Source organism: Nuphar pumila, chromosome 3 (assembly GCF_984573655.1).
Source record: "Nuphar pumila chromosome 3, dmNupPumi1.hap1.1, whole genome shotgun sequence".
In the NCBI taxonomy this organism is placed as follows: domain Eukaryota; kingdom Viridiplantae; phylum Streptophyta; class Magnoliopsida; order Nymphaeales; family Nymphaeaceae; genus Nuphar; species Nuphar pumila.
This window is the reverse complement of record NC_143251.1, coordinates 121567142-121711320: the sequence shown is the minus strand read 5'-3', so window position 1 is coordinate 121711320 and position 144179 is coordinate 121567142. Positions and strand designations below refer to the sequence as shown.

Here is a 144179-nt window from a genome sequence, read left to right as displayed (position 1 = left end):
CATGTTTTTGTGGGCCTAGCCAATACCAGCAGAATGTGATGCTCTCATCTAGACGGAGCTGGAACGAGCCATGGCAAGTCAGCCTAAGGACTAAGCTGTTCGGGTCTATTCTTTTCTATATTGCTTGTCATTTGGTTGTGACCCAAGCCCCACTTGATAAGACAACAAGAGCCCCGAACCCAGTTAGTCGTGGGTTCGATCGCTTATTGGGTCAGATTAAGGACAAACTGAAAACCCACTAGTACCTGGACCTGGTTACGACATTCCCTACCCAGAGTCCTGGAACCATCACACCTAATTTAACAAAAGAAAAGTAAAATGTGTGCACCAGGCACCGTTCATGAATAAGGTCGATCCGCATGACTCAACCAGTCCCATGATTGTCATCTTGTTACCATGGGCAAAGTTGTGAACCAGCCAGAGACAGTCGTGTTGGGTCCATCAGTTCCTTGGATCTGACTAAGCAGGACCCACATCCGGCTTAATTAGATGCTTTTTGGCGCCATGTCTTTCAGGAACATGGTCATAAACTGATTGACCCCAGGTCAGCAAAAGTAGCCTAATTGGGTTCGGATCAGACCGAGCTTAGACACTTGCTCAACCTATATATCCTGGCAAATCCATTGGACCCGTTATGTAATCTTGGATCTCATCTTAGCATGCCCAATCCTTTGATGATCCATAAGAAATATGCACGTAATAAATGGTTGGCTGGATTACTAAAGTGTATTAGAATTCATTTTCAGCCGAATCCTCTGAACTTCCACAACAATGGTCCCATCATGGTTGGATCTGTACCGCATTCAATCATACTTGTCCAACCTATGACTAGGATTGGTCCACATTTTCGCTTGTAGAGTAATCTTAACTGTCTAGTTGGACAGCTACGGTCAACGTAGATCTTCTGACTAGGGATGGCAGTGGGGCGGGGCGGGGGACAAGGTCTCCACCCCCACCCCGCCCAAAGATTAGAACCTCCATCCCCGTTTCACATCCTCTATCCCCGGTTCAAACGGGGATGGGGCAGGGCGGGGCGGGTTATTGCGGGGAAAAGTGGCAGGGACGGGTCGGGGTGGGGATGAGGCGGGGATCGTGACGGGGACAGGGCAGGGTGGGGAAAAGTGTACGTCCATCCCCGCCTCCATCCCGGAACGGGGATGGATTTTAACCTTCATCCCCGCCTCCATCCCCGTTTCATACCCTTCATCTCCGGTCCACTGCCATCCCTACTTCTGACATCATTTTTGCCGCGCAATCAAACCCTCAGCGGTCACAGGTTCCGTCATTCCCACAGATCAACAGGTGTCACATTGGTTGGTCTTTGCACCAATACCACGTCACATGGGACACGTTTCTACCCCCACAAATGCCGTTCACTTTTTAGAATTGACCTTGTTCCTTGTTCTCTAGAAAAAAGACGCAAAAAACGAGAAGAATTTTCCAAAGTTCTGAACGCGTTGGTTCTTGGCCGTGGAGGACTTCGATTAAGGTCTTTGCTTCGATTAGGTATGTGAAATTCAATCTTTCAAACTGGTTTTGATGACCAGTGAGATAACGGTTTCCCACCACAATCAAACTTGGACTGCTGACCAGCTGGTCAGGTCATATTGTATATAACGGATTCTTCGATCATACTCGATCCCCCACCGCACATCTCGCTTGACGGATATGTGGGTGGGCCCCACAATCACAACTGCCAAAGTAGGATATTGAACACAATGTACAATTGCAAACAGTTCGGATTCAGATAGGATGTGATCAATTACCATATCAGACTAATGGGATGTGGGCCAAACAGATTCGGATGGTGAAAAGCTCATACCAAATCTGTTTTTCTACATGTAAACATATTTGGTGATATCAAAAAACTAAAACCGTGAATCCGATTATAAGCGGATATAGTTTTGACTCTTGAAACGCAACTAAACGGAATCAAATTCGGTCAGATATTGGATAAAATCCAATTGATTGACATCCCTATATACAAGTAAGACTTGATTTTCTCCCCCCATCTCCCAAAGTTGGAAGGTGGTCCAACCTGGTGGCACTAGTGTGCAAACATCAAGGTCAGCTTTTTTGTTTTGTTTTTTTGGATTCAACATCATATTGATAGTTACCTGAAGCCTCTTGATACGTTATAAGTTGGCTTCTTAGAAAGCTCGCCTCAAAAGCGCAACAAATTCAAGGTTTTAAAGCTTTTATAATAGAAATTAACTCGTTTTAATTAGCTCTACAAAATGAAAACTTGTTTTTTCGAATGTGAAAATGAGATTACTTGATATTATGGATGCCAGTTTCAATGTTGATAAAAGAATTATACTTTCTTTTATTTTACATATAATGAATAACTTTATTGAAAACACTTAAATTTTGTATTAGATTAGAAACATGAGATTAAACTGCATTTTTACATCATTCCATGGCCATTTCCAACATTGTTTATTGCTCTCCCTTCTGAAAAGCTTTTTTTTATGACAAGGAACCCTCACCGAGAACAAGGTCACTTAATGGGCTCGCCCCGCTCCGAGGTAAACCCCGGGTGAGATCACCGACACTGATCAAGCGCTTCCGAAAAGTTAAACACACCACGTCTAGGCTGCTTTCTTACAAACTTGTTTCTCATGTGGCTTCACTTCTTACTTTGGTAACTATCATGCACACGGCCATTGCAATTTGTTATAATTTTTCTTTTTTGAAAGGCAAGCAGACCCCTACCAGCTATACAATCATACCATTGGAATTCAAACTTGCAACATCCCAACACAAGGGTGATGTGCACTAGCTGCTCCTACCAGACAAGTCGAGCCCCTTTGGTGTTATTTGTTATAATTAATTATGGTTTTACCATGGCAAAAAATATTTGCTAACTCTCGTGGGTTCCAAACCCCCTAGTTGAAATTCATAGAGGAAGGTTGTTTTATTTTTTATTTTTGAAATGCAAGTTGGGGTTAAGCAGAGTTATACAATGATGTGCACTAGCTGCTCCTACCAAACAAGGGGAGCCCCCATTCGTTCTATTTGTTATATTTAATTATGATTTTACCGTAAAAAATTATATTTGCTACCTCGTGGGTTCCAAACCCTTAGTTGAAATTCATAGAGGAAGGTTGTTTTGACCTAATTAACCTAACCCCATGGATGTACTTAACTGTTACACACCCTTTCCTGATCTGATATGCCTCAGCTAGGTCCTGCCCAGTTGAGATTGCACAGAGGGGGTTTTCCTTTCTCCTAGAACTCCCAGTGAAACTTGCCCAGCTTCAAGTTCTGCCCAGGCTGAGACTTTGGTGAGACGGCCCCCCAAGACTTTTATCTAAGGTAGGATTGTGCATATGTATTTTACTGTTTTGTCTTCGTGTAAATCTATATATAGATGTATTTTGCATAATTTACTAATTTTAATAAAGTTTATTAAGAGATTTCTCTAAGTTTCGTTCTTGATTCAGTGAGAGAATGTATTTTTTCTCGCTTCTTCCACGTCCATCATCAACTCAGAGAGAACACATTTTTTCACCCCTTACAGTCAACCCCTTATCCACTAATGCATCCCTATGAAACCATTCACGAGAGGCATCTCTCTTCCCCATCGCTGCATGCCCTCCTTCATGCGGTGCATGCTTCACTTTTATGTTGTGCCTTATTTTGCATGTTGAAACTGTAAAATTGTCTTTCACGGAAGTTCGGGTTCTAACAGTAGTATTAGAGCCAACCGCGACTATCAGCATTCGGATCTCCCCTAAAAGCGATGTCACGAGATCAGTGCAACATTTGTACTTTCAATAGCAAATTCTAGATCAAGTATTTATTCGTTAGAATCCGATATTGGATTCCCTTGATCCATCCGGAAGACAGACCTCATTTTGCTTGTTTTCAAAAAGGTTCGGCATAGGCCTGCATCCCAATCCAATTTTAAAAGTTCATGTTTTTAAAGTTAGACAACCTTAAAAAATCCTCATAAAATTACCCTAGCTAGTTTAACCTGTCTTAGACTAAACCCAATTTACAGATAGAGAAAATCAATTTTTTATATGTTGATATCGTATTTTTTACCGGATCCTATCAGAAACTATGTTGAATCCTGACTTGTTTCTGACTTACTACTTTCAAAAAATTTCTTAGGCCTAGTCCTATAGCCAAAAAATTCTAAAAATTTAACCATAAAAGTGTACACCGGTTAGCTTTCAGACCCAATTCATAGATCTTGAAAATTTTTCCAGGCCAATGAGGTCCAGTCAAATCTTTGAAACCTGTGAGAGCCTGAATCTCAGACTAAACCTGCAAACATTATTCAAGGAACAGTTTTTATTAATCCAAACATACATATCATGCCTGAAGGGGGCTAGATGTGAAAAATAAATTAGAGTTTTGAGTTTAGAACCCATAAAGGTAGCAAACATTTCTCATTCACCATGCATGACTATCATCATTTGTGAATTCTTTATAATAGAGTAATGTTTGCTACCCTCGTGGGCAACGAACCCTCTATTGAAAAATTGTATTTTTTTTATTAATTGACAAAATGCAAAGAAATTGTGTGCTAATGAATTGTTCCAATACATTTTGGGCATGATATTGAAATTGTGGCTTACATGACAATGAAAAATGCGAAATCGAATTGTATTGTTTGTGCCCAAAGTGGTGGCCAACGACTTTTATGATGAATTAGAATGAAAATCATACCTACTTGTGCCATGTGGAGTCCATTAAAGTTAGCAAAAACATAAATAATGTTTAAGTAATTAAAAAAATAGATGTTAATTCTCATGTTGCATAAGAAAGTAAGATGGTGATCAGCAGTGCAGCTACGTGGCTGCATAAGAAGTGACCTCTTTTTTTTTTTTTAAAGGAAAGCTGGGGTTAGTCAGACCCCTTCCCGTTGATACTATTATGTTTTGAACTTGCAACGTCCCTGCTCTTACGAGTCTTACCAGGCAAGCGGAGCCCCTGTTGGTAAAAAAAAGTTGCCAGATAGAAACCGACTCATAAATAATATTTTTTCGGATTTTCTGGAAATTAAAAAATAGCAGCCTAGCCTACGATATACCAAATTTTCAACTCTTAAATAATCATATTTTATGAGGAAAGAATACAGTTGAAAAGGGCCGTGTTTCCTTGTCCAGGGGGGTGGCAAACACTTTCCCCTTTATAATTGTAGTGTTTACCATGCAAGGCTGCCACTATTTTTGAATTTTTGGGAATACTGAGTTTCTAGGAAAGTACAAACCCGGTGTTATATATGTCGAGAACCTCTCGCTCTCTCTCAATACTTTTCTATCTGCTGAAATTTTCATAGGGTTGAAGAAGAAGCCCTCTGCGTAACTCTTTGGATTGAGGGGCCTTTTTTTAACTCCTACATAAGGCCATTGGCAGAAACTTATCAGCTGAGAAAGTTGGTAGCAGAGAAAATTGGTGTTAAGGAAGGAAATAAGCATGGGGATCATCAGGACAATGGAGAGCCTAAAGGCCGAGATGGAAGAGATGAAGCTCATGATCACGCAGACCATCCGAAGGAAGCCTGCTGAACAAGATCTGATAGCTGCTCAAGCCGTCGAGTCCAGGGAGAAGGTGGTGTGCGTAACAAGTGGCATCTCCTATTTGGGCCTATCGATTGCCGGGGAGCTTCTTCTGCAGGGCTACCGCGTGCGTCTTGGGGTGGACAATGAAGGTATCATCATATCATCCCTTTAACAAAGTACTCGGTCCACACAAAACACAGAAAATCGCTGCTGTGTGTATCGATTTTCTGTGAGACAACACAAACACAGAAATCGGGCAGCGATTTTCTGTGTTTTGTGTGGCCTGACGATCACTGGATCTGCTCTCGAGAATATGTTTTCAAACAGTGTTTAATTAGTTTGTTTAAGTCCTCTGTTGCTCCTAGAGCCTGTGTTCAAATTCATGCTTCTCTTCATTTTTCAGCCTTTCTGCTCTCTTTCTAGGAGCACTTAATTCGTTCCCTCTTCTTTTTTTCTTTGGTAATACTCACTATTGATTGGTTCTCATATAGAGCATCTGGAGAAACTTAGTGAAATGGAGGTGTTTGCTACGGCAAGGAACAGAGTGCAGATAGTGGTGGCAAAGGTGATGGAGATAGAGAGCCTGTGTGAAGCCTTCGATGGATGTCATGGGGTCTTTCACACCTCTGCTTTTGTTGATGCAGCGGGCATCTCAGGATACACGGTATGTCTCCTTTTTTTTTCTCCTATGATTTCAATCTCAAGGATATAAAAGTCATGAGAAAGTGTTTCATGCATCCATCGTTTGAAGGATCCTTTCTTGCGGGAGTGATGATGGCGTGTGAGATGGGCTGCCCTCTTGAGGCTCAGAGGCCAGATTTGCACAAAAGGAATGTGCCACTGCACCTGAACGCCCTCCATCTGCTGTTGTACAGCCGATAGAAGGCGCTCAGGTGCAGCGGCATATTGATGGAGGGCACTCAGGTGAAGCAGCATATTGCATTTGTACAATTGTGATTGCACCTGATCCAGACTCCTTCATGAGGCTCCCATATGAGAACTTGAACCAGTATTATCTTTTTAATCTTCTGACCACATGGTTCTATGGAAAACCACTAATGGCTGAATTTTCCCACAAAGAAGGCCCAGTGAGGCTGAGACATGTAAAAGCTGTCATTGTTGGTCATTGGGTCAATCTTGTAACCAACTTTTACAATATTCAATGCAAAAGCAATCAAAGCTGCCTATCACAATCACAACTTGTACTTTTCTCATGTTTTACTATGAGTTGAGGTTGTGATTTACAATCACAAGATCTTGATAAAAATCAAGAATCACAGGGCACTGCAAACATGTCTCCAACAAACATCTCATCTGATGAAGATGTGTGTGGACCCATGCTTGTGCAGTCAGGATTGAATATAAGCCATTTCACCATTGGTTATATACAATATGACCTTATCTGCCCTTGCTATGACCAATGTGAGTATTGTAGTTTTGACGTAGAGTGTAGGTGGCCATTTTATCTTTGTGTGCAGCCTATCAAAAAAAAAAAAAAAACCTACCATCCTCTTTTGGTCGTATGACTTTGTCATCTTTTCAATGAAGCTGTCAAATAGCGACATGAAATTAATTAATGATTAAGACCCGTATAAAGTGTTGTTTTTAACCTTTAGTTTGAAAATGTTTCTTTAAGCTCCGGTACTAGCTAGAGACATGGTTGCCATCATGAAGTGTTGATTGCCAATTTATACACCATTGTATTGAGTTGATATTGTACAAAAATGAACGCAGAAACATTTGGCTGATTTGGAGGCAAAGGCTGCTGAGAAGGTGATCGAGGCCTGCTCCAGGACATCATCTGTGAGAAAATGCGTGTGTACGTCTTCATTGTTGGCATGCATATGGAAGCCCACCACCGATCCAGACTTTGGACCCATCGTAGATGAGAGTTGTTGGAGCCATGAAAGTCTATGCAGGCAAAAGAAGGTAAGCATATGTATATGAATATATACAGTGATAAATAACTAATACTCAACTAGGGATGGCAGTGGACCGGGTGAAAACTGAGCCCACCCCGCCTCACCCGGTTTGGACCGGGGATGGAGGCAGGAATTGAGGTTAAAATCAAAACCCGTGCAGGGATGAACTTACACTTTTTCCCTCCCCACCCCATCTCCAATCCCTGCCTTGCCCCGTCCCGGATCCTTCTTTAGGGATGACAGTGGACCGATGAAAAATGGGCTCACGCCCCACCCCACCTCCAATCCCCGCCTTGCCCCGTCCCCGATCCTTCTTTAGGGATGACAGTGGACCGATGAAAAATGGGGCCCCGACCCGCCCCACCCCACCCTGTCCCCAATCTTTCTTTAAGGATGGCAGTGAACCGAGCGAAAACAGGGCCCCGCCCCGCCTCACCCCATTTGGACTGGGGATGAAGGAGCTGAAGCGGGGTTGGAGGTTAAAATTGAAACCCGTGTGGGGATGGAGGCAGGATTTTGAGATGGGGGCGGGGGTGGAGACCTTGTCCCACACCCCCGCCCCAGTCCATTGGGTCTGATAATTTTTAGTGACAAATGCTTTCTTAACAATGTGAATCCAAATCTACATATTCAAGCAATTTGCTTGACAGTGGGCTGTTCAAATAAATATCTTGGCACTTTAAGTTGGTGCTCAAATCAAGTCTTTCTTTTTTTTCTTTTTTAATCCTTTTTGGTGCTTACAGTATCATGTTGAATGTGGCAGCTTTGGCTTGCATTAGGTAAGACCATGGCAGAGAAGGCTGCTTGGAGGAAAGCTCAAGAAATGAATGTGAATCTAGCCACCATTTGCCCAGCACTTATTACGGGGCCAGGCTTTTATGACAGTAATTCCACCGGATCCATCGCATATCTCAAAGGTACTAACCTTATATTACATTTTGTTCATTTCCTGGAATATCCTGTTAGTAGTGAAATATCCAATTGTTGGGCATACTTTAGAATTGACACAGATTTTTCTTTTTTATGACAAAAAACTTGCTTAGGAACATAGGTCACGTTTGAAAGTGAGAAAGTAGGAAAAGTGATAAAAAATGAAAATTTCTTACGATTTTTCTGACCTTTCCAAACGGGAGAAAAATTCTATTTGAGAGTTTTTCTAAAAAACACTTTTTTTATATGGGGTTAGAGTAAGAGGAAAATTTGGTGCTCTCTCTCTCTCTCAATACCACCACCATCCATCTCACCGCCACTACCAACACCATCCATTTCACCCACCCTTGACTATTTTTCACCATCCATCACCACAATCCATCTCACCATCACTAATACTACCCATCATCACCCACCTCCTGAACGGAGAAGCTCCGACACCACCAATCATCTCAACATCACCCACCTCCCGAAACCTGCCCTCTCCACGGTGATTTTCCACCATCCATCTCACTACCACTCACCTCTTAGAAAACCGTGCCAAAGAAGCTCCACCATCATCCATCATCACCTACTTCCTAGACAACCATGTGGGTGAAGCTACACCACCAATCAATATCACTCACCTCCCTAAATATCCTGCCTAACAAGCTCCATCATCATCTCCCTCTTATTTTTTTAAAGATTTTCTTATTAAAAAAAAAATATCATATCAAAACTTTTCATAGGCAAAATTTTCTTTTCTTACTAGATTTTTTCTTGCTTACAAACGTGTGTGTTTAAAATCAGGGTTATCCTCCATCTCAATTATGTCAGATATGGACTAAATATATCATATCCACTTCTTTAATCAAAGACAATTTTGTGTTTAGGCACCACATGAAGCATGGCCAAGTTTGAGCTACATAGTTGTACCCCAACTAGACAAGAAATGCCCATTTTCTGACCTACAATACAGCCATGACCTGTTTAGCTACTGAACAAACGCCAACATTTGAACCAACAATTCAAAATTTGTCCCCAAGATCTCAAAAACCAGATAGCATTGCCCTGAGCCACCAAGCATCTGCATCCAAACATATCATAATTCATCTCAAGAGCAATCCAAGCATCTGATCTCATGCCATATGCAGGTGCCCAAGAAATGTTCACATGTGGATTGTTGGCTACTGCAAGTGTTGGCAAAGTGGCAAAGGCACACGTCATGGTCTATGAGGACATGCATAGAGGTGCAGGCGGACGTTATGTATGCTTTGACCATGTGATCAAGACAGTGGAAGATGCACTACAACTCCAGGAAAAGATGAAAATGCCAGACAGGATAACTCAATCCACACACGATCCCCTTCCCCTCTATGATCTGAGGAACACTAAGCTCTTCAGATTAATGTCAGCGAATCGACGATGCTTCAATACCGTGTACTTGGATCCATGATATTGTTGGTATAATGTCATCAATGTATATGAAAGTAGTGATAGTTTTTGTCTAAATGAGCCATCAATATGCTTGTCCATCCACTTGTAGCCATCTCAAACACGTCTTTCTTTCCCCTTTTTCTTTAATCACAGCTCTGCACAGACACATATACGAGAAGGTAGTAGCTGCTAACCGCTGTGCTAACTCTGCTTTGGAAGGGTTTCTCATGTTTCCCCTTGAATCTAATTGTACAAATCCATTCTACATGCTTGATTCCGTATTTCTATAGGTAGGTTTTTATACAACAACAAACAACAACAGCTACGCCTTCATCCCAAAACAATTGGGGTCGGCGATATGAACCAACAAAGAAAATCATTATGTGGTCTTCCACATGAATCCTTCTCCTTCATTTATTTCTATCCATTGCCATGTCCTCGGTGAGGTTCAAAGCATTCATATCCTTTCTTATCACCTCTATCAATGTCTTCCTGGGCCTACCCCGACCTCCTTTAACTAATATATTTTTTCATTTCTCCATCCTTCTAACTGGAGCATCATTAAGCCTTCGTCGAATATGTCCAAACCACCGTAAACGATTCTCTCTCATCTTATTTTCAATGGGTGCAACGCCTACCTTCTCATAGGTAGGTTTTTATAGAGTTTAAAAAATAAAAAGTTAAAGACTTCTAAATATTCTTAGAAGATCATGTTTTTCATAAAAAAAACATGATCCACGTGCCCTTTCCTACCAATGGGGTGTTTTTATCGGCAATTTCTCATTTTTCAAAAACTCGCGATAAATTGGAAAATTTTCATAAATCTCGCATTTTTTGGCAAAATCTCAGCAATAAAAAAATAAATTTAAAAAATAAAAAATTAATTTTTTATAAGAAAATATTAATAAAAATTATTTAAAAATAAAAACACACAATTTTTTTGTGATAAATAGCCGTTTAAAACGTAAATATTGCATTTAAATTGTGAAATTTATGTTTATTTCATAAATCTCACGATAATTTGAATATATCGCAAGAAATTGCCATTTTAAACTTTCAAGAAATTTCTTGTGATATTATCACGAGATTTTCATAAATCTTGTGATATTTGTCACTATAAGTGCACGTCACCTTGTGACGTTGCAAGTTCAAATCTCAATGGTATTGTTGTATAACCGCAGGAGTCGGACTAACCCCAGTTCACCTTTAAAAAAAAAATGTTGTTTCCCAGTAAATAGACAGTGCCAAACACATATGTACGGTCATATTTCAGTAATACATGAAAAAATCCCTGGAAAGCCCGGTTAGCACCGCAGTTAGCAGCCACCAACCCCTCTCTCTCTATATAAAGGGAGAGAGAGTAATGGGTCTGTGCTAAATGCTGTATACCGTTGGATCTCGTTTAGATCCAACGGTGGTGTGCATACAACGTACTTAAAGCATTGCATTTGGGGATTTCGAATCCCTCTCCTCTCTCTTCCTCTCCCGCACCCCTCTCCGCCGAATCTTCCCTCTTTTCCTCTCTCTCCCTCTCCTTCTCCCGCTCCCCTCTCCTCGGTCGAATCCCTCTCCTCTCCCTCTCCCGCTCCCCTCTCGGTCGAATCCCTCTCCTCTCCCTCTCCCGCTCCCCTCTCCCTCTCCCTCTCCGTCCTCCGTCCTGCTACAGAACACGGGTTTAGCATGTCGGAGGAGCGTCTACCCTGAGCCTCGGCGTGCGTCCCTCTTCTGCTCAGCGCGGGAGCGTCTCCCCATGGACTCCTCTGCCAGATCCCCCTCTCCGTCGGCTGTTTCTCTTCACCCCTCTTCGTCGAACAAAAGAATTTGACATATGGAAGGATGGTGAAAGGGATTCCAAAGATATGAAGAAGGAAAGAGATCAAGTTACTGAAGGAGATAGAGAAGAAAAGCATGACAGGTCTTGTGAAAAAGAATCAGATGATGGATTTGTTGGGGAACAAAGAGGAGTTTCTATAATCTTTTTAAGGTTTTAACCAAATTACAAGTTTGTTTTCCAAGTGTTTTTATTCGGAATATCTCTTTTCCTTATTTCTTTGGGCTAATGTTTGTTCGATGGGAAGATGTAACATCTTGCACCATGTTTTTGTTAAGAAAAGGATTTTGTCATTAATTTTCTTCTATTCATTTTAATTTTCCTTTCCCTTTATTTCTTTTAATGAATAGGGGAACAAAGGGGAGTTTGAAAAGATTTTAATTGACAAAAACGCGGTAAGAAAATGGTCAAGATAGTATACCATTTTCCCATTTTCAATTGATTGTCTTTTAGTTTATTGTATGTTTTGCAAATGGTTTCTTAGTGTGTCTCTCTTTTTTATTATATGTTATGCAAGTGGTTGCTTAGTTTTTCGCTCAACTGGTTAATGAAATGTTTGTTTTGTCACCTCTTGTATAAGAATGATCTTCTATGGATCGTCCGTTGAGTAGAGATAAACAATTTATGATCCATTTCCTATTTTTCTTTGTTCTATGTTTCTCCCAAATTAATTTCCTTCTTCTCTTGTGACATCTTTCTAAGATTATGTCTTCTTTTGCCTTTTTTAATGGCCATGATGATCAATGCTTCTTCTGACACCTCTTGTACGAGAACAACTTTCAAAGCTTGTTCTTTGAGCAGAGATAAGCAAACTGTTCTGAGCGATTTCCTCTATATATGTTATTTTTCGCATTTTGTTTCATGGTTTTCATGTGGCATCTTTCTTACATTATCTCCTGCTATTTTTCTATGTTTTTCTTTTATTTGTGATATGACCATGATGATTATTGCTTCTTCTGACACCTCTTGTATGAGAACGATCTCTTGAAGTTGTTCCTTGAGCACATGTAAGCGATTATCTGACCCATTTTCTATAATCTTTTTAAGGTTTTAACCAAATTGCAAGTTTGTTTTTCAAGTGTTTTTATGTGGAATATTTAATGTTTGTTGGATGGGTAGATGTAACATCTTGCGCCATGTTTTTGTGAAGACAAGGATTTTGCCATTATTTTCCTTCTATTCCGTTTAATTTTTCTTTCCCTTTATTTCTTTTAATGATTGGGGGAACAATGGGCATGATAGGAAAATAGGAGTTTGAAAAGATTTTAATTGAGAAAAAGGGGGCAGAGAAATCGTCAAGTGAGTGTACCATTATCCCATTTTTAATTGGTTGTGTTTTAGTTTATTGTTGGTTTTGCAATTGGTTTCTTAGTGTGTCTCTTGTTTATTATATGTTATGCAAATGGTTGCTTAGTTTTTTGCTCATCTGGTTAATGAAATGTTTGTTTTGTCACCTCTTGCATAAGAATGATCTTCTATGGATCGTCCGTTGAGCAGAGATAAGCAATTTATGATCCATTTCTTATTTTTCTTTTTTCTATTTTTCTCCCCAATTAATTTCCTTCTTCTCATGGGATATCTTTCTAACATTGTCTTCTTTTGCATTTTTTTAATGGCCATGATGATCAATGATTCTTCTGACACCTCTTGTACGAGAACAACTTTTAAAGCTTGTTCTTTGAGCAGAGATAAGCAAACTGTTCTGAGCGATTTCCTCCATTTATGTTATTTTTCTCATTTTGTTTCATGGTTTTCATGTGGCATCTTTCTTACATTATCTCCTGCTATTTTTCTATGTTTTTCTTTTATTTGTGATATGACCATGATGATTATTGCTTCTTCTGACACCTCTTGTATGAGAACAATCTCTTGAAGTTGTTCCTTGAGCACATGCAAGCAACTATCTGACCCATTTTCTATAATCTTTTTAAGGTTTTAACCAAATTGCAAGTTTGTTTTTCAATTGTTTTGATTTAGATTCACTTTTCCTTATTTCTTTGGGCTAATGTTTGTTGGATGGGTAGATGTAACATCTTGCGCCATGTTTTTGTGAAGAAATGGATTTTGCCATTATTTCCCTTCTATTCAGTTTAATTTTTCTTTCCCTTTATTTCTTTTAATGATTGGGGGAAAAAAGGGCATGATCGGAAAATAGGAGTTTGAAAAGATTTTAATTGAGACAAAGGGGGTAGAGAAATCGTCAAGAGAGTATACCATTATCCCATGTTGCATAAGAAAGTAATCATGTTACATAAATAATGTTTAAGTAATTAAAAAAATAGATGTTAATTCTCATGTTGCATAAGAAAGTAAGATGGTGATCAGCAGTGCAGCTGCGTGGCTGCATAAGAAGTGACCTCTTTTTTTTTTTTTAAAGGAAAGCTGGGGTTAGTCAGACCCCTTCCCGTTGATACTATTATGTTTTGAACTTGCAACGTCCCTGCTCTTACGAGTCTTACCAGGCAAGCGGAGCCCCTGTTGGTAAAAAAAAGTTGCCAGATAGAAACCGACTCATAAATAATATTTTTTCGGATTTTCTGGAAATTAAAAAATAGCAGCCTAGCCTACGATATACCAAATTTTCAACTCTTAAATAATCATATTTTATGAGGAAAGAATACAGTTGAAAAGGGCCGTGTTTCCTTGTCCAGGGGGGTGGCAAACACTTTCCCCTTTATAATTGTAGTGTTTACCATGCAAGGCTGCCACTATTTTTGAATTTTTGGGAATACTGAATTTCTAGGAAAGTACAAATCCGGTGTTATATATGTCGAGAACCTCTCTCTCTCTCTCAAGACTTTTCTTTCTGCTGAAATTTTCATAGGGTTGAAGAAAAAGCCCTCTGCGTAACTCTTTGGATTGAGGGGCCTTTTTTTAACTCCTACATAAGGCCATTGGCAGAAACTTATCAGCTGAGAAAGTTGGTAGCAGAGAAAATTGGTGTTAAGGAAGGAAATAAGCATGGGGATCATCAGGACAATGGAGAGCCTAAAGGCCGAGATGGAAGAGATGAAGCTCATGATCACGCAGACCATCCGAAGGAAGCCTGCTGAACAAGATCTGATAGCTGCTCAAGCCGTCGAGTCCAGGGAGAAGGTGGTGTGCGTAACAAGTGGCATCTCCTATTTGGGCCTATCGATTGCCGGGGAGCTTCTTCTGCAGGGCTACCGCGTGCGTCTTGGGGTGGACAATGAAGGTATCATCATATCATCCCTTTAACAAAGTACTCGGTCCACACAAAACACAGAAAATCGCTGCTGTGTGTATCGATTTTCTGTGAGACAACACAAACACAGAAACCGGGCAGCGATTTTCTGTGTTTTGTGTGGCCTGACGATCACTGGATCTGCTCTCGAGAATATGTTTTCAAACAGTGTTTAATTAGTTTGTTTAAGTCCTCTGTTGCTCCTAGAGCCTGTGTTCAAATTCATGCTTCTCTTCATTTTTCAGCCTTTCTGCTCTCTTTCGAGGAACACTTAATTCGCTCCCTCTTCTTCTTTTTTTTGGTAACACTCACTATTGATTGGTTCTCATATAGAGCATCTGGAGAAACTTAGTGAAATGGAGGTGCTTGCTACGGCAAGGAACAGAGTGCAGATAGTGGTGGCAAAGGTGATGGAGATAGAGAGCCTGTGTGCAGCCTTTCGATGGATGTCATGGGGTCTTTCACACCTCTGCTTTTGTTGATGCAGCGGGCATCTCAGGATACACAGTATGTCTCCTTTTTTTTCTCCTATGATTTCAATCTCAAGGATATAAAAGTCATGAGAAAGTGTTTCATGCATCCATCGTTTGAAGGATCCTTTCTTGCGGGAGTGATGATGGCGTGTGAGATGGGCTGCCCTCTTGAGGCTCAGAGGCCAGATTTGCACAAAAGGAATGTGCCACTGCACCTGAACGCCCTCCATCTGCTGTTGTACAGCCGATAGAAGGCGCTCAGGTGCAGCGGCATATTGATGGAGGGCACTCAGGTGAAGCAGCATATTGCATTTGTACAATTGTGATTGCACCTGATCCAGAGTGTTGTCTTTTTAGTCTTCTGACCACATGGTTCTATGGAAAACCTCTAATGGCTAAATTTTCCCACAACGAAGGCCCAGTGAGGCTGAGACATGTAAAAGCTGTCATTGTTGGTCACTGGGTCAATCTTGTGACCAACTTTTACAATATTCAATGCAAAAGCGATCAAAGCTGCATATCACAATCACAACTTGTACTTTTCGAGTTGAGGTTGTGATTTACAACCACAAGATCTTGATAAAAATCAAGAATCACAGGGCACTGCAAACATGTCTCCACCAAACATCTCATCTGATGATGATGTGTGTGGACCCATGCTCATGGTTTTCAAGTGAGATGCACGGTTCCCAAGTGAGTTGTGCAGTCAGGATTGAATATAAGCCATTTCACAATTGGCCCTTGCTATGACCAATGTGAGTATTGTAGTTTTGATGTAGAGTGTCAGTGGCCATTTTATCTTTGTGTGCAGCCTATCAAAAAAAAGAAAAAAACTGCCATCCTCTTTTGGTCGTATGACTTTGTCATCTCTCATAAGAAAACTTTCATTGTCCTAACAATCGTTATGTTAATAATTCTATTTAGAAATCTGTTTTCTCCCAATATTTCAAAAAGAGTCATGTTTTGTGAAGAGATATTTCACAACCCATATTTTCAATGAAGCTGTCAAATAGCGACATGAAATTAATTAATGATTAAGATCCATATAAAGTGTTGTTTTTAACCTTTACTTTGAAAATGTTTCTTTAAGCTCCGGTACTAGCTAGAGACATGGTTGCCATCATGAAGTGTTGATTGCCAGTTTATACACCATTGTATTGAGTTGATATTGTACAAAAATGAACGCAGAAACATTTGGCTGATTTGGAGGCGAAGGCTGCTGAGAAGGTGATCGAGGCCTGCTCCAGGACATCATCTGTGAGAAAATGCGTGTGTACGTCTTCATTGTTGGCATAAATATGGAAGCCCACCACCGATCCAGACTTTGGACCCATCGTAGATGAGAGTTGTTGGAGCCAAGAAAGTCTATGCAGACAAAAGAAGGTAAGCATATACAATATGTATATGAATGTATACAGTGATAAATAACTACTACTCAACTAGGGATGGCAGTGGACCGGGTGAAAACTGAGCCCGCCCCGCCTCACCCGGTTTGGACCAGGGATGGAGGACATGAAATGGGGGATGGAGGCAGGAATGGAGGTTAAAATCAAAACCCGTGCAGGGATGGACTTACCGACGAAAAATGGGGCCCCGCCCTGCCACACTCTGTCCCCAATGATTCTTTAAGGATGGCAGTGAACAGAGGGAAAACAGGGCCCTGCCCCCCTCACCCCATTTGGACGGGGGATGAAGGACCTGAAGCGGGGTTGGAGGTTAAAATTGAAACTCGTGCTGGGATGGAGGCAGGATTTTGAGATGGGGCGGGGGTGGAGACCTTGTCCCACACCCCCGCCACAGTCCATTCTGTCTGATAAAGTTTAGTGACAATTGCTTTCTTAACAATGTGAACCCAAATCTTCATATTCAAGCAATTTGCTTGACAGTGAGCTGTTCAAATAAATATCTTGGCACTTTAAGTTGGTGCTCAAATCAAGTCTTTTTTTTTAATCCTTTTTGGTGCTTACAGTATCATGTTGAATGTGGCAGCTTTGGCTTGCATTAGGTAAGACCATGGCAGAGAAGACTGCTTGGAGGAAAGCTCAAGAAATGAATGTGAATCTAGCCACCATTTGCCCAGCACTTATTACGGGGCCAGGCTTTTATGACAGTAATTCCACCGGATCCATTGCATATCTCAAAGGTACTAACCTTATATTACATTTTGTTCATTTCCTGGAATATCCTGTTCGTAGTGAAATACTTTAGAATTGACATAGATTTTTCTTTTTTATGACGAGAAACTTGCTTAGGAACATAGGTCACTTAGGTCACGTTTGAAAGTGAGAAAGAAGTAGGAAAAGTGATATAAAATGAAAAATTCTTACTATTTTTCTGACCTTTCCAAACGGGAGAAAAATTTTATTTTAGAGTTTTTCTAAAAAACACTTTTTTTATACGGGGGTGGAGTAAGAGGAAAATTTGGTGGTCTCTTTCTCTCTCTCCATCTCAATACCACCACCATCCATCTCTCCGCCACTACCAACACCATCCATTTCACCCACCCTTGATGATTTTTTCACCATCCATCACCCCAATCCATCTCACCATCACTAATACTACCCATCATCACCCACCTCCTGAAAAATGGCTTCGGCGAGGCAAAGCTCCGGCACCGCCATTCATCTCAACATCACCCGCCTTCCGAAACCTGCCCTCTCCACGGTGATTTTCCACCATCCATCACCACCACCATCCATCTCACTGCCACTTACCTCTTAGAAAACCGTGCCAAAGAAGCTCCACCATCACCCATCATCACCTACTTAGAAAACCATGTCGGTGAAGCTATGCCACCAATCACTATCACTCACCTCCCAAAAAATCATGCCAAACAAGCTCCACCATCATCTCCCTCTTATTTTTTTAAAGATCTTCTTATCTAAAAAAAATTATCATAATCAAAACTTTTCATAGGCAAAATTTTCTTTTCTTACAAGAGTTTTTCTTGCTTACAAACGTGTGTGTTAAAATCAGCGTTTATCCTCCATCTCAATTATGTCAGATATGGACTAAATACATATATCATATCCACGTCTTTAATCAAAGACAATTTTGTGTTTAGGCACCACATGAAGCATGGCCAAGTTTAAGCCTCGGTTCTAGTTCCCATAGTTGTACCCCAACTAGACAAGAAAAATCTCACATATATGCCCATTTTTCTGACCTACAATACAGCCATGACCTGTTTAGCTACTAAACAAACGCCAACATTTTAACCAACAATTCCAAAATTGTCTCCAAGATCTCAAAAACCAGATAGCATTGCCCTGAGACACCAAGCATCTGCATCCAAACATATCATAATTCATCTCAAGAGCATGCAAGCATCTGATCTCATGCCGTATGCAGGTGCCCAAGAAATGTTCACATGTGGATTGGTGGCTACTGCAAGTGTTGGCAAAGTGGCAAAGGCGCACGTCATGGTCTATGAGGACATGCATAGAGGTGCAGGCGGACGTTATGTATGCTTTGATCATGTGATCAAGACAGTGGAAGATGCACTACAACTCCAGGAAAAGATGAAAATGCCATACAGGATAACTCAATCCACACACGATCCCCTTCCCCTCTATGATCTGAGGAACACTAAGCTCTTCAGATTAATGTCAGCGAATCTACGATGCTTGAATACCGTGTACTTGGATCCATGATATTGTTGGTATAATCGCATCAATGTATATGAAAGTAGTGATAGTTTTGTCTAAATGAGCCATCAATATGCTTGTCCATCCACTTGTAGCCATCCCAAACACGTCTTTCTTTTCCCTTTTTTCTTTAATCACAGCTCTGCACGGACACATATACGAGAAGGTAGTAGTTGCTAACCGCTGTGCTAACTCTGCTTTGGAAGGGTTTCTCATGTTTCCCTTAAATCTAATTGTACAAATTCATTCTACATGCTTGATTCCGTATTTCTATAGGTAGGTTTTTATAAAGTTAAAAAAACAAAAGGTTAAAGACTTTTCTAAATATTCAAAGATTAGAAGATCATGTTTTTCATAAAAAAAACATGATCCTTTCAAATCTCAATGGTATTGTTGTATAACCGGTAGGAGTCAGACTATCCCCAGTTCACCTTTTAAAAAAAAATGTTGTTTCCTAGTAAATTGACCGTGCCAAACACATGTGTACGGTCATATTTCAGTAATCCATGAAAAAATCCTTGGAAAGCCCGGTTAACACCGCAGTTAGCTAGAAAAGTGGTTAGCAGCCACCAACCCCTCTCTCTATATATAAAGGGAGAGTGAGTAATGAGTATGTGCTAAATGACTTTAATGCTAAATGTGCTAAATGATGTATACCGTTGGATCTCGTTTAGATCCAACGGCGGCGTGAATACAATGTACTTAGAACATTGCATTTGGGGATTTCGAATCCCTATCCTCTCACTTCCTCTCCCGCTCCCCTCTCCGCCGAATCTTCCCTTTTTTCCTCTCTCTCTCTCTCCCTCTCCTTCTCCCGCTCCCCTCTCGGTCGAATCCCTCTCCTCTCCCTCTCCCGCTCCCCTCTCCGTCCCCCGTCCTGCTACCGAACACGGGTTTAGCATGTCGGAGGAGCGTCTCCCCTGAGACTCAGCGTGCGTCCCTCTTCTGCTCAGCGCTGGAGCGTCTCCCCATAGCCTCCTCTGCTAGATCCCCTCTCCGTCGGCTGTCTCTCTTCTCCCCTCTTCGTCGAACGAAAGAATTTGACATATGGTAGGATGGTGAAAGGGATTCCAAAGACATGAAGAAGGAAAGAGATCAAGATACTGAAGGAGATACACAAGAAAAACGTGACAGGTCTTGTGAAAAAGAATCAGATGATGTATTTGTTGGGGATAGGGCTACCGAAAGGGAGAGAAAAGCATTTGGTTATGGGGTTCAACAACGTAGGAGAATGCTTCGGCCAAGAGCAAATCTTCAATCAGCAAGTAGGGAATCTCGGATGCGGTCTCGTCCAAAGGATAATGAAGGGTACTCATCTTTGTTTTTATGATTCGCATCCTATATATTGTCTATTAGTTGTATCTGAGCATTTTTACTGGTCTTCTCAAAACCCAAATGTTTAATATGTTTTTTTTGCATATCTTGAACACACTTGTCAAAACGTACAAGAGTGATATGGTACCTATGTCATCGAAGTGTCAATATATACATTTCATGTTGTTAAATGGTAGACATTGCAATGCCATTAATTGTGTTATTCTTCAAACATGAATTGCACAATTTGATAACGTACGAAAAAATTGTTGTTAGACTTAGGCACTGCAAATGTATTGAATATCTAATCCCCAAACATGAATTGCCCAATTCGGCCATTTGGGTGCTGAGCTTTTTTGTTTGGCATCATCATCGCTACAGAGCTTTATGTTTTATGTTATTTCATTCATTTCAATTGTGTTGCTTTGAATCAAAATTGTTTGCAAGTGCTTTTCATACCTTCAGTGTATTTCGCTAGTTCAGCATCGTCATCGTGTACTATGAGTAGTCCCTATATTGAGATCTATAATCGAGCGTGTGATCCCTACATGAAGATTTCGTGGAATCTGATGAGAGTTTCCTATCAAAGCCTAGAGGTGGAAGGAGGAGGGAGGTTGTGACGGTAGAGATTCTATTGACCAAGAGAGTCGTTCCCCAGGACTTGAGCTTGGTGCTGGATAACGGGGATGAGTACATGAGTTGGTTGCTCACTGATGATGGAGAATGACACTTCAATCTTGTGATCCTTTGAATTCAGATGCCCTCTTTCTCCATGAACAAGAAAAGGATTGTATATCTGATGAGTGAAATCAAGGATCGATCGAGTTATTTTTTTATTAATTAGGCTTCTAGCTAAGGTATCGATTTTGTAGGGCTCGGTAGCAATCCTTCTGTTCACTATATCAATAGCTCATTATTCTCACATTGTTGGGCCCACACTTGTGGTACATGTACATAAAACCTAGACATCTCGACATGCGGGTGGCATAGTATACAGTGCCATCAGTTGTAAGATTAAAATAAGATTGTATGTGTTTCAAGAACAGCCCACAGATGATTAAATTATATAATTAGCTCTTTCTTCGGAGGTTTATTGCTAAGTTTTCATTATTAGTGATCCTTTGTTTCTTGCTTAGAATAAGATAAAGAAAATACAAACTATTTGCTGGTCTCTGAATGTGAGACACTTCCTCTTGTTATCAGTCTAGCTTTTCTTTTCTTTCTTTCTGGACTAAAGGGGAAGAAGAACTCCTGTTACTGTTGTTATCTTTTATGTTTCGCTCAACTGGTTAATGAAATGTTTGTTTTGTCACCTCTTGTATAAGAATGATATTCTATGGATCATCCGTTGAGCAGAGATAAACAATTTATGATTCATTTTCTATTTTTCTTTGTTCTATTTTTCTCCCCATATAATTTCCTTCTTCTCTTGTGACATCTTTCTAAGATTATGTCTTCTTTTGCATTTTTTTAATGGCCATGATGATCAATGCTTCTTTTGACACCTCTTGTACGAGAACTTTCAAATCTTGTTCTTTGAGTAGAGCTAAGCAAACTATTCTGAGCGATCTCCTCCATTTATGTTATTTTTTCTCATTTTGTTTCATGGTTTTCATGTGGCATCTTTCTTACATTATCTACTGCCTATGTCACATGGGTGCGGGTGCGACACGGGTGCGGCACAATTTTAAAAATGTTGGACATGGGGACTCGGCTATATAGATATATATAGATATTTTTAATATATATATATATAAATAATATATCCAATGTGCACATATATGTGGATATTGTCCTCTAAAGTTTCGGACCAGCATGAATGTTTTACAAACTTTTCCAATTGTACTTTTGCCCTTGTAGAAAGGGGGGTCCGGGGGCTCCCCACGGCGCGGGCCCCGGAAATTTTTTCTGGGGCTTATGTTTGAGACTCATGCTATATATATATATTTAAAATTATATAAAAATATCAGTTTTTTTTGTTTTTTGCCTTAAAAATGGACATTTTTGGACTAAGTCAACGTTGACCGAGTCCAAAACAAGGACGGACTCGGCCTTGACTCGTTGACTGAGTCCGAGCCGTTTCCGAAGCCGCACCCGTGTCGGGGTGTGTTGACTCGGGTGCGGTGCCTCCCTAGTCGAGTCCGTGTGACATAGTCTACCGCTATTTTTCTATGTTTTTATTTTATTTGTGATATGACCATCATGATTATTGCTTCTTCTGAAACATCTTGTATGGGAACAAAAATATCTTGAAGTTGTTCCTTGAGCACATGTAAGCGACTATCTGACACATTTTTTATAATCTTTTTAAGATTTTAACCAAATTAAAAGTTTATTTTTCAAGTTTTTTTATTTGGAATGTCTCTTTTCCTTATTTCTTTGGGCTAATGTTTGTTCAATGGGAAGATGTAACAAGTTCCACCATGTTTTTGTTAAGAAAAGGATTTTGTCATTATTTTCATTCTATTCATTCGAAATTCCCTTTCCCATAATTTCTTTTAATGAATGGGGGAACAAAGGGGAGTTTGAAAAAATTTTAACCGAGAAAAATGGGGCAAAGAAATGGTCAAGATAGTATACCATTATCCCATTTTTAATTGGTTGTGTTTTAGTTTATTATATGTTTTGCAAATGGTTTCTTAGTGTGTCTCTCTTGTTTATTATATGTTATGCAAATGGTTGCTTAGTATTTCGCTCAACTTGTTAATGAAATGTTTGTTTTGTCACCTCTTGTATAAGAATGATCTTCTATGGATCGTTAGTTGAGAAGAGATAAACAATTTATGATCCATTTTCTATTTTCTCCCCATATATCTCGTCACATCTTTCTAAGATTATGTCTTTTGCATTTTTTAATGGCCATGATGATCAATGCTTCTTTTGACACCTCTTGCAGGCGAGCAACTTTCAAAGCACGTTCTTTGAGCAGAGATAAGCAAACTGTTCTGAGTGATTTCCTTTGTTTATGTTATTTTTCGCATTTTGTTTCATGATTTTCAATCGACATCTTTCTTACATTATCTCCGGCTATTTTTTTATGATTTTCTTTTATTTATGATATGACCATGATGATTATTGCTTCTTCTGACACCTCTTGTATGAGAAATATCTCTTGAAGTTGTTCCTTGAGCACATGCAAGCGACTATGTGGCCCATTTTCTATAATCTTTTTAAGTTTTTAACCAAATTAGAAGTTTGTTTTTCAAGTGTTTTTATTTGGATTATCTCTTTTCCTTATTTCTTTCGTTGGATGGGAAGATGTAACATCTTGCACCATGTTTTTGATAAGAAAAGGATTTTGTCATTATTTTTCTTCTATTCATTTTAATTTTCCTCTCCCTTTATTTCTTTTAATGAATGGGAGAACATAGGGGAGTTTGAAAAGATTTTAATTGAGAAAAACGGTGTTAGAAAATGGTCAAGAAAGTATACCAGTATCCCATTTTTAATTGGTTGTGTTTTAGGTTATTGTATGTTTTGCAAATGGTTTCTTAGTGTGTGTCTCTTGTTTATTATATGTTATGCAAATGGTTGCTTAGTATTTCACTCAACTGGTTAATGAAATGTTTGTTTTGTCACCTCTTGTATAAGAATGATCTTCTATAGATCGTCGCTTTATTAGAGACAAACAATTTATGATCCATTTCCTGTTTTTCTTTGTTCTATTTTTCTCCCCATATAATTTCCTTCTTCTCTTGAGACATCTTTGTAAGATTATGTTTTCTTTTGCATTTTTTTATTGGCCATGATGATCAATGCTTCTTCTGACACCTCTTGTACGAGAACAACTTTCAAAGCATGTTCTTTGAGCAGAGATAAGCAAACTGTTCTGAGTGATGCCCTCCATTTATGTTATTTTTCTCATTTTGTTTCATGGTTTTCATGTGGCATCTTTCTTACATTATCTCCTACTATTTTTCTATGTTTTTCTTTTATTTGTGATATCACCATGATGATTATTGCTTCTTCTGACACCTCTTGTATCAGAACTATCTCTTGAAGTTGTTCCTTGAGCACTTGTTAGCGACTATCTGACCCATTTTCTATGATCTTTTTAAGATTTTAACCAAATTAAAAGTTTGTTTTTCAAGTGTTTTTATTTGGAATGTCTCTTTTCCTTATTTCTTTGGGCTAATATTTGTTTGATGGGAAGATGTAACAAGTTGCACCATGTTTTTGTTAAGAAAATGATTTTGTCATTATTTTCATTCTATTCATTTAAAATTTCTTTTAATGAATGGGGGAACAAAGGGGAGTTTGAAAAAATTTAACCGAGAAAAATGGGTCAAAGAAATGGTCAAGATAGTATAACATTATCCCATTTTTAATTGGTTGTGTTTTAGTTTATTATATGTTTTGCAAATGGTTTCTTAGTGTGTCTCTCTTGTTTATTATATGTTATGCAAATGGTTGCTTAGTATTTCGCTCAACTTGTTAATGAAATGTTTGTTTTGTCACCTCTTGTATAAGAATGATCTTCTATGGATCGTTAGTTGAGAAGAGATAAACAATTTATGATCCATTTTCTATTTTCTCCCCATATATCTCGTCACATCTTTCTAAGATTATGTCTTTTGCATTTTTTAATGGCCATGATGATCAATGCTTCTTTTGACACATCTTGCAGGCGAGCAACTTTCAAAGCACGTTCTTTGAGCAGAGATAAGCAAACTGTTCTGAGCGATTTCCTTTGTTTATGTTATTTTTCGCATTTTGTTTCATGATTTTCAATCGACATCTTTCTTACATTATCTCCGACTATTTTTTTATGATTTTCTTTTATTTATGATATGACCATGATGATTATTGCTTCTTCTGACACCTCTTGTATGTGAAATATCTCTTGAAGTTGTTCCTTGAGCACATGCAAGCGACTATGTGGCCCATTTTCTATAATCTTTTTAAGTTTTTAACCAAATTAGAAGTTTGTTTTTCAAGTGTTTTTATTTGGATTATCTCTTTTCCTTATTTCTTTCGTTGGATGGGAAGATGTAACATCTTGCACCATGTTTTTGATAAGAAAAGGATTTTGTCATTATTTTTCTTCTATTCATTTTAATTTTCCTCTCCCTTTATTTCTTTTAATGAATGGGAGAACATAGGGGAGTTTGAAAAGATTTTAATTGAGAAAAACGGTGTTAAAAAATGGTCAAGAAAGTATACCAGTATCCCATTTTTAATTGGTTGTGTTTTAGGTTATTGTATGTTTTGCAAATGGTTTCTTAGTGTGTGTCTCTTGTTTATTATATGTTATGCAAATGGTTGCTTAGTATTTCACTCAACTGGTTAATGAAATGTTTGTTTTGTCACCTCTTGTATAAGAATGATCTTCTATAGATCGTCGCTTTATTAGAGACAAACAATTTATGATCCATTTCCTGTTTTTCTTTGTTCTATTTTTCTCCCCATATAATTTCCTTCTTCTCTTGCGAGATCTTTCTATGATTATGTCTTCCTTTCATTTTTTGTGGCCATAAAGATCAATGCTTCTTCTGACACCTCTTTTATGAGAACAACTTTCAAAGCTTGTTCTTTGAGCAGAGAAAATCAAGTTGTTCTGAGTGATTTCCTCCATTTATGTTATTTTTCGCATTTTGTTTCATGGTTTCCATGTGGTATCTTTCTTACATTATCTCCTGCTATTTTTCTATATTTTTCTTTTATTTGTGATATGACCATGATGATTATTGCTTCTTTTGACACCTCTTGTATGAGAACGATCTCTTGAAGTTGTTCCTTGCGCACATGTTAGCGACTCTCTGACCCATTTTCTATGACCTTTTTAAGATTTTAACCAAATTAAAAGTTTGTTTTTCAAGTGTTTTTATTTGGAATGTCTCTTTTCCTATTTTCTTTGGGCTAATGTTTGTTCGATGGGAAGATGTAACAAGTTGCACCATGTTTTTGTTAAGAAAATGATTTTGTCATTATTTTCATTCTATTCATTTAAAATTTCCTTTCCCATAATTTCTTTTAATGAATGGGGGAACAAAGGGGAGTTTGAAAAAAATTTAACCGAGAAAAATGGGTCAAATAAATGGTCAAGCTAGTATACCATTATTCCATTTTTAACTGGTTGTGTTTTAGTTTATTATATGTTTTGCAAATGGTTTCTTACTGTGTCTCTCTTGTTTATTATATGTTATGCAAATGGTTGCTTAGTATTTTGCTCAACTGTTTAATGAAATGTTTGTTTTGACACCTCTTGTATAAAAATGATCTTCTATAGATCGTCCGTTGATCAGAGTTTAACAATTTATGATCCATTTCCTATTTTTCTTTGTTCTATTTTTCTCCCCATATAATTTCCTTCTTCTCTTGTGATATCTTTGTAAGATTATGTTTTCTTTTGCATTTTTTTATTGTCCATGATGATCAATGCTTCTTCTGACACCTCTTGTACGAGAACAACTTTCAAAGCATGTTCTTTGAGCAGAGATAAGCAAACTGTTCTGAGTGATGCCCTCCATTTATGTTATTTTTCTCATTTTGTTTCATGGTTTTCATGTGGCATCTTTCTTACATTATCTCCTACTATTTATCTATGTTTTTCTTTTATTTGTGATATCACCATGATGATTATTGCTTCTTCTGACACCTCTTGTATGAGAACTATCTCTTGAAGTTGTTCCTTGAGCACTTGTTAGCGACTATCTGACCCATTTTCTATGATCTTTTTAAGATTTTAACCACATTAAAAGTTTGTTTTTCAAGTGTTTTTATTTGGAATGTCTCTTTTCCTTATTTCTTTGGGCTAATATTTGTTTGATGGGAAGATGTAACAAGTTGCACCATGTTTTTGTTAAGAAAATGATTTTGTCATTATTTTCATTCTATTCATTTAAAATTTCCTTTCCCATAATTTCTTTTAATGAATGGGGGAACAAAGGGGAGTTTGAAAAAATTTAACCGAGAAAAATGGGTCAAAGAAATGGTCAAGATAGTATAACACTATTCCATTTTTAATTGGTTGTGTTTTAGTTTATTATATGTTTTGCAAACGATTTCTTAGTGTCTCTCTTGTTTATTATATGTTATGCAAATGGTTAATGAATTTTTTTAGACACCTCTTGTATAAAAATGATCTTCTATAGATCGTCACGTTGATCAGAGATTAACAATTTATGATCCATTTCCAATTTTTCTTTGTTCTATTTTTCTCCCCGTATGATGTCCTTCTCTTGTGACATCTTTGTAAGATTATGTTATCTTTTGCATTTTTTTATGGCCATGATGATCAATTCTTCTTCTGACACCTCTTGTACGAGAACAACTTTCAAAGCTTGTTCTTTAAGCACAAATAAGCAAACTGTTCTGTGCGATTTCCTCCATTTATGTTATTTTTCGCATTTTGTTTCATGGTTTTCATGTGGCATCTTTCTTACATTATCTCCCTTTATTTTTCTATATTTTTTTGTTTATTTATGATATGACCATGATGATTATTTCTTCTTCTGACACCTCTTGTATGAAAACTATCTCTTGAAGTTGTTCCTTGAGCACATGCAAGCGACTATCAGACCCATTTTCTATAATCTTTTTAAGGTTTTAACCAAATTAAAAGTTTGTTTTTCAAGTGCTTTTATTTGGATTATTACTTTTCCTTATTTCTTTGGACTAATGTTTGATGGATGGGAAGATGTAACATCTTGCGCCATGTTTGTGTTAAGAAAAGGATTTTGTCATTATTTTTCTTCTATTCAGTTTAATTTTCTTTTCCCTTTATTTCTTTCAATGATTGGGGAACAATGGGCATGATAGGAAAATAGGAGTTTGAAAATAATTTAATTGAGAAAAAGGGGGCAGAGAAATGGTCAAGATAGTATACCATTTTCTCATTTTTAATTGGTTGTGTTTTAGTTTCTTGTATGTTTTGCAAATGGTTTCTTAGTGTGTCTCTCTTGTTTATTTTAAGTTATGCAAATGGTTGCGTAGTATTTCACTCAACTGGTTAATGAAATGTTTGTTTTGTCAGGTCTTATATAAGAATGATTTTCTATAGATCGTCCGTTGATTAGAGATAAACAATTTATGATCCATTTCCTATTTTTTTTGTTCTATTTTTCTCCCCATATAATTTCCTTCTTCTTTTGTGACATCTTTCTATGATTATGTCTTCTTTTGCAAATTTTTTATTGCCATGATGATAATGCTTCTTCTGACACCTCTTGTACGAGAACAACTTTCAAAGCTTGTTCTTTTAGTAGAGATAAGCAAACTGTTCTCAGCGATTTCCTCCATTTATGTTATTTTTCGCATTTTGTTTCATGGTTTTCATGTGGCATCTTTCTTACATTATCTCTTGCTATTTTTCTATATTTTTGTTTGATTTGTGATATGACCATGTTGATTTCTGCTTCTTCTGACACCTCTTGTATGAGAACAATCTCTTGAAGTTATTCCTTGAGCGTATGCAAGAGACTATCTGAACCATTTTCTATAATCTTTATCCAAATTACATGTTTGTTTTTCAAGCGTTTTGATTTGGAATATCACTTTTCCGTATTTCTTTGGGCTAATGTTTGTTGGATGGGAAGATGTTACATCTTACGCTATGTTTATGTTAATAAAAGAATTTTGTCATTATTTTTCTTCTATTCAGTTTAATTTTCCTTTCCCTTTATTTCTTTTAATGATATGGGAACGAATGGCATGATAGAAAAATAGGAGTTTGAAAAGATTTTTATTGAGAAAAAGGGGGCAGAGAAATGGTCAAGATAGTATACCATTTTCCGATTTTCAATTGGTTGTGTTTTAGTTTATTGTATGTTTTGCGAAAGGTTTCTTAGTGTGTCTCTCTTGTTTATTATATGTTATGCAAATGGTTGCTTAGTTTTTCGCTCAACTCGTTTTTGAAATGTTTGTTTTGTCACCTCTTGTATAAGAATGATCTTCTATAGATCGTCCGTTGATCAGAGATTAACAATTTATGATCCACTTTCTATTTTTCTTTGTTCTATTTTTCTCCCCATATAATTTCCTTCTTCTCTTGTAACATCTTTTTATGATTATGTCTTCTTTTTCATTTTTTTCCATGTTGTTCAATGCTTCTTCTGACACCTCTTGTACGAGAACAACTTTCAAAGCTTATTCTTTGAGCAGATATAAGCAAACTGTTCTGAGCGATTTCCTCCATTTCTGTTATTTTTTGCATTTTGTTTTATTGTTTTCATGTGACAGCTTTCTTACATTATCTCCCGCTATTTTTCTATATTTTTTTATTTATTTATGATATGTCCATGATGATTATTTCTTCTTCTGACACCTCTTGTATGAAAACTATCTCTTGAAGTTGTTCCTTGAGCACATGCAAGCGACTATCTGACCTATTTTCTATAATCTTTTTGAGGTTTTAACCGAATTACCAGTTTGTTTTCCAAGTATTATTATTTGGAATATCACTTTTCCTTATTTGTTTGGGCTAATGTTTGTTGGATGGGAAGATGTAACATCTTGTGCCATGTTTGTGTTAAGAAAAGGATTTTTGTCATTATTTTCCTTCTATTCAGTTTAATTTTCCTTTTCCTTTATTTCTTTTAATGATTGGGGAAACAAAGGGCATGATAGAAAAATAGGAGTTTTAAAAGATTTTGATTGAGAAAATGGGAACAGAGAAATCCTAAAGAGAGTATATCATTATCCCATTTTTAATTTGTTGTGGTTTAGTTTATTGTATATTTTGCAAATGGTTTCTTAGTGTGTCTCTCTTTTTTATAATCTGTTAGGCAAGTGGTTGCTTAGTATTTCTCTGTACTGGTTTATGAAATTTTTGTTTTGTCACCTCTTGTATAAGAATGATCTTCTATAGATCGTCCGTTGAGCAGAGATAAGCAATTTATGATCCATTTCCTATTTTTCTTTGTTCTATTTTTCTCCCCATATAATTTCCTTCTTCTCTTGTGACATCTTTCTATGATTATGTCTTCTTTTGCATTTTTTAGTGGCCATGATGATCAATGCTTCTTCTGACACCTCTTGTACCAGAACAACTTTCAAAGCTTGTTCTTTGAGCTGAGATAAGCAAGCTGTTCTTAGCGATTTCCTCCATTTACGTTATTTTTTGCATTTTGTTTCATGGTTTTTTTGTGGCATCTTTCTTACATTATCTTCTGCTATTTTTCTATATATTTTTTTATTTGTGATATGACCATGATGACTATTGCTTCTTCTGACCTCTCTTGAAGTTGTTCCTTGAGCACATGTAAGCGACTATCTGACCCATTTTCTATAATCTTTTAAAGATTTTAACCCAATTAAAAGTTTGTTTTCAAGTGTTTTTGTTTGGAATATCTCTTTTCCTTATTTCTTTGGGCTAATGTTTGTTCTATGGGAAGATGTAACAAGTTGCACCATGCTTTTGTTAAGAAAAGGATTTTGTCATTATTTTCCTTCTATTCATTTAAAATTTCCTTTCCCTTTATTTCTTCTAATGAGTGGGGGAACAAAGGGGAGTTTGAAAAAATTTTAACCGTGAAAAATGGGGCAAAGAAATGGTCAAGATATTATACCATTTTCCCATTTTGAATTGGTTGTGTTTTATTTTATTATATGTTTTGCAAATGGTTTCTTAGTGTGTCTCTCTTGTTTACTATATGTTATGCAAATGGTTGTTTTGTATTTCGCTCGACTGGTTAATGAAATGTTTGTTTTGTCACCTCTTGTATAAGAATGTTCTTCTATAGATCGTCCGTTGATCAGAGATAAACAATTTATGATCCATTTCCTATTTTTGTTTGTTCTATTTTTCTCCCCATATAATTTCCTTCTTCGCTTGTGACATCTTTGTAAGATTATGTTTTCTTTTGCATTTTTTTATTGGCCATGATGATCAATGCTTCTTCTGACACCTCTTGTATGCGAACAACTTACAAAACTTGTTCTATGAACAGAGATAAGCAAACTGTTGAGTGATGTCCTTCATTTATGTTATTTTTCGCATTTTGTTTCATGTTTTTCATGTGGCAACTTTCTTACATTATCTCCCACTATTTTTCTATGTTTTTCTTTTATTTCTGATATGACCATGATGATTATTGCTTCTTCTGACACCTCTTGTATGTGAACAATCTCTTGAAGTTGTTCCTTGAGCACATGCAAGCGACTATCAGACCCATTTTCTATAATCTTTTCAGGTTTTAACCAAATTAAAAGTTTGTTTTTCAAGTGCTTTTATTTGGTTTATTACTTTTCCTTGTTTCTTTGGGCTAATGTTTGATGGATGGGAAGATGTAACATCTTGCGCCATGTTTTTGTTAAGAAAAGGATTTTGTCATTATTTTTCTTCTATTCAGTTTCATTTTCCTTTCCCTTTATTTCTTTTAATGATTGGGGAACAAAGGGCATGATAGGAAAATAGGAGTTTGAAAAGATTTTAATTGAGAAAAAGGGTGTAGAGAAATTGGTTGTGTTTTAGTTTATTGTATGTTTTGCAAATGGTTTCCTTCTGCATCACTCTTGTTTATTATATGTTATGCAAATTGTTGCTTAGTATTTCGCTCAATTGGTTAATGAAATGTTTGTTTTGTCACTTCTTGTATAAGAATTATCTTCTATGGATCGATCGTTGAGCAGAGATAAGCAATTTATGATCCATTTCCTATTTTTCTTTGTTCTATTTTTCTCTCCATATAATTTCCTTCTTCTCTTGTGACATCTTTGTAAGATTATGTTTTCTTTTGAATTTTTTTAATGGCCATGATGATCAATGCTTCTTCTGACACCTCTTGTACGCGAACAACTTTCAAAGCTTGTTCTTTGAGCAGAGATTAGCGAACTGTTCTGATCAATTTCCTCTATTTATGTTATTTTTCGCATTTTGTTTCATGTTTTTCATGTGGCATCTTTCTTACATTATCTCCCACTATTTTTCTATATTTTTCTTTTATTTATGATATGACCATGATGATTATTGCTTCTTCTGACACCTCTTGTATGAGAACTATCTCTTGAAGTTGTTCCTTGAGCACATGCAAGCAACTATCTGACCCATTTTCAATAATCTTTTTATGATTTTAACCAAATTACAAGTTTGTTTTGCAAGTTTTTTTTTTTGGAATATCTCTTTTCCTTATTTCTTTGGGCTAATGTTTGTTGGATGGGAAGATGTAACATCTTGTGCCATGTTTGTGCTAAGAAAAAGATTTTGTCATTATTTTCCTTCTATTCAGTTTAATTTTCCTTTCCCTTTATTTCTTTTATTGATTGGGGGAACAAAGGGCATGATAGGAAACATGAGTTTTGAAAGATTTTAATTTTGAAGAAGGGGGCAGAGAATTCGTAAAAAGTGTATATCATTATCCCATTTTTAATTGGTTGTGTTTTAGTTTATTGTATGTTTTGCAAATTGTTTCTTAGAGTGTCTCTCTTGTTTATTATATGTTAGGCAACTGGTTGCTTAGTTTTTCGCTCAACTGGTTAGTGAAATGTTTGTTTTGTCACCTCTTGTATAAGAATGATCTTTTGTGGATCGTCCGTTGAGCAATGCCTTTTTTTTTGCATTTTTTTATTGGCCATGATGATCAATGCTTCTTCTGACACCTCTTGTACGAGAACAACTTTCAAAGCTTGTTCTTTGAGCAGATATAAGCAAACTGTTCTGAGCGATTTCCTGTATTTTTGTTAATTTCGCATTTTGTTTCATGTTTTCATGTGGCATCTTTCTTACTTTATCTCCCGCTATTTTTCTTTGTTTTTCTTTTATTTGTTGTATGTTTTGCAAATGGTTTCTTACAGTGTCTCTCTTGTTTATTTTATGTTAGGCAAATGGTTGCTTAGTTTTTCGCTCAACTGGTTATTGAAATGTTTGTTTTGTCACCTCTTGTATAAGAATGATCTTTTGTGGATCGTCCGTTGAGCAATGCCTTTTTTTTTGCATTTTTTTATTGGCCATGATGATCAATGCTTCTTCTGACACCTCTTGTACGAGAACAACTTTCAAAGCTTGTTCTTTGAGCAGATATAAGCAAACTGTTCTGAGCGATTTCTTGTATTTTGTTATTTTTCGCATTTTGTTTCATGTTTTCATGTGGCATCTTTCTTACATTATCTCTCGCTATTTTTCTTTGTTTTTCTTTTGTTTATGATATGACCATGATGATTATTGCTTCTTCTGACACCTCTTGTATGAGAACTATCTCTTGAAGTTGTTCCTTGAGCACATGAAAGCGACTATCTGACCCATTTTCTATAATGTTTTTAAGCTTTTAACCAAATTACAAGTTTGTTTTCCAATTTTTTTTATTTGTAATATCACTTTTCCTTATTTGTTTGGGCTAATATTTGTTGGATGGGAAGATGTAACATCTTGTGCCATTTTTGTGTTAAGAAAATGATTTTTTCATTATTTTCCTTCTATTCAGTTTATTTTTCCTTTGTCTTTATTTCTTTTAATGGTTGGGGAAACAAAGGGCATGATCGAAAAAGAGGAGTTTTACAAGATTTTAATTGAGATAAAGGGGGCATAGAAATCGTAAAGAGAGTATACCATTATCCCATTTTTAATTGGTTGTGTTTTAGTTTATTGTTTGTTTTGCAAATGGTTTCTTAGTGTGTCTCTATTGTTTATTATATGTTATCCAAATGGTTGCTTAGATTTTCGCTCAACTGGTTAATGAAATGTTTGTTTTATCACCTCTTGTATAAGAATGATCTTTTGTGGATCGTCCGTTGAGCAGAGATAAGCAATTTATGATCCATTTCTTATTTTTCTTTCTATTTTTCTCCCCAATTAATTTCCTTCTTCTCTTGGGATATCTTTCTAAATTATGTCGTTTTTTGCATTTTTTTATTGGCCATGATGATCAACGCTTCTTCTGACAGCTCTTGTACGAGAACAACTTTCAAAGGTTGTTCTTTGAGCAGAGATAAGCAAACTATTCTGAGCGATTTCCGCTATTTATGTTATTTATCACAATTTGTTTTTAAAGTTTTTAAAACTGTAATTCATCGGAAAATAGTGTTTGAAATAACAAGTCAATAGACCTTAGGTGCGTTACAATGCAAACTTTCCTTCACAAGCATATTTAAAACTTTATATGTTTAAGAAAACAAATAGATTATGACAATGCAATTTTTAATAGTTTAAGACTTGTACAAAAGAGAGATTTTTAAGAAAACCTTTGTATAACTTTGGAGCAAAATGTCAGATAAAGAGTCTCATAATGTTATATTGTTATCGTAGTTCGAAACATCACCTGACTACGAAAAACTGTTAGGTCTACAAGTAAGGCAATATACAACTGGAATAAGCAATTATAATTAGAAATGAGTTATATTGAGCATGACTAACTATTTTCAACATGAATAATTGAGTATGCAAATAAATAAAGTTTTTCGATAAAGCAATTAACTTTAAAATCCATTGAGTTATTTATCATTACAAGAAAAGAGGTAATTTCACACAAAGCACACAATTTTATAGCAAACAAATACATTAATCATGAGATGTAAGACATTGTACAACAAGTTTATAAGTTTCTTGCAATAAACAATTATAAGATAATAATAATATTAATTAGAAGATGTAATTAATGTATAAGACAAGCGATTACATTCGTCATAAGTGACTTGAGCTTACAAGTGCTACATTATGACATGCACTAAAATAGTTCACTTAAGTAGTAATGTAAGTCACATGAATCATATAATGACTAACATAATGCTAAAATCATAAGCATTTAACCAATATGGGCAGTTAATTACTGCGTAAGGAGTTCAATTAACTAGACATAGTTCAACGAGCAGTACATTGAATGCAGAGCAAACAAATAAGTCACGTCACATCACATCTCACACGTCTTAAATAAGGTGAACGTGTTAACTTATGTTTTGATATTAGCTGGCAAGGCAGGTATGTGTAAGACACAAAACGTAAAAAGAGTCGAGACCGGTCCAAGGATTTATTATGTTGTGTTTTATGATGTCCCGGTTGACTGGCTGAGTCCGTTCTTAAGGTGACAACCAGTGACCAAGAGAGTAAATCTCCAAAGGCATAGGTGGCTCGTAGATGCATTCGAAAATTTACAGAAGTGGCCTGAAAGCTAACTTTTGTAGCCCATTTCTCCTAACCCTGATGACTGGGGAAGCTGAGTCTTTTGCTCGAAATAATTGTTAATGACATGTGCATCAGAGTTTTGTACTATTCTGTCATCTCTATTGGCTGGAGTCAGCGGGTTGAATGAGCACGATGAGGGTTTCTTAACCGCCACCTCATTCTACATGCCCTGGCCTGTTAGACCCTCTCGAGCATCCTGCCTGTAAAGGCAAAACCATCATCATTAGGTGATTTATACATGCCATTGCACGTTTGAGGCAACCATACACCTCTTATCCTACTCACTGCAGTACGCTAGGAACATGTTCAAAAGTACAACCACGATGAGAGGGGTTAACTTATTGTGCGGGTAAAAATGTCACCATTTTGTTGTCTCAAACACGTGTCATTTTATGTTTGAGGTAAACATAGACTTTTCATCATACTCATTGTAGTACGCATCGTACCTATTCAAAAGTATAACTACAATGAGAGAGGTATGGATTTATTATAGAAAATCCCAAAAACAATGTTTTGCCAAAAAGACATGGTATAATCATTCAAGTTAAAACTTGTCATGCTTTGATCCTTTAGACCGTCACGAGCCTCTTGCCTGTTAGGAGATCAACAACTTTACATGATTACAATAGTGTCAAAACACATTTCGTGGTTATTAAAGACCTCTCATCTTACTCCTCGTATTCTAAACATATCTTATATATCTAAAAGTACAACTACGAAAAGCGGGTCATGGATTATTCAAAAGAAACCCAACAACAAAATCTCGCAAAGGAAGCGACAAAACGACCTAATAAAGCCTCCCAACAGAAGTGATGTAACAACAATCTAGTGATGGTGCAGGTTCCTTAATAAAACCTTCGCCCAACCCACCCACGTGCCCCTAAATAAGGTTATTTGAGTTGCATCAGAAACTCAAACTGAAGTTATAAGACAATTCTCTTAAGTACATCAATTTGAGAGATTCAATCGCTATCTCACAAAAGGCTTTCAAAATCTGTTTTACAAAAATATGCATTTTGAAAATAGGTTTGCGCTTAAAAATTATCATTTTTGGAGAACCTAAGTGCATAAGTGTGCGTCGTGTCTTTTAAAACAAATGAACGAGATGGAATATGCTCGAAGCTGCACACAACAAAGAGCAAGCTAACAAAGAGCAAGCTTGTACAGTGCAACGACGAAACAAGAAGCAAGACTTGATGTGTGAAGCTGCACATTGAGGGTAAGATGCGTAAGCAACATACAAGGTATGAAATCATACCTCGACCACCCAAATATACAAGCTAACCAATGTGTAAGCAATGCACGAGGTACAAAAATTGTACATTGGCTAAGCAAGTGCGAAAGGTGACTTGCGAGGCACGAAGTCATACTTCGATTAAACATAAGCAAGTAAAATGCAAGAGCATAGCCTTTGCACAAAACGCGACGACAAAGAACAAGACACATGCAAGAGCAAAACATATGCACAAAGTGTGGCAACAGGGTAAGGATGAAACAATACATAGAAAAAATAGATGTGAAATAAATGCAGGAGCATAAATGTGAGCAAGAAAGACAAAAAATCAAAGCCTGGGTACATAAAGTGCGACAACAACAGGAAAGTAAAATGCATGAAAGTAAGACAGAAAAAGAAAGGCCTTGGTGCATAAAGCGATGCAACAAAAAGAAAAGTATAAAAATTAAAAGCAGAAAGTAAAAGTCGTAGTGCATAAGGCACGAGGCAACATAAAGAAAAATATAAAAAAGTAAAAAGATAGAAAATAAAAGCTTGGTTAGATAAAGTGATGCGGGAAAGTAAAGACAAGAAAGTAAAGACAGAAAGTAAATATGAAAATAAAAGCTTGGGCACAGAAAGCACAACAACTGAAAGCAATAAAAAGATACAAGTAAAAAGAATAAACATCTTGAAATCGCATCCTCGAGTTAAATGCGTACATATATAGATATACGTATACATATTGTTCATAATCCTTTCTTTTGTCATTTTAAGTTTTAATTGCTTAATTTAAGGTTGTTTATTGTCTTTTGTGCAACTTTTTCCTACCTTGAGGGGTTGTGGTTCTGTGAACACTTGCAAGTGTAAGGGCGAATGTGGTTAGGCCATAGGGTGCGAGAGGGCTTCGCCGTGCAACCTGCGATGCAAAAAAGTTAGTACACCATTATCAAAATAAGCGGCGAGTCTGGTAAGACTCGCAGAGGTTGTCAGACCAGACTCGGTGCGAGGGTTGGCAGGGAGCTTCACTCCCTGCCTGGAGGGGGCTCAGCTCCCTGCAGAAAAGCTGCAGACCCCTGCCTAGCACGAAGTGGTAGAGGCAGGGAGCCTTGCTCCCTTTATGCTCGAACAATAGAGGCACGAAGGGGTAGGGGCTCGACCCCCTGCCAGCCTGACGAAAGGCCTCAGAGGCAGGGGCTTCGCCCCTTGCATGCTAGAAAGGAGCAAAGACAGGGGTCGAGCCCCTGTCTGCCCAACAAAAGCAGAGAGACAGGAGATGGAATGGGGAGGGCTCGACCACTCCCCGCCAACAGGAACACAGGGAGGGACTCAACCCCTCCCCTGCAACAGAGGGAACCCCTCCCCCGCGAAGGCAACGCAGCAAGGAGGGACCCAGCCCCTCTGCTGCGCCAACAGGGCTAAGAAAAAGACAAAGGCAGAGGGCGGAGCCCCCTATCGATCGGAGAAAAGCAAAGGTAGGGGTTTAAGCTCCTTGTCGACCGGAGAAAAGCAAAGGCAAGGGGGAGGAGCCCCCTGCCGACCAAAGAAATATGAAGACAGGGGGCTCCGCCCCCCTTCTTGACACAAACAAACTGTGACAGGGGGCTCTGCCCCTTGCTCGATAGAAGGAGGATGAGACGAAAAAGAGGAAAAAGAAGAAGGGAGAAGAGGTTACCTGCGGAGGTAGTCAGCAAGGGTCGCCAGCGAGAGCACATAAGGGAGGCAAGGAGGCAATTGACGAGGTTGCCTGTGTCGATCTCGGTAAACAAAAGAAGAGGAGGTTGGAGAAAGGGGCCTCCAACGAGGCCGCGGGCGAAGGGAGCTGGCTCACCAGACCTCCAGCGTCGAGGGTGCCTCTGTCGAACCGAAGCGGCACGAGGGAGAGAGAAGGAACCACAGGAGGGGAGAAGGTTTGGGGGTACCTGGGGGTTGTCGGGGGTGTCTGCCTGATGCAAGGAGGAAGAGGGCGACAGAAGGGGGTGTCAATTTAGGCACCAGTGTGAAGAAAGGAGGTGGATGTGGTGGGTCGCTGGTGTCCTACCAGAAGGGGGAGAAGGGGAGGTCGCCAGAGAGGCCTTCGACAGGATGTGTATGGTGGGTGGCTGTAAAAAGAAGTGGGAGGGGGAGTGGGGGTGACAGAGATGGGAGTCGGAGAGAGCGACACCGTTTTTTTACCCCTCACCCCTCTCAGCCTACATCCTTTAAGGAATTGGGTTGAAGGTTCAAGAACCAGGGTTGCGTGTCTGGGTCGGGCTCGGATCCAGGTCCGACACGGTGGACCAACCTCGGCACATGCCCGACACGTGTCTGACACAAATTTTTTTATAAAGGGTTTTACAAATGGTCCTTGCCATGGGGGTTCATGTTATTTTCACAACTACCGTAGGTACGACAAGCTGAGCCTTACCATGTCTTTGTGCTCGTTGCGGTTCTATGAGTTATAAATTCAAAAAAAAAGTCAAGCACAACAAAGGGCATGATAGGATAATAGGAGCTTGAAAAGATTTTAATTGAGAAAAGGAGGGCAAAGAAATGGTCAAGATAGTATACCATTATCTCAATGTCCCAACAACTATATTCCAAATATTAAGAAACAAAAAATATAAAAATATAAAATGCCAATTCAGCCCCTACTAGGTGGACACCTATTATAATGTCGAATGATTGAAATACCCCTTATGGGTATTTCTGTTTACATACAAAGTGTATATATATATATTATAATACATTTTAACACTCTCCCTTAAATATGTCGAAAGTTTGGAAACAAAAAGAAACAAAGGGAAGGATCGAAGTCTTGAATGATAATCTTCTCCAAATGTTGACATAAGCTACCTCATCTTTATGATGCACTAACAATCAAATTTTTTTTCTCAACTCATAGTATCTTTACGAACTTGCAGAGGAAAAACAAATAGTTGGTTTCAACTATACAAAAGAAGATATCTTAACCAAATAGTTATAAAATTTCAAAAACAAATATATATATAAGAATAAGAATAACACTCAAGTAGAATTTTCAAACAAGATAGCAATAATTTTAAGATTTTAGAAACAGTAGTCACTCATTAAGAAAGATAAGAGGAACATACCTCAAAGATAATTTTTTATAAAATCAAATTTAGACAATTATAAACCCAAAATAATATATTTTTCAAGAAAACATAAATATTGATCATAAAAGAATTTGATCATTAAAGGTCATATAAATTATCAAGAATAGACAAACAATCATGCATAAATAATATCCTTTAAAAAAATGCTTCAAATGAAATAACAAATCATCATTTATGTCAAGTGAACATGACAACATGCATATGAAATATAACAATTCAAAGAGCCCTCATTGAAGGAGAAGTTAATTAAATTCATGCATACAACAATGTGGACAAGATAATCAATATAAAACATATATATATATATATATATATATCCAACGTGCATATAGTAATGAATGAGAGCAACCTCATAAATCACACAAAGCATACCCCAATAGGGTTTACTCATAAAAACAAGAGAATTACTCATACAACCCAAAATGAGTTCAAGCATAAAGGGGCACTAATAGGCCAAACAACAATCTTAAAAGTAAATATTTTATCAATAAAATGCACATAAGGGCTATAAGATGCACAATCACAAGGTGTGCATAAAACAATGCCACTAAAGAGCTATAAGGTGCACAATAGCAGAAGCCACAAATGGCTAACCCAAGAGATAAAAATATAATCTTTATTGGGCTTTCAAGCGCACGAAATTCATGAAATTTTATCAATAAACATTTTTTTCATACAAGGGCAAATGAGTAATAAAAGTTTAGAAACTTCATGGAGAGATTTTAAAAATCCCACATAACAAAAGGATCAATATTTGCAAATCTCAACACAAGGTTGCTCTCCACAAGCAACCACCTCTTTCACCTCTAACTTAAAATTCAAGTGGATCCGCACATAGGACAAGCGATCAATCATAATGTTACTTACGGGCTTTATAAACACACAAAAAGTGTGAATAAACAAGCAAGAGATCAATCATAATGTCACTTATGGGCTTTACAAACACATAAAAAGTGAATAAAAAAGGGCCACTTTTGGGTCTTATACCAGCTACAATCATAAGAGGTGCACATCCCTCACCTCACAAATGATTGTACAACGGTAAACAACTTCAATTACAACGGGTGCACATAACTCCCCACAACCGTGGTTGTAAAATTGATAAAACAATCTCTTAACCAATAAAAAGGTTACTCAAATAAGAGGGAAGAGTGAAGAAATCAATATAGTTAAATATATTGTAATTAAGATATGCTAATGTCAATAAACAAGAAGATTTAAAATACAATATTTAAATCAAAGCAATAAATTTTGCAATAATATGAGATATAATTCATAGGGGCCAAATATGGTCACAAGTAAATAACAATAGAGCCATCACTTAACAAAAATCGATACGAGCATCCAATAAATAATAAAGGCCAAATAAATAATTCAGTGGTACAAATCACTCATAGAAACAAAGGTCAATCAATTGTTAGTGAGAGCCAAGACTAATGTCAACACAACATCTATCAACTTGGCAATCTATACAGACCGGAAGATAATGGTGAACAGATAACTAACCTTGGCATCACAACATCGAGGTGCACACAAAACAAATGAGTGATAGAACACACTCATAGAACTAGAGGTCAATCAACCATTAGAGCCAAAACATTTGGCAATCTATATTGACAATAATTCAAAGGTGTACAGATAACTCACCTCAACAACTAATTCTGGTTTCATAACATAAAAGTGCATACAACTCATCTCGATACTGCCAAACAAGTAATAATGGATGTGTCGAATGAAGGATGAAAATCTAACAAAGCCATATAAAAAGTCAAATAATTTTTTTTTAAAAGATATATTTCAAGGAACAAGAATCGATTGGACAACAATTTCAAGTGAAATACTCAAATAGGTTTAGTAAAAGCATGCAACAAATGCAATCATACGACAAGACAAAATATCCACCAATAAGAGTCTTTAACAAGAAAGTCCATCAATAGATACAAAATGAACAAGGACAAAAGTAAACCACAGGGTACACTTACAAAATATCAAATGAGTCTTCAATCACGAATAAAAATGTCCACCATTATTAAGTGGACAAACATAAAGAAATGTTCTCTAAGGAACACACACTCACATGACCCATCAAGGGATACACACAAGAAACTTGCAATTTTGAAAATAATATTTTATTGAATATCACAAGTATGCAAAAATCATAATATTTAAATCCCATGCAAATACATGTAAGATAATATTCATTAAAGAGTTATAGCACAATCACAAGGGCTACTAAAGGACCAACAAAAGAGCACATAATAAAGTAAATATTTTTTTAAAATTTGTACAATGCATATGAATTCATAAACCTCATAGAGGAGTTCAACATAAATTCCTCAAGGATGAGAGCATAATATTGTTAGAACCCGGCCTTAAGTAGGGGCGGATTCTACAATAAGCCTCATGGTTTGTAAGGCCTACCCTCTTGAGGGATTGGTTTTAGTGGTTGAGCTTCAAGTTGTCTGAAATAAAAGAGGGCAAGGGGCGACTCAGGAGGGAAAATATCGATCCCTCAATAATTGAAAAACAAGAACAAAGAATATAGACTCACTCAATAAACTTCATTAATTTCATTCATGAATAATAGCACTTATTTATAGAATCTATTTGAGTCCTAAAAGAAATAAATAAGAATCCAAATAGGAAAAGAGGTCCTCCAGTTCCTGTCAGATTGGGTTTCTTGAGTAGATCTAGATTCAATATGGCTTCTTAGTGTCAGATCTGGGACAGTTTGTTACAATCTACCCCTCTCAAATTTGCCTTGTCCTCAAGGCGTGAGCTCTCCGAAAACTGCTGCCACATTTGATCTTTGTCACCTTTGAGGTCAAATACTAGGTGCATGATTTTCTCCCATGCCTTGATGGGATTGTATATAGGGACACTTAAAGTTTTGGCTAATTTTTTTACAAACGGATTGAGTTCGAGCTTGCCTAAGGTGATGGTTTTGGATAGGATCTGACTAGATTAGGTAAGAGTCTATTTGTTTTAAATAAGGTTTTGGTTATTTGAATTTGGGGGATCCAATACAAGAGATTTAGATTTAAGACCTGCGTTTGGATCTAAATATTCTTGAATTGAATTTGTGTCTAGAGGAGGATCTCAGACGAGTTCTAAGGGAAGGATGTCTGAATCATGTTTTGGGTTACTTGGGTCATTGCAAGTTGGGATTGGGTTTCGGCCTTGCTTGGGGTTGGTTTGGAGCAAGGGTCATCAAAACAGAACTCCAAATCCAAGAACCGACTTGAATAAGTGGTTTTTATCCTGGGTAACTGGTTTAGGACATGAGAACTAGTGAGAACCGGGTCAGAATCAGTTTGGTCTAGCCTGAACCAATGTCATTCTCGTTAATCCCGGTTTCAGGCGAGCCATAGGGGGAAACTGGTTTGAATGTGAACCGGTTTTCCAAAGAGACCCATCGTGAGGTTCTCTCACCATGAAAGGGCTCGGGTTTGGAAACCTTCCACTTGCCTCCCATGGTAGGTCGACGGGCAGCCCAGCGTGCCGCCAACAAGTGAAGGCTAGCGGATGGTTGTCGGGATCCTCCTGGCCATCGGCTTGCCCAGCCGACCCTCGCGAAATCAAGGGGAAGAAAGGAGGGAGGTGGCCAGGTCGCGGCAACTGAGCCACCGTCCTTCAGACTCATTAAGCTCCTCCATCGTTCGAGTGAAGGTCAAACCTGAACAGATTCAAGAAAGATGTAGGCCCTTTATCGCAGGATCAACTGTTGTTACCTTAGAAGGGGCAAATTCTATAATAGGGCCTACCCTCTTGAGGCACCAATTTTAATAGTTGAGCTCTAAGTTGTTTTAAATAAAAGAGAGCAAGGGGAGGAGATGGAAAGGGGCAATTGATGAAAGAGAATATCGATCCCTTGAGAATTGGAAACAAGAACAAGAATTAAGAATAGACTCACTCAATAAACTTCATTAATTTCATTAATGAATAGTAATACTTATTTATAGAATCTAATTAAGAGTTCTAAAAAAAATAAAAGACCAAAAAATAAGAATCTAAATAGAAACGGGGTCATCAATTTCTGTAAGACTGGGTCTTTTGAGCGGATCTAAATTCATAATAACTTCTCAGGGTCAAATATGGTGTGGTTCGTACGGAACAAGTTATATATAAAGAAATCATGCTCAAAACCTTATGCACAAATAAATAAACTCATTCATCAATGGGTATAGAAAGACTATCATAAGTGCACAAAGATCAAGTATTCAAATTTATAACAAGGTATTTATGATCACTAAGACCCAACTACATATGATACCATGTAAGAGTACACAAGTTTAAAAAAATCTCATAAGGTCATACTTGTAAAAATCACACAAAATCATTATTAAAGTAAATATTTCAAATCATTTTAAGATATTTAGTAATAAAGAAACAACACTAATATGAGTTTGTTCAACATAAGGATAGAAACACATACTTATAACCACGAAATGTTCAAATAAAGTATCTAATTGTCAAGAACACATAAACTTAAAAAAACTTTAGATCACATACAAATTAAAAAGATTTATAAAAGCATTCACATGCATATATTATTTAACAAAATCCTTAGGAAAGCATTTTAATAAATTAGCACAAATACAAATTCGATTTCAATTTAACAAGTTTGAAAGAGACATTTAAAATTTTGAAAAATAACCCCATATACCCAAGGTTTTTCAAGAAAAACCAATCGTTTAATAATAAATAAAAACAATGAAAATTAAAAAAAAAGGATTTTGAGAAATAACAAATAATTTTTCACATAAGAAAAATGCATGTTTTTCTTATGTATAAAGCACGAGATAGACAACTTCAAAAGATAATTATATATATAAAGATTTAAGATACATATTGGTTTAAGATCTTCCTTGAATCCAAGCCATACATTGATCACTATTCTTTTACGAAGCACGAACTTGAACCAAAGAATCCCAAGACCCAAAAAAGCAAAATACTAAGAAAATTTTCTTGGCTCTAATACCATGTAATGAAATATACGGAAAAACAAAACAAGTGCCTCAAAGGGCTTACAATAACATAAACAGAAAGTGCATGTGCACAATTCCACTAAGGGACAATAGAAAGTGCCAACATAGGCAATACAAACAACCATTATGGAAAATATCATGTATTAAGGCAAAAGCAAGGTTGTATGTATTGTATCGTAACCTGTATCGGTCGGGCCCATAGTTATACCGTATTGTATTGTAAATTTGTAATAAATTTTTAAAAACTCCAAAAAATCAAGAAAAATTTAGCAAAAATTCTAAAAAATATATATCACATTAAACAATGATAAGTTGCACAAAATACAATTATAAAATCACATATAAAGCACTTATGTCTTTATGAGCTGCATAAGACACCAACTAATATAGAATCATAAATAATATTACTTAGATATCTCACAAGAATAATGCAAAATATTAAATATCTTGCAATTAAGAACATTACATAAGACTCATACTTTTATATTACATAAAAAAACCAAGTTTATAAACAATTAAGTGTTAAATAACTTAGTTTTTTTTTAAACATATTATATGATAAAACCTTAATAATCATAAACATCTTCATCATCATTATATTCTTCTCATCCTTCGACAGTCCACATCATCTACAAGGTATGTGGGGTCTTCACCATCTACCTCTTATGCTCCTTCCATGTTAATCCACTGAATGTCCTCTTCATTCAAAAGATTCTATGTTTCTTCTTCAACCCATACATCAAATTCATCAAATTGTTCCAAAGTGATGGGATCAAATTACTCTTTATGCTTCCTTGTTGATAATTTTTCAATTTGCCTAAAATGATGTCATGAAAAAATTAAAATTAATTAGGTTTTGATTGAAAATGATAAATAAACTTTATAATTTTATATACTTCTGCCTCAGTCGCAAGTTGTAGCAAACGTATACGAGGTCATTGAGCCTTTTTGTGATCCAATCTATTTCTTCTTTTGGTATAGATTTGCTCAAAGACACTCCAGTTTCTCTCACATTCACTTGTACTACATGTTTGGCTAAGAATGTAAATGGCAAGAACTCTTCAATTTGGAACATCACTTCCAAACCTGACCCACCACATACAACAATAACAATAACTATGCCTTTATCCCAAAACAATTGGGGTCGACGATATGAACAAAAAAAAAATTCATTCTGGGTCTTCCACATAAATCCTTATCCTCCAATCATTTTTATCAAATGTCATGTCCTCGGTGAGGTTCAAAGCATTCATATCATGTCCTATCATCTCAAGAGTTCACCATTTTTGCGGTTACCCACTCGTGGACAGTGTACATCCTCACAGAGAATCCACCTCTAGCCGGTTACTAGATCTTAATCATACATAACCTCACAGAGAATCGTCTAGGAAACCCGATCCTCAACAAATGTCATATCCAATAAAAATTATTATGATACACACATAACACAAATGACCTATCTCAGGGTTGATAGCCACTATTATAATTAACAAGATCAATGTTGAATCACCTGGTTTGGGAAATGTACAACCTCACAAGGAATTACCACCCTAGTTGGTATACCTGGTCTTGGACAATACACTTCCTCACAGGAGTTCACTGTCTTTGCGGCTACCCGCTCGTGGACAATGTACATCTTCACAGAGAATCTACCACCCTAACTGGGTCATCCGCTCTTGATCATATACTCCCTCGCAAATAATCCTTTGGAGATCATACGTGCACACTTTCAAACATTTTAATCAACTACAATTTCATCTTATTGGCAAAATTTTCATGAAATAAATATTCAATATCTATTTTGATGCAACCTAGCATTGTTTACTTTTTTTTCAAAGAGAGTTGGCTCATTCCGATGAGGTATTTCTCTCAGTCCCATCAAGGTCTTCCCCATCGAGGAATCCATGCTTTGTATATTCACTCAAATAAAAATTATACCTGAACCTCGTCTCATGAGGTATTTTTAAAAAATGTCCCATCATGGGTTTTTCAAATATCTTCGACCCATCTAGGTTAAGGGCTAAACCTGAGTCTTTTCAAAAAATTCTTATTTTGTCTCAGCCATGAGACTTCTTCAGAATCTCTCCTTTTTACCATTTCAGGATATTCATCCCAGAGTCCCATCACGATTTCCTCATTTTCTTCTGTCCAAATTATTTTCATTCTTGAGGACTTTGTTTCTTCCCAAAACCTTTTAGGATAAGGTACCAAACTTGGGAATAATGTTTTACAAAAACAATTCTTTCACACCCAGTTCAGACCTTCTGACTGGGGCATTTTTAAGAAAATTTGACGTGTCTTCTTTGCCGCTAAGCTCAACTCACAACCGGCTTAGCAACAAAGAGGGACATATGTGAACACCCCAAATTTTCTAAAAAAAATCTAAAAATTTCTCTTTTTCCTCTGACCTCCCATCTTCTAAAACCTCAGGTTTTCCCTCGCATTCCTCTCACATTTTTTTTCTCAAAAACATTTTTTAGAAAAATAGCTTTTTCCCCTCTATTTGAATTTTTTTGTAAAGGAGCCCCTGTTAAAACATATGTAATAATACATCTATATATATATATAAATATAGATGTATTCACCATAATACCCGATAGGGGTATTATGGTCTTTTCACAAGTACCCAATAGGGGTATTTGTTTTATTTCTTTTATTTTCCTGTTTTTTATTTTTGTTTTTTTATTTTCTAAAATGTATTTTGGGATACCAAAAGGGGCCCCACAATGGAGTCGTTGGGGCCCCGCGGTCACAATTGTGACCGTTGGGGGCTCCCAACGACTCTATTGGGAGCCCCATTTGGTCTCCCTTTTCTTATAAATAAGGGGAACCCCCCTTGTATTTGGTATTGCTTTAGAGAGCTCCTCTCCAATAAAAGAGATATTTTTTTTATGTGTGTAGCCTTATTATAAGGCCCTTCGTATACCCTTGGTGGATTTCTTCTCTTATGCTTGTTTCATTTGTCCGTGTTGGACATAGTGAATGCTTTGGCATTCTTGGATTCTTTCGCATACTTCATTACATGGTATCAGAGCCATACAATCTTCTAAGGTAAAATCGTGTCTCTCTCTACTTCCTTTCTTTTTCACATCTTCATTTTGTAGCAATGAAAGTCAAGATCGATCTATCATTCAAGCTCAATGGGAAAAATTACATGACGTGGGCATCCACAATAGAGAATAATCTCAAAGGCAAGAAGCTTTGGGGTTATGTAATTGGAACCGTTCCGGAACCCCAACTTAAGCTCACAAAGATGAAAGAAGATCAAGAGAAAACACTTGAAGGTGATGCTCGTCTCATGGCCATAGAAGATTATCATCACCAAATGGAAGATTGGGAGAGCAACCATGCAAAAATCCTAGCATGGTTTATGAATAATGTTGAACTTAAGGTATGTGCAAATATTGCAAAATTCCGCCGGGCAAATGAAGTTTGGTTTTTTATGAAGGGTATGTTTACCCAAAAGGATCTTGCAAGAGCTTATTTTTTGCAAGAAAAAGTGAGAAGCACAAAACAAGGCGACATGAGCATACAAGACTATTATAGTGCTCTAAATCCTTTGTGGGATGAATTGACTCTTTTAGAGCCTAAATGGGTGGCTATGGAGGATGTGGAACTAAGACAAAAACAAATGGAACAAGATAGATTGTTTCAATTTTTATTTGGGTTTTGTCCCTAATTTGAACAAGTTAGATCCTCACTTCTCCATAGATCTACGTTTCCTCCTTTAGAAGAGGCTATTGCCGAGATTACTCAAGAAGAGACTAGGCATAGCATGGGTAAAAGCATAGATGAAGTTCTTGCCGTATCTAAACCCGACAATCATGTTAAAACATACAAACCACCTCATTTTGGTAAGCAAGGGAGTGGTGGAAGAAAAATGATTATATTTCATCATTGTTATGAGCTGGGACATATTAAACCCGTTTGCCCAAAGCTAAATGGGGCATTCAAGCCAAAGGTGGCTTCCGTTGAGGAATCATCCACCAAAGAAGATGACGACAAGAACGGGGATCTCAAAGATACTCTTGGTCAAATCTCCTTGGCTCTCCAACAAATTCTAAAGGCTACTTCTTCCACCTCCGGTGCCGCCATTGCCTCATCATCACCTCCCGGTACGTACTCTTGGATTTTAGATTTCGGAGCCTCTTTTCACATGACTCCTCATGAAAATGCATTAACCAACGTGCACACCAATTTAAAAATATCTTATGTCTCTACGGCTGATGGAACTTTTCTCAAAATAAATGGTATTGGAACTCTTGATTCTAAAAATGTTCAAAATTTTCTTGTTCTAAAAGTTAGAATAGTTCCTAAATTAAATCTTAACCTCTTTTCCGTTTCTCAAATTGCCGACCATGGATGTGAAATATCTTTCTCATCCCAAGGGTGCTTTGTGCAGGATCTCCGGTCCGGGAAGCGGATTGGGCAAGGCCATAGGAAGGAAGATCTATATTTTATGGATAACTTAATGCTTCCAAATACATCATTTTGTACTTATGTCCAAGACAAAAATATTGAAACTTGGCATAAAAGGCTTGGACATCCAAGTTACTCTAAAATGTATCTTTTTCCTTTTGGAAACAAGTTTTGTAAAGAAAAAGATATCAATTGCAAAGATTGCATTTTTGAAAAACTGAAGTCTATTCCTTTTCCTATTAGAACCTTTGTGACAACAAGACCTTTTGAATTGGTGCATTCCGATGTATGGGGACCATCTCCGGTTCTATCCAAAGGTGGTTATTCATATTATGTTATCTTTATTGATGATTATACTAGATATGTATGGATTTATTTTCTTAACCTTAAATCGGAAGTTTTTAACTTCTTCAAAGAATTTTATGCAAAAGTTCAAAATCAATTTCAAAGTCAAATATCCATTCTTAGATCCGATTCGGGTGGAGAATACTTATCAATGAGTTTCAATCATATTTAAAACAACATGACATTTGTCATCAAAAATCTTGTCCAAGAACTCCTCAACAAAACGGTCTAGCGGAAAGAAAATATAGACATATTTTAGAAACCACTAGATCTTTACTCATTTCTAAAAATATTCCTAAAAGTTTTTGGGCCGAAGCCGTGTTAACCTCCACCTATTTAATCAATAGAATGCCATCTTCAAAATTGAACAATATCTCTCCTTATGAAAAAATTTTCAATATGACACCCGACTACAATCGTCTTCGTATTTTTGGGTGTAAATGCTTTGTTCTTTTACATAAAAGAGACAAATTGTCACCTAAAGCAATAGAATGCGTATTTTTAGGATATGGTGAAAATCAAAAGGGCTATAGATGCTTTGACTATAAAAACAATAAGTTATTTGTCTCCAAAGATGTGACCTTTTTAGAAGATGAAAATGGATTTGAAATATTGGAAAAACAAAATGAAATTGATTATATGTTTATCAATGATCTTTTAGAAGATTCAAATGATGACTCTTTGAGTCATCCCGAATTTTTAGAAAATACTCATGATTCTCATGATAATGATGCATCACCAACTAATGGTGACAATCTTCAAGTATACACTCGGCGTGAGGAAGCACAACCTATTAGTGCTTTAGAAAAATTCTTGCGGCTTAATGAACCCCTAGAAGAAACCTCCCTTAGGCGATCTTTTAGAGAATCAATTCCACCTAATAGGTTTGTCTCATATGAAACTCTCTCACCTAACTATAGAGCTTGTCTAATAGCCTTGCATTCTTACTATGAACCTTCCCATTATAATCAAGCAAAAAATATTTCTCATTGGGTTGAAGCAATGAAAGTTGAACTAGATGCTTTAAATAGGGCTAAAATTTGGGAAATAGTTCAACTTCCTCCAAATAAAAAAGCTATAGGATGTCGGTGGGTCTACAAAGTCAAAACAAAAAGTGATGGTTTCCTAGAACGTTATAAAGCTAGATTAGTTGCTAAGGGATATTCACAAGAATATGACATCGATTATGAGGAGACTTTTGCCCCCGTGGCTCGCATGACAAGTGTTAGAACTCTAATTGATGTAGCATCATCTAAGAAATGACCTATATTTCAATTAGATGTTAAAAATGCCTTTCTTAATGGTCAGTTGAATGAAGAAGTATATATGGACCCTTCGCCGGGAATTAGTGTTAACCAAGGTCAAACTCTTCGATTATTAAAAGCTTTATATGGCCTTAAACAAGCCCCTAAGGCTTGGTATGATAGATTTAGTGCTATCATGTTATAATTGTGATTTCGTTCATGTTATACTGACACTGCTCTTTTTGTTAAACGTGCAGGTAATAGTATCATCATCCTTCTGCTTTATGTTGATAATATGATCATCACTGGCAATGATGAAAGTGGTACTCTTAATGTTAAAAATATGTTAAAACATAATTTTGATATGTGTGATCTGGGTTTTCTCAGGTATTTTCTTGGTATAGAAGTAGCATACTCTCCTCGATGTTATATATTGTCACAGATGAAGCTTGCTGCAGACATATGTTCCAAATCTGGGATTTCAGATGACAAAAAGGTGGAGACTCCCGAGGTTATCAATGCTAAACTACGACTGGAGGATGGAGTTCTGCTGGATGATCCTACGCCCTACAGGCAACTCATTGGCTCTCTCACCTATCTGACTATCACCAGGCCTGATATTGCTCATGCTGTGCACTCTGCAAGCCAATTTCAGCATGCCCCTACATCTGTGCATATGAGTGTTGTGGTTCGGATCATTCGATACATCAAAAATACTTTGACTAAAGGGCTATTCCTATCCTCACTCTCTTCCTTAGATTTACTGGCTTATACTGATGCTGACTGGAGAGGAAACACAAATGATCGAGTCTCAACTACTGGCTTTTGTGTTTTCTTAAGAGATTCGCTAATTGCTTGGAGGTGCAAGAAACAACAGAAAGTCTCATTGTCTTCTGCTGAAGCAGATTACAGGGCTATGACAACTACTACAATGGAGCTTGTGTGGCTTCGAAGTCTTCTTCAAGATATGGGAGTCGAAATTATCGGTGCTTCGAAGCTTTGTTGCGACAACAAAAGTGTCATCTATATTGCCAGCAACCACACCTTTCATGAGAGGACTAAACATATTGAAATGGACTGTCACTGTGTACGTGATGAATATCTTCGTGGGATAGTTACACTGCCATATGTCACTTCAGAATATCAACTTGCAGATTTCTTTACCAAAGCCCTGCCTGCTCCTCGCTTCTTGTTCCTTCTTGGCAAACTTTCGGTCATCTCCCCGTAAAGTTTGAGGGGGGGTGTTAAGACATATGTAATAATACATCTATATATATATAAATATAGATGTATTCACCATAATACCCGATAGGGGTATTATGGTCTTTTCACAAGTACCCAATAGGGGTACTTGTTTTATTTCTTTTATTTTCCTATTTTTTATTTTTGTTTTTTTATTTTCTAAAATGTATTTTGGGATACCAAAAGGGGCCCCACAATGGAGTCGTTGGGGCCCCCAGCGGTCACAATTGTGACCGTTGGGGGCTCCCAACGACTCTATTGGGAGCCCCCTTTGGTCTCCCTTTTCTTATAAATAGGGGGAACCCCCCTTGTATTTGGTATTGCTTTAGAGAGCTCCTCTCCAATAAAAGAGATATTCTTTTTATGTGTGTAGCCTTATTATAAGGCCCTTCGTATATCCCTTGGTGGATTTCCTCTCTTATGCTTGTTTCATTTGTCCGTGTTGGACATAGTGAATGCTTTGGCATTCTTGGATTCTTCTGCATACTTCATTACAGCCCTCCCTTGCAAAAATTTGGAAAGCTGAAGGGACCCGTTTAAAACTTCTGCAAAGCCTCTCCCTGTTTAAAGGACGATCGCAAAAGCTCCTCGCCTCACCCTTCGATTTCCCCTCTCGAAGCATCCATCCCCAACCGTTTCTCTCTCTCTCGATCATGCTCGCTCCCTCTCCCGTCCATCTTTAACCTCTATCTGATCTTTTTCCCTCTCGATCCTTCCTCTCTGCTTTATATAAACAGGCCTCCAGGGATCACAATTTTCATCGCCTTTCACCCCCGCACCCCTCTTCTCTTCACGCATCAACGACTTTTCACCCCATCAGAGTCACGACCCCTTCTTCTCCCGATTTCCTTCTTCCCTTCTTTCCTCTGTTTCTTCCTTTCTAACTTTCTCTTCTGGTCGACTGAAGGTGGTTGATCTATTTTTCAACTTCTTGAGGAAGTACTACCACTCGATCAAGCAAATAGTAAGTGAACGATCCTCCAGCAACACGTCTTGAGGATTCACCCCTCCGATTTCAACCTCTGTTAATCTAAGGTAAGAGTTCTTCCTTTTCCCTTTGTTTCCTATGTAAAATCGCCATTTCAAGCATTTTTTTTTGTCGATCTTCACATAATATCCATCACCTTCCTTTTGCTTTCAACTTCTGCTCACTGAATGCATGATTTGCAGGGTCGATCTGCATATAGCAAGATCGACCTGCATATTGCGACATCAATGGAATGAATACATTCCTACATTTTTTTTCTTTTATTTTTAATTTCTGTTTACGTATGGTTTTAGCTTGTTTCAATTTTTGCTTCAATTCCTATCTTTCTTTCTATGAGCTTTGATGCTTGCTTTGATTGTTGTTGGATTTCTGTTTTTGATTTATTTTCTTTTCCTATTTTTGATTTGTTTTTTATTCTGATTCATGCTTGGTTCATTTTTTTTTAGTTTGGCTTTATTACAACATTTCCCTCATTCGTGGCATTCTCATATTCCATTCATGCCCACTGTGGTTCCTTGAGTTTTCATATCACAATAACCCCATGGCCGCTGTAATCCTCTGGGTATTCGTAGCATAGCAGCTAAGGGATTGTCGTAATTCCTTGCATCTTCAATATCGCCATGTTTTGGGATATCCATTGTTCATTCATACTTAGTCGCATATCATAGTTTCATTATATCTTTCATTGCTTATGCATCCCCATCTGATTATCTTCTTTATTTTGCATTACATCATCGTGATTTACACCCCATCTGTATAAACTGATTTGAGCATATTCTGCTCAAAGATCACCCTGCTTCAATCATATTCATGAGATCGGTTATTCATTGTATAAATCATTATGCATCTGTTGACTGTATATTTTTCTTAATGTATAATTCCTTGTATGGGGTCGATTATTTAGTAGGCATTTGTTCCTGTGTCCCACAATACATGCACCCCTTTCCCATATTTATCCACGGTACCCCTAAAGCCCATTCACTAAGCTCATCCACTGTTATGAACGTTCTTCGTGGGTATATCCACCCTTATTCACTCCCTGGTGCCTACTTACGCATTTTATTGTCGATCCCCTCACCTGACATGTGCGTCGCCCATCATGTAAGCCCTCACTGCATACTGTTTATATCTATAGCGTATCATTTTCATACACTTATGTCATTATCGATTGATGTGCTTCCAGTATATCAGTCAACGTGTTCATGATACAATGTGCTTATGACATATCATCTGATATACCTATAGTACATCAGTTAATATGTTAGTAACATATCAATTCTGCTAGTAAGTATGTCAGTTGCATAGGTAATATCTGGTTTTCATAATATGATATCATAATACATGCCTATGCCACCATCCTCTGCACATAAGTGTCTGCACATTATTTGCCAACACTCATCAACCATAAATGCCCAGAATATTTCCCGTTATTGCTTTCGTTAGCATATTGTTCTGCTATATTACTTTCCCTTAGTCATCTTTTTTTCCTACATCAGTGGTATTTCGGTTCTGAGTTATATTTTGTTCATTGTTAAACATCTAATGTGTCTCATTAATCAGTTGCATTTCAATAGATTTACTACTTGTCTTTCCCATTGTCGTTCATTTGTTATTGAGTAATATATCATCTTATTTACATCCTTCGTGCATTTTTATTTCCTCTATTTCATCTGACTTATGAGTTTGTGTTTACTCTGTATAGTCTATTGCTAAGGCTGATTTGCTATAAATGAATTACTGTATATCTTAGATCAGATCGACATATCGATTGTGTGGGTTCCCTTTACTTCAGATCTCGTTCGATCCTTAATAAGTTGTTCTGCTAAGATCACCCTATTGGATTATAGCAATGAATGTTGAATCGATCTGCTGAGATCAATGTGCTGAGTGAATCTGAATCTGAAGCATCAATTTGTGGTTTGAATCTGAATATACGACAGGGTTTTGTCGTGTGATCGATTCATAGCAGAATTCTTTTAAGAAATTTAATCTGTTGAAACCAAATCATTAGTGTGTTTAGTTGTTTGGTTGTTCAGCAGAATATTCATTTTGCTGTTTAATGGTCTAATGAAGCGTATGGTTTAGTCGTTTGGCAGAATGGACATTCCAATTCGTGCATTTCACACTAGATCAGTCATTGCATATAACCTTAGTTTATCCACACTTACCTATTACACTTGTTTTGTTCTTGTTTTCTGCGTCATAGTATTCCTGCATTTACATCTAAGTTATCAACATATTTGTAATACACACACACACATATCATTCCATCACCTGTTATGCATCATGACACTTAACATCGCTCATTGTTATTGCACTTACAGTATACCACTGATCCCTTGACTTTCATGTTTCAGAAAGATAATGTCTCTTTATAAGAAAAGCAATAAAAAATACCTTTTGTAGATCCATACTCGAGACAGAGAGATACAGTGGCATAGGTGAGCTCTTGGAGGAAATGGGAGGTTTAATAAATAAGTTTGCATTGCCAATAAAAGAGAAAGCATAAGCTGCTCCTGGCTCATGCTCTCATCTTACTTCACAAGCTGGAACATGTTTTATTGTGTCATCGACAATTATCTTATTGCCAAAACCGATTTGTCAAGGAAGGTTATAAACTTGCAGATATAGTGATAAAAGGGTTGGCCTATTACTAACTGACAGAAGGAGGTCCCCTCTTTTCTCTCTTCTGAATGAATTGGAGGAAGTTCTTGAGGCTACAGTCAGCTATCGTCCCACTCTTGAGACAAATAGGTCGTTGCTTGAATAATTCATATTTCCAGGTCCAAGAAGAGAGTTTTTGTAGGCAGATCATCTGTACCTTGGTGAATGGAAGTACAGTGAGATCTGTCCAGCCAAAAAAAATCGTTGCCATTCCACACTATATTGCCAGAAAGCATTGAAAATCAAAGTTTACTGTCCAAACAGTGAAACCACTGCTTGGAAATCATCCAAAAAGTATTTTTTTTTATTGTTCTTCATTGTTGAAATTCACTGTTTGACTGAGTTTCACTGCAATGTTCCTTTTACTTGAATTTTACGTGATTTTCTTTTATTAGATGTTTAAACTGTTGATTTCTATTAAGTGTTTCGATGGAATAATAGTGTCAGTGTTAGTTTATTAATCCATTAGTTGTTTAAGTTAAATAGATTGGCTAAGTTGATTAGTTAGGCAAGTGGTTAGTTCATTAACTGTTAGATATTTAATTGAGTATCATTAGTTGTCGGTTAAGTAAACTGTTAATTGATTAGTAAAGTAATTAGCATCGTCAATTGCTTGGTAATTAGTTAAGTAGTAGTTAAATTTATTTAGCATTATTCTCATTCAAAGATTGTCATTTAGATTTCTTTCATTTTTTTTTTACATTTAATTAGTATACTTTGCTTAGTGTCATAAAATTTTTGCATTCATTCAATCTGTTCCATGTTGCCTAGACGTTTTTCCTAGTTAGTTGTGTCTTCACCCTCACTCCTCTTCCACTCACCATTCCCAATAGACCAGCCATACCCTCCTGCCTAACCTATGTTGCAGAGTATCTGCATCTTCAATTTCTATGATCACTATATGCAATTTTGCATATATACTCAGTGCTGACACACACTTGCCCACATTCTCATCATACCTTGCACCTATATCACTATTACATCCCTTGCACCTATATCACTGTTACATCCATTCACTCAGCATCCCCTGCTGAAGCATTTGCACCAACCCCTTTATTTATTCCCAGCCACAACATCCAACTAATCATCACCAACTACCTACCATTGGCATATCCCATACACCTACAGCTTGCCACTGTCAACATTTTCACCATACTATATATATATATATATATATATATATATATATATATATATATATATATATATATATATATATATATTACTTGCACTCCACACCTTTGCATTCATAACTCTCAGTATATCACCCCTTCAGCCCACCTGTGCACTATTTGCACCTGTTGGCGCTCCTTTCACAACACATACATGTTGCACTACACTCCACTAATACCTTGGTCATCTCTTACTATACTTCCACACTTCAATCACACCATCATTATTGCATTCATATTTCATCTTCTTTGCAATTCATATTCATACCTTGACAATGAATTTGCCTAGTTGTTTGATATTTCTCCATTTTGCCTTTGTATAACCTCCTATCTAACATTTCCACATTATGTACATATTATCTTCATGTTTGCATTTCCATGAGTGTATATATATATATATATATATATATATATATATATATATATATATATATATATATATATATATCATATGCATCTAGTTTCAACATAACACCTTAATATTTAGCACATTGTTCTATGCTAACCTTGTTTTGCAGGAAATGTTATTTCCTGACTTAGCTTAGAAATTGTTAATTCAATTTTAATCTCAATTTTATAATAGTTAGATTATAATAAGAATTTTACATTTCCCATATTAGGTTAGAATATATGAGCATGTACATCCTCTAGATTTGCTTGTTTCATATCATTTTCTCTTTTATTTCAAAATTCCACGAATGAAAACACAAATGGCATGCACATCATTCTGATGAGAGGTAATTAATCCTAAGCAAATGACTCACATTGATGGTCATAGTCAAAATGTGGGCAATGCTTAAGATTCTTGTCTTTTATGGCATAACACTGGATCCACATTGGATCTCTTTTAAAAAATCATCATATTTTTCTAAATATTTCCTTCCTTTATCAGAGTTTAACTTAAAAATTAACTCAAAATATATATCAATGGCCATAGTCAGGATATATTGAGAGTTAATTTCATTTCAAACTCCATAAAGGCACTAAAGTGTATTTTATTCTTCATCTGAAGTTAAATATAGATTATTTTATAATACATTTTTATGACCATAGTCAGATATGTATTATATTTTCAATCTTATTTTAATTTTCCTTAAGAATGAAATATGCTTTTCAAAACCCCAATTTCAAATTCTTTAATTCATTCATCATTTAGGATAGAATTACATCATATTTTCAAATTTTTTTTTCAAAATCCAAGTGATTTTGAGATATATTATGCATTTCTCAAACCAGTCTTCAATTTTCCAAATCATCTTTCTATCTCATTTCAAAATTCAAAATTCAATTTCAAAGTCCAATTTGACTTTGAAATTTCGAATTTACTTCTTTATTTCAAATTCAATTTCCAATTTAAATCCAATTTCAAGGTTCAATTCAACTTTAAAAATTTAAATTCATTTCTAGGATTCAATTTCATGTTCAATTTAACATCTCAAATTAATTTCAAAGTTCAATTCAACTTTGAAATTTCCAAATTCGTCACCTGATTTTGAAATTCAAGTTTTATTCTCTATCCTTCTTTTCAATTTCAAAAATCGATCTAAGATCTCTCAGATCCAATTTTAGGTTTCCTCTGGATTTTCAAAATGAAATTCTTCAAATTCCATTTGGATTTCCCAAATCCCATTTCAAGTTCTATCGGATCTCCAAAATCCAATTCTATTTTCAAAATCCATTTGGATTTCTCAAATCCAATTCCATTTTTCATTCTCAAATCCAGATTTCCAATCCAAATCCTATCATGAATTCCATGTCTCAACCCAATTCCATTCTTAAATGCAAATTCTATTTCCAAATCTCATTTGAATTTCTTGAATCCATTCTGTTTCTAAATTTCATTCTGTTTCTAAATTCCACTCTATTTTCAAATTCCATCTTGACTTTCAATTCTTAACTCCCTTTTCGAAATCCATATTCATTTTTTTTATTCTTATTTTCTAAATCCCTTCTTCAAATTCAGGTTCATCTCAATCTTTGATTATTTCAAAACTCAAGATCTATTCTAAATCTTAAGTTAGAAAAATCTAACTTTTCCAAGTCCATCTTCAACTTCAAAAACTATTTCTTTATCATATTCTCAAAATTATTTCAAGATTATTTGGAAAATCCCAAAATTTCTAAATCATTCTTTTTCGAAAGCATACATTTCTGCATTTGCATTCGCACAAGCATGATTCTTTGTGCATTATAGGCTTAGAATAAATTTTTAGATAATATTTTAACAAAGCAAAAAGGCATAAATTTGATCCTTGATTCGATTACCTCTGATAAAGGCGTCTGGAATGGTCGAACCTCGTATCGATGAGCGAATCTCGTCTCTCCCTTTTTCCGTAAATATTTTAAAACGGAGGCGAGTAATCTTTCAAAATCTTTTCAAAATTAAGGTCAAGTGAGACCTTCGCAGAAGAGTTAATCTCTCTCTTCGTTCTTTTCTCTTCTCTCTTCTTTTTTGCCTTTTATTTCTCCTTTAAAAAGGGAAATAGAGGTTAGAAAGGAAAAGAGAAAGGAAGAGAAGGAATACAAGAGAAAATTTTTTGCGATGATCAAAGAATGTGAGGCTTAAAGTACATAGATGAGAAATTTGAAATCCCTTCTAAAGTGTACGCCTCACAAATTAAACCCTCTACTCTTGCTTTATTTTGAACATTTTTTTAGGTCAAACATGCATTTGTCAATAATATATATATCGTAATACAATAATTTTCCAATAACATTCGAGAGAAAAATATTTAAAAAAAATTACCTTTCAAATGGGTACATCCACCGATATTGCACAGGACCACCAACCCTAAGTTCATATGGAAAGTGTATGATCACATGTTTCATAACGTCAAAAAATGTTGAAGGAAATGTCTTCTCTAGCTGACAAATATTAGTGATGATAGAATCCTCTAGATTCTTTACCTCAGTTACTACAACTTTCGATGCACACAATGTTCTAAAAAATTGACTCAACTCGGATAATACCCCTCATATAGGTTTGTCTAACATATCATAGAATGCTAAGGGAATCAACCATTGCTTGATAACATGATAATCATGGCTCTTCAACCCATATAAGTGTTCCTTGTCTATCTTTATAGCTCGAGCAATGCTAGAGACGTATCTATCTGAAAATCTCAACTGTCTCAACCACTGACATACCTGCTTTACTTGATCTGGTCCAAGTACGTACCTTGCCTTTGGTTTTAGTACTTTGCCATTATATTCTTTGAGTTGCAATTCTGGTCTTTTATATATTACTTTTAAATCCATATGGGCCTTTGGATTATCCTTCATTTTTCTTTTGACATTCATTACCATATTGAACACATTATCAAACACATTTTTCTTCACATGCATCACATACAAATTATGTTGTATCAATAAGGTCAACCAATATGGTAGTTCCCAAAATATAGATTTCTTTATCCAATTGTGATCTTTCTCAAATCCAAGGAAGGGCCTCACACTACGGGCATCTGTCAGTCCATATGGAAAGTATCACAATCATCTTAAAATCTCTATGCCAGACAAGTGTGTAGGTGGTCCTTCTATTTTAATTGTGTATGCTTTGAACACATTCCTTTATCATCAAAACAGATGGTCGTTGGGTAAAAATCGATGGTGACAATTAAACTAACACTACTTCCTTTCATGCGTCAATCTAAAATATTTTGTATCATTCATATAGTACGGACATGCCAACCTCCCACGTGTGCTCCAACCAGATAACATACCATATGCAGGGAAGTCATTAAATATCCATAGAACCACAACCTTCATATTAAAGTTTTATTTTTTGTGTGTATCGTACGTGAGAACACCATCATCTCACAATATTTTTAATTCATCAATCAATGGCCTTAAATAAACATCAAGATTTTGTCCCAAAGACGTCGGGCCAATGATCAATAGAGACAAAAAAAGATTTTGATGCTTCATACACAAGCTTGGAGGAAGGTTGTATGGGGTGAAAATTACTCGTCAACACGAGTATAGAGTTGATCTACTCCCAAATGGATTAAATCCATCTGTATATAAACCGAGCATAACATTTCTCACTTCCATTGCGAAGGTCTGATTAATACAATCAAAGTGCTTTCAAGCTTTCACGTCAACAAGATGCGTGATCTTGTCTTCATCATGTCGAACTTTATTTGCATGTAATCTCATGTGTGTAGCTGTCCTCGAAGACATATACAATCGTTGCAATTTAGGGATGAAAAAAATGTAGTGGAACGACTTGTATGACACTTCTTTTGATTTCATGCTACCATTGCCCCTTGTCTTTGGCTTGAACCGAGGATGCCCACATGACGAATATGATCTGCTATTTTCTTAATCTTTGAAATACAATATGCAGTGATTTGGACAAATATCTATCTTTTGAAACCTCATACTTATAGCGTTGACCATAACCTTCGCACGATAGAAATTTTGTGGCAATTTCTCATCTTTGGGCAACATACTCTTCACTATAGAGCACAGACGGTCAAAACATGATTGACTCAAAATATACTCGAACTTCAAATTCATTAGTTGAAGAACTGCAGACAAGATAGTGTGACTCTCGCAACCATTCCAAAGCGGCTCATCATCATCTCTAAGTAAATCATAAAATCTACTAGCTACATTGTTTGTTGCTTCTTCCTCTACCCCAGTTGGTACATCACTAAGACCCATAGCAGAACCCAGTTATGGTCCTGCAACATCAAATATCAAATTTGCATATGGATTATCGTGCACCACATCCACCCATGCATCAAAATTATTCTAAAATTCTTTACCATGAAACATCCAATTCTGATAATCACTCACAAAACCCTTCATATGTAGGTGATGTCTAACGCCATGAGGTTCTACAAATTGATTATTCTTACACATCGTGCAGGGGCACCTGATTCGACTTGTGGGATCTATTGTACTAAAACTTGTCATTGCAAATTCAATAAAACTGTCAATGCCATCCATATATTCAAGCGATAGTTCATTGTCAACTACCCTACAGTACATTCATTCATGGTTTACAGTCATTTTATCCTATGATGGTACAAATATTATCTTAATAAGTTAAAAGAGAATCTTAAGAATGCTATGAGAAAAAAATATCTAATTTACTATGCATTCATGGTGAATATAATAATTTGATATATATATCACACACACACACACACATATATATATATATATATGATATTCAATCACAAGAACTATGATGCATGCATTGATAACTTTTTTCATGTGAAAAACCATTCATTTGAAGCATGTTTGAAGCATTGATAACTTATCATTCATTTTCATATGCAAACCCATTCATAACACGATACATTCATTTGAAACATGTTTTCATGATACAATTTCACATAGAAGGCATAACCAAATTGAAAATAACTTCATACAAGCATGGATACAGTCACATCGAATATTGTAATACATTCAAATCATTCATATCAAAACAATGTCAAACATGTACATGTAACAAACACACTCCAATATCCTGCTAATCACTATCATGACTAGCATGAAATTCGAACTCCAAAAATAAAAATACTTCTGTTTTCATACATTAAAATCATGCTCAACATGATCTTCGAACTCCATCAAAGCAATTATAGGTATCCACAATTAAGTGAGTGCGTGAACAAAAAAGTGTTGCATCCAAGAAATTAAAGTGATACACTTGCATTACTTACTCATCATGGGTATTTACTCGATTTGCATTGCTTTTGTCTTTGCATTTTTTTTTCTTTTTGCATTGCATTTTTAACCGCATGCGATGCTTAACATTAAGCATCACGCAATTAACTCAGTTACATACCTATAAAGCATAAATATACAAAATAATACAATATAAAATAAACTACTCCCTCGCATCCGTAAAACAGGGAGACAGGGAGGGAGATCGACCTTTCTTTGGCGAAAAAAGAACTGGGAGGGGGACAAGCCCCTCCCTCACATTCTGTAAGACAGGGAGGTGGCTCGGCCCCTCCTTGGCGAAAAAAGAATAGGGAGGGGGTCGAGCCCCTCCTTCGCATCCCGTAAAACACAGAGGTGGTTCAACCCCTCCTTGTCAAAAAAAAAATAGAAAGAGGGTCGAGCCCCTCCCTTGCATCCCGTAGGACACGGAGACAGGGAGGTAGCTCAACCCCTCCCTGACGAAAAAAGAACAGGAAGGGGGCCGAGCCCCTCTCTCGTATCCCGTAAGATAGGGAGACAGGGAGGGGGCTCAACCCCTCCCTGGCGAAAATAGAACATGGAGGGGGCCGAGCCCCTCTCTCGTATCCTGTAAGACAGGGAGATAGGGAGGTGGCTCGGCCCCTCCCTGGCTAAAAAAGAACAGGGAGGGGGGCGAGCCCCTCCCTCGCATCCCGTAAGATAGGGAGACAGAGAGGAAGCTTGGCCCCTCCCTGGCAAAAATAGAATAGGGAGGGGGCCAAGCCCCTCCCTCGCATCCCGTAAGATAGGGGGCTCGGCCTCTCCCTAGCAAAAAAAGAACAGGGAGGGGCTCGAGCCCCTTCCTCGTATCCTATAAGACAGTTAGAGGGCTCGGACCCTCCCTAGCAAAAAAAGAAAATAGAGGGAAAGAAATAGGCTCGCCAGTCGACAAAAAAGGAAAGAGAGAGGGGAGTTGGGGGTTACCTGAAAGGAGTCGACGTTGGTGTTGGCAGACTAGAGTCAGGAGAGGAATACGGGGTGAGGTCGAAAGGGGGTTGTCGGAAGGGGCTCGCCGGCCAAAAAAATGATGAGAGTGAAAGAGAGGGGAGCAGCGGTGAGAGGGGGACTAAGTCGAAGGGGGAGGTTGATGGGCGGTGGGCGATTGATGATGGGTGGTGGGCGATTGATGATGGGTGGTGGGCGACGGGCGAGGGATGAAACAAAAAGGGAAAGAAAGGGGATCGCATTAAGGTTTTATGGGGAAAATTAGTAATGGATTAGCGACAAAAAAATTTCATCGCTAATTAGCGACGAAAAATTTCTACCGCTGATCCGTCGCTAAGTTGCGACGGAGTTTGAGACAAAATTGTTCCATTGCGAATGCATTGCTAATTAGCGATGAATTCACAACAAAATTTTTTTCGTCGCTAATTCTGCAAATAATTTAAACATTAGCGATAAATAGTTTTCTCTAGCTAATTCATCACAAATTTGTGACGAAAAAAAATCATCATAAATTTCTATCGCTAATTAGAGTTTTTTTTGTAGTGGATGAAGCAAGAGAAGACTGAAAGTGTTCGTTTGGCAGTATCCTCTAAGAACAAGTTTAAGAAAAAGAGAAGTTCTAAGGATACTGCAGTTGGCCCTCAATCGCAAAAGAAATAGAAAAGACATTAAGACCCAAAGTCTAGTTATTTCTTTTGCAAAGGGGGGGGGGGGCACATGAAGAATGACTATACCAAGTATCATGTCTGGAGTGAGAATAAATGTACACTCCTTACTTTAGTTTATTCTAAAATTAATTTGACTTTTATGCCCGAACACACTTAGTGGATAGATTTTGGTGTTACCACTCACATAAGTGTGTCTATGCAGGGTTGCCTAAGTTGTCGACCGCCAATTTATGCTAAAAGATTCATATATGTTGGTGATGGCAAAATAGTTGAGGCAATATGGACATTTAGATTACTTTTAAAGATTATAAACTATTTATATTTGAATGAAACATTTATTATGACTTCTTTTAGAAAGAATTTGGTTTCTATTTTTATTTTAGACAAATATGGTCATTCTTGTTTATTTAGAAATAATAAATTCAATTTGTTTCTTGATTCAAATCTTATTGGGACCCATTCTTTATCTATGGTTGATAACCTTTATTTACTTGATATTATTGCCTCATTTAATAAAACCTTGCATTTAAGTTTTCGTGATAAAAAAAAAATTAATAAATGATAATTTTGCTTTATTATGGCATAAGTGCTTAGGTCATATTTCTAAACAAAGTATTGAAAGACTTGTGTCAAGTGAGATTCATGATTTCCTTGATTTCACTGACTTTCAGGTTTGTATTGAGTGTATAAAAGGGAAAAAAACAAACACAAGAAAATTATGTGCAGAAAAGAGAACAGACGTGTTAGAACTAATCCATACAAATATTTATGAGCCCTTCCATACGGCTTCTTAGAATGGTCAACTATATTTTATTATGTTCATAGATGACTATTCTCGTTATAAGTACCTATATTTAATTCATGAAAAGTCTTAGTCCTTGAATGTGTTCAAATCGTTTAATACCAAAGTTGAAAACCAACCTGACAAAAGAATTAAGGTTGTTAGATTTAACCGTGGAGGTGAGTACTATGGTAGATATGATGAATCAGATGAACAACATTGATGGCCCTTTGCTAAATTCGTAGAGGAATATGGGATCGTCCCTCAGTATACCATGTCAGGCACTCTTAGCATGAATGATGTTGTTGAAAGACAAAACATGACTCTTAAAGATATGGTATGAAGTATGATTTCTCATTCTACTTTACCAGAATCCCTTTGGAAAGAAGCATTAAAGACTGTAACTTATGTTTTTAACAGGGTACCCTCTAAAGCAGTAACAAAGACCCCATATGAACTGTGAACAGATAGAAAGCCTAGTATGAAATATTTTTATATGTGGGGATGTCCAGTTGAGGCTAGGCCCTATGAGGCATAGGAAAATAAACTGGATTCCAGAACAGTTAGTTGCTATTTTATTGGGTATTCTAAAAGATCCAAGGGCTATAAGTTTTATGACCCTATGAATAAGTCCTTTTCAAAATGGAAAACACTTGTTTCTTTGAGTGTGCTGAGTTTAGAGGGAGTGATAAAGTAAAAGACATTGCATTTGAAGAAGAGTCTCTTTCTTTTCCTATAATTGTGGTTGACAATGATCAGATTTTCATTCCTTACATAGTTTCCATAAATTCGGATCAAGACAATGCTTTAGATCCTCCTATATAAAATCAAGCTTTTACTCTAGGTGTTCAAACTCAACAACCTCAAGAACCAGTGCCATTAAAGAAATCCACTAAATAGACAAGAAGAGCAATTTCATATGATTATATTATTTTTATACAAATACATGATAGTGATAATAGCTTAAGGAAAGATGATCCAATCAACTTTCATCAAGCCACACAAAGTTCTAACTCTCAAAAGTAGATTTAAGCAATACATGAGGGGATTAAGTCCATGAGGGACAATGATGTGTGTGATCTTGTCCCATTACCTGAAGGTGTGAAACTCATTGGTTGCACGTGGATATTTAAAACAAAAAAGGATTCAAACCGTTTTGCCCTTTGCCCCCCATTTTCTGGGTAATTGAGTCAGTTTTAAATCTAAATTCTATTTTGTTTCTCAAATTTTGTTGAGATTAAATTCATTTTACATATCTGACTCAATTTCGGATTCAAATCTAGATCAAAATCCAAATCTGAGCTTCATTGTCCAATTTTTAAATCAGATTCTCAAAATTTCCAAAATAACTTTTTTTGAAAAGCTCAGACACTTTGTCCGGTATCCGTTTAGATTCATCGTGTTATATTCCTCAATTCGAGGTTTAAGACTCGAATATTTCCCCAAAAACTTGGATCCAAACCCATTTTCTGAAGAAATCAAACCCAAACTTTCAAAAACTTCTCTTTTTATAAATTTTTATCAAAAAAAATGCAAAAAAAAAAAAATTAGTTTCATCTCTCATACTGCTTAAGTTTTAGAGTCTTATCGTCAAAAATAACAAAAAAATAACGTGGCTCTCATTCGGACCCCCGAACATGCGGCCCCGTGTTTCGGGGGGAACACACAACCCTCTTCTACTCCCCTTGCGGAGCATTTGGCCATAAGGCAAGGATGCAAACCCCCGGTATCAAATTCCTAACATCCTTCAACCTGAATACCTTAAGCTGACACACCTAGCCAAATGTGTGAAGCCCTTGTGAGCTCTCTCTTTGTTGCTGATATTTTATGCAGTTTTTTCTCACGATAAACCAAACAAAACAAAAAATCTTCTGATTTGTTTGGTGATTGTTCTCCAGGTGGTTGGAGGTGCTCAGCACAGCCACAGGTACCATGCGAGATGCGTCAGCAGGTGACCCCTCCTTGCAGCGACTCCAACTGTGCCAATGTCAACTGCCCTGCAATCTACATTGGAAGTACTGGCTACTGTGAGAGCAATGACTTTTGTATCTGCCAGTTGCCTTGCACCCCTCCAAAATCTCAGCACTGACCGCTGCTCTTGGAATTAGCTATGTTATTATTTAGCCCTTAAAATAATCATGACACTATGTGTTCAAACAGTGTAGTAATTTATTAATCATTTGATGGTGAATGAATTGGGCATTTGCTACACCTAGGGCTGGACAATGGGCTGGCTGTGCCAGGCTATCTCGTTTTGTGGATGGGCTTGACTTAGTTGTTGACGAGCCGGGTCAGGCCTGAACTGTTGACCGACCAGTCAGCCGTAGTCCTGGTTTGGGTCGGGTCTGGGACTAATAGAAAACCCACATCCCACATGTTTGGGCCATGAACGCAATTTGGACCGGGTTGCAAGTCATCGTATATTCACAACAATTCTATTTTATTTTCTTGAATTCATTGGTTCATTTAGCAAAATAAAAAAAAAATGCAAAAGAGTAGATTGGATCTAAATGGATCCGTTTTTTAAATCACATACTTGACCCGATTTGAATATATATATGACCCGATAGCTGCTCACATGTTAGGTGCAAAATGAATGTGCTAAATAGGTTTTTCAGCCTTTTTCATTTTATTTTTAAATTTTGACCGTTCAGATGTGATCTATGTACTGATTTTATAGGAATGAGCTCTTGAAGCATTTGATTCAGACACATGGGTGGGTTTTTATATGGTTCAAAAAATCAATGGTCTAAAATCTTTGTAAAATTTTGAGGCTTCAAATATCATTTTTTTCATAAAAAACACATGATCCAGGTGTGGATTCTTCATAAATCAACCATGCCCGACACATTTATGGGGTTAGAACTGCAAAAAAAATATTGGAAGGGTAGAAAAACTGATTTAACACGTATCATTTCACACCTAACGTGTGAGCAGCTACCAATATATATATATATATGTGGTGTGTGTGTGCGTGTGTGCTAATTGAAATATGTAAACCAGCAAAATATATATAAATTCTGGGAGCTTCATTTGCTTGGAAACGACTATTGGATTATTTTAATTGGATTAAGAAATGTGATATTGTATGCTTGAATATTTACCAAAATTCTGAGTTGTTGATTTTCAATTCTTAAAAGATCCTTCTTCTACACATCGTGTAATCAGATGATCTAAGAGTTTATACCTATAAAACCAAGCATCAGGATGGCATCAGTATAGTGAAATTTTAGAAAAAAATAATAAAAAAATTATGAAAATCTATTAGTTTTACATATTTTGCTGGTTTATATATTCGAGTTAGGCAGTTGCCCTATATATAAAAAGCCTGCGAGTTGGCCCTACCCAATTCTTGGTTTTGTCGGATCCGGTTTATGACTGATTTGGGCTGGGCCTTGTTCCAAAATTTAGGCCCATGCAAGCCTGACCTGTTCAGCGCCTTAAATAAAGTCATAGGACGAAAACGCCTATTCTTGAAATTTTGAGAATTTTCAGAGTTTATATTTTAGCATGTTGGATAATATTTATTTCGAAAATAGGTTTTGAATAACTAAATTTTTACTTTGGAATACTTGTAATATTTTTATTTTATTTCAGATTTTGTTTGAATGGCCGTTAGGATTTGTTTAGGATGTTGGCGGGTGAAAGCTCGAGTAGTTTTTTTTATTTTTTTATTTTTATTTTTCTCCTTTTTAAAACTTTAACCAAGTTGGATTCTTTTAAACAGATCCAAATCCAGTTGACCCATTTTGGTTTGAATAAAAGACCCACGCATTGAAAGTCTTGGGCGTGGTTTAGAAACCCAAGAGGAGAGACGTTGTCTCTCCTCCCCTCTTCCACCCTTATTGTTTGAACTCCAGCGTGAAAGGGGTTTTAGATGGACTCTTGCTGCTATGAAAACCCGTATTTAGAAGCCTCGTGTGAGGCGAAGAAGATGACCCTCCGCTCTTCTCCTTGGGGGTCGCCGGTGTTGCGGGCGCTACCCATCCTCGGCCGAGTGTGGAGTTTTAGCGGACCCGTTTGAGTGCTGTGGATACCCCGAACCGGCTCTTGTTCAGCATGGTGGACGTACGTCTGAGCTAAGTCATTCCTCCCTCTCTCTTGAGCGTTTTGGATTGTTTATTGTCATCAAACACAACCTGTGCATGTCTGCCTGATTTCAGGCTATTTTAGATCTAATTTCTTTTGTTTCTGAGTTTAAAGTCTGTTAGCTATCAGTTTGATAATAATTGAACACTTGAACTTGACATTTTTAAGCTTTGATTGAAATCTTGAATGCGTTAATTTGATTGTCATCTTAGTTTGAATGTATTCTACTTGAATGTCATGTTTTTAAGATCAATCACTTTATCTGAATGCGTGTTCTGGTGATGTCTAATTACTTTAAGGACTGTTTATGATAGGACTGTTCTTGAATTTATTATTTGGATTGAATTATGCAGGCTTATTTTCAGTCAGATTCGCTTGATTCAACATATGTTTGTGACAGTATATTTTTCCTGCATATTGAAAATTGCGTTCAGAATCAGAACTGAAGTTTGATGAATCTATTCTCTGCTGAATCTGTTTGTTGTAATTTGTTTTTGGGACTTTAAATCATGTATTGCCCAACTGTTGAAATAGCTTTGAAATCTTACCTGAAACTGTCGTCCACTCTGTTGGGACGCCTTCACTGAATTTGTCAAAACTATGGCTGTTTGGAATATGTCAATTCGGGTCTAGTTAGGGATTGTTTGCTTCAATTTGTTTAGCCTCTTTGAATATCATTTTCTGTTTTACATTGAATATTTGACATTATGGGACACGGTGTTCATAAATTTGAATTTCATTGTTGTAAAGTTTTACTACTTGGACATGATTTGCATTGTGTTTCACGAATTTTTCATGTTGGGAATTTTAGACCAAACTTTGTTTAAAGCTTGATTGAGAGGCATCAACCAACTATTTGGTGAAATGCCTCAAGGACAAAAATACTTATCCATATCAGTTTTTTAGACAGCCTACACATCTCACCTAAGGACTATTGTCTCGACTCTATTGGGTTATTTTTAATGGCATTTTGTTTGACTGTTTGGGACCCTAACCCCCCCCCCCCCCCCTAAACCATCCTCATTGTTGCGCTAATTAATCTTAGGGTGAAATCTTGTTTCGTGGTCCATTCTCATAGTGTGTAACTAGTGGTCGAAGACACCTCCGTGCTCTGGTATTCCTCCATAGGTGCATCAGTTTGGTACCAAAGCAAGGGTTGTCAGATTTTTTAATTTGTCATGATTAGTAGTTCTAGGATGTCTAGAAAGTGGTGTGTTTGTGATCGAGCATTAATCATGAAGAAAATATCATTGATGCCTTATTCGTATATGAGGTTCATGAAGAACCCTTGTGTGAATTATAGGGCGAGCCCATTTTCAATGAAAATGTGGGCAAAAACGAGGTTGTTCCAACCTCTATCATTTGTTTAGAAGAGTCTTGGGTTGAGCCCCTTCGTGAAATCCTTAGAGATCCCATCTTTGTTGAGTTTGAAGACATTGAGGATCAAGGAGAAGCCTTGCATGTCAAGCCTGTCCTGAGCGAAGTGACATTCTTTGTTGATGAATGTGATTCGTGCACCTGGAATAACTTAGGTGTTCGTCCGTAAATTTTTTTTGGTCTCATCAGATAAGGGACAAAAGAAAATTTGTTTGCAAAACTAAGAATGATTCTCATAATTGGTTTTAACTGTTACTTTTTATACTGTGTTTCACTTCTAATTCTGAAATAAGAATTGAGCCATCATGCAATATTTTCTCTGAAATCATTTCTTTTATCTGAGATGTTAGTGAATATTTTTTTACTTGCTGATGATCTACATTTTTCTAAGATTTTGATAGCTTTATTACAAGAACAAATCACTAAATATTCTTTTTTTGATGAAATATTGAGTAAATAAAATCTTTTGCAAACCTCACATTTTCTACAAATTCGAGCACATGTAAATTTCAATTTTTGTGAAGGTTCAACAAGGTGGAGTCAGATAATTTTCGAACATGATAAATTCATTTTTTATGTAAGACTATAGTATAGGATTTTTGATGCAGTGGGAAATGCCGAAAGTATTCACGAAAAGGTTACCGACGTGATTGCTTCTTAATCAGCGAGTGAACCGACGTTGTCACGCTATGGGTTGACCTTGGAAAGGTCCTTTCAATGCCCGACTGTGCAATACTCGATATCCAATGGCACGTAGAAGAGGAAAGGCTCAGATCAATGGATCCGAGCAACAACGTATTAACAGGCTGATGATGTGCAAACTGATAATGATAATAGTAAAGAAACAATAGCTAATAGGAAATAAACAGAATGTTTGGAATAAACAAAATGCCAATAGCCTGCTGTAGGCTGAGGCAAACAATGGGGAGAAAGGCTGCAAAACAACTTACGTGAAACATCAAAGAAACAAAAGAAACAATAATGAAGAAAGGAAGTAATGACAAAAGAAATAATGGGCTGACAGGGCTCACAAGGAATACAACTATTAACTAACAGAAAATAAAGAATGACAGTAATAGACGTCAGACTGTAAAGGAGAACAAATAAAAAAAAGGAAAAAAAACTGCTGAAGAAATGAAGAAAGCAAAACTGTGGCTGTGCGTTTCTGAAAAGTTCTCCCCTCCTCACGCAACCCTAGAATAGGGTATTTAAAAGGTTGCTAACGGATCTGGATCTCGGGTCCAATCCTTGGACCCTAGACAAACCCGATGTTGATGACGTGCTGAAACGTTGTCGAGCTAGAACATTGTTGACGTGCATGTGCATGTGCATGCTTCAGACCTTCGTTCTGATGAGTCTCCACCGTCCCATTGGTGTTGGCCTGGGTGATTCTGTAGAGACTGGACCCGGTTCTGCTCTGCATCATTCTGCCCTGGTTGGGAAGAAGTCGGCTGTGACGACTTGTCACCACGATATGCATATAAATCAAACACATTGACGATAGGCAACATGTAGCGATATTCCTGGACGACTCCAAATCAAAGCCTGTAGATTTATTTTGAAATTGATCGTATGTAGCATCTGCTATGGCACTCCCTGGAAGCATAAGCTGAATTTTTGTCCCTCCAACACGCGGTCTTAAGGGTTTGGCTAGAATCCCAACAATACAAACATGCTTACCAAAAACGAGACCACCTTCTAAAAACTTTACTATATCTGCCCTGAATGCATAGTGGCTCTGCTCACCGTCCATAGAGAAATCCCCGTTCAGGATCTTGTTCTAAAAAACAAACCCAAACGGCTTCAAAAGATCATGGTAGTAGCTAAACCGAGCAATGTCTAATAATCGCCCAACAAAACCAGATTTGTAAACCTTCACAAATGTTTGGTCAGGTGGGTTAAGTCCCGAATTATGGAGAATGCCTGGTGAATCTACAAGACAACCATAACCACTTAGCATACGGAACCCAGAAGTAGTAAATTGCATGGCGGACATGTCAACATGGCCTCCAGCCATCGCAAGGTTGAAAACAACATTAGGGAGTATTAGTGAATGAGAATCAATGTTAGCACCAAACAAGGCATTCTGGTAGTCATGGGTGCAATTTTCTGGTTCCACTCCAGTTTCTTTACTATTTGGATCTGCAAACAGAGGCTTTTGGCATAAGGCAGACAAAAAGGACAATTGTGGTTGTTGACTACTTGCAGGATGAAATGGCTCATTATCGTTTTGCAACTGTCGTTGCTGCTGTTCACTGAATGGGTCAAACAATTGCTGATGCAAAAGGCGACTCTCGACCTGGTTATCCAACATTGCATGTGCCTCTTGCTGGAGCATCGTGCAGTCGACATCCCTGTGCAGGCTCGCTTCGATGAACTCCGGTGGCACAATTGACAGTTGGAGGTTCGCTGGGCATGTGTCGATTGCCACCGCACTCGGAAGGCCAACAACATCGACGCCCAATCCACCACTTGCTTTCAACGTGGATGTTGGGTGCATCTCCACCGACGACTCGAGGACAACAAGCCGATCTTCGAATCCATCCACACGCTTCGACAGACCGGCTACCTCCTTTTCTAGGCATAACATATCTTCCTGCATCTCCGTCAACTTGTTGAGTAACTGCTTCATGATCTCCTCTCGCGCCTTTCCGCTCATAGGACCGTTCCTCACTTCTTGCGTCATGTCATTGACGAAGGAGGAGGGACTGGGCTCTGATACCATTTGATGCAGTGGGAAATGCCGAAAGTATTCACGAAAAGGTTACCGACGTGATTGCTTCTTAATTAGCGAGTGAACCGACATTGTCACGCTATGGGTTGACGTTGGAAAGGTCCTTTCAATGCTCGACTGTGCAATACTCGATATCCAATGGCACGTAGAAGAGGAAAGGCTCGGATCAATGGATCCGAGCAACAACGTATTAACATGTTGATGATGTGCAAACTGATACTGATAATAGTAAAGAAACAATAGCTAATAGGAAATAAACAGAATGTTTGGAATAAACAAAATGCCAATAGCCTTTTGTAGGCTGAGGCAAACAATAGGGAGAAAGGCTGCAAAACAACTGACGTGAAACAACAATGAAACAAAAGAAACAATAATGAAGAAAGGAAGTAATGACAAAAGAAATAATGGACTGACGGGGCTCACAGGGAATACAACTATTAACTAACAGAAAATAAAGAATGACAGTAATAGACGTCAGACTGTAAAGGAGAACAAATAAAAAAAAGGAAAAGAAAACTGCTGAAGAAATGAAGAAAGCAAAACTGTGGTTGTGCGTTTCTGAAAAGTTCTCCCCTCCTCACGCAACCCTAGAATAGGGTATTTAAAAGGTTGCTAACGGATCTGGATCTCGGGTCCAATCCTTGGACCCTAGACAAACCCGATGTTGATGACGTGCTGAAACGTTGTCGAGCTAGAACATTGTTGACGTGCATGTGCATGCTTCAGACCTTCGTTCTGATGAGTCTCCACCGTCCCATTGGTGTTGGCCTAGGTCATTCTGTAGAGACTGGACCCGGTTCTGCTCTGCATCATCCCCTGGTTGGGAAGAAGTCGGCTGTGACGACTTGTCACCACGATATGCATATAAATCAAACACATTGACGATAGGCAACATGTAGCGATATTCCTGGACGACTCCAAATCAAAGCCTGTAGATTTATTTTGAAATTGATCGTATGTAGCATCTGCTATGGCACTCTCTGGAAGCATAAGCTGAATTTTTGTCCCTCCAACACGCGGTCTTAAGGGTTTGGCTAGAATCCCAACAATACAAGCATGCTTACCAAAAACGGGACCACCTTCTAAAAACTTTACTATATCTGCCCTGAATGCATAGTGGCTCTGCTCACCGTCCATAGAGAAATCCCCGTTCAGGATCTTGTTCTAAAAAACAAACCCAAACGGCTTCAAAAGATCATGGTAGTAGCTAAACCGAGCAATGTCTAATAATCGCCCAACAAAACCAGATTTGTAAACCTTCACAAATGTTTGGTCAGGTGGGTTAAGTCCCGAATTATGGAGAATGCCTGGTGAATCTACAAGACAACCACAACCACTTAGCATACGGAACCCAGAAGTAGTAAATTGCATGGCGGACATGTCAACATGGCCTCCAGCCATCGCAAGGTTGAAAACAACATTAGGGAGTATTAGTGAATGAGAATCAATGTTAGCACCAAACAAGGCATTCTGGTAGTCATGGGTGCAATTTTCTGGTTCCACTCCAGTTTCTTTACTATTTGGATCTGCAAACAGAGGCTTTTGGCATAAGGCAGACAAAACGGACAATTGTGGTTGTTGACTACTTGTAGGATGAAATGGCTCATTATCGTTTTGCAACTGTCGTTGCTGCTGTTCACTGAATGGGTCAAACAATTGCAGATGCAAAAGGCGACTCTCGGCCTGGTTATCCAACATTGCATGTGCCTCTTGCTGGAGCATCGTGCAGTCGGCATCCCTGTGCAGGCTCGCTTCGATGAACTCCGGTGGCACAATTGACAGTTGGAGGTTCGCTGGGCATGGGTCGATTGCCACCGCACTCGGAAGGCCAACAACATCGATGCCCAATCCACCACTTGCTTTCAACGTGGACGTTGGGTGCATCTCCATCGACGACTCGAGGACAGCAAGCCGATCTTCGAATCCATCAACACGCTTCGACATACCGGCTACCTCCTTTTCTAGGCATAGCATATCTTTCTGCATCTCCGTCAACTTGTTGAGTAACTGCTTCATGATCTCTTCTCGCGCCTTTCTGCTCATAGGATCGTTCCTCACTTCTTGCGTCATGCTGTTGACGAAGGAGGAGGGACTGGGCTCTGATACCATTTAATGCAGTGGGAAATGCCGAAAGTATTCACGAAAAGGTTATCGACGTGATTGCTTCTTAATTAGCGAGTGAACCGACGTTGTCACGCTATGGGTTGACGTTGGAAAGGTCCTTTCAATGCTCGACTGTGTAATACTCGATATCCAATGACACGTAGAAGAGGAAAGGCTCGGATCAATGGATCCGAGCAACAGCGTATTAACAGGCTGATGATGTGCAAACTGATACTGATAATAGTAAAGAAACAATAGCTAATAGGAAATAAACAGAATGTTTGGAATAAACAAAATGCCAATAGCCTGTTGTAGGCTGAGGCAAACAATGGGGAGAAAGGCTGCAAAACAACTAACGTGAAACAACAAAGAAACAAAAGAAACAATAATGAAGAAAGGAAGTAATGACAAAAGAAATAATGGACTGACAGGGCTCACAGGGAATACAACTATTAACTAACAAAAAATAAAGAATGACAGTAATAGACGTTAGACTGTAAAGGAAAACAAATAAATAAAAGGAAAAGAAAATTGCCGAAGAAATGAAGAAAGCAAAACTGTGGTTGTGCGTTTCTGAAAAGTTCTCCCCTCCTCACGCAACCCTAGAATAGGGTATTTAAAAGGTTGCTAACGGACCTGGATCTCGGGTCCAATCCTTGGACCCAAGACAAACCCGATGTTGCTGACGTGCTAAAACGCTGTCGAGCTAGAACGTTGTTGACGTGCATGTGCTTGCTTCAGACCTTCGTTCTGATGAGTCTCCACCGTCCCATTGGTATTGGCTTGGGTCATTCTGTAGAGACTGGACCTGGTTCTGCTCTGCATCAATTTTTATTATTTTGTTCTTCTTAAATTTATAAAATTAAAATTATTTATTGATGAATGTTTTTTCAGGTACCATGATAATCCACCTGGCAAGGTCTCCCAGGAGTAGGTCTGTTCTTGAATATGTTGTTTGGACTGAATTCTAAAAGTTAGATTCACTTGATTCATAATTTGTTTATGACAGTATATTTTTACTGTGTATTGAAAATTGCATTCAGAACTGAAGTTTGATGAATCTATTCTCTATTGATTTGTGTGTTGTTAATTTGTTTTTGGGAATTTAAAGTTTGTAGTCCAACTGTTGAAACAACTTTGAAATCTTACCTAAAATTGTCGTCCATTCTGTTGGGATGCCTTCACTAAATTTGTGTCAAAATTGTGCCTGTTTGGAATCAGTTTTGACGTCAATTCAGGTTCTTCGGGATTGTGTGCTTCAATTTGTTTCGCCTCTCTGAATATCATTTTCTGTTTTACATTGCGAATATTTGACATTGTGGGATATGATATTCATAAATCTGAATTTTATTGTTGTGAAGTTTTACTACTTGGACAGGATTTACATCATTTTTCATGAATATTTCGTGTTGAAAATTTTAGTCCAAATTTTGTTTAAAGCTTTTTTGAGAGGCACACATCAACTATTTGGTAAAATGTCTCAAAGATAAAACTGAACTTGTCCATATCAGATTTTTGGAAAGCCTACACGGCTCACCTAAGGACTACCATCTCGACTCTATTGGGTTATTTTTAATGGCATTTTGTTTGACTGTTTGGGACCCTAAATCCACCCCTAACCCAGCCCCTTTGTTGTGCTAATTAATCTTAGGGTGAAATCTTGTTTAGTGGTCCATTCTCGTAGTGTATACCTAGTGGTCGAAGACCCTTTCGCACTCCCGTATCCCTCTCTAGGTACATCAGTATGTATGGTGTGCCATGAAATATCTAGTAATTTCTTTGAAAAAATCTAATAAAATTTGATGAGAAGTTGGATAAATAATATAAAGGTTGATTAAAATGGTTCTCAATATATATAGAGAGAGACAAAAAAAGCCAGTAGTTATCAACAGTATATGGTGCCTACTGTAGCCAACACTTACGAATGATCAAAGTAAGATCAGACGGCTCACATTATGTGTATTTAAGGCCTACCTTTACTTACCCCCAAGTCGTTCACGCCACTACTCTCTCTCTCTCTCGATATATATATATATATATATATATATATATTTTTTTTTTTTTCATTTCATTTTTAAATTTTGACCGTACATTATGTACTTGATTTCAGCTCTTGAAGTGTTTGATTCCAACACATGGGTTGGTTTTTATAAGGTTAAAAAAATCAACGGTCCAAAATCTTTGTAAATTTTCGGAGGCTCCAAACATCATTTTTTTTATTGAAAGCACATGATCCAGGTGTGGATTCTTAGTAAATTGACCATGCCCAACACATTTAATAGGTGGAAACCATGTGCACCGAAGAAGCTGAAAAACCACGTCCATGCACGTTCATCTAGCACCTAATGTTTAAGCAGCTATGCATTACTTTATATATATGAGTAGTGAGTAAGTGTTTGATGAACGTGCTTAATGGATTTTTCACCCTTATTCTATTTTATTTTTAAATTTTGATTGTATTGATATGATCTATGTACTTGATTTTATAGGGATCAACTCTTGAAGTGTTTGATTTTGACACATGGGTGGGTTTTTATAAGGTTCAATCAACACTTTTTATAGTAATGTTACTGTGCTTCGAGAGCACCTACTCCCACTTACTAGAAATCTTAGTTGTAAGTTGCATTTCTCAATTAGACCTTATAGATGCACTTAACATAATTTATTTGGTACGAATCATGTTATTTTTGACATAAAAAAAGATTTTAAAATTAGGAATTTTGGTATATTGTAAGCTATTGATTTTTGAGAATCTTAATAAACCTGCATCTCTCTCTATATATACACACATTATTCTAACATTGAACTAGTTGTACTTAATATTTGATGAGTTAAACCTCATGAAAAACGACTAAAACACTTTTAAAATAATGATATTTTTGAAAATGTAAGGTTACCTTTTGAGGTCAAAAATTTGATGCTTTTGTATTAGTCATCGTTCGAGCTACCGTTAGTCAAAGGCCACCTGAGTTGCGCTCTCCATCTCTCACTCTGCTACGTACACCACCCATCGAAGGAAGCTGATCAACGGAGCTGCCCCTACCCAGGTCCAAGACCACCTAAGTTGCCCTTTCTTTGTAAAAAAAACCTCTCTACATCATGTGCTTAGGTGTGTACACAAGCTGGGCTCAAATTCAAAAGGCTCGGCTTGATATAAGCTGAGCTTGAAAAGTTGTATACGAACTCAACTCGAGTTCAAGATCAAGCCACATTAAATTACCAACAGTGTAGAGAGCAAGAATTGAAACAAGGACCGCACACCTACACGCAAAATCGTTACCCACTTGCCTAAAGGCAAGTTTTATGCTTGTTAGTCTACAAAAATGGTTCATATCTTAGAAGAAATCCCCATATTACTCTATTAATGGAGTTTGATCGGGCTAATCAAGCTTAATCAAGCTCGATTGCTTGATCAAGCTCGACTCATTTATTTACTCAGATGAGTCTGTGTTAGATTTAAATGAGTCGAGCCTGAGCCAAGCTCAAGCTAGTTCGGCTCGTTGTGTAGCCCTGACTGTGCTAGCGATCCACTCAACGTCTATAAACTAAGAAACGATTTTTAGAGGAAAATTGTTATGGATCCAGAAAGGGGGCCGATCCATGATCCAAGATTCAAATGGATCCTGATGTGCAGAACCTAAACTGGATAACTTGAAAAACTGACAATTGTCAATAGAGGGTGTTTGGTTCATGTTGCACTCCAAATAGAAGAAAAATGCCAAAACAGATTCTATAGACGGCAAAATCTTCTTTTTAACGATCTCAAAAACACAAAAATCTCACCACTGATGGTCGAGATATGGTATGAACACCAGATCAACGGACTCATGCTCACAGGTAGGTCTTTTGGGATTATCCAGTATGAACAAACTAGAATAGGATAATTTTCTATAGATTCGATCAATGACTTGAAGATGAAAGTTGTAAAAAAATTAGTTTTAAAGTTAGAAAAACTAAAATCACTCAAATAGAAAGTCGTATATCTTCGATACGACCTGAGCAAGATGACAGTCTGGTATAGTCCTATATAGTCACTCGTGGGACTATTCTGTCTATTCCAAAACACTTTTGACTATACAGACGATTGATTCAGAACATTTGTTCAACATAAAAGTTATAAAAAATTTAATTATCGAATCAGAGAAACAAAAATCACTTGAATCAGAGTTCGGATGGCTCTGCTACAAACTAAATATGGAGTTGAACTGTTACAATTCTGACAATCACACGAACAATTATTTTCTCAATTCTAGACCCATTTTAACAGCCAAACGAATGAATCAAAAATGTGTTAAACATATACTTTGTAGCCACACATGTTAGTTTTCCAAGAAGCTATCATAAAGTAAATTAAGAGTTATGTTTCAATTACTTTGACTATATTTGATACACACAGTCACAAAATCAAATGGTTTTACACGATTCAACAACTTTAATTTAATCCAAATTTTAGCATTAAGGGTTTATTGTTCAACCTTCACACACAAACACTTCTAAATGTATATTCTCTAATGCCAAATCTCTTCCACCTTATCACAACTCCAATTAGACTATGATAGGACTATAAACAAACCACAAGTACTAAACAAACTAGCAAAAAATTCTTATTCAAAAAGCGATGCTTAGAAGATAATCTCTTTGATGAGACAAGATGTATAATTAATTCAAACTGAGGTAAGTTTAATCAAATTTGATTAGAAATCACAAGGTAAAGTTTTAGCAAAGTATCAAGATTCACTTAAACACAAACAACAGGGAATCTACTCCCTTCCAATTCGGCAAGGGCACCGTGGAAAAGGAAGTAGCCATAACGATTGGTACAAACTTTGAATAGCTACTAAGGGCACACAAACATATTCACAAGTAGCTCTGGTTCACGCCCAGCTGAAGCTATGGTCTGCACCACAGTCTGGTTGTAGCAAGCTTCAACAAAAATGTCTCAATATAGGAGATGACTAGGGTAGATCCTCCATCAATTTTCTTCAACAAAATTTTTTCAGCAAAAGAGAGAAGACCCCCTCAACGCTTTTTCTAAGCTCATTTAAGGGAGAAAGAAAGGTAGCATGACCTCTCATTGGCCATATTGGAAGCTACCTCATTAATCGCTAATGAGAAGACCAAATTTGAAATGCTTTGCTTTTGGATGGTCAATGAGGTGTTATCTTATTGGCTACCTTGGAGGTGACTTGGGCTTATAAAGACTTTAAGTTCATCTCCATCTGCACCAATATGTAGTGAAGATATACTCCTCTTGACTTTGATCAAACAAATTCAAATGGGGTCCATATTGGTCCAACCATGGGAGGCACCAATATGGATCCAATATTTAAGATGAATTGGATCTGGTACAAGATTCAATTCATGCAAATAGATCTCAAACCATTTTAGAAAAAAATAAAATTGCTAAAAAAAATAAAAATCTATCTCGATACCCCATACATCCTCTAGTGCCCTAAAATAATCCTACCGAGCACCAGAACTATCCGGATCCGTAAGATCCAGTACCTAAAAAAATTTAAAAAATAATAAAAAATATAGAATTGATTCCAATATTCGCAAAAATAGAATCGCCACATAAGGTAATTTTTAAAATTCTAAAAAAAAAATCTCAGAAATCGATATGTGCCAAAATGAAGGAGTTACCCCGAAGATCTATTTGAACTCGAATAGGTTTGAAGAAAATTGAATTTTATAGGATATCATATATTGGATCGGGTCTGAAGAGTTGGATTCACATCCAACTCATCTTCAATGCTGTGATCATTTGGATGCTCTGCATCATCAAGGAAAACTCTACTATATTGAAAAATGTTTAATCTTGTATTGATCATTTTTTTGGAAGTACAATGGGTTTATATTGTCAAGAGTTGGCTCTAAAAGCAATGCCCTTTGGGGTCTTGTCACTTTGAGCATTGGATATTGGATTTGGCTTTGGGCTTGACTTGCCCCAATCGATTTCAATCTTTAATTGAACTTATAAAAAGGGTATTTGAAATCATTATTATTATTTTTATTTTCCAATAGACTTGTTTTTTAATTTTTAAATGTTTGGGTACTTTGATCATCCAATCAATGACCTTTTTCATCCCAATTTTTAGTGTGCCTTACTCCCACATCTTGGGTATTGAAGAGACACTCTAGCTATTGGGCTGGTTATGGAGGGAAGCATAACCCATTTCTTCAGGCCTATTTATATCCTTAAATGTGCTTGGTATTAGATAGCTTGTGAATTATGTTTTCTACTTACTCTTTTATCTCTCTGCTCTCATTTCTTTTGAGGCTGCTCAGTAATCGTGTCGACGTAAATATCACCTCTTTTTCATATTTTATTGATTATTTTTTTATAAATTAGACCTTGCATACTCAAATCGTATGACATGTAAGCAGATTTTTCAAAAGCTTCATAAATTAATGGCCCACAATGTATCAAAACTTGATGACTTCATTGAAAAAATAAAGGCGATAAACACATCCATGTGGTTAGATTGAGCAACTTGCACTTCTAGTACCATGATTTCAACCATAATAATTTCATTCCTTTTTATTTTTCTGATAGACAAGCTGGGGTTAGGCAGACCCCACCAATTATACATCATACAATTGGGTTTTGAACTTGCACCGTCCCAACGCAAGGTGATGTGCACTAACTAAGAGCTCGTACCAAACAATCTGAGCCCCCGTTGGTAACAATTTCATACCTTCTTCAGTGCAAAATATTCACCGGCATATACCAAATTGGATCTATTTGCTAATGCACTCTAGTATGGATAGTCTTTTACTTGACATGCATCTAGGGATGCCATATGAAATGCGGATATGGTTTAGATTTTTTGCTACTGAATCCAACAAATATGCAAATCTGTATAGACGTATAAAAGCAAATCCAGTATGAACTTTTCACTATCCAAATCCGAATCCGTTTAGCCCACACTGAATTAGTCTTATATGGTATTGACCTCATCTCATCCGAATCTGAACCGTTTACATTCCTACATGCTTCTACCTTATCTGGGGCAGTGTGTGAATGTGCAAAATCCAAAGCCTAAGCCTGACCCGTTTTAGGCTAAGGGCAGAAACCGTTCATCAAGCCTAGCCCAAATGAAGCAGGCCACAAGTTACCCAGTGGCTCAATTCATCTTCTAAAGGAGAAAGAGCTATGTCACATGGACACGACATTTTGGCCTGGTGCCCCTGGTGACGCGTACAGACAAGAACGTGTGGTTGTTCGGAATGAAGTCAAAATAGGATCGGCTATCAAATTGATTGACATTTAGGTGAATCGGCCGATACTCTTTCTCAAGTGAATGGGCTGATACCGATTCTCAAGTGAATTGTTCTGAATCAGTTAAAAAAATAATTAAAAATTATTTCATGTCAATAAGAACGTGACACATGTTAAAACCGTTAAAATAATATTAAATAAATTAATTTTAAGTATTTTTTACATTTATTAAAAAATAGACTATTCAGATTAGTATCGTATCGATTTTCTGTTGATACGGTACACATAAGGTATTTTAATAACATTGGTGGTTCTTACTGCTAATGTTTTAATAAATTCTTAATAATATTTCATGATATTTCAATAAAAAAGCATTTTAAATATTAAAATATGAAGAAAACAGTTGATGAAAAATTAAAGAATTCCACCAACGAGGGCTCCACTTGTTTGGTAGGAGCAGCTATTGCAAGTCACCTTGCATTGGGACGTTTCAGGTTCAAAACCCAGTAGTCTATCATTTTGCTTGCTTTCTTTAATTGCTTGGGAGTCGGGGACTTTGAACTTTGGGTGTCATCCCACAAAGGTGACCTATTTTCAAAGTTTTAGCAATTAGCAGTGAGCCAGAGCCAAACAAAAGGAATGACAGCAACATGAGCATGTTAGGCACGGGGGCATTATCGTCATTTAAAGTTCAACGTAGAATCTTTAGCGTCTGATCCAACCGTTTTTTTTGTTGGTACAGTGGCGGCAGCAGTGACTGACAAGTGAAGTGAGTGGCTGGTTGGTTGTCTGTACTTGATCCACACTCAGCCTTTTCTCGTTTTCCTCTTTTGCCCCTCTCTTCTCTGTAGCTTTCCTCCCACCACGTTCGCTCCCATTCCGAGAGAGAGAGAGAGAGAGTTCTTTGTCTTATTTGGGTCGCCGTGCCAATCACTACAACGCCGCCGGAAAAGAGCCCCTCAACTTTCGCCTTCGATCGGAATTCCTCTTTTTCGGAGATCTCCGGCCCGTCCGATGCCGAACTTCACGGTAATCCATGTTGCTCGGATCGTGTCAGAGAAGTACGCCTCTCTCTCTCTCTCTCGGTTTTCTGCGATCTCGGGAGGTGTTTTTCTTGCGAAGTCGTTCGTTTCTCGTGTTCGGATTACGAGAAAGGAGTTCCTGTTTTCGTTTTGGATTTCTGTTTCGGGCGTGAGATTTGAAGCGTTTTCTTGTTTTTTTTTCTCGGCGGGATTTTGGTCTCGCTTTCTTTTTTTCTCCACGAGTTCTTCTTTACTTTCCTAGGGTTCTTGATGGTCGATTTTTTGCGTTTGCTCGATTGGGATGGGAAAACAAGGAGGGAACCCGTCGTTTCTCGAGTGGCAGTCTACCGTTCCTTTTCTAAGGGTTTGCCTTTTGCTTTTGTTGTGATTGTCTTTTGAAGTTCTTTTTCTCTCCAAAAGTTGAACTAAAAAGGATTGAGATTCCTGGAGTGATCGTTGGTTTCCTTAAGGTTTTGTATCGGTTTGATCGTTTGGATTGCTTGAGATATGGATTTGGGTCTCTCTCTCTCTCTCAATTTTAGAATTTTGATTTTGGGGGGTTCAAGAAATCGATTACGATTAAAATCACAATAGTTACTTATTTTTTTGACTAAAATTTCCGTACTTTTCTCATTATGAAATCGATGAACGGCGTGCTGTTTCTTGTTGTGAGTATTTCGGCTGATTTTTTGTCTTATTTCTTGGTTTTAGAAGAGAGGCTGTAGCGTCGTGAAGGTTGGTGACATGGAAGTGAAGGGTGGTTCTTGATCGTTTTTCTTTCCTTCTTGCTTCTTCTTCTTTTGATCGTTGTTGGATCGGATGGGGAACAAGTTGGTTAGGAAGAGGCAAATTGTAGATGACAGGTACACGCGGCCGCAGGGGTTGTATCCGTTGGGCAGAGATGTTGATCACAAGAAGCTGAGGAAGCTCATACTTGAAGCTAAGTTGGCTCCTTGCTACGTAGGTGATGAAGAAGGCGGGTTTGAACTAGAAGAATGCCCAATTTGCTTCCTGGTCTGTAATTTACGTCACTTTTTTTTATCTCATTGTCTTGCTTGTTTCACTGTCATGAAATTTGGTTTCTGTTTATTGGGATGGAATTGGATTGCTTTTTTTTTTTGGTGGGGTTGGTTTAATTTTCTTTTCAAATTGCGTTCATAGGCTGGATTGGATTGCTAGGGTATGATGAATGGTGTTTGGCAAATTTGGGAATGTTCAAATATTTGATTGTTTTGGTGCTTACTGAAAATGAGAAATGGCATCGTCGTTGATGGCATGTTTGTTAGACATTATTTCTGCGACAATGGATTGTGGTGGTTTAATCCTGTTTTTCATATTTCCACATATTGCTTGCTGGTTGAATTAATTGACATGCATTATATGCTTGGCTAGTGCGCTCAGTTGTTTATATGTTTAAATAAATTGTACAATTTGGTCACTTCTTTGGACCTAAACAAACTGAAGACTTCGGTTCTTTTCTGTGTCTGCATGTTTATAGTTATGCCAGTTTGTTGGATATTCCCAATGTTATGTTCTTATTTCTCGTTTTCTCTTGTCCTAGTATTATCCTAGTCTCAACCGTTCAAGATGTTGCATGAAAGGCATATGTACAGGTATTTTCTGTTTATTTTTCATTTAATCAAATTTGTAACCATTAGAAAGTTTCGTGCCTGCTTATGGGAGTCTATCTTGGCAGAGTGTTTTGTACAGATGAAACCTCCCCATTCCACTCGCCCTACACAGTATCCTTCACTTTTTTATCAATTTAATTATGCATACAGTGGCATCCTGTTGAATTGAAAAACAAACAGCCATGCTATTGTTAATCCATGAGGTTCTTAACATGAAGGTGCCCTTTCTGCAAAACTTCCAATTATGCTGTAGAATATCGTGGATTCAGGACTAAAGAGGAGAAGGGCAGGGAACAAGTTGTAAGATTCTCTTTATTACTTGATGTTTGTTTTCTTATGAATAAAAAATATTGTGGTACTTTTGTGTTGGATAGCTGGTGGATATTAACATGGATTATGCAGAGATCTGATTTTATGCCATTCGCAGTTTCGTTATTGTGAACCTCTATCCTTTTTTTGCCTAGGAAGAGCAAAAGGTTATTGAAGCAAAAATAAGGATGCGACAACAGGAGCTTCTTGATGAAGAAGAAAGAAGGCTTAAAAGGCAGGAGAGAAGTGTGTTGCCTGGGGAAACTGAACATGGGAATGTCACAAGTAGCTCAATTACAGGTTGGCTGAACTTTTTGTTTTCCCCTCTATATTTACTTAAATTCAGATTATTTTACGTAGATGGAACTTTCTTGCAGTGCATGTGCCACCATCTATGAGATTTTCTTCTCGAGTTGAAGAAATCACACCATCTCAAGATCCATGTGCAGCATCTCTGATGAGGCAGCCTATCCATGCCAGGCAAAACAGGTCCGAATTATTGGCCTTCATGTTGTATGCATGCTAATACATTACATAAATGGCATTTGTATACTTGATAATCTTTGTGTGGTGTGAATTTACATCTTTGGCTCTAATTGTTTCACTGTTATCCTTTGGCATCATGATAATGGTTGCTGCCTTATGAAAATTTATTACTTGTGTCTCTACTTTGCTACTTTTTCTATTTTGGAAGCCTGATTTTCCTTTTGTGGATTAATAATTCTGACCAGATGTATTCATTGTATAGTTCATCCTATGGATATGCATGGTTATTTGATGTTGGTGGGAACTGTTAATTTCATTTCCCAAAATTTTAGTTTTTTGTTTAAGCTTAATCAGCCAGAAATTCTGGCATTGGGGCCAGAGGTGCATAAATATGCTTCCTGCAATGTCAATTTTAATTGAGGGGCATCCCATCAAAAGGAGCCATGCTTCTCTATGTGTTAGTCCTTGAGGGCCTGTTTTTGTGGAGTTGAGAAATTTGGTTTTCATCAGCAGCAATAGATACTCTTCATAAAAGTAATTGCGGCCCAAGAATCTTAAATGAGGAAATGGGGCATTCCTAACCTAAGAATACCCTATTCTTCATTTTTTTTGGTTGGAAATTGATTCCTTAAAATTGCTTTATGAATTACTTCCCGTCCTTTCAAGTTAAAGGCCTGAACCACCTGATCCACAGATCCAAGGTGGGAGATTTTGGCTAGTGTTGGCTTGAGTTTGAGTGTATACTTCATAGCTTTAGGAAGCTCATCAGAATTGGGTGATTATTGCAACTTGTCTTGAGCATATACTAAGATGATTGTTGACCTGTAGCCTATTTAACTTAATTCCCATATGATCCCCAAGTTGATCCATAGATATTAGATCCAAAGTTCCACCTTTTCTGATAATAGTTTGACCCATCACTTCTTCCAAGATCAATTAAGAGATGTGTCGTCTGATATGTGTGTTGGTGGAGACTTCCATAGGTATTTCTAAGTTTCTTCTGTCCTTATGTTTGACATCAGGTCAGCCCTCCTCTGGAACCAAGAGATTCCATTAACATGATGCCAAAAGGGTACTTCAAACCTTCAACTCCTTTTGCAGGTCTATAAGAACTATCTTAAAGGAAAAGCCTTAAGTCCATCAAGTATATAGGTCCGATGACTTCTGTACACAAAAGTGAAGTACAACTTTTGGATGATGACAGTTTAGGAATTGGGATTCTTATATAGTTTATCAATTCTTGTCCAATCGAATATGATGCTCAATCTTGTGTTTGTGCTAAATTCTTAGGACTAAAATTGCATTGGAAATATGTACTATCCAACTTTCATACCTTTGTTCTTGAGCAAGAGCTTCAAACGGCAAGATAGATAATTTCTGTGGCCTACTTGCATATTCTTCATGAAGTCAAGATCAGAATCATGCAAGGTGGATTTCTGAGATGAAATGTTGTCAGAAATCTATTTGTCTCTGCTGCAAGTACCTTATTCTTGCTATAAATGTCAACGAAAAAGTGGTCACATGGGATTTGGGAAGGTCCCAAAAACTGAATGGTTTGGGACATCTATTCTCATTGTAGAACCTCCTCATAAAGACCTCTAGGGTATTTGACAAAAAATAACCCTCACAGAGATAATGTCCAATCAGCTATAAATATACTTAAATGTTATAGATTTATCATAAAAGAAATCGAAATACCATTATTGCTAACATAATCCATCTCTCGCAAAATGGTTAATCAACATTGATAGTTCACCTTTGATCGTATTTTGCCATGAAGGGTTCAAAGCCTTTGTCATGGTTGCAGCCTGAAATTCTGTGCCAATGAACCATGGCTCTATTTCTTAATCTCTCATTTTTTCCCGACCAAAGTGTGTATTTATTTCAGTATTCTCTGTCTTGTTATGCTACATTTCTCATGCTAAGGGAAATCGCACTTGTTCTCACATTACCAAAGTAAATTTCCAATGATTGGATGTAGGAATGTGAGAAGATTTCAAATCAAGTGATGACTGATGTGGTTGAGGATTTGACCAAGGTTGTCAGACTAGGAAGTGGGAAACAATACGGGAAGCAAAAGCAAGAAGTGAGGCATTTTAAAATTTATAGGAAGCAAGAAACAAAGACAAAAAAAAGCAATATGAGAATTGAATGAAAATCAAAATGAAATGTAAATAGAAACTAAAATAAAATTACTATTCTTAAACGTCATGATTTTTTAGTTAAGAATTAATTTTTTGTCAAAATCTAAAAATGACGGCTACCAATTTAGGGAAAGCATGTGAGAAGTGAGTGGGAAGCATGAATAACATGAAAAAACATATAATAAGTATGGATGAAGCATGTGGAAAGTATAGAAGTGTGGGTGAATTGTTAAAATGTATTGATTCATATATATTTATATATATGTATATTCATATATGAGTGTGTAGATCATGGTTGCCAAACTAGGAAGCGGAAGCGAGAAACGATATGGGAAGCGGAAGCGAGAAGCGAGGCATTTTAAAATTTATACGAAGCTGGAAGCGAAGTTTCAATTTAAAAGCAAAATATGAATAAAAAATGAAGCAATATGGAATCAAACAAGAAGCAAATAAAAACTACAATAAAATTGATCATTCTTATATTTCATGATTTTTTAGTAAAAGAGTTAAATTTTTGTTAAAATCTAACAATGATGGTTACCAATTTAAAGAAAGTACATGGAAAGTGAGTGAAAGCGTGAGAGAAAATACATGAAAAAGCTGAAAAGAAATGTGAGAAGTATATAGTATGCATAGACCATGTCTATGAGAAGCATAGAAGAAGCGTGGGGGAATCGAGCTTCCCATGAAGTTTCGGAAGCGAGGAGTATCGTGCTTCGGAAACGAGTTTCCAGGAAGCGAGCTTCCCACCTACCTAAGAAGCTTTCGGTAACTCTGGTATAGATTCATATATGAGTGTATATGTACAACAACAACAACTACGCCTTCATCCCAAAACAATTGGGGTCAGCGATATGAACCAAAAAAGAAATTCATTTTGGGTCTTCCACATGAATCCTTTTCCTCCAATCATTTCTATCCAATGCCATGTCCTCGGTGAGGTTCAAAGCATTCATATCCTTTCCTATCATCTCCATCCAAGTCTTCCTAGGCCTACCCCGACCTCTTTTAACTAATATATTTTCCCATATCTCCAACCTTCTAACTGGAGCATCATTAGGCCCTCGCCGAATATGTCCAAACCACCGTAAACGATTCTCTCGCATCTTATTTTCAATGGGTGCAACACCTACCTTCTTACGTATCTCCTCGTTCCGAATCTTATCTTTTATTGTATTTCCACACATCCATCTAAGCATCCGCATCTCGGCTACACTCATTTTTTGAATATGAATATGAGTGTATATGTATATATTATATATTTTTGTAACTGTTTTATTATTGTAATAGGTTTTGCCCATGGAGAGGCATTTTGGTCATTTTCACTTATGTAATAGATACTGCCCATTAGGGGCAGTTTTGTCTTTGTACAATTTTTTATATTTTTTTATCTTTCCCTCTTGTATGAGGGTATATTGGACAAAGTCCAATATCCCAACGACTACATGGTCCCTTGTATTGACTATATAAAGGGGTTAAAATCCCCTCTTGTGTGTTAATGCTTTCCTAAGCATTCTGTCTCAATAAATATTATTATTTTTTATGTTTTTTGTGTTCTTTTGTGTATGGTCTTTGGTGCCTCTTATGATCTCATTTATTTTCCATTGATTGGCTTGTGTATTGTCCCTTTGTGGACTTGTGCTTGTGCACATTTAGGCTTTTGTATCCATTGTATGCACTTAAGTGCTTTTCTATTGCCTTTGGCATTTGTATTGTCCCTTGTAGGACTTGTTCTTGTGCTTGTGCACATTATGAATTTGCTTTCTGCTTCATTTCATTACATGGTATCAAAACCAAAAAAAATCTTGGTATTTTGCCTCTTTGTGTCTTGGGACTCTTTGGTTTGAGATCGTGTTTCACGAAGGAATCATGATCGATGTATTACTTGGATTTAAGGTAGATCTTGACCCTGTATGCATCTTAAATCTTTATTTTTACTTGAGTTGTCTATTTCATGCATTATGCATGAGAAAACACTCATTTTTCTTATCTTTGAAAAATTATTTGTTATTTTTTAAAGCTAAACTTTAAATGCTTTTCAAATTTATTGTTGGATTTATTTTTTAAAATTTTTATTAAATATTTTATAAAGTTTATAATATTTATTTGGTTTTGTAAAATGATATTTATACATATGTATGCTTTTATGAAATCTAGTTTGAATCTTAGGTTTTTTGAACTCTCTTTATTTAATATGTGTGTATATGATCTAGTATTCTTGAGCATGTGTTTTTTTGGCACTTAGATGCGTTATTCGAGCATTTCATGGCTATAAATATAAAAAATGTCTTTATGTATGGCTTCAAATTCATGTCTTCGTTTTTTAGGGTTATGATCTTTTGTTGAGGCTATTCTTTGTGAGCATGACTTAGAAACTTGTGGTATTTATGTTGAACTCCTCTATGAGGTTTATGATTGCATTCTAAATGTGCATTTTTAAAAATTATAAAAAATATTTATGTTATTGTATGCTCTCTTGTTGTGCCCATTTGTGGCTTGTGTTCTTGCCTCTTGGGAGGTGTTTATTATGAGTACACTCATTGAACTTGAATGATTTGTGCCTTACATGCTTAGTGCATCATAATCATTAATAAAAATATTTATTGAAAAGGTTTTTGTGAGGGTTCTCTTTGGAGACCTTAGTGGCTTTTGTCCCTTGTGTATTTCTTGGTCTTACGGCTCTTTAGTAAACATTACCTTACATGTTTTTGCATCACATGAGAATTTAAGCATAATGCATCTTGCATAATTTGAGTGATCAATAAAATATTATTTTATTTGAGCCTTCTTTGTGTGTATCCCTTTTGTGGGACTTCTGGGTGTGTCCATAGTGACTACTTTTGTGCTTGTCCACTTTTGGTTTTGGGTGGATTTTTGCTTATAATCGAAGGTTCTTTGATACTTCATATGCATTAGATCTATAGGATCATATTGTTCTTTGTATATTATATGTCTTTCTTTATGCATTCTTTGTGCATTATTGTGAGCTTAATGAAATCATATATTTTTTTTAAAGTGTGCTCTCTCACCTTTAGTGTTTTATGTTTTCTTGCCTTAAAGGCATGTGTTTGTGCCCTTAGTGGCCTTGAACGTGGATTCATGAGAATTAATAAAATTAATATTTTAAATATTTTGTCTTCTTGCCTTAGTGACATTGCGATTATTTCACTATTGTCTATTTTCCTCTTGAATTACCATCTCATTTCATTCCTTATAAGGCTTTATGTTTTTTGAATTTTTGATATATATTATTGTCTTATTTGTGGCCTTATGGGGTTTTTATTGATTTGTTTGCATCTTGTCATATGATTGACATATCGGCTCTTGTTTATAACTTCTTTTTTAAAGTGTTTTTTAAGGTTTTTCTTTTTGCCTTCTTTTGGCTATAGTTTAGCCATCACTTTTCTCTTCGATACATTCATTATTTTTTTGGCATTTTCGAAGTGAGTGTTATGGAGCCAGAGTTAGTTGTTGGGGTAAGTTATGTGTGCACCTATGTCACATGCAGGTGAGGGTGCAGTGATGCAGCACTTTAAAAAAACTTGGATGCGGGGGTGCGGGAGGGTATATATATATATATATATATATATATATATATATATATATATATATATATATATATATATATATATATTTTTTTTTTTTTTAACACCACCCCTTTACCCCTGCCCCATCCCTTTACCCTTCTCCAAGATTCTCGAGCCCCATCCCCCTTCTCAAGGTATCCCTTCTTTTTTAAATGGGGCGGGGGGGGGGGGGCTCGAGGTACCCCTTCTTTTTTAATGGGGCTGGGGCTTGAGCTACCCCTTCTTTTTTAATGGGGATGAGGCTCAAAGGTACATGTACCTCTTCTTCTTCTTTTCCTTTTTTTAATGGGGGGTCGCTCGAGGTACCCTATTCTCGAGCCCTGCCCATTTTTTTAATGTACCAAAATAGACTCGATCAAAGCCATTTTGGACAAAGATAACCCTGGGTGCGGGTTGACCACACCGGGTGCCGCACCCACACTCATTTCGACGTGGGTGCGACGACCTATTTGGCGAGTCCATGTGACATAGGTGTGCACCTCTATCTTCTTGTTAGTATAGATTGTCAAGTTTATGAGTATTGTATTGGCACTTGTTTTGGTTCAGTTGATTGACCTCTGGTTCTATGAGTAAGTTGTATCATTCAATTACTTTTTTGTACACCTCGGTGTTGTGGAGCCAAAGTTAGTTGTTGGGGTGAGTTATATGTGCACCTCTATTTTCTTGTCAGTATAGATTGCCAAGTTTATGAGTGTCGTATTGGCACTTGTTTTGGCTTTGACTGACAGTTGATTGACCTCTGGTTCTATGAGTGAGTTGTATCACTCAATTGCTTTTTTATGCACCTCGGTATTGTGGAGCCAAAATTAGTTGTTGGGGGTGAGTTATGTGTTCACATCTATCTTGTCAATATAAATTGTCAAGTTTATGAGTGTTGTATTGGAACTTGTTTTGGTTCTGACTGACAGTTGATTGACCTTTGATGCTATGAGTGAGTTGTATCACTCAAATGTTTATTTGGCCCTTGTTGCACTTGTTTTGGCTCTGATTGACAATTGATTGACTTCTGGTTCTATGAGTGAGTTGTATCACTCAATTGGTTTTTTGTGCACCTCGATGTTATGGAGCCAGGGTTAGTTGTTGGAGTGAGTTATGTGTGTTGTATTGGCACTTGTTGTGGCTCTGACGGACAATTGATTGACCTTTGGTTCTATGAGTGAGTTGTATCACTCAAATGCTTATTTGGCCCTTGTTGCTTATTGGATTTTTGTATTAATCTTTATTAGTGATGGCTCTATTGTTATTTGTTTGTGATCATTTCAGTCTTTATAGATTAAATCTCATATTAATGCAAAACTTATTGCTTTGATTTTGAATATTGTTTTCAAATCTTCTTTTTTATTGACATCAGCTTGTCTTCATTACAGTATTTTTGCCTATCTTGCTTTCTCCACTCTTTTCTTTTATTTAAGTGACTTTTTGTTAGATAAGAGATTTTTGTTTATCAGTTTTACAACCATGGTTGTGGTGAGTTATGTGCACCCATTGTAATTGATATTATTGATTGAAGTTTTACAATCATTTGTAAGGTGAGAGATGTTTATTTCTTGTGGTTGTAGCTGGTATTTATTGTCAATTTAGATAGCCAGTATTGTTGGTGCATGGTGTTAGGAAACGACTTTGAATATATTAGGTTCAATAATGAACCAATACATATGCACATGAAGTGCGAATATACCCACTAAAGGGGAAAACACAAGCATATAATGTGCTAACACATAAACCCACAAAGGAGCAAAAATGCCTATAAGGCCTAAGTTAATATTATTGAAGAAAGGAAGGGTGTAACACCCATTACATGGAGCAAAAGCTCCTCTAAAAGAGTCAATGAATTACAAGGGGGAGACCCCTATTTATAACACAAGAGAGGAGCCACATAGGGGGCTCCCAAGGAGTCGTTGGAGCCCCCAACGGTCACATTTGTCACCGTTGGGGGCTCCTCAACGACTCTTTGGGGAGTCTCCCTAGGTGGCGCAAACCACAAAAATGAAAAAATAAAAAAATAAAAATAAAATTACAAACACATTCCAAATGGAATATGCGTAAAAAGGGAAAATGACTAAACTACCCCTATGCCTAACAATAGAGAAATATATATTTTATATATATAATTAGGAAGATACATATGCATATATACCATATATGTATATGTATCATCCTTTATATATATAAAATATATATAAGATTATAAAGATTGAATGATACATTTCAATACCCCCCTCAAACTTTGCGTGGGGGAACGAAAAGATTGAAGAATGCAAGAGGAAGAATCTCAAGGCTTCAAGAGCCTTCAGTCCGAATGCCATTGAAATTTGCAAATGTCTTCCTCCAAAGTCTTTAACGATGAGCACATTTCATGATCTATCCAAGGTACTTATTTTCCTCTTATCTTCAAGATCTTGTGGAACAAATCAAGAAGAGGTCCAAGTAAAAGATATCTTTGCACTTTAATCAAGTGAAATATTCCAAATAAGATGAATTAACAAAAAAAAATCATATCATATAATTCATCTTAAAGTAATGGTGCAAAAAGATATTCTATGCATAATTCATCACAGGATTTGATGGAACAAGATAATTACTTATGTATGCAAAATGATTTTAGAAAACCATTTTTTCATAATCATATACCATGTTGAAGAGGGAGCGGAAACAAATTACAAGAATGCATAATGCATTCATAAAGTCCAACATTGGACAAACATAACCTCATAACGAGGAATAACATAATGGTCCACAAGGAACACCACAAGAAGCCTACGAAGAGGCATAAGTTGCACATAATTTATTGAATGAGGGCTAAAAAGGCCATAATGAGCATATGCATATAATATCATAAAATGAATCAGCATCTAAAATAGTCATTAATGATCATGCTCCAATCATACTTTAGTCAAGTAATATTATATGAACCGATAAGATAGAAAGACAAGTGTTATTGATTTTAGCAAGTCCTTTGAAAGCGATTTCAAGAGGGAAATGCTCAAAAGAGTGTATAAAACACAAGAGTTCAAAAGGTTTTAAGTCCACTTAAGAGGCAAAATAATGAGAGTTATTTGAGTAGAGAACCTTACACATTTAGGAACATCTCACTCAAATGATTGCAACTACAAAAACTCATTTTGCATATCAAATATAAAAGGTGACCAAAAAATCAATTTGATTTTAAAATATGCATATTAATGATATGATTCACTTGTATATTTAAAAGACAAAATATGAATAAAATTTCACAAATTTCAACAATAATTCATCCATTACAAGCAACTACCTCATTAGTCCTCCAAAACCCACATATTAAGTGTGTAAGCTACTAGATCAAGAACATAAATATAATGCCATTAAAGGCCAATGACACACACAACGGTGTGTAAAAGAACCTCTTGTCTACATGTAATAATACTTGAAATGAGTGCATCAACGATAAGAACAAGAGAATACACGCCAACATGGACCAAAAGCATCTATTGTCTACGTAAAAAAACACTCAAGACTAAGTATGTTCAGCTACTAGAACAAGAGTATCAAGTCAACCATGAGCTAAAACACAATACATTTCTTGTCTACATAAAATGATACTTGAAATGAGTGAAAGAAGCCAACTATGGGCATACATCTCAGCGACTAGAACAAGGACACAAATGCCAACATGGACTAAAATCACACACCATGGTGTGAATCAACGTGCTTTGTCTACATATAATAACACTCAAGACAAGTGTGTTCAGCTACTAGACCAAGAGAACAAAACCAACAAAGGGCTACCAACACACAATGGTGTAATAATACGTCTTGTCTACATATGATGACACTTAGATAGGAAAACTTGTAATGACAAACATATAAATAAAACTTTGGACAATATTTTGAAAATAAATATGTGCACATACGCACAACAAGAACACTTGGAACACTTGTGCACAAAAGCATGTAAAACACGAAATCACAAATGTGCAAATGCACTCATAAGATTCATAAGCAATAAAAGGTTGGGCAATAATCCCCAAACCCTTGAATTAAATATACCTTAAAACATTTAAGGTTCCAAGACACCATATATCCATCACATTTATATATAAATAAGAGCATCCATAAGATCAATGACCAAAAGAAAACGAGTGACACACTCATAATTAGAGATCATATAACAAATCATTCTAGAGTCCCAAGGTGCCCATAACTCACCTCAACAACCATCTTTAATATGGTAATTGGACAATCTAAAATGACATAACACAAGGTGCCCTTAACTCACCTCAACAATCATCTCTAATATAACAATAAGGTCATACAAAAAGGATTGATGCATCATATAATTTGTGATGGATAAAAATAAATGTCATAAAAAGGCAATGAACACTTAGGGAAATCATTTTCCAAATATGTGATTTTACAAAGAGGGCCGATTCAAAGGTCCAACATAATTAATCACAACAATATGCCTTGTAATAATTTTGCATAAATACGAAATTATGTTCAATCATGATCATTATCAAAAGACTTAATAAACACAACATGAAATATTTAAGCAATGTCATGTGTGAGGACGGATTTGGAATAATCTAAGAATCAAATCAAGCCTTTATAAATTGCAATTATATGCATACCAAGATGTAGAATGACAATAATCTTAAATGAGCAAATTTAGGACATGTAACAAGATATTGCGGAAGCACTTATAATGATAAAAAACAATCTCACAAGTCCACTAAGGGACAAAACAAACCCTAAGGAAGGCAATATATATCATCTCTTTATTGAAAAGAGAGTACCATGTGAAAATGTCTATGAATAGACAATACGCATACAAGCATGAATACTTTATAAAAAGAAGTGTACGCAGACACTCTCACAACACTTGAACAAAATACGCAAAAAACATAATAATAGCAAACATGCAATAATGCATGTATTTTATAAAAGGAGCAAATGCTTGAGACTCTCCAGCTTTCACAAAGATGGTAATATTTAAAAAAATCTCATAAAAAAACCAATATTAAAAAGAAGCTTATAACAATCATGAAATCTTCTCAAAGAGTATATACTCACAAGGATCAAAAGGCCTCTCAAAGAGAGATCCAACAAACAAAATTCTCAAATGAGGGAAAACTTTATTAAAGTGGAGAAAATCCCAAAGGGAATACTAGGATTGCGTTATGGCATAAATCTATAAACAAAAATTCATAATATTATATGACTTAATAGATTATAACCAATGGCATGAATATGTTTTAAATAAACACAACATGAAATATTTAAAACATATGTAATAAGTATGCAACATTAATGAAGACCATAAATCTTATAATAAAACATATTCTTGAAATTGAATTGAAGAATGAAAAGAGAATAACCATATTTTATGAGATCATTTTCAAAACTTAATTCAACCGATACTATAAAAATGCCTTCTTAATCAAACATTGCTCGTATGAAAAAGAACTCATTAGGTAGGAAAATAAAACATCATTTTTCAAAGACATGTTATTATGAAAAAACCTCATATAGGACATTTTTTTTAGGGTAAACACATACCTTTAATATGACATAATTATGATGAGAGTATGTGAGCAATGCTACATCTCTCGCAAACATTTTACTTCTAACATAACTTTCTTTAAAAACTTATTTTTCAAGAAAAGACATACGAAAGAGAATAATATAAAAAGTTCAATGGAATTGTTAAGAATCCAAACTCATAATGACATGGAGAACACATATGCAAAAACATATCTAATTCTTTATAATGCTCAAAACTTAAAGAAATATAATGCATACCAAATATTTTTAAGAAGCAAAAGAGAGAAACACATATGCAAAAACATATCTAATTCTTTATAATGCATAATACTTAAAGAAATATAATGCATACCAAATAATTTTAAGAAGCAAAAGAGAGAAACGAGAACTTCACCATTCTTCTTTAAAATTTCTTGAATAGCACGCTTCCCAATGCAACAAAGAGCAACTCGATCCCAACCTTGCTCTGATACCATGTTAGGAAACAACTTTGAATATATTAGGTTCAATAATGAACCAATACACATGCACATGAAGTGCGAATATACCCACTAAAGGGGAAAACACAAGAACATAATGTGCTAACACATAAACCCACAAAGGGGCAAAAATGCCTATAAGGCATAAGTTAATATTATTGAAGAAAGGAAGGGTGTAACACCCATTACATGGAGCAAAAGCTCCTCCATAGGAGTCAATGAATTACAAGGGGGAGACCCCTATTTATAACACAAGAGAGGAGTCACATAGGGGGCTCTCAAGGAGTCGTTGGGAGCCCCCAACGACTCTTTGGGGAGCCTTCCTAGGTGGCGCAAACCACAAAAATGAAAAAATAAAAAAATAAAAAAATAAAAAAAATTGCAAACACATTCCAAATGGAATATGCGTAAAAAGGGGAAATGACTAAACTGCCCTTATGCCTAACAATAAAGAAATATATATTTTATATATATAATTAGGAAGATACATATGCATATATACCATATATGTATATGTATCATCCTTTATATATATAAAATATATATAAGATTACAAAGATTGAATGATACATTTTAACACATGGTCACTAGTATGATTATTGCTGACATTTGTGTATGTTGACTATATTTAGATTTGTTCCACGTTGGTTGTCTTGTGTGTTTTGTATGAATTTAATTAATACCTCATTTATTGTAAACTCCTTGGAGTTCTTAACATGTATTTTGCTTAGTATAATTAATGAGTGTATCTTTATTTGAAATGTTTACCTAAGCTTTTAGGACATTATTACACAATTATTTATGTTATGTGTAAAATGTACTTGTCTTATGAACTTTAGGGATCAAAATTCTATTATGTTCAAAATTTATGTTTTCTTGAAAAATATGTTATTGTTTAAACAAGAAATTCTTAAAAATTGATTTTGAAGTATATTCCTTATGGTTACTTTGAATGCTTTGAACCTCACCGACGGCATGGCATTGGATAGAAATGATTGGAGGAGAAGGATTCATGTGGAAGACCCAAAATGATTTTCTTTTTTGGTTCATATCGCCGACCCCAATTGTTTTGGGATGAAGGCGTAGTTGTTGTTGTTTTGTTTGTATTCCTTATAGTTACTTTAATGGCTATTATACCTTGCTTGAATTGTTGCTAAAGTTTCTAAATCTTAAAAATTATTGCTTAAGGTGCATATCAGACTCGCTTTTAAAATTGTTTAGTTTATAGTGCCTCTATGTTTTGTTGGGAAACTTAACCATCCCCTCTTCATATATATATATATTTGTTTTGAAACTATGTACATGTATTTTATAACTTTTTTTTAACTATTGGGTTAATGTTTTCATTTAATAACTATTTGGTTAGAATATCTTCTTTTGTGTAGTTGAAACCTTTGTTTTGTTATGTCTGCATGTTCTTAAAGATGCTATGGGATGAGAAAGAAATTTTATTTTTGATGCATCATGAAAATGGAGATAATCGACGAAGGCATTTGGTGAAGATTATCATTGAAGACTTGGATCATTCTCTTTGTTTCTTTTTGTATTTTCAAAATTTTGGTATATCACACACCGTAAGTTTGTTAAATTCTATCTAATATATATATTTATATATATAGAGGGAGAGATACATATAATATATATTCCATATATATGTCTATGTATCTATCTACTTGTATATATAAATATATATTTTCTTTGTAATACCCTCTAGGAGTAAATATGTGTTTTCACATTTAACTCACATATTCACTTGAATATGTATTTTCTTTTTCTTCTTTTTCTTTTTTGTTTTTTTTATTATTGAATGAGGGGTCCACATAATAGACGTTGGATCCCTCCAACGTTTATATGAGAGCCCCTCCTTGGGTCCCATTGTAGTCTATAAATAAGGGGAGTTTTCCCATTGTATTTTTATGCTTTTGGAGTGTTTTCTCCCTCAATAAAAGATAACTTTTTTATGCCTTTGTGCATTTGTGCTCCATTGTGAGTGTTTCTTTGTACTTTTGTGCACCTATTCTCTTTTGTGTTTCTTGTGAGCTAATCAAGTCATCTTTGGACTTGATATTCTTGAAGATATTTTCACATGGTATCCGAGTTTGGTTTATGAGAAGTGAAAGTGTATGCTATAGCCATCGTGATCGATGCCTCGAAAATCATGCCTTCTCTCTCTTCTACTTTGGCGTGGAAGGCTATTGCAAGATTCTTTCTGGTTGATGTGCTTCAAGAAATAACAAAAAGAAGACCCGTTGTGGTAAGTGTTCTAATTTTAAAGACTCTTTTGCTTCCCATAAAAGCTCCTCAGTGGTAGAAAAGGACTCATTTTTTCCTCAGATTCAAACTCAACGGGTCAAACTATCATGATTGGGCTGGTAATATGGAAGCTCACATCAAGGGCAAAGAGTTATGAGGCTATATCAAAGGTACAATTCCGAAACCTGAGCTAAAAATTACTATAGTTGAAAAAGGAAAAATAAAAGTCCTTGATGGAGATGAAAGAGTAAAAACTTTTAAAGAATATAACAAAAAACATAAAGAATGGGAGATAAACTACAAAATCCTTTCATATATTTTTTCTTCGGTTGAGACTAAATCAATGCCAACATTTTGAAGCTTAAAAAGGCGTCCCAAGTTTGGGAATATCTTGAGAGGATGTATACCTCGAGAGATTTATCTCATAAATATTACCTACAAAAAAGGGCGTTGACTTTTCAAAAAGGCAAAATGACCATTAGAGAATATTTCGCTGAATTATCATCTATTTGGGACGAGCTTGTTATTCTTGAACCAAAATGGAGTGGAGAAGCCATTGAGCGACGACACAAACAATTAGAGGAAGATCGATTTTTTAATTTCTTGAATGGGCTTAGACCCGAATTTGAGCAAATAAGATCTTCTCTTTTATCTTCTTTCACTTCTCTACCTCTTGAAGATGTTCTTGCTAAGCTAAGTGGAGAAAAAACTCGCATTGGAATGGGTAAAACCAATCAAAGTGTTTTAGATATGCCTTCAACTAAAGATAAAAATTAAGGAGCTTATGTCATCTTTAGGCTTATAAACAATTTAAAAATATATAAGCCTCCTCATTTCAACAAGTTTCAAAATCAAAATCAAGGAGTAAGAGAAGGAGGCCAAAATAGAAGATGGAATCAAGGAAGGGAGTAGAAAAATTATTTGTCATTTTTGTAAAGAACCGGGACATATTAAGCCGGTTTGTCCAAAGTGGAAGAAGAAGGTGGCTATGTCTACCACATTTCAATCACACAAGGAGGAAAATCCATCTACTTCCAACAATGGTGCATTATCATTAAGTCAAGTCATTGAGGCTCTTCAACCTCTCTTCAAATGATCCATTTTCGGTGCCGCCATATCAACTTCTTCTCCTCTCGGTAAGATTCTTTGGCTTTTAGATTCAGGTGTCTCTTTTCACATGACTCAATATTTTTGCATTTTTCGAATATACAAAAAATGTTTTACCATCTTTTGTTTCAACCTCAAATGGCACTTCTCTTGAAATCAAAGGAGTTGGAAACTTTGAAAAACAATATTTTTTTATTCTCAAAGTTAGATTTATACCAAAATTAAATTTAAATTTGCTTTCGGTCTCTCAACTCTCGGACCATGGATGTGATATTAAGTTCTCATCAAATAAATGTTGGGTATAGGTTCGCCGGTTCGGGAAGTTGATTAGGGAAGGCTCTAGAAAAGGAGATCTCTACTGCATGGAGTTTCTACAAATTCCAAAACATTCATTTTGTAATATTGTTCAACATAAAGATATAAATGTTTGGCATAAAAGACTTGGGCATCCTAATGTCATTAAACTTTCTTATTTACATTTTGTTAAAGATCTTTGTAAAAATGACTTCACTTGTAATGATTGTATTCTTGAAAAAATAAGAAGCTTACCTTTTGAACAAAGATCTATGTTTACAACCAAACCATTTGAACTCGTGCATTTGGATGTATGGGAATCGGCACCTGTTATATCTAAAGGAGGGTATGCATATTATGTTATTTTTGTTGATGATTATTCTAGATATTGTTGGATATATTTTCTTAAATATAAATATGAGGTTTTTGTATCATTTAAGGCATATCACATGATGATTAAAAATCAATTTAATGGTAACTTAAAGATTCTTTGGACCGACTCCGGAGGTGAATATCTTTCAAATGAATTTAAAAATTATCTTGAAAACTATGAAATTGTTCATCAAAAATCTTGTCCCAAAACACCTCAACAAAATGTTTTAGTCGAAAGAAAACATAGGCATATTATTGAAACCACTAGAACTTTGTTTATTTCTTAAAACATTCTTAAAAGATTTTGAGCTGAGTCGACTCTTGCATCCGTTTATCTTATAAATCGTCTTTCCTCAAAAAATTTAAATAAAATCTCACCTTTTGAAATTCTATATAAAAAACAACCCGATTGCAATAGGTTGAGAGTTCTTTGATGCAAATTTTTTGTTCTTACGGATAAAACTGATAAACTCTCACCAAAAGCTATTCCTTATGCATTTCTTGGATATTTTGAAACTCAAAAAGGTTTTAGATGCTATGATATTAAAAATGCTAAATTATGTTTTTAGGAATGTAACCTCTTTGAAAAATGTTAGTGGTTTTGAAGAATGTGAACCTTATAAAGAAAATATGGATTATTCTTTTTTGTTTGAGTTGTTATCTATAAATGATGATGTTTCTAGTGATGATGAACTCGTATATAACGATCTTAGTGATAATGAAAATATAGAAGAGAATAACAACTCTTCTCATCAATGAATGTAGTGAGCCTACCTCCAGAAATGATCTAAATCCTCGAAGAACCGAAAGAGCTAGAAGAATTTCTTCTAGGTTTATATCCTATGAATCCTTCTCACCTAAATATAGAGCATGCCTTAGAGCTATCCATTCATATGTGAAACCTAAAAACTTTGAATAAGCCAAGACAATTGTTGAATGGAGGAAAGCTATGGATAATGAACTTAGAGCTCTTAGAAAAGCTAAAACTTGAGAATTTCAGGATCTTCCTAGTGAAAAGAAGAATATAGGATTTAGATGGGTTTTCAAGGTCAAGACCAAGAGTGATGAGTCTCTTGAAAGGTATAAAGCTCGTCTAGTTGCTAAAGGGTATAGTCAAAAATATGGAATAGACTACGATGAAGCTTTTGCCCTCGTTGTGCGTATGATTACTGTAGAATACACAGAAACCGAGGCAGAGAGAGAAAAGAAGAGAGAGTGAGAGAGAGAGGAAGAAAGAGAGATAGAAGAAAAAACATCAAAAAGTTGTATTAGGTCTAATCTCCTCTTAATTAAATAGAGATTAGCTAAAAGGTTAAAATTACATATGGGTCCCTTATTATATATAAAATACCTAAAAACAACCTTTAAGAATAAAGACTTTAAGTGGTCGACCATTCTTAACACTCCCCCTCAAGCTGGAGCATAGATATCAATCATGCTCAGAAACTGGGTCTGGCAAGAGGCTTTGTAAAAATATCTGCAACTTGGTTCTCGAGCTAACATGCTTGGTAGAGATATGTCCAGCTTGAACCATATCTCTTATGTAGTGACAGTCAACTTCAATATGTTTTGTCCTCTCATGAAATACTGGATTATTTGCTATATATGTAGCCGCCTTGTTATCACACATCATCACCATAGGAGATGGAACCTTCACTTGAAGATCACTCAACATAGTTCAAACCCACATCAATTCAGCTGTTGTTTGGGCCATAACCCTATATTCTGATTCGGCACTCTACCTAGCAACCACGGTTTGCTTCTTGCTTCTCCAAGAAATTAAGTTACCTCCCACAAATACACAGAATCATGTGGTAGATTTCCTATCATCTATAGACCCAGCATAATCAGCATCAGAGTAAACAACTTACTCCAAGGTACCCCCTTTCTTGAATAATAACCCTTTTCCAGAAGAAGATTTTAAGTATTTGAGTATCATCGTTGCAGCATTCTAGTGTACTTCAGTCGGTTTGTCCATGAATTGGCTAACCTTGCTTACAGCCAAAGCAATATTAGGTCTAGTCACTGTCACATATAGTAACTTTCCTGCCAGTGAGCGATATCTTCTGCTTTCAACAGGTTTTGACCCCTCTTCCAACAAATGAACTTTGTTATCCATGGGAATATTTGCTGGTGTAGCTCCCAACATTCTTGTTTCTTTTAGTAAATCAAGAGCATACTTCCGTTGTGACAAAACCACACCCTTACTAGCCCTGACTACTTCTATGCCCAGAAAGTATCTAAGGGAACTAAGGTCTTTTGTAACAAAATGTTTTTGAAGATGAGCCTTTGTAGCTACAATATCATTCATGTTATCTCCTGTAAGGATGATGTCATCCACATATACCACCATAACTATTATGCCTGAGTTAGTTGTCTTAATAAATAATGTGTGATTGGACTCTGATCTATTAAAGCCAAACTTTGACATTACTTCAAACAACTTTTGAAATCATGCCCGAGGACTTTGCTTTAAACCATATATCACCTTTCTTAATCTACACACTTTCTGACACTCCCCCTCAACCTCGAACGTAGGAGGTTGTTGCATATAGACAGTCTCAGACAAATCTCTATATAAAAATGTATTTTTCACATCTAGCTGACACAAACTCCATCCATGGTGAACACCTAGAGAAAGAACAAGACGAATGGTGCCCATTCGTGCCACAGGAGAAAAGGTCTCAAAGAAATCAACCCCATATGTCTGAGTATAGCCTTTTGCTACTAACCTGACCTTATACCTTTCAATTGAACCATCTGAGTTATACTTAATGGTATATTCCCATTTGCATCCAACAATGTCCACATCCTCTGGGGGATCAACAAGGTCCCATGTCTGTTGAGACTGCAAAACATCCATTTCATCTTGCATAGCCTGCTTCCATCGACTATCGAGAATTGCTTGTTGCTTATACCTTTCAATTGAACCATCTGAGTTATACTTAATGGTATATATTCCCATTTGCATCCAACAATGTCCACATCCTCTGGGGGATCAACAAGGTCCCATGTCTGTTGAGACTGCAAAACATCCATTTCATCTTGCATAGCCTGCTTCCATCGACTATCGAGAACTGCCTGTTGATAACTCATAGGAATAGTTTCAGCGGTTAAGGCGGAAATAAAAGCTTTCATCTGATTACCGAGTCTGACATCTGACACAAACTTAGATATAAGTTATAAGGTACCTTGTCGTGTCCCCTTCCACAGATCTATTGGCCTGTTATCATCAGCATGAATGTCATCGCTATCAGGAGTACTTACCTCAGGAGAAGAAGTAGATGGCGGCACCTGAGGAGTGGGAGCTCTATGCACATACACCAATGGAGGATTGTGAAACCGTGAGGGAGGTGGAGTTGGATTCGATAATAAGGGCACCGATTCCAAAGGAAGAGGAGGAACATGAAGTGGAAAAGAGTCATCATGATTAGATTGCTGTCGAGTACTAGTACTAGAATAGTATGGAAGGAACTCCAGTAAGGATACATCTGCACTGACATACTTCCGACGAGAGATATGATCATAACATTGATACCCCTTTTGGTTTTTTGGATAGCCTATAAATATACACTTAGTGGCTTGAGGTGCTAACTTATCACGATCAGGTCCAAGTCTATGCACAAAGCAAACACACCCAAATACCTTGGGCGAAAGAGGAAAGAGAGGTGCACTCGGATACAGGATTTGTAAAGGGATTTGGTCTTCTACAGATGAAGAAGGCATGCGGTTAATCAAGTAGCAGGCAGTGGTAACTGCATCACCTCAATATGAAGCAGGAACATTGGATTGAATCATAAGGGTGCGTGCTACGTTAAGGAGATGCCTGTGTTTTCGTTCAACCACCCCCATTTTGCTGAGAAGTATAGGCACAAGAGGTTTGAGGTTGAATTCCATGATCACGATAAAATTATAATAGTGTTGTGGTTTTAAACTCAAGAACATTATTAGTGCAAATAATCTTAACAACTGACTCAAACTGGGTTTTTATTTCAATGACCAAAGATTTGAGAATATTAGGAACTTCAGATCTTTCTTTTATTAAGAATACCCAAGACAACTTAAAAAAATCATCAACAATGACAAGATAATAACGACACTGAGTCCTGGTAAGAATCTTACTAGGACCCCATACATCTGCATGAAGAAGTTCAAAGACTTTATGACTAGACTGACTCTGACTAGAAGGAAACGAACTCCGATGATGCTTGCCCAACTGGCATGCTTTACACTGAAATGATGTAGTAGACGAAATTTGAGGAAAAACACGACGAAGCTTTGACAATGAAGGATGTTTGAGACGACGATGTCACTGAACAGGACTGGAGGAATACTCGACTGCAGCATAAATGTTTTCCATTGGGTGATATAGATAGTAGACTCCATTTTCTTCATAGCCTCCACCAATCTTCTTTCCCGTCAGCAAATCCTGAAAATGACGGCAGCAAATCTTTAAAATGACAACACACAGGATCAAATATCACTCTACAGTTTAGCTCTTTTGTAAGACAACTCATTGAGAGTAAACTTTGAGGAAATGAAGGAGCAAGAAAAACATTTTTCAACTGCAAAGAAGAGGATATAGAAACATTTCCCTGACCAATAACCGGAGAGGAACTCCCATCTGCTAATGAGACCCCCCGATGTGCAGTAATAACCTTTAGATCTGAAAGATTTTGAGAGTTTCCACATAGATGTCTAGATGCACCAGAGTCAATGATCCACTTACTATCATGGGGATGAAGATGGTCTCCTGTTGAGTAGGCCACACCAGCTACAGGAGAAGAGGAGCTTGAAGGACGATGAACGACCAGTTCACCATATTCTGCACGACTCAGGGTGATATAGTCACTTGGAGAAGTGGTGTCATTCGCTACCTCTAATTTTGTAACATTAGCTTTTGGAACATTAGGCTTCGATGTAGGAAAGGCAAGCCGTCTATGTTTATCCCAGCAACGACCTTCTAAATGTCCTGATTTTTTGCAAAAAGTACATTGGAGTTTACCTCTACCTCTCATACCTCTTCCACGACCTCGTCCTCTAATATTTAGATGATTTCCTCTTCCATAACTAGATGGAGCAGCTAGAGCAGATGTCTGAGATATAGGTTGAGATTGTGGAAGAGATATGACAAGTTTACTCGAACGATTGTATGCATCAGCAAGGGTAGGAACATCAGACCTGGTCAACATTTGAACTTTAGCAACTGAGAAGTCTGAAGATAAGCCTGTGAGGAACCGAGCAACCATAGTCTGTTCTTGATGGTCTTTTTGCTTTGAACAACACAGTGGCCTATGAGCATTAAGTCTTTCAAAAGCAGCTTTAACTGAGGCATAGTACTGTGCCAAGGTCTGATCACCCTGCTGCAAGTTATATATCTCCTGTTCAACTTGGAAAATACGGCTCACATTAGTCTCTTGAGAGTATGTATCTCGAAGATTGTCCCACATCTGTTTAGTTGTGGTATAATAAATTAAACCATCTGCAATATGAGGTTCGATGCTATTCATGATCCATGACATAACAATGTCATTATCTTCGTCCCAAGTAATATATTTTCCCACTTCATCATTTGGTTCAGTTTTCAACAGAATATGTTTTCTACGATGTCCAGATACCGACATCATAAACATTCTGGACCACCTGGCATAGTTCGTTTCATTTAATTTCACAGAAGAACCATAAGAGAAAGGATTTGCAAAGGCTTTATATTCCCCAATAGTCTCATTCTTGGAATCAAATTTCAGAACTTCACCCATAGTGAATGCCGCTAACTCAAGAAATATTGCCAATAACATTGCTGCAACAAACGACCACGTGAAACAAAATTTTTCACAGTTTGTAAATCTGGTAGATTCCAAAAAGAAATTCGTTCACATTTACTCTCCACTCCACAAAAAACTGAATGCTTCAAGACCATACGGTCTGCTCCACACGATGCAAAACTTAAGATGACACCAAAGACGGTGCAGAACCATGGCACACCTAATCTGAGATCAGATCTGAACTAACCAGATCGGATCCAAAAGAAATCAGTTAAAAAAAAACGACATCGATCCAGGTTCAATTTTTTTTTAATAGATGATCTAATATGAACAAATCTCAGACCAACTACTCCACCCAATGCAAGATTCACGACACCACCAGATCTGTGATCAGATCTAAATTTTAACAAAAAAAATGACTACTTCAAAAAAAATCCCTCGACAGCCAGATCCACGACTGAACATAGTTATTCTTTACCCCACTCAGATCCATTATAAGATTTGAACTAACCAGATCGGATCCAAAAAAAAATCCAACTTCACGACTTTTGCATAGCACCTGTACCTGTAGCTACTCGATCCTGTCGACATGGATATATAGATCCATCGTAACCTTTAGATCTGACTACAGATCTGAGTCATGACATTTGTCAGACCTCAAATTTGTTATCAGATCTGTATCACTTATTTTTCAAAACAGAGATCGATCACATCTTTTATTTTTCTTCACGTAATCTACTGTCCTTCACTCGAACTTGGCGCAGAACATGAGATCACGTTCCCAGGGTTGACTGCTCTGATACCATGTAGAATACACAGAAACCGAGGCAAAGAGAGAAAAGAAGAGGGAGAGAGAGAGAGGAAGAAAGAGAGATAGAAGAAAAAACGTCAAAGTTGTATTAGGTCTAATCTCCTCTTAGTTAAATAGAGATTAGCTAAAAGGTTAAAATTACATATGGGTCCCTTATTATATATAAAATACCTAAAAACAACCTTTAAGAATAAAGACTTTAAGTGGTCGACTATTCTTAACAGTTACTGTTAGGTGTCTTATTACTATTGCTTTAATTAAAAAATAGAACATATATCAAATGGATGTTAAAAATGCCTTTTTGAGTGGTGATCTTAACGAAAAAGTCTATATGGATGCTCCACCAGGAATGAATGTTCCTAAAGGTAAAGTTCTTCGCCTTCAGAAAGCTCTTTATGATTTAAAACAAGCTCAAAAAGTTTGGTTTGATTGGTTTAATAATTTAATGATAGAAAATGGATTTACTTTACGTTTTACTGACACGGCCTTGTTTGTCAAGAAATCCAATGCAGGAATTATGATTTTATTATTATATGTTGATGATATGTTAATTAAAGGTGATAATATTAAATGGATTAAGAGTATAAAGTCTATACTAAAAGATCAATTTGAAATGTCAGACTTAGGATTTCTGACATATTTTTTAGGCATTGAAGTTGCCTACTCTCGTAGGGGTTATTTCTTATCTCAAACTAAACTTGCATTTGAGATTATTGACAGGTCAGGAATTACAGATGATAAAGTTTGTGAAACTCCTGAAGTGACAGAAACAAAGTTAAAAATCAATGATGGGGTTATCCTAAAAGATCTCACTCCTTACAGGCAACTGGTTGGGTCTTTGATGTTTCTTAGCGTCACTAGACCTGATATTTCACATGCCGTTCATGTTGTAAGTCAATTCCAGCATGCACCTACATTAATTCATATGAGTACAATTCTTTGAATCATCAGATATATAAAGAGATCTTTGAATAAGGGAGTATTTCTATCTTCATCTTCTAAGCTAAATTTAATTGCTTATAGTGATTCTGATTGGGGAGGTGATCCAAATAATCATCACTCTACCACGGGTTTTTGCGTATTCTTAGGTAAATCATTAATTTCTTAGAGATGTAAGAAGCAACAAAAGGTATCTCTATCATCTACTGAAGCCGAATATCGAGCCATGACAACTACAACCATGGAGATTGTTTGGATTCGTCAGCTATTGGAGGACATGGGGATTCATGTTCAAGAGACCACGAAGTTGTGTTGTGATAACAAGAGTGCAATCTATATTGCTAAAAGTCACACCTTTCATGAGCCCACGAAGTATATCGAGATGGACTGCCATTATGTTAGAGAAGAATATATGAAGAAAGTTATAGATCTTCCTTATGTAACATCAGAATATCAATTGGATGACTTTTTTACTAAGGCGCTATGTTCTCCTAGATTCAATTTTCTCTTTGGTAAACTTTCGGTCATTACACCGTAAGTTTGAGGGAGAGTGTTAAATTGTATTTAATATATATTTATATATAGAGAGAGAGATACATATACATATATATTTCATATATATGTCTATGTATCTATCTATTTATATATATATTCATATATATTTTCTTTGTAATACCCTCTAGGGGTAAATCTGTCTTTTCACATGTAACTCACATATTCACTTGAATATGTATTTTTTTTTTCTTTTTTCTTTTTTATTATTAAATGAGGGGTCCACATAATAGATGTTGGACCCCTCCAATAGTCATAAATATGATCGTTGGAGGGGCTCCAACGTCTATATGGGAGCCCCTCCTTGTGTCCCATTATAGTCTATAAATAAGGGGAGTTTCCCCATTGTATTTTATGCTTTTGGAGTGTTTTCTTCCTCAATAAAAGATGACTTTTTTATGCCTTTGTGCATTTGTGCTCCTTTGTGAGTGTTTCTTTGTGCCTTTGTGCACCTATTCTCTTTGTGTTTCTTGTGAGCTAATCAAGTCATCTTTGGACTTGATATTCTTGAAGATATTTTCACAAAGTTTGAGGAGAGGGGAGTGTTAAAATGCATTGATTATACAAGATTGCACAAACTATCGTGGTATAAAACTCATGAGTCATACTATGAAACTTTGGGAGAGGGTGATTGAGTCTAGGTTGAGGAAGGTTGTCATGGTATCGGAGAATCAATTTGGTTTTATGCCTGGAAGATCAACTATGGAAGCTATACATCTTCTTAGACAACTTATTGAAAGATATAGAGAGAGGAACAAAAATTTGCATATGGTTTTTATTGATTTAGAGAAGGCATACGATAGAGTACCTAGGGACGTTCTCTGGTGGACAATGATGAAGAAAGGTGTTTCTCTCAAGTACATTAGTATAATTAAAGATATGTACGAAGGAGTAGTAACCAATGTCCGCACTTGTGGAGGGGTGACAACCAATTTTCCGATAACGGTTGGGTTACATCAAGGATCTGCTTTAAGCCCTTTCCTATTTGCGATAGTGATGGATGAGCTTACGAGATCAATTCAAGAAAATGTACCGTGGTGTATGTTGTTTGCTGATGATATTGTTTTGATTGATGAGTCTAGAGCTGGGGTTAATGCTAAGTTAGAATTATGGAGACAGACATTGGAAGCTAGAGGTTTTAAGTTGAGTAAGAGTAAGACTGAATATATGGAATGTCGGTTTAGTAAGCAACGAAGTAGTGATGGGAGTGTAGTGAAGCTTGGTGAGCAAGATATACCGGTGAATGATTATTTCAAATATTTGGGATCCATCATTCAAAAGTATGGAGAAATTGATGGAGATAAATCATAGGATAAAGGTTGGGTGTATGAAATGGAAAAGTGCTACTGGAGTGCTGTGCGATCGTAGAATGCCATTGCGGTTGAAGGGAAAGTTTTATAGGACGACTATTAGACCCGCTTTACTATATGGTACGGAATGTTGGGCTGCCAAGAGACATCATATTCAAAAAATGAGTGTAGCTGAGATGCGGATGCTTAGATGGATGTGTGGAAATACAATAAAAGATAAGATTCGGAACGAAGAGATACGTAAGAAGGTAGGTGTTGCACCCATTGAAAATAAGATGCGAGAGAATCGTTTACGGTGGTTTGGACATATTCGGCGAAGGCCTAATGATGCTCCAGTTAGAAGGTTGGAGAAATGGGAAAATATATTAGTTAAAAGAGGTCGGGGTAGGCCTAGGAAGACTTGGATGGAGATGATAGGAAAGGATATGAATGCTTTGAACCTCACCGAGGACATGGCGTTGGATAGAAATGATTGGAGGAAAAGGATTCATGTGGAAGACCCAAAATGAATTTCTTTTTTGGTTCATATCGCTGACCCCAATTGTTTTGGGATGAAGGCGTAGTTGTTGTTGTTGTTGTTGTATGTTTTTTGTGTTCTTTTATGTATGCTCTTTGGTGCCTATTATGATCTCATGTATTTGCCATTTGATTGGCTCGTGTATTGTCCCTTTGTGGACTTGTACTTGTGCACATTTAGGCTCTTTATAGCCATTGTATATACTTAAGTGCTTTTGTATTGCCTTTGGCATTTGGGTCGTCTCTTGTAGGACTTGTTCTTGTGCTTATACACATTATGATTTTGCTTTCTACTTGATTTCATTACACGAATTGAGATTTTCATCAAGTTTCGGAAGCCGATTCTCGGAAAGTGTGCTTCCCATCTATATAAGAAGCTTCTGGTAACTCTGGCCATGATCCTATGCTAGACCTTGTCGTAGTTGTCTGCTTTCTAGTGCTCCTTGAAACCAAATGAGCACATTATATAAACAATACCAAAAAATAGACCTTCGGTTTAGGGTCGATAGCCCAATTGACATCTAAATCTGCTATAATATTAATGGATGTCTGATCTGTATGAAAAAACAATCTCTTATAGAGAAGTCCCTCCAACAATATCCCCTTCATATATCTAAATATTCTTTTCACAACATCTAGATGAGATGTCCTTGTGAGCACATGAACATACTTGATTTACGAAAAAAACAATGTCAAAATTGGTTAAAGTTAAGTTTTGTTCTCCAACTATGCTTCTGAATTGCTTGGGACATTCTAATAACTATCTTCATCATCCTTCAAATGAGTCTCTAGAGTCGTGGGAGCTTTAATGATTTGTGTTCAGTCATACCAATCCTTTTGAGAAGATCAAGGTCATATTTAGGTTAAGCAATGTCAAACCTATCTATCCCAATTATTGCAACTGCCCCAAATCTTTCATTTGAATTTTCTCCTGCAATAGCTTTTTAGCAAAATTTATATAATATTCGCTATTTCCAGCTGTCACATAGGTGGAGTGTGAACGGTGTGACACGGCAATTTCAAAAAACTTGGGTGTGGGGATGCGTGTAGGTGTGTAACATAAATAAAACTGAACTGGGTTAGGTTAACAAAGTCTAGTTTCTGACAAAAATGGACCCCAGTATGGTTGACCGCACTTGACACTATGGAAGCCATGTCTAACTGTCATACCTGCAGCAACACGGGTGTGTTGCCCTTTTAGAAGTGTCCATGTTACGTAGATTTCCAGCTATCACTGTCATCAACATATAATAATAGAATGATGGTAAATCTATGCTGGCCTTTTGGAGACAAATAATGAGTAGTCTACATTGCTTTAAACAAATCCTTGAGATCTCACAACCTTGCAAAATCTGCCAAATGAAACCTTTAGGGATTCTTTGGGCCATAGATTGCCTTCTTGATTCACAGAGCTTTGAGGTTCGGGTCCCCTTCAGTATAGCCTTGAGTTTACTCCATATACGCTTCTTCATTGAGATCTTCATGGATGGAAGTGTTCCTAACATCCATTTGATGTAAATTCCATCCATATTTGACAGTCAATGAGAGTTCTATGTGGATGGTTTCCATTCATTGAGATTCTGTTGTTTGAAGGCACTAGGCATGACTCTCAATATAGCTGAATATTGTATTGTTTCTTTCGTTCAATAATCTGTTTGTTCAACTGCCCTTTTATGTGGAATCTGTGTTTAATTCCTTGTTCTTGGAAAAGGAAATAATTATATTTTTATATTCATTGCTTGAATGTTTTGTAATGTTGTTTTTGGCATCAATACATAGTCTTGCTATGATATGCAGGGATGATGGATTTGATCTAGATTTAGAGGACATAATGGTTATGGAAGCAATCTGGTTATCCATTCAGGTACTCTCTGGGAACTTTTGCAGATATGTACTTTTCTTATAGGAGCTATCGAGTGTGAGCATCTTGAACTGGTATTGAAGTGAGCACTTACGACTATAAGTAAAAAGCACTAACTTGCAGATACTTTCTACCAACCAATTTACAACGTCTCTATGCTGGATGTTTGTTTCCCCACATCGTTAAATCTAAATAAAAAACGTAAAAACCCAAAAGTAAAAAAAAAAAACTTTTGCTTCAAAGCCTTAAAAAATGAATGAAATACAGAGATTTTTACGTCAAAGATCGCCTTTATCCACTCTTAAATGAAAATTGTGTGGAAAGATGTTTCCTTGATGGAAATTGCAAAAGTTATCTTTCTTTTGCAGGAAACCACTCCCAAATCATTTTCAAGCTCTTTAGGGTGTGTGGATGCCTCTCTCCACACTCCTAAAAAGAGTGACTGTGAACCAGACCTAAGAGGCCTTGTATGCTTAAAAAAAAAAATCATCCAATTTTGTATTATGGTGTATCACACGATACAAGGGCGTATTGATACACCCAATGTCAATATCGGTTTTCCCCTTAGTTACAATATGTATTGTAGTGCATCATACAATACTATGATACAAGTTACAACATTGGTTAGTGGAGTAAACCTATGCCATTTTTCTTGGATAAGATCAATGTGGTGTTAATTTCCATCCAAAGTATAATGAGCAGATGATATGGCCACATCATCCTTTAAAAGCTTGGTGTTAAGACAGCAGGTGCACATAACCATTAACACAAGAAATTTATTATCGGATGCTAATGCTATTCAAGATACCGAGGAAAACCCTAGTTATTTTAAATTATGTGAAATATATAATAGGGCCCTTTAGGCTTCTAAAAGAAATTTGGTTCTTTCTGTCACTAAAATAAGAATAAACTTAAACTTCCCTGTTATCAACCATCCCTGTTAAGATTGATGACTAAATTGGCCTTCATGGAATCAAGTATGCTTTCATTGATATCAAAAGATAACAACACTATTGAAGTAATTGGAAGTAATGAGTTAAACATTGTTGTTGATCTTAAGATTTTTGAAAACTTCAAATGGCTTTCACAGCCTTGAAGTGGGTGAACCAGTGTTGTGAAAAGCGTTGAGGTGTAGTGAGGCGCTCCACCAAAATCTGAGGCGAGGCGTAAGCCTCAAAGATTTTTTTTTTGAAAACTTAAAAAAAAAAACTATAAAAAAATATCTAAAATTATTAATAAATAAAAAATGCTTTATTTTTTAAGCAACAACAAGCAAGAAATAAAAAATCCCAAATAAATACTGAAAAAATATGAGATTAACATGTAAAAGTAACATTAATGCAACAACTTGATCTACGTAAGTATCTAAGAAATAAAATATGAGCATTCATTCAATAAAAAATTAACATTAACAACGAAATGCATATTAGCATTAACATCATCATGTATGCATGTTAGCATTAACAACCAAATGTTAATATATTTGTCCAAAACTCTTCAAAATGAGTGTTAACATTCACAAGTGTAAATGAAAGACCCCAAAAAACATATAAATGCCCATAGCCCTATGATATGAATTAGGGCCTAGGCTCTTATTATGTCTCGTTATCATCAATATCTAAGTCTTCAATGTCATCATCTAAGGAATCCATATAAATAGGTTTTCCTTCATCCTCATTCTTTGACTCTTCATCGTCTGCACTTTCTTCCTCCATATCCTCTGTCACTTCTTTTGCTTTTCTTTTTCCTTCAATAAAAAATTATGTATTAAATATGTATTTTATGTAATTAAAAAATACATTTATATTCATAGCAAGGTAAAAGGAATATAGTTTTACCTGGATCTCTTGAATATCTGTCTTGCCTATAACCACTTTATGAATCATGAGGCGAAGTGACTTTTTCAATAGCCACATGCTCAATGGCATTTATGTCGAAGTTCAGATCCAACCATGAATCCTCCAACCAATTGGGATCACTAGGCAACACTGGATCTTCCTTCTCCACAATCCACTTATCGTCTGAGTTTATATGATATATGATTTAGACATATAGGGTCTTGTAAATAAGCCTTACAAACAATTAAGTTTTCAAATTACTTGATACTTCAATCACTTAAAACATATGCTAGCACAAACTAGCATTCAAATGCTTCACACCACAAAAGTAGAAAAGTGCTTTAAATGCACTCTATTGATATATATGAGGGGATAAACCCCTTCTACAATTTCTGTTTTACAATGGGTTTAATCACCCTTATTTATAGAGAGTAGCTAAAAGAAAGAGACGTTGGGATTCCCAACAACTCTTATTAGAGATGTTGGGAAACAACCCCAACGTCTCTTTTATGTCCAGAGTCACTGTACAACTGTTGTTACAGAAAAAGTACAAAAACAAAAAATAAATAAAATAAAAAATATAGAAGATAAAAAATAAAAATAAAAATTACAAGAACATAGGTATATACTTTAAATATGTATTTACATACATATACATACTGTTGTATTGCGAACAATGTATATGTATTATTTCCTAACAGGTCTTTGGTAGCCCTCCTCATTTCTCTCTCTTAATTTCATATTGATCTTTATAAAAACCAATGCATTCATCTTCTCTTGTTCAAATCTATTCCTCCGTTTTGTATGCACTTATAATTTCAAATCATTGATAATCAATTATAAAATAATTACACTTATACAAATGTATTTCAAAAATAAAATACAAAGTCACAAACCAATGAGAAAGTACTTCAATTCCTCTCACAACCCGATGCACTGCACGTCAAACTTAAAATTTGAATTGCAAAATTCATCAATTCAGAATTTTCGTGCCCAAACAAATTCCACCAAACAATAAAAAATTGATAAAAACATTAAGAATGCCACAATTAACAAAAACATAAAGAAAATATTAACAAATAACAACTTAATTGTAAACTTACCAAGACTTTTTAATTTTCTTGTTGTAACGACTGCCTTTCTACTAAACAACCCCTTTGCCTTTTTAAATACATCAATTTGTGTTGTAATTTTCAACCAAACATTTGCATCAGAAACCAATTTTTCAATACAATCATAAAAGTTACTCATAACCTATGTCACACGGACTCGGCTAGGGAGGTGCCGCACCCGAGTCGACACGCCCCGACACGGGTGCGGACACGGGTGCGGCTTCGGACTCGGCCTGGACTCGGTCAACGCCGAGTCAGACTCGGTCAACAAGTCGAGGCTGAGTCCGTCCACATTTTGGACTCGGTCAACTTTGACCGAGTCCAAAAATGTCCATTTGTCCCTAAAAAACGATTTTTTTATTTAAAAAAAATAAATAAAAAGAGTTTGTGCACAGTGCTGTGCACAGTGCAGTTTTGTGCACAGTGTTGTGCTGTGCACAGTGCTGTGTGCACAGTCTGGCACAGTGCTGTGCACAGTCTGTGTTGTGCACAGTGCTGTAGTCACAGACACAGACTGTTTTTCTGTGCACTTTTTTTAAAAAATAATATATATATATATATATATATATATTAGGTTTATATTTTTTTTTCAACATTGTCAAGGTTTAAAGCAATTTTCTCATTTGCTCTATCCATTGTCTCGTACAAAAATCCCATAGTAGACTCAACTGCATCCACTAATCGCAACACTTTCACGAAAGGCAATGTAGTTTCAATTGCATATGATATGACAATCCAAAACTTATGATCATTGAGAACAATATAAGAAATGTTCTTAGCATCAAATTTCTTATAGTAATTAGATGATCTAAAATTTTAAGACAAGAAGATTGACTTCAACTCTTTCTTGTAACATCCAATACTATGAAACGTGAGATATGTTGTAGCAAAACGAGTGATGGCTGGATGTAGAAGTTCTTTCTTCTTTGTGAACTTTCTCAACAAATTTAATACCCATGCATGACTATAGATATATCTTGTAATTTTTTTTGCCTTTTCTACTATAACTTTAAAAATTGATATCTTTCCAATATCTTCTAATATAAGATCCAAGCAATGTGTCATACATGGTGTCCAAAAACATATTTTTCCTGTTGTTAACATATTCTCAACTGCTACAGAATGTGGTGTATTATCTGTAATGAATTGCACTACATTCTTTTCACCAACTTCTTTAATAACCTCTTCAAATAACTTACACAAATTTGCACCATTTTTTTTCATGTCGCTGATGTCAACGGACTTCAAAAATATTATCTCAGATGAGTTGTTCACAAGAAAATTAATTAAGTTTCTTCTTTTTTCATCTGTTCAACCATCTATCATAATGCTGCAACCAACTTTTGGCCATTCCTTTTTGAACTCTTAAAATTTCATGAGTACAATCTACCTCGTCCTTCAAATACACGTTCTGATCTCTGGAAAGAATGCGGTTTGAACCCTCGCTCATAATTTGCAATAGCTTCTACCATTGCACCAAAATATGAATTGTTGCAAAGATTAAATAATAAGGCATTGGAATAAAAAAAATCTACCAATGGCACGACATACGTTTTTTCTCTCTTTCTTTTTGAAAGTAGTGTTTATTGTGGTTGGCGTGCTTCTTTGTTCACAACGAGGTCCATGGGACTATCTGTGCTTGTTTTTTAAACACTACATGATCCACTAGCTTCTTTGTTCACATTATCGCCTCTTAATGATCCAAAATAAATACTCCTAATTTCGAACTTGTTTTATTCCTCCTCTTGTTTCTTTTGCTTCTGATCCCATAAATGATTATGAAAAAACTTTTTCACATTAGGTGGAACTGCTTCGCACAAGCTTACACCATGTTTCGTGTCAGCTAAGTGATGTTTCAGCTTATAGATGCCTCCTGTAGTCTCTTTATGACAGTAATTGCAAATTACATGTCCTACAAGTTTGGGATCTTTAGTGGGATTTGGAACTTTAGCTCCATGATCCCATCCTACATCTCTTCTTATTGTTTAACTACAAAAATGCATATAAAAAAAATATATTAATGCATAAATTTATAAAAACTCAAAGAGTTAAAAAAAAACTGAGGCAATGCTTTATATAATCCAATGAATTCATATTCATATTCAATAAGAATCAACATATATAAACTAATTAAATAGCTTTGAAAACTAATTATATAACTTGGAAACAAATTATATAGCTGCGAAAAAAAATTGATCATACATATTTTTTATACAAGGGCTACATAAATTCTATATAATCCATGTAGATGAACCTATACAAGAATTATACATGGAATTATGCTTTATACCTATACAAGAATAGCCGAAAAATAATAAATAGAGCATGTTTAAGCTTGGCTCATTTACCAAGGGACCCTAGTGACTCGTCTTCTTCTTGGAAGGACACAAGACATTTAGGAAGATGGTTTCTTGAGGGAACCATCCTTACTGGTTGCTGATGTGTGGTGTTGGTTCAAGTCTATCATCTTTCCATTGAATGATAAAATAAGAAATTCTTTTTCTTATTCAATAACCATGTTATGTTGGAAGTCATGCTCAGGATCTTGGAGACTTCTCCATTCCTTTTCATGAGATGAATCATGACTTCATGCGCAAGATTCAAAAGAAAGAAATTGCAGAGGCTTTGAAGAAAATAAAATCAAGAAGGGCAGTTGGCCCATATGGTATACCTATCGAGGCTTGAAAATGCTTGGGAGAGAAAGGTTTAGAATGGTTGACAAATCTTTTTAACAAGATCTGGCGGACAAATAAGATGCCTAATGAGTGGAGGAAGAGTACTTTTGTGCCTCTATATAAGAATAAGGGTGATATACAAGATTGCACAAACTATCGTGGTTTAAAACTCATGAGTCATACTATGAAACTTTGAGAGAGGGTGATTGAGTCTAGGTTGAGGAAGATTGTCATGATATCGAAGAATCAATTTGGTTTTATGCCTGGAAGATCAACTATGGAAGCTATACATCTTCTTAGACAACTTGAGAGATATAGAGAGAGAAACAAAGATTTTCATATGGTTTTTATTGATTTAGAGAAGGCATACGATAGAGTACCTAGGGACGTTCTCTGGTGGACAATGATGAAGAAAGGTGTTTCTCTCAAGTACATTAGTATAATTAAAGATATGTATGAAGGAGTAGTAACAAATGTTCGCACTTGTGGAGGAGTGACAACCAATTTTCCTATAACGGTTGGGTTACATCAAGGATCTGCTTTAAGCCCTTTCCTATTTGCGATAGTGATGGATGAGCTTACGAGATCAATTCAAGAAAATGTACCGTGGTGTATGTTGTTTGCTGATGATATTGTTTTGATTGATGAGTCTAGAGCTGGGGTTAATGCTAAGTTAGAATTATGGAGACAGACATTGGAAGCTAGAGGTTTTAAGTTGAGTAAGAGTAAGACTGAATATATGGAATGTCGGTTTAGTAAGCAACGAAGTAGTGATGGGAGTGCAGTGAAGCTTGGTGAGCAAGAAATACCGGTGGATGATTGTTTCAAATATTTGGGATCTATTATTTAAAAGTATGGAGAAATTAATGGAGATGTAAATCATAGGATAAAGGTTGGGTGGATGAAATGGAAAAGTGCAACTGGAGTGTTGTGCGATCGTAGAATGCCATTGCGGTTGAAGGGAAAGTTTTATAGGATGACTATTAGGCCTGCTTTACTGTATGGTACGGAATGTTGGGCTGCCAAGAGACATCATATTCAAAAAATGAGTATAGCTGAGATGCGTATGCTTAGATGGATGTGTGAAAATACAATAAAAGATAAGATTCAGAACGAGGAGATACGTAAGAAGGCAGGTGTTGCACCCATTGAAAATAAGATGAGAGAGAATCATTTACGGTGGTTTGGACATATTCGGCGAAGGCCTAATGATGCTCCCGTTAGAAGGATGGAGAAATGGGAAAATATATTAGTTAAAAGAGGTCGGGGTAGGCCTAGGAAGACTTGGATGGAGATGATAGGAAAGGATATGAATGCTTTGAACCTCACCGAGGACATGGCATTGGATAGAAATGATTGGAGGAGAAGGTTTCATGTGGAAGACCCAGAATGATTTTCTTGTTTGGTTCATATCGCCGACCTCAATTGTTTTGGGATGAAGGCGTAGTTGTTGTTGTTGAACCATGTTATGTTGACATCTGCAGAGTTTTCTAATTTCATAATATTAGTTATTTGCATTGATCATCTAAAGTTTCCCTCTTTGCCTCAATGAAAGGCAAACCAGAGAAACTTAAGCCTCAAGCTCCTCTTTGGGACAAAAACCAAAAGCAATTTTATGAGCAATACAAATTCTGGTATCCAGCTTCCAAGAGAACATGTACAAGTCATAGTGGAAGGCTACATGATCCTTCATGAACTGCAGAACAGATGCCTTATAACTAATTTCAAGAAATATATGATCAAAATGACTCATGGTTATGAGGAATGCTTACAGCCATTAGAAGTTCTACATTGTAGAAAATCTGAACCGTACACATGAACATTCAACATACCAATCACCTTTAAGGCTATAAAAAAACTTGTCAACCTGATGCTGGAAAGTTTCATAAACTCAGACAAAAAAACTACTCATAAATGTTCAAGTGGATTAGATATATAGTCAACAGACAAAACAGAAAGAATGAGTGGAGTGGTTCCAGAATCATGTAGATACATCATAGATCAAGGGAGAAAATAGGCATAACCCCAAATAACTAAAAACCATACATCATACACAAAGAACTGGTATATGTGAAGGACAAACATAACAACAGTATGAGGATAAATTGAAATGAGGTGATAAAATGTTCTTTCTAGGGCTACAATTCAGTACAACCTCATGCAACAATGAGACCAACCCTGGAAGATGATACAATGACTACACACTTAAAAAGCACACTTTCTGCTGCTTATTTTCCATGGAAAAAAACTTTAAAAAGGACTCAAATTTGACAAGCAATGACACCAAATGAAATAAAAGGCCCAAAAGTTTCAAAATGAGATCAGGTATACCTTTCTTCTTCTTCTTTCGAAAGGCGAGCTCGGATTAGGTTGACAGACAAGACAGAGAGAGGTGGGAGAGAGTAGAAAGACGAGTGAGAGACGAGAGAGAGATGAGTGAGAGACGAGAGAGAGCAGATGAGTGAGAGACGAGAGGGCAGAAAATCAGGGTCCCCGACCCTAATTAGGGTTGGGGGCCCTGATTTTTGCAACCCTAAATTTGACCAAAAAAAATGAGGCGTATACACCTCACATTTTTACACTTTATACCTGCGCCTCAAGGCACAAAGGCCCTCGACTTGAGGCGAGGTGCACTTTTTGCGCCTTGAGGCACGCTTTTAATAACACTGGGGTGAACATTCAACAACTGACCTTGAATTAGAGATGTGGGGGACTTCCTGATTTTTTATTCTAACAGAAATCTCATCCTAAATGACCTCTAAATACTAAGCAGTAGAAACTCTTATCTTAGTTCATATGAAAAGTTGGCCTTTGATTGTTAAAGCCTTCACAAAATGGATTCAAATCCTGTTGATAGTCAAGCTATACTCTCCAGCTGCAAAGGCCATTTCAAATACAACATACCCAACACGTCCAACAGCCAGTCAGCCACTGATCACGAATAAGATGAAGGCTTGGTGGCACACCTGATCTAGTCAGAGCCTTCAAATTAAACAAGGGTAGGACTATTTATATTGTAAGATATGAGCAGCCATTTGGCTGCTTTCTCAAAGTGGGGGGAAAGATGGCATTGTTGGAGAAAAAAAAAAACCAACTTTGATCATTAGTGTGCTCAGTGACTACCTTTTGTATGTGTTATGCATCTACGTTTTTTTCCTTTTAATAAGAAAACGGTTTCTTCTTCCATCTCAAACTTAGAAAACTGTGTAGTTCACCATTTTCATGCATGTTCCTGTTATAGCTTTTGTGTTTTGCACAATGATTCGAGCTCAGGCTTCGGTTTGTGTATGGTGTTAGAGCCAACCTAACAAGCTTTAGTTTTGATGCTGAAACCTTTGTGAGTAGTAGAGATTTGTGCACTTACTGTGTTCTTAAGGAATAGATCTACAGGACCCCTGAGACGTCAATGCCAAACCACAGCTTTTAGTCCTTGATTCCAAGAATACATGATTCAACCATTGTGAAAAGGGTTAGATTGCAGAAGCAATTAGGTGTGTGGCTATCTAGATGTTGGCAGAGGAATTGGCTCTTCCTTTCATAAGCTGACTGAGTTTTTCAACTTTTCATTTTTTTTTCTGCATAACTGCTAACAGTTCTCAATCAGAGAGGCATTCAGGACCTTGCAACCTTTTTGTGATAATCCTCTACTCTAAGCCATCACTACATACCAGGAGGGTGTGACAATGTTGGCCTTTGGTTAGTGGAAGTGCACCTATGCCATATCCTTCATGTGACATACTTTAAACAGCAACTGTTAATCAATTCAAAGTAGCAATAACTTTAATGTGGCATTTTTGGGATCAATCCTTGATGCAGATTAATGTTTCACTTGATAAAACATATTTCAATTTGTTATCATCTTTGGATCATAGTTAGAACAGAAGAGAGCAATTCTGACCTGGCCATGTGTATTCACATACTAAACATACATTACTTGAGGAAAGTTGCTTTTGAAATATCTAAGAAGTCTACATGTTTTGATTTTTCATTAGCATAAAGAACATGCTTAAATTGTCATTTAATTTGATGTATTAATTTGATATTGATCACAATGTTAGGCTGATTTTTTTAACAACAGTGCGTGGATAGAATGGTTGTGATGGAACCAAAAACCAAATTTTCTTGTCTTGAACAATCATTATAGCCCTTTTGGTCAGCTCATATTGTTCAAGACCAACTTTTATAGTCCCCAGTATGGATTAGCATAGAGCCAAGTTGTTTGTAAGTGGCCTCATATTTGTCGATCTAATCTGAATGTGGCCTCATGTAAGTTCCAATATTGGATCCAACGTTTTGAACTATGGTTCACAAAAAGAATAAAAATAAGTGCATCATTATATAAATCAGGTCCGTTGTAATGCAGGAGCGTGATACTACTCAACGGCCTGTGCCTTTTAGAGAATATGCTCGTTCAAGGCCATCGAGCTCAGAAGGCCAATATATATCTTGTGAGTATTCGCCAAGAGAACCATCTCCATCTGCTGGGCTGGCTTGTGCCGTTGCTGCTTTGGCTGAAAGGCAGCATATGGATGCAGAGCAAATTTTAGATGTCAGATCCAATGGGGTAGCAGGGTCAAGGAACAGCACATTTTCAGAAGGTGAGGCCAGATCAACCACAGGACATTCTATTCAAGAGAGCTGGATTGAGGTGTCCCCAGAAAGTGGAAGGGCGCTGTCAAGAGATGATGCAGACTGGATGGTGGATCATGGGTCGGTGGTGGCAGAAGCTGGCACTAGCTATGCAAGCAGCAGTGTGCATTCCGTTTCGGATGCTGAAAATGCTGATTGTTCACCATCCTTGCCAGGTTTGGATGTTGCCAGTGACCAATCTCTACAAACACAACAAGGTGGGATCCTACCTGAGAGTTTTGAGGAGCAGATGATGCTTGCTATGGCCATTTCTCTGGCCGAGGCCCGAGCCATCTTGCATGGTTCTTGGCGGTACAACAGTTGTTAGCAGCTTCATGAACCAGAGAATCTGAGTGTTTCTCTTTGAAAGGAAAAAGGAAAGAGAGGTGGGATACATGAACAGAGGTAGAGAAAGGCAGGTGGTTAGCAGGGACACAATGTAGTAGTCGGAAGTCAATTGTTCTTTTTTTCCTCGATTTTCTCAGTCCTTTTTCTTTTTCACCCTTTCTGCGGAGCTGAAGTTTCTGCATAAAGATGTAAAGAGTGTTAATTTCTCAATGTTTCTTTTATCATTTTGATTCACATGATCTCTTTGTTGTACTTCACTAGTGGGAGTAGGAAGTTCTTTTCATTGTTCAGTCTCTGAACAAGTTTCCTTTGCTCTTGAATCTTTAGCAGCCCTTCTTTTTCTACTGGAAGCCTCCAGAGATGTTACTATATAGCTTCAGAAACCCTCTACCTTTTCACTGAAAAAAAATCTCTTTTAGGAATGGAAACTCTGTCATGCCATTTTGCTGGGCGCAGATCAGGTCATGCTGAACATGAGCGTTTTTGCTCATGCGGACATCGTGGCAGTCTGTTTGCATTTTGGATGAATGCCACGTGGTTTTGTTGACTTTTGAGCTTTTTAAAATGCAAATCGGATGGCCACGATGTCAGCATGAGCAAAAACGCTCATGTTCAGCATGACCTGATCCGCTTCCCATTTTGCTCTCTTTTTGTTTGCTCTGATTTGGCTGTTCAAAATGAACAATTGGTCTGAGTTGTAGCAATATGCCCAAGCATTTTCCCTCCAGCACTGCCTCAATAAGGAGCAAATTTAAATAGCTTAACCTCCTATGTCTTTTGATGATTTTGTTATTTTAAAATTGTTTTTTTTAATCAGCTGAGTTTGCCCTAGTAGAGTTGAAACCCGAGATCAGATGGTTTTAGTGCGACTCAAATCGTGTCCACCTATCTTTGGACCCAAGTTGTTAGTAACTTTGATGCACTTTATTCTGATTTTTAATGTATTACCACAGTTGCTAATGCCAATTGTTAAGAACAATGGTGAAAACAAAACAAAAAATTTAAATGTGCAAATGTCACTTAAAAGTATAATATCATTTGGAGAAACTTATGGAAAGAAATAACCTTAGTCATGAGTACCCACCTATATATTGCATTTAAATGAGATTACTTGTAAATTTTCTTTTTCCGCCATCACTTAAAGGTAGGGGTGGGCAATGGTGGGCCAAGCCTACCCGGCCCACCATGTGGCTGGATTTGGGTCAAGGTTTAGGCCCTGACCCGTTAACTACTGTGCTGAAACCTGACCCGTTATACATATGGGCCGGGCTTGGGTGGGTCCATGTGGGCTGACCCGCCTGAGCTACCTAATTAATTTTTTAGTAGTTGGTTGCATAATAACTTGGTAACTATTACTATTTACCTAATTAGTTGTGTTGTATAGAAAGATAATTAGATGGGGACTGGTCTGGGCTAGACCAACCCACAGAACATTGGGCTAATGGGCCAGGTCATCGGCTGTTCTTCAAACCCGAGCCTATTACGAACATGGACAAAACCCAGCCAATTAATAAATGGGCAGGGTCATCTTTGGGCTAGGCCACACTTAAAACCAAAGGCGGAGCTGGGGAGGCGGGGGGCAGGACAGGGCTGTAGCCCAGTCCTACCTCCCGGCCCAATTAAAAAAAAATTAAAATTTTTAAAGCCCAGCCCTGATTCCAAAGGCAGGGGGGACAGCAGTTATATATATATATATATATATATTTTAAAAGCCCAGTCCTAGCCCAGCCCTGATTTCCGGGTCGGATCCAGCATCTGGCGAGAGCGGGCATCGACCCGTGCTAGATCCGACCCGTTTAACTTATTACCCCTCAACCCCTCTTCTTCTTCGATCTTGATTTTGATTGACCTAGCCCTTGCCCTCGTCTTCCCTAAATCCCCCGACTCCCGACGATTGATCCAACGTCACCCAGCTTCTTCTCCGACGTCGGCCGAGCTTCTCCTCTGACGTCGGCCGCCTACGCTTCTCCTCCAAGCCTCTGACGCTGCTCTCGTGCTCTTGAGTGAGCGAGATGATGAGACACCGACCAAGCACAACGACGAGACACCAATCTTTTGGGCAATTTGACTAATCAAATATGTGCTAGTTTGATTTAATCAAATTATAGGTGGATTGGAGTGGATTTAATCAAATCAACTCCGAAGTAGGGTTGATCTTGACCTAAAACAATTCACTTCATTTATTTTTTATCAAATTTTATTTAAAATAAAAAAACAATTTACCCATTTTGGGGATAAATCATATTTTTTGTTCCTGAATGAGCTCTTATGCATATATTCCTATGTATATATGTATATATTATATACATATATACATATATGCAGATGTCTCTCAATCTTTTATCTCATGTTAATTATTTGACTCACAAATTAAATTAAAGTGGAAGATGAATGTTGACTGTTGATGGTAATTTATGTTTTTTGGTACAATAATTCCACTTTGTCTACTCATTTTAGTTTGAACAAAGCTAGGAGAAGGTTGTAAATCAGTGACTTCTGAATTTTAAAATAAGTCCTGATTTCTGAATTATAGAATCAATTATCTACTTTATCTACTCAAATTATATAGAATTATAGAAAAGTCCTGACTTCTAACTTCTGTTTTAATGTTCTGATATTCAAATTAATTATATTTGGACAATAGGAGAAGGTTGTGAATCAGTGAATTTATTTGAAGGACAAGAAGATATATTTGAAGGTTGTGAATTAGTGAATATCGTTTTAGCGGTGCTAACTCTTATCTAGTTACTCTCCTAGTGACTTGTGAGTATATGCTTAACTCTTATCTAGTTGCAATTTATAAATTTATGGTTATTATTTGTCCTGATCCATACCCTATACACGATTATTGGTTTATTATAGTTGTTAAGTGTTAATTGTTATAGTGTTAATTTGTTAATTGGTATAGACTTATAGTGTTATATTGATATTTTTCTATCATTTATCACCAATCAGTACATGTATCTGATTTAGTGTACTTGTGTAGAATTGTAATGATTAATTGTGTAGATTATTGATAGTTTACGTGTTTGATTAATAATTTTATCACCAATCAATAACTGTATCTGATTCAATGAAAATTTATACTTGATTTTCTCTAATTTTTTTCACTACCTTAACATAATGTTATTCAATTATTTTTTTATTATTTATCACCAATCAGTAATTGTATCTGATTCGGTGTACTTATGTATAATTGTTATGTTGAACAGTTAAAGTAATACTTCTGTAAGTTGAAACAGTCAAAGTTATGTTCATGTAGTATCTTATTTATTTGTAGAATTTGAAATGGAAAGAGGGCAATCTTTGAGCACTAAGAAAAGAAAAAACTTGTTATCATTTTTTTCGAAGTTAGACAACTCTTCAGATGGACAAGTCAAAGAAACTCCAAGTCCTACTCCAACCTTTCCTTCATCACCTGAGCATATTCCATCTCTGAATCCAACTTTAGAATCTAATTTTTATATTGAAAGAGATCTGGGTAAAAGAAAGTGCATGTGTAATCACCCTGTTAATGAAATAGATTGAGGACAAGCTTTATTTCAGAATATGCGAGGACAAGGGTACGATAGTGCTAGTAATATACGCGGTGCTTGGAATGGGCTCCAAGCTTTATTTCTGAAGGATTGTCCTTATGCATATTATGTCCATTATTTTAAGCATCATTTACAATTAACATTGGTTTTTGTAGCTAAGGATGTTCGTGACATTTGGCAATTCATTTCTCATTTGGATAATGTTGTTAACATTATTACTTCTTTGCCTAAGCGTGTTGGTGAGTTGAAAGCTGCACATAGAAAAGAAATTGAGCATTTGTTAGAAACTAGAGAACAATTGACAGGAAGTGGGGCTAATCAGATTGGGAACTTGCATAGAGATGGAGCTACTCGTTGGAGTTCTTATTATGAATATGTAAAGAGCTTGATGGATATGTATGTTGCAACATGTAAAGTATTTGAGTGCCTGATTGAAAATTTTCCAAGTGCTAGATCTCAGGCTGAAGCTGATGGTGCATACATTTACATTACAAGTTTCGAATTTATATTTGTCTTGCATTTGAAGAATCAAATATTTGTAGTTACTGATATTCTATATCAAGCCCTTCAGAAGAAAAATCAAGATATCTTGACTGCTATGAGATTTGTCTACACTACAAAGATTGTGCTTCAAGTTTTGAGAGAAGATGGTTGAGAAGAACTCCTTTAAGAGGTAACATCATTTTGTTCAACAAATGATATTTGCCTACTTGACTTCAGTGGTTCATATATGGTTGGTCGATCCCGTGGTCATGAGTATCCCTCAATTGAGCATCACTATCATTTTGATGTTTTCAATAAAGTTATAGATTTCTTGTTGGTGAAGTTAAATACTAGATTTAATGACACATCAGTGAAACTTCTTTCTCTTAGTGCGACATTGGATCCTAGAAACTCATTTGAATCCTTTAATATAGTTGATATTTGCAAGCTTGCAGAGAAGTAATATCCTCAAGATTTTACACCACAAGATATATTTTACTTGAAAACAGAGTTACAACATTATCAGATTGATGTGGTTTCTGATCCTCGATTTCAAGTACCTACTCTACCTGATTTGTATCAAAAGTTGGTTGCAAGTAGAATGTCAGAAAGTTATGTCATGCTAACTAGATTATTTTGTCTTGTATTGACATTACTAGTTTCTACGGCCACTACAGAACGAGCATTTTCAGTGATGAAGCATGTGAAGATGAAAATTCGAAACAAAATGGACGACGATTTTCTTGCTGATTGTATGACATTGTACATTGAACGAGAATATACTATGACTTTAGTTATAGATTCTCTTATAGATGAATTTTATGCTGCGGGTAATCGTCGGGGTCCATTTTAGTTGGCACTTTTGTATTTTGATTTATTTTGTCATAAATAAAATTTATGCATTGTTATGAACTTCAAATTATCGCACCAGTGTTATATATTGCCATTAGATAATGTTTAAGAACTTTCCGTTGAGGTTGAGAAAGACTGCAGCAAATAGTTTGATTTGTCCATATGAAATAGATTTTTATTAATAATTGTAGCTATTTTTTATTTTATCTTAAAAAAAATATTTTGGGGGCATTGCCCCCAAACCCCAGACTATCACACCAAATTTTTTTTGTTACACCCTTGTTTGCCCCCCACCCCCCTCACATGAATCCTAGCTAAGCCCCTGCTTAAAACCCAATAGCCCGCCAATAGCCCGAGCTCTAAATAGGCTTGGGCCGAGCCGGGTTGGCCCCGATGTCCACCCCTACTTAAAGCATTGATTATCAAGCTGCCAAATCTGCAAGGTTATGTTCAGCTGTCTTGGTCATGGTTACAAATTAATATATTGTCAGGTTATATACTCTTAATGGGAAAAGTGACAGGTGCTTGAACATTAGGTACTTGACGCATACTTGAACATCCTGGCCTGTCCATCGCGTGCTTGATGGATGACCATCGTAAAAAAAATTTAACGTCAAAAATGAGTTTTTTCGCCCAAACGAACAATAGCAGCAATAAAATCACCGCTATTGACCTTTAGAGGTGATTTTTGTCACTGTTGTTGACCTTTAGTGCAACTTTTGTAGTCACTATTGCTCGTTTGGCAGAAAAACTTGTTTTAGATGCTGGTCATCTATCAAGTGCGTGATGGATAGCCAACATTTTCAAGTACGTGTCAAGTACCTAATGTTCAAGCACCTACGCAGTACTCACTATTAATGTATTTGTAATTATTTTTAGCTATTAAAGAAGATGAAAAAATCAAATGGCATAAACTAAACACATATAACATGTGTAGTAAAATAGAGAGAGAATCAGTTGACTGCCCCAATTTTAGATTTTGTAGAAATAAAAACAAATTTAAGCAATGTTAAACCTTTGAAAGATTGATAAACATTAAAAGGAAACAAGCAGAATTAATTAGCTCTTTTATTTATCTCTCCTCTCATGCAAGAAGAAAGAAGGAAAACCTTTGAAAGATTGATAAACATCCAAAGGAAACAAGCAGAATTAACTAGCATTTTTATTTATCTTCCTCTCATGTAAGGACAGGAAAGAAGGGAAAACAAAAAAGAAAAGAGAAAACAAGGAAATTATGAAAAAAAAACTTGCTAACAAAATGGGCGAGAAAATGGAAATCTTGAGGAATCGCTTTCTTTTACTTTTTGAACTGAATCCTAAAAAATCCCTGGTTTTGCTTTTCTATCATTGAAAGGGTAAAAATTCAAAATAATGGAAAAATATTGGTAAAAAAACTTCAATCCAACCCATATCGTGATACCTTTTTTTGGCCAGGATTTGGATTGATTGATTATATATCATTATGAGATCCTTCCCTATTCCCTAGCACTTGTCCCATAATGATGAAAATGGAATCATTGATTGGTGATATTAAAATTTTGAAAAATAACTACTATATGGTAAAAATGACACATTTTTTGAAATGCCCCACAATTTTTGAAATCTACCAAGTTCAAATTCATCTGACTTCTTTAAGACCTTTTTATCTTTTGCACGAGCGAACCTCCTAAGGTTCACACAATATATCGTACTAAATTTAACCTTTTTACCTTTTTATCTTTTTATCTTTTTATCTCCTGCTATCACAAACTTTAACTAAAATGTGGATTCACACATTTTTGTTGTGGACCTCGCGAAGTTCGGCATAACTAAGTTTGTGAACCTCCTATAACTGAAACCTGCATAACTTCGCAAATATCGTACTAAATTTACATATATAGTACAACATTCTTGAGATACCGTGTGAACTACCTTTCAGTAACCGATCTTCAAGGTGATTCACAAATATGTGGCTATCTGAATAAATTTGTTGCATGTGAATTTTTGTACATTTGCATGCTTGTTGAATCGTATATAAAGTTATTTTTGTTCATTTTATTTCTTTTTTTCGTTTGTTTCTATAAAGAATCCTAACATTTTTTTTCTAGAACTCTCAGCATTTTCTCTCTCTCCTTGTGACGATTTTCGTAAAAAAAAATGTTGCATTTCGATGAGGTTGCAGTATCCTTCTCATTGACTTTCCCAGTTAGGTTAAAAGGTGAGTTCCATACAAACAATATATATACATATTATTTTATTTTATTTCGAACTTTTTCCTTTTTTTTGTAAATATGATCATTTAATAGCCACATGCATATTTATGTTTGGTTGTTGATGTGGATGATTTTTGTGTTTTAGTTAGTATTTGCCACCAAATTTATCGTTTAGGGTTTCTTATATTTAGTATTTTTTTCATATATACATATATTTGTATTGTATTGTTTACTTGTCTTTTAGTTAATATTTGGTATTTTTTTGTTAGTGTAATGGGGCTAGGGCTGACTGTGCCTAAGCATTAAATAGGGGTTAGGAGGTTATTGTGGGTAGTTGGTTTTCAAAATGGTTGTTGTAGGTAGTTATATTAATTGAATGTATAAAGTGTATATGGATAACATTTTCTCACATGATATTTTTATTAAATGAATGATATGATGTGTGGTTGGTATAGGCAATTAATGATGACCTCTGAAAAGGTTATAATATACTACCATAGCACAAATCACCCTACTTAAAGATCTATAGTGAACTCCAAAAAACAGTAACTATAAAGAATTTCTAGCTTTGATGTCTCATAAAATCAAATATGCAGAAGAGTCAATGATCATATGATATAGTTCTTCTCCAAAATTAGATGTCCAACATTTATGGATAGATGTCTTGGATGATAATAATATAGAATCAATGTTATTTAGTGGCGATGTTTACTTAGTTGCTCGCAAAGTTAAAGAAATTTTTGCTTTTGAAGTTAAATAAAAAACAATTAAAAGTTATGTACAAGACAGTTGATGAATGAAATGATGAAATTCTTATGAAGAATAATGTACATCTATCTCTGGCACCATCTATCAAGCTGAGTCATTTGGTGAACGTCCAATTGTTTCAAATAGTGAACAATATTGATATTACAAATATTGAGTTCAAGCACACGAAGGGCATGTGGTTGCTCGAACCGATTAATGATATAAATATCCAATGTACAAGCAATGAAGATCTTTCATGAACAATTGATGTTATACATGAACAAAGGATCACTACAAAGGATGTCAAACCACGTGAAAAAACTAGCATCACAAATTTTCCTAACATTAATTTGGATGACATTAAACTTTTTAGGGCATATGACAACTATAAGTATAAGTTATTGGACATTGCAATTTATTGTTGATATATAGGTATGACAATGAATGTGTTAGTTTTATGGTTAATCTTGAATGTTGAAAATGCATGAATGTTGCATGCATGAAAGCAAATGAAGCAATAGATACGACAAATTTTGATTTAGTTTATGCAATTGAACAATCAATTAATGGTTACAATGATCACGTTGACAATGGAGAATCGGATGATATCGATGATGATGACTATACCATGTCATTTGAGCTAGACTCAGAAATGATAGAAGAGGATGAAGACACTAATGACATAAGATAAATAATAGTGAGTGAAAAAGATACATGAATGACAATTGAGAAGTCAAACCCTTGGTATATTGTATAACCAATATGAGCATTTTTTAGGCAGTTGAACTGTTTTATATTTTTATACTAATGTGATGTAGTTGAATAAGTTCTCATTCAATGAATTCTCATACAATGAATTCTCATACAATGAAGAGAAATTATAAATCATTAAAGTTGAGGCATCTCAGCTGTATGACAAGTTGCATAACAAAAAACTTAATGGTGGGAAACATTTATAATGCTTAATAGACTCAAACGATTGAGAAATTGCCTTTGAAAAAAGGTTTAATGATCTTCAATACTGACGTGAGTTTTTAAAAGAACACGTGATCAAAAATAACTATAAAGCAAAATTCATGAAGAGTCGCAATAATAAAGTCATTGTTGTATGCACGAAAAAGAACATGCAGACTATGCTTAATTGCCTATGAAAGATCCATTATAGAAATGTGTGCAAAACAACATTCTTTCAAGTGAAGAAGTATGAAAGCGAGCATACATGTGGTGGATCATTGAATAACCATGTAGTAAAAAAAGTATTTTCCAAGTATTTTAAGTGTTATTAACAATTGCATGCACGATAACCCTAAGATGACTCCAAAAGAAATCATAAATGACATTAGTCGCAATGAAGGTGTAAAAGTTACAAACAAGCATGGCGTGGACGACAACATGCGAGGGAGGCGCTATATGGTTCATTCGAAGAGTCCTTTGAAATGCTTCCCACCTATTTGGATCATTTGATGAAGGCTAAACAAGGATTGTTAGGGTACATTGCGACAAATAGAAAAGATCGGTTTAAGTACCTATTCTTATCATTTTGTTTATGCATCGATGAATTTTTGAAAGGATGTCCTCCAATTCTTATGATAGATGAGACATTCCTAAAAGAAAGATACATGGGTATATTGTTGTCGAACCCATAGAATTGATCCTTATGGTTAGATATTTTTGATAACATTTATAATTATAGATAAAGAGTCAAAGGATACATGAGCATTCTTTTTTTAGCATGTGAAGAAAGAGTTCACTACCTTCAACGAATATAAATACATATTAGAATTTACAGTTATCTTAAATAGGCATGAAGAGCTAAAATATGTTGTTCCCCATATATGGCCTACATGTTATCTTGGATATTACATGAAGCACTTCATATAAAACTTTTCTAAGAAATTTGGTTTACCACTCAGTGTACTTTTATTGAAAGCAGCCTAAGCAGCCACGAGGCAACAATGTAATTATTTTTTTGAAAAAGTTCAAGAGTAAGATAAAGCTGCATACCATTATATTGTCACCGTCGTTGATCCAAAATATTGGGCTAACAGTGACTTTTTAGCAAGAAGATATGAGTGGTTAATGTCTAATATAATAGAGAGTTTCAATTTGTGAATTCTTGTCATACGTGACAAGCCCCTAATTCCTCTTATTGAGAGGTCAGGCTGATGAAGTATTAAAAAAAAAAGATTATTGGACAAAAAATTTTAGGCATTGTGGTTCTTGAGGTAAAAGAGAAGCTAGAAACACTTAAGAGAAAGACAACAACTATGTGTGCAAATAGTGCATTGCCATCAACATTGGTACAAAGCTCACATTTGATCTCACAATTACAGTGTTGATTTTAAGAAGTAGTTGTATTCTTGTGAAGAGTGGCAGGTTAGCAGGATTTCATACGAACATGCGATCATATGCATTTTGTATAAGGGCAAGCTACCATAAGATTACTATGACAAGTTCCTTACAATTGAATCTTATTGATGTGTATATAATGCATAACAGTTCTCTCTAATGGTAGATAATGTCCCACACAATGTGTCATCCACTTTTATTCATATATATCCACCAAAAGTGGATCGTAAAGCAGGGCAACTTAAGTTGAAGAGATGGTGAACATAATATAATGGTGTTATGTCATATAAGTGCGGTGTATATGGTGAGGTTTGCCACAACAGACAGAAACACGAATAACAATATGTTTGAGTATCTATATTTTGCAAAATGTGTATTTGTTAAGAGTTGTTTAATGAATTACTTATTTATATTTATATAGTATTTTTTAATCAACTGATCCAATGTTTTATGTTTTTATTTATATCTTAGGTAGTTTGCAATGTATGCATATAATGGGAAACATAACAACATAAAGAAAATCAAACCCTCAACCCCAAGCAAAGACTCAATTATGATATCAGAAGTATAATTATTGTCTCATATGTGTATATAACCAGTGGTACTGACATGTATGTATTTATATTCAATTTCAATTGGTGATGAGAACAAGTTAATGAGACAAAAAAATGTGTGCAACAACCAAAAGAGTCGAAAGAGCATAAATTTTATGAAGAAACTATATTGGCATGCGATGTAAGTATTATGTTTGCATGTTTATTTGATTGTTATTTTGTTATATTTGTATATAGATTCATTTGAATCTAACATGAATATATCACATATTTTGATTATATAGCATCTAGCAAGATTCATAGAAAGACTCTAAGTATCCTATAACCAAGACATTACAACATAAGCAGAACTGACAAAGACTATTTACCTTACCATGTATTTCTCTGTGTCTCAAAAGCGATCTTTCAGTTATTTTCCATCGACTAATAAAACTAATTGGTAAACATTAAGTATTGATGGTAAATAGTCAAAACTAAAATGATGCAAGATGGGGTTCATAACTTCTTGTAGGCTGACAAATTATTGTATCATTTGAATTTAACAAGGTATCTGTTGAACAACTTTGCATACTTACATTTATGTATACAAAACATAATTTTTCACATGCACAACGACCTTAAACTTGATTTATATTGAAGATCTTAATTTCTGTCAACCGAGGCAACCAACATGGGGTTCTTTGGGAAATGGATATGAATGCGAGGGAGTTCAAGATGTACAATTTCAAGGGTCCACAACTAATACCGATAAAAACATAAAAAAAATAATACAATAACATTACTTATCAATAATGTGCTTATTGCTCTCTCATACTCGGTAAGTTTAATGTTGTGTTGTAACTTTATTTTTTTTGCAGGGTGATTTGGCTACGACTGTTACACTTATTGGATGACATGTCCCATGGAGGGTATTTTTCAACAAGAAAATAGGTAATTACTTTGCATATATTTGTTAATTCAATTCGTACATGTATATGTTCTTCACTTAGTATATTATTGTTACATATATGATAGTGATATATTTATCCTACTATACATACAGTACTTGGACAAAAACATAGAATTGAAATTCACATAGGTACTTGTTTATATGTCCTATTTTGTTGTGTTTTGAGGATGTAAGTTATAGTTAGTTGTTTTCTAATAACCTTTTTTTCATAATGATGTAACAAACTACACAAAGCATATGATCAAATTCTATAAACTTATAAGGGAGTAGACGACTTTATAGGCTGAGAGGAGACAAAGAACCAAAAAAGATCACATCAGAACACAAAGGGTTCGAAGAACAAACAAATGACAGGATGAGGAGACATCAAACAATAAGGTATCAGATGTCAAGATATCAGAAGGTGAATTGTGGATAATTTTGGGGCGTATACGTTGATTACTATTGTAAATTATTTATTGTAAATTTGACAGAATTGCCAAACATTGGATGTAAATTTGATAAAATTGTTTTATAAATTATGAGTTCAAATTTTGGATATTCTTTAAATATTTGATGTTCTGTAAATTATGTTTTGTAAGTTCTAAATGTTCTTTAAATAGGTAGAAGTTATGCAAATTTTGTATGTTTAACTTCATTTCAGGTTTAATGTTCTATAACAAGGATGTACACAAAATGTAAGAAGTTATTATATTTAGAAGAAAAATTACATATTTATAAGAAAGTTGCACATTTAAGAGGAAATCATATATTTCTTATTGAAATCACATATTTAAGAAGAAAATCATGTATTTAAGAAGAAACCATATATTTTGGAGGAAAATGGCATTTTTTATTATGAAAGTTCTGAATGTGCTTATGTTTTGCAAATATTGACTATTGTTCACAAAACTTTTTGCAAAATTCTTCATCCTCGCAAAACTTGGTCATTGTTCACATACCTCTTTGTGTGAAGTTGATTAGCCATAGTGTGCAAAGTTATATGTAACATTTAAATTTACAATTCAGTATATACATAATTCACCTATAATATTCAAATTTATATTGGGCAGCATTCAATATTAAAATAGATATATAATTCACCTGTAACATTTAAATTCACAAATATTATTCAAATTTACATAAGGTAACATTCAAATTTACAGTAAATACATAATTCACCTGTAACATTCAAATTCACTTGTAATATTTAAAATTATATTTGGGTAACATTCAAATTTACAGCAGATACATAATTTACATATAACATTCAAAATCACCTATAATATTCAAATTTATAGCAGATACACAATTCACATGTTATAGGTTCAAATACAAAACTATATACATTCATTCACAATTCAAAGTTAAGTTGTTACAATCACATAGTTATATACAATTCAAACTTAGTATACATTCAAACTAGTTAAACTGTTAAACAAAAATTCAATTACAACTACATTAATAATTATTTATAAAATAATATTTATTTAATTATATTAATTTACAAAATAATCAAAATAGAAGTCATTGTTGTCGATGTATCAGGCGCACTCGTAGCTAAAGTCAACTTGAGTTCGTATAATAGACTCTGTTTGCTTAAAGAAAATTCTTCAACATGTAGTTTTCAGCCAGTGCAAGAGCTAACTTTGTATCCGCTCCACTTACAGTCTTTTTATGCTTCGAACTCCTTGCTCAAGTTCCTCTTCCTCCTTAATGCCCCTCTTTGCAGAGGGACTGCTTGCAAACTACAAGTTCAATAACTACATCCTCGTCATTGTAGGCACATACCATGGATGACAGTATGATGTTTTCAACATCATCGCACCAGTCTTCAAGTTTGAAGAGATATATCATGGGGTAATCTTTAGTTTGATTCTTCATTATGCTCAAGACGGTTATGCTAACTGTGTGAGGGCAACATGATGGTTGATGAAAAAAAACCTAAATTGTCAAACCACTTGGCTAGCCATTTGGTGCTGAACTTTATTCATATTGTGCAACCAAATGTCCCTCCTCACGATGTCCTTCGCTTGCATAACCACATCCTAATTCACTTCTCTCTCCTATGTGTCTTCGTAGGGGCATTACTTTACCCACAAAATAAAGTTTCATTTATAGTTAGTCTCATGTCACATTATTTATAAAAATATAGATAATTGACTAAGTCAGCCTGTGCAACGATGCAACACAATAGACCCTTCCTATGTAAGGACCCAACACTCTTCGATCATTCTACTCATCTTCATTATGTAACTAAATCCACATTGCAACCCAAAAATTTAGGAAGACAATTGTATCTCAGGGACCTTCAAATAGATATATGCTCCCATATCCAAACCTGCAAGGATAAATACAATGATTAACATAAATTAATAAACAATATAGTATATCAACAATGTTAAATAATGTTTGAGTATAAATCAAAAGTTTAAGTATAATGAAAGAATACATACATCTAACAACACCATGATGAATATATTTTTTCTTTCATGCCTCATGCTACTCAATGTGCAAGTGAGGTTGCTTCTCATGCGTATTCATTGATGTGATCAAGATCTTGCAATAGTTGAATGTACAATCCATGAATCGACTTCTCACCAGTATCGTTGAATACACATGTGCCAAAAAAACACTGCAAGAATGTTGTCGCATCCTTCTCCATCCTAAGACTTCCCTCCAATACATAATAGCTTTCCTTTATTCTCCTCGCTCTGCTGGGATCATAGTGTTTTGCCAACCATGATAACTTAAAACTTTCAGCTTCGAACATATCCTCATCTGCTTGTAGATAAATACCTAAAGTGTGCTTGAAATCTCCTTATCAATGTGCACTCACTGGCTCTCCATGGCACATAAATCTAACGATTGTATCATGTCCTCCAACTTGATAGTCATCTCAATATCTCCAAACTGGAATGTGTTGGTTGTCATATTTCAGATTTGCACAACGGCCTCTAAGAGTATGTAACTAATGTCTCATGGTTTGATCTCCAATAACTTTAAAAAATGCATCTGATCTAGCTTATCCTTCACTCCCTCTATTAGTTTTAGGAACCACTCGTGTGCTTGAAACTAGTAGAACTGATGCATGCAGCTTATTGGATCCTCTAAATTTGATCATTGTAGATACTGCAGTCATAATTTATTTTGCTAGAATCACACAAATTAATCATTAAATTACACACACAAATATAACATTTTAATAAGTTCAATGCAAGATTTAATTTAGTTATCCCCAAAACATGTTTTGTATATATATGAAAAACTAATGAACCAATTGCAATATTTAAACTAGTTATCCTAAAAACATTATTCACACGCGCACACACACACACACACACACACACACACACACACACACATATATATATATATAAATGAATATATATAGCATTTTATATATTAAACTGCAAGAATTAATCAAGTTATCCTAAAAACGTGTTTCACACACGCACACACACATATATGTGATAATTTAATCAATGATTGAATGAAATTGATAATAATTGTAAACATCTTACAAACATGAGAGTTTGTGATACCTGGAGAGCCTACCGACATATTGCGTGAACCTCAATAGGTTCACTCATGCGAAGGGTAAAAAGGTCCTAAAAAAATTGGGTATTTGCAAATTTGGACATGTGATAGATTTAAAAAATTATGGGTCATTTCAGGAAACATATCATTTTTCACATACAATACGATAATTTCTATTCAAAAAATAATTGATTCAACTGTTAATGATGTACTTACCAAAAAAACTTATCATCGATGATTCTAAAAATATTGTCGATGAAGTGTCGCTAATGAATAACCATAAATAGTCGCCAAAAAATAGCCGGCAATAGTCGCCAAAAAATTGCCAAAAAAATTTATCGGGGGAAGGATGTTGAGGACCACAACAAAACCCTACTTTATGCAAAAATAGCCCTGGAATGTGAAGTGTGGCTTTTATATTAATGATGGAATGTGAACATTTTAACAAGTCCATTTGCAGGCAAGTCATTCCTCATATTTGCGAAGGTAGTACCTTATTTATGGAGAAAACAACCAGAGTGAGAAGGTCGATAACAATCGCAACAATAATATGTGAATGTCTCCACACATTTGCGGACCTCTTTCAAGATCATTTACTTAAAGGAGATTTGCATGGTAGCTCACGAATGGCGTACTATATATGTGAAGGCAGTACCTTATTTATAAAGATCGACTAGAGTGTAAGGTCGTAGATATTCGAAAACACTAATATGTGAATATCGTCACACATTTGCGGACCTCCTTCAAGATCATTTACTTGAAGGAGAATTGCATGACAACTCATGAGTGTCATACTATATATGTGATGATAGTACCTTATATACAAAAGTTGAGGACATTCGCAACACTAATATATGAATCTCACCAATATTTGCAGACCTCCTTGAGGATTAGTTACTTAAAAGAGATTTGCATAGTATCTCGTGATTGTCGTACTATATATATGTGAATCTCGTATGATATTTGTGAAGTTACGCAGGTTTCAATTACAAGAGGTTCACAAATTTGGTTATGCAAACTTTGTGAGGCCCGCAAAAACATCATGCAAATATACCTTTTAGTGAGAGGTTGCAAGGTCGGGACAACGTACTAATATAGCGCATGAACCTCAAGATATTCGCTTGTGCGAAGAGTAAAAAGATACTAAGAAAGGTATTTTTAATTGTGGACACCGAGCGAATTTTGCAAATTGTGGGGCATTTCGAATAAATGTTTCATTTTTTCAAGGATAGTACAGTCATTTTTCGTTGAAAATTTCTAGGATTTGGATTGATTAGTGGTATACCATAACCATGAAAGTGCATGTTTTAAAGTATCGTAATTATTTGATACCTATATTGGTTGTTTTTGAAAATGAAATTCATATCCAAATGTAGTACCTGCTTTGATATTTTGAACTCGCCACACCATTAATGAAGCTAGGACTGGGAAATGAGACAAATGAAACACAAACAAATGGGTGTTCAGCTCGATTTGGCTTGTATAGCTCGTTAACCAGCAATAGATATACATATATATTTATATCATAGTGTAGACGGTCGAAGTGTTTGACTCGCAAGCAATAAGCTTAGGGTTCAATTTCTGTTGCTTACAACTTTGAAATAATGCAATTATTTTGTAAGTGAACTAGTTTGAGCTTCAATAAATAGGTTTAGAGTACAACTTTTATTATTTTCAATTAAAAAATATAATTTATTTATGAGTCAGCTCAAGCTCAACTCACTCGCCACAATAAATCAGTCAAGCTTGAACACCCTTTGTTCAGTTTGTTTACCAGCCATAAATGAAGCCCATGTGATGTAAACCCAAATTTATCTAAGAGAAATAGAAAATATAAGAGAAATTGTGGGAAATTCACTAAAATAACTAAAAATGAACTAAAAACAAGAAATAACTGAAATAAAATGAAAATAACAAATTGTCATATCAATCTCAACTCTACTCTAGATTCTTCCCCTCTCATCTATATATAGATGAGATAGTACAACCTCATGTCACTCAAGTTTTCTATCTAGATAAACACCTTAATAGGAAAACCAATCATAATCTTATTAAACTGCTGAATAGGGATGGCAGTCGACCAGGGGGGAAACAGGGCAGGGATGGAGGTTAAAATCAAAACCCGTGCGGGGATGGAGGCGGGGATAGACTTATGCTTTCCCTCGCCCCGCCCCATCCCTGTTGTGATCCCCACCTTACCATGCCCTGCCTCATCCCCAATCCTTCTTTAAGGATGGCAATGGATCGAGGAAAAACGGGACCCCGCCCCACCTTGTCCCGTTTGGACCAGGGATGGAGGACATGAAATGGGGATGGAGGGCAAGATTTTGTGACGGGGCGGGGGTGGAGACATTGTCCCCTGCCCCCTATTGCTGAAATGAGATACAAATAAATTATTTGGATTTAATATCCATTACAATGGCTCATAATAAGAAAATATTCAAACTAAAAAATATGGATCTCAAATTATCTAATGAACTATGTGGACCCGAATACATGTCTCTCCGCTCTTGCATCATTCTTCTTGGTTTGAAGAAGATTTGTCCTCAAGTCTGAATTTCTCTAGTAATTGTTCCAATCCTACTTGATTTCTTAGAACCACAAAGGCTATGCAATCCCCAATGGGTGTGTCTATATTAAACATGAAACTAGTGGTTGGACCCATTTTGTCAATGATCCAAATAAAAAGTACATCTGGACCCTATTGCTCCTTGGTAACTGGTGTAAAAATAACCCCAAATAGATCCACTTCAAGAATATGGGTCAAAGTCCAAAGACACATCTAATGGCACAATTGGACTCAAATAGGTTTAATTGGATCCAATTGCTCTATATCTGGATTTGGATATTGGGTAAGCTTTATAATAGGACCATATGAGAGTTCATTTTTGTTAGGGTTAGTCTCTGTTGGGTTTGGACCTGTGTCAAATGTGTAGGTTTTGTTGTTTCAGTGGATTGGTTTCAAGGCCTTTTGGAATATCTAAAATAAAAGTAATGGATTCTAATAAAGGCTTTGTGCAAGAGTGAGGTGGTTCTGATTGGTGTTGGCTTGTATATGGATCCTAAGTAGCATTGGACAAGATAAACAAGGTTGAAACCAGTGGATCTTGGGTCGAATTTGTGAAAAAGATGAGAGGTTGGACCCAACCAATACTAAGCAGGGTCTACTCGGCTAATAATTAGGAAATCATAATCAATTACTAAACTGTTATCTAAGTGGCAACCCAACCGCCTTCCCACTTAGATAAACACCTAATTAGGAAAGCAAATCATAAATCATACTAAACTGTTAAAATGAGATACAAATCAATTACTTAGATCCAATATTTATTACACTGACCTAAAATAAGAAAATACCTAAACAAAAAAAACATGAACCTCAAATGATCCAATGAACCATGCGAACCCAAATATATGTTATTCCGCTTCTGCATCATGGATGAATGTGTGTGCAGGTGTACGCGCCTTGCCTGCCTTGTGTGCGCCTGCATGTGTGCATTGGAAGGATTATTTTGGTCCATTTTTTGGATAATTGGATTTTTGCTTTGCTCTTTTGAATTTTATGTGTATTAAATCTGTTTCATATTCATTTTTGGAATTAGGTCTGTTGAATTTATTTTCATTGACCATTTGGTTTACTTGATTGTACAGTATATCGTTGCTACATTCGCAATCTATCATCAGATATTCAACCAAACTATTGCTTCCTTGAAATGGTGTGCTCCCACCTCTAAAGTTGGATCCTCCTTTTCAACAAAACTTTCCAATTCATCATTCAATTTAAATGGCAATATTGTCCACTGCAGGACACTTCCCAAAACATCTTTCATGTTTGAATCAAGGGGTGAGCAACTGTAGTCTTAGCACTGAAGCTAAGGGGAGACTTACCTAGTGGACAAAGGGTTACCCTAAGTCCTCGTTTGTTCCATTTTTCAAGTGAAGGAAAGACTTTACATGAGAATGGGTACAAAATTCTAAAAAATCATGCCAGCTTAACTCATGTGAAAACTTTCCGAATGAATTTACATATAAAAAGTGATAAGCAGTGGCGGAGCCAGGGGTGGGCATGGGTGGGCAGTCGCCCACCCCAGAATTTGAAACCGAAAAAAAAAATATTGTGCCTCCAGCGATATTTCGTAAAGAAACAAAGAATCTGATTTTAACTCTTGTACGCTAATGCCTACAGCTATGTGTGTTTTAATTTGTCTGGTGTGTGACAAACAGAAATTAAGTGTATGTTTACTTTTAATCCAGCAATCTGTTCGAGGATCAATAACGCATGCTTGGAATTGAAAAATTGTTAGTGTTGGACTTGACCTGTTCTGGATATTATCGTCCGTGGTGTGTTGTCATTTAGATGCAGTTTGTTTTAGGTGGCGAGCACTCGCCCAGGACAGCGATCAGCAAGTGGTGCAGACACGTTTATGTCTTCCCGTGGCAGCGGTATCACATACACCCTGAGCTTCCACCTAATCTGGACCAGCGTCTGTCACTCCCCGAGTTCGAATCTGCATTCAACCGGGTTCTGGATTGTGTGTTTTAAGCTTTAGAAACTGCTTTCGGAATGCAGCGTAATGTTCTGGTTCCTTGCTGTTTATTTGAGCTGAATGTATGCAAGACAGATCTCAAATGATTTGAGTATATTGTGATAAATATTACTGATTTTTTTTACATTGATAACCAATAGATTTCAATATAGTTCAAAGACTTATTTAAGTTTTATCTCTTAACTAACAACTGTGCCTTCAACGAATTTTTTTTGGCTCTGCCATTGATCCGAATAAATGGATAGTCTTTCAAGACCATAGCATTGTCTCGGAGACCCAAAGTCTGCCCTCCCAACGAAAAACTCCCGCCAATGGTGATAAGCAATGAAAATCTGTGCAACACTTTTCACAGTAATGATTTGATGTTTGTTTCATTGATGGCGGAATGGTGGAAAGGATGATTACATCAAAGTTTTCAGAGTAGCACTTTCCCATGTAATTAGTTAAATGAAACAAACAAAGAAGCTTAAGGGTTTTAGCAAAATTGTCTTAATAATAGTATCAGACCTTAATCAATTTTCAAAATAATTGAGAGAGAATCAGACAATTCCAATTCTGAACCGAATCCAGTTGAA

The 144179-nt window shown here is 36.2% G+C and overlaps 2 protein-coding genes, 28 non-coding genes and 1 pseudogene across 33 annotated transcripts; all 31 read left to right on the top strand.

Moving 5' to 3' along the window:
• The first annotated feature begins 5361 nt into the window (after positions 1–5361).
• On the top strand, positions 5362–9882 carry LOC149843549 (cinnamoyl-CoA reductase-like SNL6). Its single transcript, XM_090001860.1, has 5 exons — positions 5362–5665; positions 6008–6180; positions 7251–7445; positions 8202–8355; positions 9502–9882. Exons 1-5 carry the CDS (start codon positions 5431–5433, stop codon positions 9801–9803), a joined length of 1059 nt encoding a protein of 352 aa, XP_089857986.1. The 5' UTR covers positions 5362–5430; the 3' UTR covers positions 9804–9882.
• Positions 9883–12344: 2462 nt separating this feature from the next.
• Positions 12345–12439, top strand: LOC149843548 (small nucleolar RNA snoR1). The gene has a single exon (XR_016431238.1). It is a non-coding gene; the product is annotated as a small nucleolar RNA snoR1 (small nucleolar RNA).
• Positions 12440–12548: 109 nt separating this feature from the next.
• LOC149843547 (small nucleolar RNA snoR1) lies at positions 12549–12641 on the top strand. Its single transcript, XR_016431236.1, has one exon. It is a non-coding gene; the product is annotated as a small nucleolar RNA snoR1 (small nucleolar RNA).
• Positions 12642–13229: 588 nt separating this feature from the next.
• LOC149843546 (small nucleolar RNA snoR1) lies at positions 13230–13324 on the top strand. The gene has a single exon (XR_016431239.1). It is a non-coding gene; the product is annotated as a small nucleolar RNA snoR1 (small nucleolar RNA).
• Positions 13325–13433: 109 nt separating this feature from the next.
• On the top strand, positions 13434–13526 carry LOC149843545 (small nucleolar RNA snoR1). The gene has a single exon (XR_016431231.1). It is a non-coding gene; the product is annotated as a small nucleolar RNA snoR1 (small nucleolar RNA).
• Positions 13527–14486: 960 nt separating this feature from the next.
• On the top strand, positions 14487–19024 carry LOC149843544 (cinnamoyl-CoA reductase-like SNL6; annotated as a pseudogene). Its single transcript, XR_016430986.1, has 5 exons — positions 14487–14811; positions 15154–15327; positions 16482–16676; positions 17283–17436; positions 18645–19024. The product of XR_016430986.1 is annotated as a cinnamoyl-CoA reductase-like SNL6 (transcript).
• A 2705-nt stretch (positions 19025–21729) lies between these two features.
• Positions 21730–21821, top strand: LOC149843543 (small nucleolar RNA snoR1). Its single transcript, XR_016431251.1, has one exon. It is a non-coding gene; the product is annotated as a small nucleolar RNA snoR1 (small nucleolar RNA).
• Positions 21822–23315: 1494 nt separating this feature from the next.
• On the top strand, positions 23316–23408 carry LOC149843542 (small nucleolar RNA snoR1). The gene has a single exon (XR_016431247.1). It is a non-coding gene; the product is annotated as a small nucleolar RNA snoR1 (small nucleolar RNA).
• Positions 23409–23995: 587 nt separating this feature from the next.
• Positions 23996–24090, top strand: LOC149843541 (small nucleolar RNA snoR1). The gene has a single exon (XR_016431242.1). It is a non-coding gene; the product is annotated as a small nucleolar RNA snoR1 (small nucleolar RNA).
• Positions 24091–24199: 109 nt separating this feature from the next.
• Positions 24200–24292, top strand: LOC149843540 (small nucleolar RNA snoR1). Its single transcript, XR_016431265.1, has one exon. It is a non-coding gene; the product is annotated as a small nucleolar RNA snoR1 (small nucleolar RNA).
• Positions 24293–25046: 754 nt separating this feature from the next.
• On the top strand, positions 25047–25139 carry LOC149843539 (small nucleolar RNA snoR1). Its single transcript, XR_016431260.1, has one exon. It is a non-coding gene; the product is annotated as a small nucleolar RNA snoR1 (small nucleolar RNA).
• Positions 25140–25723: 584 nt separating this feature from the next.
• On the top strand, positions 25724–25818 carry LOC149843538 (small nucleolar RNA snoR1). Its single transcript, XR_016431266.1, has one exon. It is a non-coding gene; the product is annotated as a small nucleolar RNA snoR1 (small nucleolar RNA).
• A 109-nt stretch (positions 25819–25927) lies between these two features.
• Positions 25928–26020, top strand: LOC149843537 (small nucleolar RNA snoR1). Its single transcript, XR_016431240.1, has one exon. It is a non-coding gene; the product is annotated as a small nucleolar RNA snoR1 (small nucleolar RNA).
• Positions 26021–26618: 598 nt separating this feature from the next.
• Positions 26619–26713, top strand: LOC149843536 (small nucleolar RNA snoR1). The gene has a single exon (XR_016431255.1). It is a non-coding gene; the product is annotated as a small nucleolar RNA snoR1 (small nucleolar RNA).
• A 109-nt stretch (positions 26714–26822) lies between these two features.
• LOC149843535 (small nucleolar RNA snoR1) lies at positions 26823–26915 on the top strand. Its single transcript, XR_016431253.1, has one exon. It is a non-coding gene; the product is annotated as a small nucleolar RNA snoR1 (small nucleolar RNA).
• A 565-nt stretch (positions 26916–27480) lies between these two features.
• LOC149843534 (small nucleolar RNA snoR1) lies at positions 27481–27575 on the top strand. Its single transcript, XR_016431254.1, has one exon. It is a non-coding gene; the product is annotated as a small nucleolar RNA snoR1 (small nucleolar RNA).
• Positions 27576–27685: 110 nt separating this feature from the next.
• Positions 27686–27778, top strand: LOC149843533 (small nucleolar RNA snoR1). The gene has a single exon (XR_016431249.1). It is a non-coding gene; the product is annotated as a small nucleolar RNA snoR1 (small nucleolar RNA).
• Positions 27779–28390: 612 nt separating this feature from the next.
• LOC149843532 (small nucleolar RNA snoR1) lies at positions 28391–28484 on the top strand. The gene has a single exon (XR_016431262.1). It is a non-coding gene; the product is annotated as a small nucleolar RNA snoR1 (small nucleolar RNA).
• Positions 28485–28593: 109 nt separating this feature from the next.
• Positions 28594–28686, top strand: LOC149843531 (small nucleolar RNA snoR1). The gene has a single exon (XR_016431259.1). It is a non-coding gene; the product is annotated as a small nucleolar RNA snoR1 (small nucleolar RNA).
• Positions 28687–29284: 598 nt separating this feature from the next.
• LOC149843530 (small nucleolar RNA snoR1) lies at positions 29285–29379 on the top strand. The gene has a single exon (XR_016431257.1). It is a non-coding gene; the product is annotated as a small nucleolar RNA snoR1 (small nucleolar RNA).
• Positions 29380–29489: 110 nt separating this feature from the next.
• Positions 29490–29580, top strand: LOC149843529 (small nucleolar RNA snoR1). The gene has a single exon (XR_016431246.1). It is a non-coding gene; the product is annotated as a small nucleolar RNA snoR1 (small nucleolar RNA).
• A 616-nt stretch (positions 29581–30196) lies between these two features.
• LOC149843528 (small nucleolar RNA snoR1) lies at positions 30197–30291 on the top strand. The gene has a single exon (XR_016431264.1). It is a non-coding gene; the product is annotated as a small nucleolar RNA snoR1 (small nucleolar RNA).
• A 780-nt stretch (positions 30292–31071) lies between these two features.
• Positions 31072–31164, top strand: LOC149843527 (small nucleolar RNA snoR1). The gene has a single exon (XR_016431256.1). It is a non-coding gene; the product is annotated as a small nucleolar RNA snoR1 (small nucleolar RNA).
• A 109-nt stretch (positions 31165–31273) lies between these two features.
• On the top strand, positions 31274–31366 carry LOC149843526 (small nucleolar RNA snoR1). Its single transcript, XR_016431243.1, has one exon. It is a non-coding gene; the product is annotated as a small nucleolar RNA snoR1 (small nucleolar RNA).
• A 578-nt stretch (positions 31367–31944) lies between these two features.
• Positions 31945–32039, top strand: LOC149843525 (small nucleolar RNA snoR1). Its single transcript, XR_016431258.1, has one exon. It is a non-coding gene; the product is annotated as a small nucleolar RNA snoR1 (small nucleolar RNA).
• A 109-nt stretch (positions 32040–32148) lies between these two features.
• LOC149843524 (small nucleolar RNA snoR1) lies at positions 32149–32241 on the top strand. The gene has a single exon (XR_016431232.1). It is a non-coding gene; the product is annotated as a small nucleolar RNA snoR1 (small nucleolar RNA).
• Positions 32242–32761: 520 nt separating this feature from the next.
• On the top strand, positions 32762–32856 carry LOC149843523 (small nucleolar RNA snoR1). The gene has a single exon (XR_016431234.1). It is a non-coding gene; the product is annotated as a small nucleolar RNA snoR1 (small nucleolar RNA).
• Positions 32857–33137: 281 nt separating this feature from the next.
• LOC149843522 (small nucleolar RNA snoR1) lies at positions 33138–33232 on the top strand. The gene has a single exon (XR_016431233.1). It is a non-coding gene; the product is annotated as a small nucleolar RNA snoR1 (small nucleolar RNA).
• Positions 33233–33339: 107 nt separating this feature from the next.
• On the top strand, positions 33340–33432 carry LOC149843521 (small nucleolar RNA snoR1). Its single transcript, XR_016431235.1, has one exon. It is a non-coding gene; the product is annotated as a small nucleolar RNA snoR1 (small nucleolar RNA).
• A 610-nt stretch (positions 33433–34042) lies between these two features.
• LOC149843520 (small nucleolar RNA snoR1) lies at positions 34043–34137 on the top strand. The gene has a single exon (XR_016431244.1). It is a non-coding gene; the product is annotated as a small nucleolar RNA snoR1 (small nucleolar RNA).
• Positions 34138–83051: 48914 nt separating this feature from the next.
• Positions 83052–135938, top strand: LOC149843519 (E3 ubiquitin-protein ligase DA2-like). Of its 3 annotated transcripts, XM_089999884.1 has the most exons (10): positions 83052–83345; positions 84050–84352; positions 84900–84951; positions 85035–85080; positions 85188–85269; positions 85434–85578; positions 85656–85767; positions 113211–113277; positions 135447–135519; positions 135809–135938. In XM_089999884.1, exons 2-9 carry the CDS (start codon positions 84158–84160, stop codon positions 135480–135482), a joined length of 735 nt encoding a protein of 244 aa, XP_089856010.1. In that variant the 5' UTR covers positions 83052–83345; positions 84050–84157; the 3' UTR covers positions 135483–135519; positions 135809–135938. The 3 variants fall into 3 exon arrangements, with proteins under 3 accessions (XP_089856010.1, XP_089856009.1, XP_089856008.1); XM_089999883.1 differs by lacking the exons at positions 135447–135519; positions 135809–135938 and adding an exon at positions 123263–124125; XM_089999882.1 differs by lacking the exons at positions 135447–135519; positions 135809–135938 and adding an exon at positions 123263–124125 and having other exon boundaries at positions 83098–83377.
• The last annotated feature ends 8241 nt before the right edge of the window (positions 135939–144179 follow it).

What these genes read in the sequence shown, in the direction of transcription:
- LOC149843549 (XM_090001860.1), top strand. Translation starts at nt 5,431, where the DNA reads ATGGGGATCATCAGGACAATGGAGAGCCTAAAGGCCGAGATGGAAGAG. An exon ending in TCTTGGGGTGGACAATGAAG is followed by an intron (nt 5,666 to 6,007) that starts GTATCATCATAT and finishes GTTCTCATATAG; the next exon opens with AGCATCTGGAGAAACTTAGT. An exon ending in CGGGCATCTCAGGATACACG is followed by an intron (nt 6,181 to 7,250) that starts GTATGTCTCCTT and finishes AAATGAACGCAG; the next exon opens with AAACATTTGGCTGATTTGGA.
- LOC149843519 (XM_089999883.1), top strand. Translation starts at nt 84,158, where the DNA reads ATGGGGAACAAGTTGGTTAGGAAGAGGCAAATTGTAGATGACAGGTAC. An exon ending in AATGCCCAATTTGCTTCCTG is followed by an intron (nt 84,353 to 84,899) that starts GTCTGTAATTTA and finishes CTCTTGTCCTAG; the next exon opens with TATTATCCTAGTCTCAACCG. An exon ending in ATCCATGCCAGGCAAAACAG is followed by an intron (nt 85,768 to 113,210) that starts GTCCGAATTATT and finishes TATGATATGCAG; the next exon opens with GGATGATGGATTTGATCTAG.